We start from the raw sequence: 142,883 nt of genomic DNA, 5'->3' as shown, positions 1-142,883 counted from the left end.
AATTCCTGGGTCAAATGGTATTTCTATTTTTAGTTTTTTGAAAAACCTCCATACTGCTTTCCGCAATGGTTGAACTAGTTTATATTCCCACCAGCAGTGTAGGAGGGTTCACCTTTCTCCACATCCTCACCAACATTTGTTGTTGTTTGTCTTTTGGATGGTGGCCATCATAACTGGGCTGAGGTGATATCTCATTGTGATTTTAATTTGCATTTCTCTGATGATTAGCGATGTGGAGCATCTTTTCATGTGCCTTTTGGCCATCTGAATTTCTTCCTTGGAGGACTGTCTGTTGAGCTCCTCTGCCCATTTTTTAATTGGCTTATTTGCTTTTTGTTTGTTGAGGTGTGTGAGCTTTTTATATAATTTGGATGTCAACCCCTTATCGAATATGTCATTTATGAATATATTCTTCCATACTTTAGGATGTCTTTTTGTTCTACTGATAGTGTCCTTTGCTGTACAGAAGCTTTTTAGTTTGATATAGTTCCACTTGTTCATTTTTGCTTTTGTTTCCCTTGCCTGGGGAGATATGTTCATGAAGAAATTGCTCATATTTATGTCCAAGAGATTTTTGCCTATATTTTTTTCTAAGAGTTTTATGGTTTCATGACTTACATTCAGGTCTTTGATAAATTTTGAGTTTACTTTTGTGTATGGGGTTAGACAATTATCCAGTTTTATTCTCTTGCATATAGCTGTCCAGTTTTGCCAACACCAGCTGTTGAAGAGGCTGTCATTTCCCCATTGTATGTCCATGGCTCCTTTATAGTATATTAATTGACCATATATGCTTGGTTAATGTCTGGGCTCTCTATTCTGTTCCACTGGTCTATGGGTCTGTTCTTGTGCCAGTACCAAATTGTCTTGATTACTGTGGCTTTGTAGTAGAGCTTGAAGTTAGGGAGCATAATTCCCCCCAATTTATTCTTCCTTCTCAGGATTGCTTTGGCTATTCAGGGTCTTTTGTCATTCCATATGAATTTTAGAACTATTTGCTGTAGTTCATTGAAGAATGCTGTAGGTATTTTGAGGCCTAACTTTATATTTTGGATCAAGCTCCTTAATTTTGCTTTTGCTTTGTGAGTTCTCTGTATCATTGCTTCTTATTTAAAACCACATGATCTGCCTATTTCTGAGAAAAATTTGAGATAAACTGATGAATATCTACCTGTTTTTATTTCATATATTGCAAAACATGTTGTTTAGTGCATAGTGGTTCATGTTTTATTTTTAATGAGGTATTATCCTCTTATCATACCTCTTCTCAAATATCCTTCCCCATTTGTAATTTTTACTTTGAGTTCTGTTCTGACTGATACTATATACCTACTACCTTTTTGCTAGTATTTGCAGGATATATCTCTACCTATACTTCTACTTCCTGCATTGTTTTAGAATGCTGTCTCTTAAAAACAGCATCACTTTTAATATTTTAAAATATAATCTGACAAGCTTTTAAAAACAGGTGGATTTATTCCAGTTACATTATCATGATTGTTGATATCTCATCACAGTTGTTGATTCCTAACCATCCAGGGACCACCGGAAACTGTTTGCCAAACAAAATTGGATTTATTGGTACTTCTTGCAACAAGGGCTATGCCCCCAAAGCTCCCATGGTGTGTGGACTCCCTTGTGTGTGTGTTTCTCTTTCTCTGTCTTTATTTCTTTCTATTTCTGGCCCTAATACAAGCTATGTCTCCAATGTGTCTTGCTATCTAGCTACCTTGTCTCTACCTCCATAACTGTTTCTGTCTCTCTGTCTCTCTTACACACACACACACACACACACACACACACACACACTTGACTTTGCCACATTTACTTCAGCCAGATTTACTAGCTAGAATGGGAACTGCCCTCTGATCCCGAGAGTTGGGGGTAGGGAGGAAGGATAGTGGGTAGAAGTTTGGCTGAGCAAAGCTGTTTCAAGAGTTTGCCTAATGTGAAAGTAAAGAGTGGTCACAACATGTGCCATCTCTCATCTTGATTGTTCCTGATAGTTGATGACCCTGTAACATTACAGCTTAATCATACCCTTGTTGTTTGATTTGATTAATCTGGGCAATTAGAATCCAAACAATACAGTTTGTACTTTCTTTCCTATCTTCACTTCCTTCTATAGCCCTAGACCTCATGTGTCACAGAGCTGGCACTTCAACTTATGATCTTTGGCACATTTGCATGTCAGGAAATCAAAGAGTTGGCCTGAAAAAGAAAGAGTACAGACTTGGAGAAGATGAGACGGAGGCCTTGGCCCACCAGCCAATGTGGAGTGGCTTTCTTAAGCTCTCCCATCCATATTCCAGTCATAAAAAATGCCTTCCACCTACACTGTACTCACAGAAACAATCTCTTCTGCTTATTGAAACAACCATGTGAGGAAGACAGGGAAAATATCAACGTGTCCATTTTATTAATTAGAGAATTATGTTAATTAGAGAATCATTGTGATTGAATGTACACCTGTCCATTCAATATGTGTGCACACTCTGTACCAGGTCATGTGCCAAGCTGTGGGGTCCAGGAATAAATCGAACATTCTGGCTGTCTGGAGGAGCCAGCTGTGGTGAGGAAAGCAGACTGTCCAAGGTCCACAAGAGTGATCATGGCTGACACAGAGGGCAGGGGATGCTGAGAGCAGGGGAATGGTGGTGGAGGATATGAGGGTAGGCAGACCAACTGCGCCCCAGGCACTCCTTGAGGGATGGCTATAAGTGGGCTTAAAGGGTGACACAGTGTTCTACAAGCAAAGGAAGATGAGGCAAAAGGTGTTTAGGTGGAGAGAATAGCAAATATGGCATAGAGCAGAACTGGATCCAGATGCTTACTCTCAATGTTGGGATGCAAGACAGAGAGGCTGAGGTCACGGAGATGGTGAGCTGTGTGGTTTGTGCTAGAATACTAGATGTCTGTCCCTGCACTTCTGGCCTGTGTGCCTTCCACCCTGTGCAGTCTGGTGGTCTCCATCATCAGGTATTTTAAAAAAGATTCCAGGTGTATATCAGCAATCTCCATTTCCCTTTTTGTGCTTCCTTCTCCTAGTGCTCTTCTCCAGTTCTAGAGCAAGTCCTACCCCTGGACATCTTGGGCTGATACAATAAAGCCCCTTGGATTATTTAAACTCTGTAAATTGAGTTGGTTGGTTGTTTTTGTTACTTGGAACCAAAAGAGTCCTAGGAACTTCTGGACAATACCTGATATCCCCTGGTGCAAGGCATTTTGAAAATACTTAATGGAGAAGGAGGCTTAGGCCTCAAGGGCCAAATGAATCTGAGATGTCTTGGTGTGAAGAGCAGACCAAGTAATTCTCTTGCCTAGTGCAGGTATGGAAGAGGTGGAACAGAAGGAGATGCATGGCCAGAACCATCTGAGCAGGGAAGAAGTGACTTGGTTTGCACAAGGAAATGGAGAAGGGCGAGTGCAGCCAACATTGACCTTGAATGCCAATGAATGGTCTTGAGTCTGACCAGACAAATTGATGTCTTTCTCTCCTTTTGAGAAGCAAATAATCAGAGAGGGGAGGCAGACGGTAGAAAAATGGGGTCAGAAAACTTCCCCAACCAGAATTTGTTCTAATGGAAGGCTGAGGGGTAGGTATCAGTAGAGAGCTGGGTTCTGTGATCACCAGGGTGAAATCCCCTACATAACGCCTCTCGAAATGGGAACCTCTGGTTCCTTTTCCCTGGCTGGGGCCCTACTTGGCTAAGTTCAGGGAGGGCCTTGTGCAGTCAAATCTTTGGAGGGAGGCCCTGCCGTGCTCCCAGATGCCTGCTTTGCTCTTCCGTAGGCCTGTTAGTAAATGTGGCCTGCAGTCTGGCGACATTAACACGACCGGAGAGCTCCTTTTGAGTTAGAATCTGCATGTTAACAAGGCCTCTGTTGATTTGTCTGCATGTTAAAATTTAAGATGCATGCCTTGGAAGATCTTTGGATTTTGCTGCATGCTGCCCTATTTTTTTGTTTGTTTGTTTTTTTAAACTGGCAAAATGGGTTTATTTGGGCATAGCAGAAGAATTGTAATTTGGGATATGCAAACTACAACAAACAATAGACAAGTCCAAAGAACAAAGGAGGAGTATATCCTTTTTTTAGAGGAAAAGAGGAAGTTTGGAAGGGTTGTTTTGAACAAAAATTCATTGGTGAATAGCAAGAGTTTGGGGTGGCTTCTTATTGGCTGAGTATGGTGGCTTCTCACTTTCTAGTTTGTTGCTAGGCAAGGAGAAAACCTTCCTTCTTCCTGCTGGTGTATGTAAAGTAAGAAGAAGCAAGTGGCCTGTGAGTGGGAACCCTCCCTGCATTGCTTCCTGATTCCATTTTGAATTAAGTTTCTTTTATTCATTTTCATAAGAACATCCTACTTCACAGACAGATCTACTAACAGTTTGTGGTACTGATACATTTATGTGTTCTGCAAACACAGAAATTCATTTTTTAGTCAAACAATTCATATTGTGAAAGAATATACATATGTAAAATTCATAATTGTATGTCTTGAATCATCAACTATATTCCTGTCTAGAGAAATATTCTGTAATAACTAGGCAAAAATAAAAATCAAATAGTCCTTTAAAATTTTGCACATCTAGTAAATTTTCCACAGACTAGGTTCAACTCTGAAGACTTAATATCTTGGTTTTTCTTCTGCTACCCACATATTTCCAATGCTTAGTGCTGCAAATACATATTTTGACATGATCTTGACTATGATATTAAGCCCCACTGATTTTCAAAGCTTGCCCTGGTTTTTTGTTTTCTTTAGCACAGGTTCCCCTTGGGAATATTTTCTCAGCAGGCTGAGACAGAGTTAGTCAGTCTCCCTGTGTATGGGGTGTGTGTTCTCAGGGGCACCAGGCTTTGAGGTAGAGCAACTGAAGCTTATACCAGAAGGAGACTGGGGCGTTCTTGGACAGAGGGCTGTGTGGCTTACCATGCTGTATGCAGACAGGTAATTACTTGTTGGCCAATTTGCTGGAAGGTCCATGAGGGTAGGGCCTATGCAGATTGTATTGAATCCTCTGTGCCCAACTCAGTGCCTGGCAGATGGTAGGTGCTCAGTAAATTTGATGATGGTTTGCACCAGAGCGCAAAGGGAAAAGGTATTAATGAGCATAGTCCTGCTTCCAGACCTTCCTGCTTGGGCAGGGAGCCCATACGGCTTTTCTCCATTCTAGCTGAATCCCCCATTCCATACAGGGCCTCATGAACTGCCCTCCTTTGCCACATTGCTTCCTGCCACTCATACATGTTCTGCCCTAGACATTCAAGGGCTAGATACAAGCAAGTTCCATGGACATGGAATGGGCATTTCTTGATTGAGTCACCCATTTTTTCAATCAGCATTCTTTTATTAAGCATGGACCTAGTGCCAGGCCCTTTGGTAGGTGCCAGAGGTAGAAGAACAGATAAGGCCTGTCTATGCCCCCAGGGGTCTCAAAATCTGTGAGTGGAATGAACACACTAGTTAGTGGCCACAGGACTGTGCCACAGCCCTGACATTGCCCTGGCAGGGTCCAAAAGCACCCAGACACCCAGACGCTGTGCTGGTGAAGGGCTTGTATTGAGCATGTTATTGGTTTGTATTGGATTCATTGGGGAAGAAGGAGTCCTGGAACAGGGCATTCAGTTCTCAGAACAGTATGGATGTAAAAACTGGAGAAGTCCAAGAGGGTCTAGTCAGGCTTTCCTGGATGCAGCAGATAGAGGCCCACTTGCATGGAGAAGCCTGGCTGTGGGCTTCTACACAAAGAAAGTGAAGCCTAGCTCAGTTTCACGCAAGAGTAGCACCTGGGAGGCCAGGTCAGAGGCTCTTCCCTCTGGCCCATGCTCTATAAAACCTCCTTTCTGTCTGCTTGGTTCTGTGCTCTGTCCTGGCAACAGAATGATCTAGAACTAAGAGGTAGAACTGGTGTTGTAAGACTTCCTCATTAGTAACTTGGAAGCCATGCCTTCTGTCTCAGACCCATCTTTCCTCTGTAAAGTGCACGTGCACAGTAGCCAGGAACACAGGTGAGGGCAGTATGCTGCAAGTGATAGGACAGAGAGACAGAAAGAACCAGGGACTTAGAGGGGAAGGAATTCCAGGCCCAGAGGCAGCCAAGCCCACTGTAGAGCACTGGGGCATGCCTGGCCACCACTCTGTCACATCCTCCAAGGTTGTCAGTACTCAGCAGGTGAGCAGATAGCTGTAGGAAGGTGGGAGAGCAGGTAGGTGGGTGGGTGTAAAGGTAGGCACTTGAACTGTGCTGTGAAGCTTTTTCTCACAGGTGCATGAGAAGACTGCATTTCCCAGTGCCCCCTGCTTCTGGATGGGGCCGTTTGATTAGTTCTAGCCAATGGAATGTCACTTCCTGGCCCAGCTCCCAGGATCTCCCATGACCTCCTTGTCATGCAGAAGACCCAGCAGAGGCCTGCAAGGGGAATGGAGGAGCCAAAATATGGAAGGGGACATTTTCTTTGTTTATGTGTGTGTATGGTGGGGAGACTTTTTTATATAAGCCATTGAGATTTAGGTTTGTTGTAGCTGTTAATCCATCCTGACACAGAAATAGGTAAAGGAAGTGGAGTCTTGCCAAAATACAATCCTACAGTATATGGCATTGACTCAGCAGTATGCAGTAAGCAGTGTGGAACCTATATTGGGAGCTGGAGAAAAAGAGATCCATACTGTTGGTGAAAAAAACCATCTGATAAAATGATCACTTTTTGAGATGTGAAAGGAAGACCACATGCCTAATGTCCTTGATACCAGGGAAAAAGATGGGGAACAGAGTCAGTATGTGTGGATATTACTGGCTGTGATGACAAGGTATTGGCAAGGATGATATTTGTTCAGGAAAGATCAGTCAGTATAAAAGGAAAAATGAAAGGAAATTGAGAGATTCTAGAAATTCGGAAACCTTGAAGGGAGGGAAAGGCCAATATTTTAAAGCTCCAAGTAGGAAGAAAGGATTTTTTAAAACTTTGAGCAATCAAGTCTCAGTAAAACTTACAGTTAAATAAAGCATTCAAGGCAAACATTTTAGTGTTGGCCTTTTTGTTCAAGCTGAATAGGTTCAAGGTAGCTGTCTTTACTTAGAGAGAGAGACAAGGTGGGAGGGAGAAAACACTCCATTTGAGTACTGTGACCAGGAAAGAAGCTTGGTTATGATTAATACATGGAACTGAAAGCAAATGGATTAACAACCCAGTAAGTGTTTGGAGGAATTAATTTTGTAAGCTACCACAAGCCTGGACAAAGAAAGGCTTTGGCTGTTCCAGACTTAAAACAGAGTGTCAGTGGTGGTGCAGTGGGAAGCTAGCCTGGCCCCACTTCCTCAATGCCCAGAGCATCCTGCAATCTCCTCTTATCTGTCAGCAACCAAGGTGTTTGCAGCAAGTTCCAAGAAAACAAGCACAATGGACTGAATATGTTGGCTTCCCACAAAGTCTTTGACTCATGAAATCATTGAATCTACATCTCTGTTTGCATGACTAATAGACATTTTAAACTTATAATATCAAAAGGCAAACATTGCTGACTTCTGATTCTGACCAAGATGAATTAGTGAACCAGACTTATTTTCACCCAAAATAACTAAAAAGCTGGACAATTATATAAAACAGTGTCATTAAGACATTGGATATTAGGCATTGAAGATCTCTGAAAGATGGAAAGCAAATGAGATGAACCTTGTAATGGCCCCTATTTATGCCTGGAGCAGGGAACCCAGGGAGCTCTTAGCAGTGTCCTTAAGTTGAGAAGACAGAGATGGGAGGCCAAGGCCACTTGAGTTTGCAGGACAGGTCATCAGAGATGAGTAAGAGAACTCTAGAAATCTAGATCCCTGTAATATTTAGCTGAGTACTGGTCATGCATGTGTATGAAGAAATTTCACAAGGCAGGGGAAAGTATCTCCCTAAAAGGATCAGAGGGAAAATCTCTATGGCTCACATAGGAATAGACATAATGCCTGTTCTCACCATCCAGAGAGGAAAACTTCATAATTCACAGGGCATCAGGTAGAATAAACAGAAGAGTTTGACTCAGTAGTGGGGGAATATTAGCCCTGGACTAAATGCTGCTCTGGTCCTATGTAACAAAGCCTACAAGCAAGACCTGAAAGAATTGAACTGGCTCCAAATAACTTAATCACACCCCACAGCAAGAGCCAAACATGTTTATAGGAACACAAAAACATCTAGCACCCAACAAGGTAAAATTCAAAATATCTTGCATGCACTTAAATTTTGCCTGGCATGCAAAGAAACAGAAAGATATGGTCCATAATGAAGAGAAAATCAATCAATAGAAACTGACCTAGAAATTACAAAGATTATAAAATCATTAGGTTGGGACCTTAACACAGTTATTAGAACTATGATCCATGTGTTCAGGAAGTTAGATGAAAAATTGAACATGTCAAGTAGAGACATAGAAAATATAAAGAATATCTAAATATACACATGAAAACCAAAATGTCCAAGTGGACATTATTAAAATAAAATATTTAAAAATTTTAAATTTAAAAATTAAAAATTTAAGCTAATCTGGATGTTACAAAAGGCAGATTAGGTATTGAGGAAGAGAAGATTAGTGAATTTGGAGACAGAGTAATAGAAATGATATAAAATGAAACACAAAGAGAAGAAATACTCCAAACAAAGTATCAGTGGGCTGTGGGACATCTTAAAGCATCCTAATATACATGTAACTAGAGTCCCTGAAGGAAAAGAAAGGATAAAGAGGTGAAAAAAATGTTTTTCCAGCTTTCCTGAGATATAGTTGACATATAACATTGTGTAAGTTGAAGATATACAATGTGTTGACTTTGATACACAATGAAGATATCACATCTTTATCCTTTTACAGACACTTATTTTGTTTCCATATTTTGCTTATTATAAATAATGCTGCAAAGAAAATGAAGTGAAGATATCTTTGACATTCTGTTTTCATTTCTTTGAATATATACCCAGAAGTGAAATTTCTGGATCATATGGTAGTCCTATTTTTTTTTTAATTTTTGAAGAGCTAAATAACCACATATTTTCTAAATTATATAAAAACTATAAACCCAGATATTCAAGAAACTCAATGAGCTCATGCCCAAAGAACATAAAAAACCACACGAAGGTCCTTCATCACTCAGAGCTAGAGGAAAAAGGAATATAAATTTCTTGTTGGAATAAATGTAAATCAGAAACAGTGTAACAATATCCTTAATGTACTGAAAGATAAGAATTGTGACTCTAGAATCTTTAACCTAGTGAAAATATTTTTCAAAATTATGTGGTATGTAAGACAGGCACAGTTGCAGGGGGGCCATCAGGTGAGAAATTGGGGATCAACAGAGGTGAGGCTTAGAACCTCACCCCCCGTTCTGAGAGAAATCTTCCGCATACGTGGATGTTTTATTGCCCTGGTCTAGCTTGGATTAACACATAGTCTACAGGCACACACCTGATCATCTACATTTGCTCTCTTACAACACTAAACTATGTTTTCTACCTTTATCTTGTATCTACCTACCACTTCAGCATTTTATTAAAAATAATAATAATAAAGAGAGAAATGTGGTATCCACATATAAATCAAGTATAAAAACCAAATGAGTATTCATATTTGAACTGACTGTTTAGAGTTCATAATGCATGAGCAAAACTGAAAGTTTCTGTGATGACTGCCCTTGTACTGTTCACTATGTAACTTATTCATTATGTAAGAATTTGTTCTACATGTAAGAACTTGTTTGTTATGCCTCAGAAGATTGGAGACTGACGAAAATTAGGCTTGGGGTGGATTAATGATTGTGCATTGAGCATTGACTCCCCTATACAGAATTTTATTGTTGTTAACAACCATTTGATCAATAAATATGAGAGATGCCCTCACAAAAAAAAAAAAAAAAAAGGACAGACTTCCAATGGTAAAATAAATAAGTAACCGGGATGTAATGTATAGCATAAGGAATATAGTCAAGATATTGTAACAGCTTGGTAGGGTGATAGCTGGAACCTAGAATTATGTATATAAATGTTCTACCACTGTGTTGTACACTTGAAACTAATGTAATGTAATACTGTGCGTCAACTACCCTTCAATAAAAAATAATTATTAAAAAAAAAAAAATTATGTGGTATGATACCATTTTCAAGTAGGCTATGACAAATATTATGTGTGTGCTATAAATGCTAAAGCACCAACTAAAACAGCATAGTGATTGCTTATAAGTCAACAAAGGAGAAGGAGATAAAAAAATTCTAAATTGATCCAAAAGAAGATAAGAAAATAGAACAAAGGATAGCTGAGATTTGGTGCTGTTAGAGCAGATACAGTATTCTGAATAAAACAGGTGGCAGGGAGATGGGTGGGTGGTAGGTAAGCAGGTGGGTGGTTGAAGGCAATTGAGCAGATACCCATACAGGTCTCTGATTCTTCCAGAGCTTGGGGCCTTGGTTCTTGGTTCCTTATACCCTGTCTGACTAATGTCTGCTTCATTCCAGTTTAATTTCTTCCCTAAGGAAGAGCTGTAAAGAGCCGTGCCATGAAGGATGGGGAAAATATTGGCCCATAGGTAGATAGACAAACAGACAGCTAGGACACATACTGAATGAAGATACAGGACAGGAAACTATGAAAGCAAAAAAGTTTAGTGACTAGCCCTGGTACAATTCCTGCAGTGACTGCTATTACTATTAATTTACTGAGAACATTCGATGTTCCAGAAGCTATTTCACAGGTGTTACATATTTTGTGGCTACCTTCCAAAGTTGGTATTATTGGAATACTACCAGTAGGTAGATTGGCAAAGAGGCATCAATTAATGTGGCTACAAACACACAGTGGGTGACTGTTTCAGCTAGAATTCAAACCCAGGCCAGGGTGATCTCAAGTTGGCCCCTTCGCTGCCTCATGCAAACAACCACCTCCCTGGGTAGGCCATGTAGTGGTTTGGGAGGTCTTACTGTCTTCAGATCCCCTGCCAGGGAATGTTATTATTTTTTTTCAGGACTTGAGAGTCTTTAGAAGGTAGTGGGGTTGACCTGGGGTGGTCCCCCAGGATGCTGGGCCTCAGACACTCAGGCAGCAGAGGGTAGGGTTCTGTTCTCTCCCCAGCCTGTGATTGCCCGCCTGGAGCAAGAGTACCCTTGTTTCTTGGGACTCTGGGGATTGGGAGAAAGCTCTGCACTGGCTTTGAACCCCCGCTGTCATCAGATGTGCAACCCTGGACTAATCCCTTCAACATTCTGATCCTCGTTGTCCTTATCTGTAAAAGGGGATTAAGGCTCTTAGCCCTGGGTGAGCGGCTACAGCAAACACTCCACCAGGCTGCGCTGGGTCAGCCCCCGAGATGCCAAGTGAGAGGCTGGGCAGGGAGGCTGGCATCTCACAGGGGACAGCCCTGGTTGCACTGAACTCAGGGCTCCAAGATGCAGCAGGAGGAGGTTGGAGGGGAGTAGCCTTTAACCTCAGGCAGCACAAGTTCAGTTCCCTGCTCTGCCACTGCCTGGCTGTACTTGTACTTTGTACAAGTTCTGAACACTTCTGAGACTCAGTTTCCTCATCTTCAAAGAGGGATGGTCACGGGGCTTACCTCAAGGGGTGTCAGGAGGACTCGGAGCAAGTGTCTGTCGGGCCTGACTTGAAACGGGGACACAGGTGCCCTCCAGTGGTGCTGGCACACTAACGCAGGGGCCCTGATGCCAGGACGGGGCGAGTTCCTGGCATCCAGACGAGGAGCTCCTTCTTGCCCCTGGCAGCCTGGGGTTTGGCTAAGCAGTGTCAGCGCGGAGGACGGATGAGAGAGAAACCTGAGCGTGAGTGCCACCTTCTTTTGTGGCTAAAGCATGCTTACGAGAGAAGAGCCGCAGGTGCCAAGGGCCAGATTTCCATGACCCTGGGAAATGCTCTAGGTGTCTTGAAGGCAGCCTTGAAATTGGCAGCGTTTAGGTGGGTCTGAGCGCCCATCTACGACCCTTGACCAGTGCAGCAATGCTTCTGGCACCCTCTTTATACTGTCTCTGTGGATCAGGGCTCCTAGGTGCTTCTGGGTTTGCCACTAAGAATCTTGCAACTAAAATTTCTGTGTGACCTCCGATTCCTAAGCTGGGGATTTGGTCTATCCTTGTTCTCTAAATTTCAGCTATTTACATATTTGTCTGTGAGTTGTTTTTTTGCTGCATTTGCATAGAATTGGTTCCATTATTTGCTAAATACTCCTCTTCAAAAAGACCCATTGAAAGAAGACGTAACAGGTGTGTCTCCTGTGCTCCCCCAGTGACCCGCACACCACACGTGGTAAACGCAGGGCTCCTCCCAGCTCCGTGCTTCCGTGACTCCCACCTCCTGCGTTCCGGGAACACAGCCTCCACGGGGAAGCACATTCCTGCTGTCATTATCTTTGCCCTGCTGTTATCTCAGTGGGCCAACAAATCATCTTTGTGGTTTTGCAGGGCGAGGGACGGAGGTCTAGGGCTCCTGTTTCCAGAGAGGCCACTGCTGTTGGGACAAACAGTATATCCAAAGAGGAAGTCCCTTTTGTTATCCAGTCCCATCTGAAGAATCTCAGACATTCCCTGAGAAGAATAGCAGTGGAGATTACATCAGGAGCCTGTCTGCCCAGCCTCCTCGGGCCCCACCAGACTCCCCAGGCAGGCATCCCCCATCCCTGTCCCTGGGGCAGCCACACTCTCACCGGGGGACTACGCTGCCCTTGCCTTCTGTGGCTCCAAAACATCAGGAAGAACGGGACAGGAAGGCAGAAGAAGCCAAGGACACGTGTGTGCTCATTAGATCACGCCCAGAGCAGAGAGGGGGCCGTGCGAGCTTTGTGGGGCATCTTTGTTGTTAGTATAACATCTAATATTGATTGAGGCATGGATGTGTCAGGCCTTGTGAATGATCTCACCTGTGCTTCCTCAGTCCCCATCGTCAGCCCTATCGGCGTTCCCTCTTTCACTGAGAAGGAGGAAGAGCCGGTGAGTGGCAGGGGCACTCGGACCCAGGGCTGTCCGAGAAGCTGCCCTGCTCTGCTACCCTGCCTTCCTGCGAGCTGTGTCTCTGGCACACCTCTTTCTCCCCATCATCGTCTCTTGCTGCTCCTTCCTTCATCCCCTCATTTATTAAAAAAATTATTGGCAGTTTATTGTGTGCCAAGCACAGGGCTTTGCACCAGGCACAAAGAACTTCCCTGACTCTCTACTCACTGTCTCTAGTTCTCTTTTTAAAAAATCAACTTTATTGGGGTATTTTTTAGATACTATAGGTTTACATACAATAAAATGTACCCATGTTAAGTGTACACTCAGATTTTTGGTTAATGTGTACACCTGGGTAACCATAGCTCAAGCAAACATAGGACATGTGTATCACCCCAGAAGATTCCATCAGACCCCTTTGCAGGCCAAGCCTTCCCCCACCCACCCCAGACAACTGCTGACCCACTTTCCATCACTGTACAGTAGTTTTGCCTTTTCTAGGGTTCCACATAAATGAAACCATACAGTAGTAGTCTTTTGTGTCTGACTTCTTTTGCTCAGCATAATGTGCTAGAGATTTGGTTCATTTTTATTGCTGATTAAATTCCATGGTAGCCATATTTATATCAATAGATATCTGTTGATGGATATCTGTATTGTTCCCCATTTGGGACCTATTGTGAATAAAACTGCTATATTTGTGTGCAAGTCTTTTGTTTCTCTCAAAACCTAGGAGTGGACTTGCTAGGTCATATGGCAAGTATGTGTTTTATTTTACAGGAAACTGCAAAACTGTTTTACCATTTTATATTCCCACAGTGTATGAGAGTTCTGATTGCTCCATATTCTTGCCAAAATGTCATGTTGTCAGTTTTTATATTTTACAACCATTCTATTGGATCATTGGAGTGGTTTCTAATTATGGTTTTCGTCCATATTTCTTTGATTACTAATGATTTGAGCATCATTTCATATGCTCATTCGTCATTCACACATTTTCTTTTATAAATTACATGAATCTTTGCTCGTTTAAAAAATGGATTGTCATTGTTTTATTGAAGTATAGTTGATATACAATATTATATTGGTTTCAAGTATACAATAGTGATTCAACACTTAAATACATTATTAAATGTAACTAGTATAGTTACTACCTGTCAATATAGAAAGATGTTACACAACTATTGACTATTCTCGATGGTGTACTTTTATCCCCATGACTAATTTATATCGTGATTGAGGTTTTGTGCCTCTTTATCCACTTCTCCTATTTCCCTCACCCCCACCAATTCCACCACCATGGTAAGCACCAGTCACTTCTCAGTGTCTATGAGTCTATTGCTGTTTTGTTCATTTTGTTTTGTTTTGTTTCAAGATTACACATATAAGTGAAATCATATGGTGTTTGTCTTTCTCCACCTGATGTATTTCACCTAGGATAATACCCTCTAGGCCCATGTTGTCACAAATGTCATCTTATTGACTTGTAAGAGTTCTTTAGATATTCTAGGTTTAAATCCTTTGTCCAATATATGTATTCTTGGTTTTCTCCTGTGTTATGGCTTGGCTTTTCATTTTCTTAATAGTATCCCTTGAAGACAAGTTTCTGGTTTTGATGAAATCTACAATTCTTGTGCATAAATCTTACAATTTCTTGGCTATTGTAAATAGTACTGTGATAAACATAGGGGTGCGTATGTCTTTCAAATTGGGCTGCTGCATTCTTAGGGTAAATTCCTAGGAAAGAAATTCCTGGGTCATATGGTATTTCTATTTTTAGTTTTTTGAGGAACCTCCATACTGCTTTCCACAATGGTTGAACTAATTTACATTCCCACCAGCAGTGTAAGAGGGTTCCCCTGTCTCCACAACCTCACCAACATTTGTTGTTGTTTGTCTTTTGGATGGTGGCCATCCTAACTGGTGTGAGGTGATATCTCATTGTGGTTTTAATTTGCATTTCTCTGATGATTTGCAAAGTGGAGCATCTTTTCATGTGCTTGTTGGCTATCTGAATTTCTTCTTTGGAGAAGTGTATTGAGCTACTCTGCCCATATTTTAATTGGCTTATTTGCTTTTTGTTTGTTGAAGTACATGAGCTCTTTGTATATTTTAGATGTTAACCCCTTATCAGATATGTCATTTATGAATATATTCTTCCATACTGTAGGATACCTTTTTGTTCTACTGATCATGTCTTTTGCTGTACAGAAGGTTTTTAGTTTGATATAGTACCACTTATTCATTTTAGTTTGTCTATTTCTATAAGAAAAGCCTGCTGGAATTCTGACTGGGATAGTATCAAATAGATAGTTTAAAGCAGGAAGGAATTGACATCTTATCAATGTAGGGTCTTCCAAACCATGAACATGGTATATCTCTTGGTTTCTTTATGTTTTCTTTAGTTTCTCTTAATAATATTTTGTAATTTTTAGACAACAGGATTACATACTTTGTTAAACTTATCTCTTGTATTTCATATTCTTGATGCTATTATAATTGGTATCTTTAAAATTTTTATGTTCCAATTATTCATTGCTGGTATGAAGAACTAAAATCTAGTTTTATATATTGACTTTGTATCCTTCAACATTTCTAAATTCTCTCGTTGCTTCTAGTAAATTGTCTTTGTAGATTCCTTAGAATTTTCAACATATGACCATGTCTGCACATAAAGACAGTTTTACTTCCTCCTTTCTAATCTTTGTCCTTGTATTTCCTTTTCTTGGCTTATTGCCCTGGCTAGTGTCTCCAGTAATATGCTGAATAGAAATGGGGACAAATATATCTGGGATCATTCTTGGTTTCTTTCTTGATTTGTCACATCATGTCATTATTAGATCACGTTGATTCTTCCTTTGAAATACTTCCGGGGTCAGATGACCTTTTATGCACTCTCTAATGAGCAGGTTAAATGTGTGGACTCTAGAGTCAGAATACCTGGGTTCAAATCTTGACTTTGCCAGCTACTGGATATGTATACTTGGGCAGTTACCTAACCTCTTTGACTTAATAATCTGATTTATAAAAAGTGTGATTACAATTATACCTACTTCATAGTTTTTGTTGGTTGGTTGGTTGGTTGGTTAAGATTAAACCTTGGCCCATGGGAATATCAGTATAAAGCACCTGCTAAGTGGTCTTGCACTCCCAGCCCTGTACTTCTCCAGTCTCTTCTCACCAAGGAAGCCTGATGGACCTCATTGAAAGGTAAGTCAGAGTGTATCACCCTCCAGTTCTAAACCTATCAGTGGTTCCCATTTAATTCAGAGTAAAAGTCAAAGACCTGCTAATCCAGGTTGCAGGGGCTTAAGGAAAGCCACTGCCTTACTGTTCAGACACTCCCCTCTGCAAGAAGTGGACCACAGGAAATGTAGTAGCTCAGTCGGAAGTTGTGTGAGTTGTTGGGGGCAGGGAAGGGTAGCTGCCCTTTCCCATTGTGCGGTTGCCCTGCCCTCCAGGAAGAATATTCTTGCCCAGCCCACACTCCTGTTCCCTCCCTGAGATAAAAGCCTTGCCATTGCACAAAGGGGCATTGGGCACAGAGCCCTTTCTCAAAAGCCAGACCAGTGAGCTGGGGAAGCTGGGGAGACCCTAGCAAGGTCTGCCCAACATGGTCGATTTCTTGATGAGCCATGTGTCACGTCTGGATGGTCTTGGGGTCAGAGTAGTACAACCTCCTTGCCTCGAGAGGGAGTGGGTATCTGCCTGGGCCACCTGGAGGACAGGGTCCAGCTTGGTGTTTGAATGATCTTTCTTCATGTTTGGGGCTCCAGAAGCTGCCCTGGAAGAACCCTTGTCCTGGGTGCCAGGGATACAGGGATAAACAAAACAGCCCTGCTCCCACAGCACTCATCACCCAGTGTGGGACGGGTATGTAAATGGCCAGTGGGACGAGCACTGGAGTAGCCACTTGGAGGAGGGTGTCCACATATCCCCAGGGGTGTGGCAGGCAGCCAGGGAAGGCCATAGCCCAATTCTCAGGAATAAAAGTTTAATCTGTTTTCCCTTGTTTCTTCAGGGACGCAGACTCAGGATTTCCTGTCCAATGGCTCTGATAAGCTGAGCACTGTCACCCACTTCTTACCACACTTGAATGGATGTCACCTGGCCATCCTGTGTGAGTCAGCAGCCTGGACTGCAAGTGTGGCCCAGAGTCAGGGCTCTCTCACCCCCAGCATGGGGGGAAGCAGGGGCCCATTGCATGCATGATCCCTTATTGTTCAAAGCACTGCTCTATGACATCAGTGTCATTACTTACATTGTACATAAACAAACTGAGGCTCAGAGGGGTTCAGTTATGTACCAGCCGTGAAGCTTAGAAGAAGCCACGCCTGGATTTGCCACACATCTGTGTGCCTTCAAGCCTGAACCCTTCCCACAGAACACAGGATTTACCTTCATACCCTGTGACTCTCCCAAGCAAGGGAAGAGTGACATTTGCTGTGTCTCTCTCGCAGGTTCCAGGCATTGGAGTGTTGCAGAAGTCAAGATATGACTCAGTGGGTTCCATAACTGCCCCAAAACTTCTCCTCACTCAGGAAGACTTCTTACTCAGCCTCAGGGAAGTCTTGGGCAGGGTGGTTCCATGAGAAGTAAAACTCTGGGGGTGAGCCCTTACCACCAGCCCTCTGCCCCTCACCACCTGCCTAGCAGAACCAGCACTCCTGTTAGTCAGTCACAGGGAGACAGACTGACCAACACCTCCCTAAAGGTGGCTCCCCTTTGCTGCAAGTAATAATACCTTGTGGCCCACACTGGTGCTGCTAACAGTTCCCTGTATCACATCCTTCCTGGGTGCCAGGCAAAGTCAGGACCTCTTCATTAAATCCCTCACCTCAAATCTCTGGACAGGCAGAAATTTCATCCTTATTTTATAGAAGAAAAGGAGGCTCAAAGAGATTAAGTTGTCTGTCAAGATCACAGTGTCTGATTTGAAGCCAAACTGACCCAAAGGCCATATTCTCATGCCTGCATCCTTCCCTGACACCATTAGAAGCGGGAGACCCCACAGTACTCCCAGAACAGATGCGCACCCTAGGGGCATTCCCTGGACAGTGAGAACTCTGTCATGTGCCAGACTGAGGAGTTTGTGTTTTATCTTGAGGATAGGAGCCAGTTAGCAGGACACCAAAGCATGATCCAGGAGAGATGACCAAAGTGTTTAAGTTGGGTCGCCAAGCCGTCTTGTGGCCAGATGTGCACCTCCCTGCCCTTCCTTCCCACTGCTTTTTCACATTTCATGTCACAAGCACTTGGGGACAGTGAGAACTGGGCCAGAGGTTTCTGTCCTGGCTGCACATTGTAATCCCCTGACCCGGGTCCCACCCCAGAGATTCTGATTCAACGGGTCTGGGGCAGGACAAGACTATTACCATGTTTAACAGTCTCCCCAGGTGATCCTGATTTGCAACCCAGGATCTCTGGTTTCAATGATGCAAATTCCTGCTCCTGCCTGCCCTCTGGCTTTGGCTTATTGACATAAGCAGGAGGTTCTGAGCTGGAATCCCGCAGTGACATAGGGGCCTGAGCTGAGAGGCCTCTGTGGGTGGGCTCCTGATGCTCTTCCTGGCTGGCTGGGTCATCCGGAGAGCACGGAGTACCTGAGGCCCCGGCTCCTCACATGTCTGGACAGAGGCTGGGTATCTTGGGAAAGCCAATTCCAGTCCCTGGCTAGCCTCTCCCTCTAGGACTGAGGAATTTCAATTCTTTGAATATTTTTCCTTGGAAGTCTGACTTTGGGACCCTCTAGGCTTGGCCAAGTGCCATCTCCTTTTGCGGTCACAGAACCAAGAGTCAAATGAGCAGGACATTTCCCAGGGGGCCCCCCAGACCACAAGCATCACCATTCCTCTCTTCCTCTTTTCATCCCACTTCTGTCACTCGCCTCTGGCATGCTTACGCTGCTGCTGAGCTAAGGAACTGATGGAGAAATGAAAGGGACACACCCTTATGGATGACAGACAGCTGAGTGGCCGTGACAATGGGTGTGCAGGATGCAGTGGGGGTGGTGGGAGGAGGCAGCTCCAGCAGGGCCAGTGTGGACACAGCTGTGTACATTTGCCAGTCGAACTAAATGGTCCTGCTTTGGGTTGACCAGTTCTCAGATCTGACTCCCAGCCTGCGTCCCCACTCTGCCCTAGAGAAACCAGAAGTTGGGAGTCAGGGTCAGAGATACACTAGGTCATGTGGGGTTCCAAGTGATTCTGAGTGGAATGCATTGGGGTGGGTGGACTCACAGGGGTTCTTTCTCGGGGACCTGGTTACCCAGACTTTATCCTCCTGCCCACGCTGTCATGGGGGTAGTGGGGGGTAGTCAAGGGGGCTTGGGAGCATCAGTCTCCAGGTCAGAGCTCTGCCAACTTTCTCAGTCCCTCAGCTGGGGCATTTCCTGTTTGATGGCTGCCCCTCCCTGCAGGGGCATGCTGGCCCAGCTGTTTGCCACGCGCAAGAGTCCTGGGAGACCCTTCGTTTCTTCTCACCGTACTGCCAGCCAAACTTTCCTGGACTGTTTGGGTGCTGGCAGAGGGGTCTATGGTCCCGTTATCAAGAAGGTTTGGAATCCCTGAAACCCTGACAGGTGGCTTACTGCAAACCATGGAGCTTATGGGACCAGCCCTGAGGCGCCTGAGCTCTGACAAGGTCCCTCAGCCCCAAACCCTGGTGGGGCTTTCCCAGGCCCTCTTCTCTGATGGTGGCCCCTGGGGCATCGAGCTCTGTGAGCCTTCTTAAATAGGGCACTTTCAGCTGTAGGACTATGTATAAGGCACTGCAGCTTAGCTGGAGTCTCTCACGGGTCCATTTTCTGAGTGAATGAATGAATGAATGAATGAGTCACTAACTACCTCTCTTCTGTGCCCCAGTACCCCCACCTCTATCGTTCCTCCTTCGCATTAGCCCAGGATCCCCACCTCCGCACCTGCCCACCCCTCCTGGCCATTAAAAGTCTCTGAGTGAATGCCTGCTGATGGTCTCCTGGACTCACCTTTTACTTCCTCGAGTTCTTGCAGATTGTGCCCTCTTGGGGGGTGGGGGTGCATTTATGCACATCTTTTTCCTTCCACCACTTGCTCTCCTGTGCTAAGGCTCTACCCTGTCTCTGTACCTCCTCATTTTTCTTCCAACAAGAGCAGCAGCCTGCAAAGGACTGGGGAGGGGCTCTGGTGGTTACAGCCTGGTTGGCTTCCCCAGGAGGCGCAGCTCAGGGGCTGATGCAGGTTTAGTCTGTGTCCTCAGGAACACACAGGAGGCTGCCTTCCTGGGTGGGGTGGTGAAGGAAAGCCTCTCTAGAGACCTGGAGGAGGAAAAGTGAGAATGGAGGGGAGGACCCATGGAGATCGGAGGTGGCCAGAGATCACTGCCTTTCCTGCTGGCCTGGAGGACTGGGCAGATCTACAGCAGGGCCACGCTTCCCATAGCAGGCCCCCTTCCCGCACTCCATCACGGCCTCATGGCTGCAGGCCCCGACACAGGAACTAGCGAGCTGGGCCAAGAAGGCAGGCCCAAACTGAGCACGCCGGGCCCAGGAGGGCCAGGCGCAGGTTTATGGCGCAGCCTGAGAGGCACAGCGAGGGTACCTAATACATTCAGGGTTGGGGTGGGAGGCTGGGGTGGAGGAAGCTGCTCGGAGTCTGGGAGGGCCCCTCCTGCTCACCCCGGTCCAGTGGGTTCTAATCATTTCAAATATATTGACCCCCTTTTGATATAAAAAAATCTGATGTCTTTCACATCATTGACAGTATTTTTACCTTCTCTTCATACTAATAATTTCCAGAAAGTAAATTAAAAGCAGATGGTCTACTTAGGTATGGGCATGGGACAAAATGTTCCCTGAAAGCTGTTTAAGATGGAGTGCACACAGCTTGTAGAAAATCAGCTTCATCTCAATAGAAGTAATTCCTTCTTCTGTTCTGTGTAACCCTACACCTAACCCGAACCCTACCCGTACCCCCACCAATTGATGTACTGTTTTAATTCTGTCAAATGCATAATTATTATGTATTTGGATCTCATTAGTTGCATTATTTAGGAAATCTGGAAATAGTACCATTCTGCTTAAAAAATAATTTTTTACTATGGAAACTTTCAATAACAAGAGTAAAGAAAATAGTAAAACAGATCCCCATGTGCCCATGACCAGCTTTAATAATGAACATATGACATATCTTGTTTCATCCCCAACCTCTACCCTCCCATTCCCCTGCCCCTGGCCACTGGGCTGTTTTAAAGCAAATTGCAGACTCATATCATTCATCTGTGAATACTTCAGACTCTAAGAAGTAAGAACTCCTAACACCTAGAAGTTAACATTTATTTCTTAATATCAACAAATATCCCATCATGTTTAAACCCCTCAGGTGTCTCATTAATGGCTTTTTACGGATGGTTTGTTTAAATCAGGAACCAAAAGATGTTCACATTTTGGTCACATTTGTTAACATGTCTCTTAAGTCTCTTGCAGTACCTAGTAGTTCTGCCTCCCTCTTATTTTTCTTGTCCTTTATTTATTGAAGAAACGAAGTCATCTGTCCTGTTTCCCACGGTCTGGAATTTGTTGATTGTACCCTCTTGATAGGTCTGGAGGCTTAATCAGATTCATGGGCAATTTTCTATAATAACATTTCATACATAGTATGGTTTAGTTCTTATTTTATCATAGCATGTGTCACATAGTATCTTTTGTCTGTTTTTGTGAGACAGTCACTATAGAGTGCTGCATTGTAAAATTTTCTATCAACATTCTAGCTAGTGGGTTTAAAAGACAATCCACTAATGAACATTGCCTAGATTCATTATTACATTAAGGTGTGAAAAATGGTGGTTTTTGAGTTCTATCCACCCCTTCTGAATTTATTAGCTGAAATTCTTCTATAAAGAATTCTCCAACATCAACTATTTAGTTACCCTGAAATACAGTTTGTACAGGATTTGCAAATAAACACTTGCTTTTTTACCAGTTTTCAAAATAATTAGCCAGTGTCCTAAAAATTGCTAAAGGTGACCAGTGAGATGGGTGTCTGAGATCTTAGCTTACTAAATGCCATCAAGTTAGCCTGCCACAGTCTCATGGATGTCAGCAGAAGACATGCAACTCCTAGGTCAGAGCAAAGGACTCACAGCCCAGCGAGCAACATGAGCTTCACATGCCCTTGATTCCCAGGTCCCATGGGGCAACATGGAGTGGCCCAGGTGGATGCTGTACCTGCAGTGGTGTTGAAGCACAGGGAGAAGCACTGAGCCTGGTGGATGAGGAGTCACCTTTATCCTGGAGGAAGACATTACTCATCCCCCAAGGTTGTTCTCTGCTAACAGAACACTGATAAATGGTCTGGGTCAAGAGTGGCCAGGAACCTGTGTTCTTTGCACACCCACCAAGAACATGCAGGTGTGCTCAGAACCTAGAGCCTGAGTCTGACAATCTTTTTTTCATTTTTACAACATTATGTACGAACTCAGTTTTTAAAAAATATACTTGACCTATTTCATTCCATTGCAGTCATTCTTCTTTTTGATGCTCAAATTGTCCTTTTTCTGGCCAATGGGACTTGACTCCTGTGATCTTTTGACATGATCCCAGTAGTCTCAGGTAGCCTTGCTTTCTAGCTCAACAAGATGTTGCCGACTCTCTTGCACATTTCCCGCTTCAGGCCACCAGAAATTTCTCCAAGAAGGCCTTTACTGGGAGATGATATTTAGAGACCATAATCTAGGATCTAGGGGTACTCATTGCTCCTTGGAGGGGGTCATGGATTCTAGGTCTTGTCACAAGACAGAGCTAGGAATAGGTATTTGTTTTAAAATATAAAAATTATGAGTCAACATTAATATTTCAGATTAAAAGATTACATATCTTAATTTCAGATCTTGGAGCTTACAGAATTTGACTTCTTAAATTTTGTATTTGTGTCTCTTTTATGCTGAAAGTTTTGATTCCTATTAATAGTAACATAATTATTTTATCCTAGTATATAATCATTTCAAAATAATATTACTAATATTATTATCACAATGTGATTAATGAACTCAATGTAAGTATTCTTTGCAATTTATTTAGCATATGTTTTATTTGTAATATTCATCTGAATTACTGTCTTTTAAGGTCACTTTTATAATTTTCTGTCCAGTTAAGCCAACAACTTAATATGCAGTTAGGTTCATTTATTCTATGTTTGATTTTTACACATATTTTTTAATTTAATTTTCTTTATTTTGTAAAGCAATTACATGATTCCAAGGTCAAAGCTATTAAGTAAGATAAATTCAGATAAATTTAGTTTCCATTCTCTTTGCCTAATTCCTTCATACTCCCCCTGTATACAGGAAACCATTTTCATTTCCTCTTCAACTGTTGTTGCCCTTGTCTTGAACTATAGGCAAATATAAATACAGATATTTATATTCCCCAGTCTTTATATAATAAGGGTAGTATACTATACAAATGATTTTAAACCTTGCCTTTTTCATATAATAACACATGCCCTGTAGATTCAACCAAGAATGTATGCAGAAATTACCCTTCTTCCTTTCTAGAGCTGCAGAGAACACCATTGCATTGACATTGTAGTTTGTCAGACCAGTCCCTGATTGTTGGAAATGTGGATTTCCAGTCTTTTGCTATTATAAATCATGTTTCAGGGAATAGTCTTTTGATGTGTCACTTGTATTTTTTTGCCACCATAGCTTTGAGATAGATTCCTAGAAGTGGCACTGCTGAGTAAAGGAGTAAACACTTACGTAATTTTGCTAGATATTACCAAATTCCCCTCCACAGGGTTTGTGCTAATTTGCAGTATCATTATTATATACATTTTAAAACAGGGATGTGACAGTTTTATTTAATCTTTACTATATATCAGAAATTATATATATTTGCAGCAATTTGGACTTCTAATAAAATACTCTTAGAGCTAAATCTTGAGAGTACAAAGTGTTAAGCATTTTAGGGTTTCTCAGGCAAAATTTGTAAAGACAAGTCATATAAGAGACTATAGAATGATTGTTTGGTTTATATTCATGTTCCCAGGTGAAGTGTGAGCCTTTAACATTAGGTAGACCTGTGTCCCTGCTCCTGCCTCCCTATCTATTGCCTTGGGTGACCCTGGACAAGTCACTTAACCTCTGTGGAACTATGGAGAAAGCATCTGTGGGAAGTGTGAGATGAGATAATGCATGAAAGGCCCTTCGCACAGAGTCTGGAGCAGGTGGACCACCATGTGGAAGAAATCATTCTCTGACTTGTTGGTGGGACCACCCTGCCCCTCCTCGTCCTTGTGGACCTCAGTGAAGGAGGCAGCTATGGTAGGACTGCATGACGGGGAGATAGGCTAAGTGATTTGTCCCAGTTTGCCCCAGACTTTTCTGGTTTTAGTTCTGAAAGCCCCATGCCCTGGGAAACCCCTCAGACCCCAGCAAACTGGGACAGTTGATCACTTTCTTGGGGAGGCAGGCCTGGCTTGAGGGCCTTGGGGGACCTCTGCCAGAGGCTGGAGACAGTTCCACCTCACCATTCTCAAAGGTTACATGGGAGAACAAAATAAGCTGCTCTTACCCAGGAGACCAGAAACGTTTGAAAGTTGAAACAGGGCCCTCACCTTGAAAGGCTGAAAAGCCGGGGGAAATCAGGGTTGAAGCACTCCTTTCTCTAAGGCTGTGGCTGGGAATAGTTTTGCATAGGTCCCTTGGCCTACTGGGATCAACTGTAACCGAAAACTCCCCTGTCTGTTCCAGAATAGTTAAGGTTAATATTTTATTGAATAACAATAGTGAGGTGTATAGTTAGCCTATTAGCCATTCCGAAATATGGATTTTAACGTCATAAAAAGCAATCCCATGAAATTATTTAATCTTCCTTATTGACTGGAGTAAGTCATCATTTAATATTGACCAAGCAAATGAAAACACTGGTATTTGGCAGCCGGAGCTTCAGGACTCATGGCAGGAATTCTCATGCCAGATTAGAGTCACTCAGCTCCAATTATCATAACATTTTCACAAAGTAAAAATGTCTTTCCCTAGACTGTAGGATGCTCCAAGATTGCCAAGAAGTAGGTCACTCAGCCAGAAAGTTCTGGAATGTGCTTGGATCCTCTGACCCACCTCCAGTATTCTCGGGCTGCTGAGCTTCCCCAGGAGCAGCCCTGTCCATCAGCTCTTGTTCCTGTCAGGGCCAAGAACAGACTCGGGGTGTGGCACTCCAAGTGCTCTGAGGTTTTAGCCCCAATGGGCTTATAACATGAGTCATGCAACCAAATCCTGTTAATTGCCTCTGAAATTGTAAGTTCACATTTAGGATAGCTTAGCATTTCCTCAAGAGCTGGGAGTCCTTTCTCTCACAAGGCACTCGTCCATGGGAAATGCATGTAGTCTCCTGCGGCTGGTTACTCATTCTGTGCCTCCTTTGATCTCACCGTCCACCACGCCATCTTTGCATGTCAAGTGCACTGTGTTCCAAAATCCCTGCAGGGGATGTTCAGCCAGTTGTGATGGCCTGGCCCCCAACAGCATGGGATGATACCACTCCAAGCCTGGGGCCCATCTAATCATCACCCGGACGCAGCTGGGAGGGGGCACCAGAAAAGGACCGGTTCTTGGGACTTCCTCTCCTGGGGCCTTGATTCTCCAACAGAGTCATGTGAGGGCTGAGCAATGTCTGGACTTGAGCCCACTCAGGCTGCAGCTCACAGAGAGGCTGACACGGCGTGGCTCTCCAGGCCGCAAGCCTCCGTGGGCTCCATGTGCCTCCCAGACTGGTGCTCTGTGTACAGGTCGGCTGGAGTCCTTAGCATGTCTGGGCCATAGCCCTTGGGTGGCACCTGGGGTGAGGAAGGCCTGTGGGCCACCACACTTGGGCTCTTGCTTGTAAAGCAGTGTGGCTCTTTAGAGCCTAGGAATTAAAAAAATTTTTTTTGATTAATTCCTTATTTTAATTAAATCATGCATAAACCTGATACAAAATTCAAAATGTGAAATAAAACACAGTAAAAACGAAGTCTCTCTGCCATTGCTGCCCCCACCCCATTCTGCCAGCATCTTCGTTTCCTTCCAGAGCTAACCTATGTCCATTATTATGGTGGCTTTCAACATTACAAATGCAGTCCACCTGCTTCCACACTATTCTGCACCTTGCTTTGTCCCACTAACAGCACACTCAAGAGTCCTGTTTCTGGTGGGAGGAAGTAGTTGGGTGCTTGTGTTGGAAGGAACAGGACCCACCCAAGGATTTGTTTCCAGGTAGGAGGCTGGGCCCCAGGGGACTCTAGGACAGGAGCTGGGCACAGCCTGCAAGGTGCCCTGTGGATCTGCTAGCACTACTGCCCATATTCTGTCAGGAGAAACAAGTTACAGAGACTTGACAAAGGCCACTGAGCCATCTCATCCAAGTATGTATTCCTATGTGTCTGTGCATGCATGTGCACACATGGGAACTAGACGTGTATTTCTCACACCCACTGCCTGTGCAGGTGGTGATTGGGGGGGGATCAGGCCCATTCATCTTCTCTTACTGAGTGCAGAGGCTTGCACACGGTAGGTGCTCAAGAAACATCTGCTCATTTCTTCCTGGTCCCTGAGCCTGAATCCTATGCTTTAGCCAACCTAGGAGATTGTTTTCCAGCTCCTAGCCCTTGCTTAGGAAACAATTGTGTTGTTTCTTGTATTTCTTTTCTTCTACCTGAAATATCCTCCCAAATCATAATCTCCTGCTAAAGCTGTGAGCGCTCTTTTGGGCCTTCCTTTTCTGGGATGCATACCCTGACCAGCCATCCAGTCAAAGGCCAGTAAAATCATCTGTCTATCTCACACAAGCTGCCCTGAGCCTTAACACACATGCACACACACACACACACACACACACACACACACACACACACACACACACAGTAACCTCTCCTTACCTAAACCCAATCTACCATTGGCACCAGTGACTCAACATTGTGTGTGTAATAATGCCACACTAGGGCCTGATGGCTCCAAATGGCATCTGGAACCAGAGGGCTGGGGCAGACCCTGGCCTCATCCGTAGATCTGTGGTCTTTCTATGGTGAGCCACTGTCATTTCACCAGGTAATTTCTTTTTCTTGCTGTCTCCTGGCTAATCCTCTCTCTAAACCTCCTAAGGAAGAGGGAGCTGGCGATAGACACAGGACCGGCCACCAACCTCCAGGGCGTGTGTGGGATGAGTTTTCTCCTCCCTCTACGCATGGGTGCTGGCCTGTCTGGGGCTTGGCAGCATCCGGCCCTGTCAGCTGTGGGCAGAGGAGAGGAATCACAGTGTCTGGAGCTGCCTCAGGGTCCACTTATTTCATCATTGCTTCAACAAGCATTAACTACGCTTCTCCTGTGGACTGCAGGGCACTGAGGTTAGAGCTGTGAACAATGCCAGGTCTAGTGCGTAAGGAGCTGATAATCTAGAGAGGGAGACCAGCAATAAACAAACTGCAATAAACTTACAAGCAAATAAGAACCTATAGCTGATGTGTCAGCAATGCCATACAGCCAACAGCAGAGAAGCCTGGGTGCGTGGTTGGGTTGCCACTTGTCAGGCTGGCCTCAGAAAGCCTCTCTGATGCGGCGATACCTGAGCAGGGACCTGGAGGAAGCAGGGCAGGCTGAGGCTGTGTGGGAGCAGACCCCAGGGACAGAGAAGCAGCTGTGATGTGCTGGGGGCACTCGGGGCAGAACAAGGGCCTGGGGTGCCTGGGAGGAGTGTGAGGGGACAAGGTCAGAGATGTGGTCCAACGTAAGGGTGCTGGCGGTGGGGATGAGTGGGAGCAGATTGTGCAGGCCACAGAAAGGGCTTTGGATTTTACTCTGTGCGAGGTCCAACCCTGAAACATTCTAGAAGAGTGACAACATTGAACTTACATTTTAAAATTATCATCCTGCAGCTGGTCAAAGGGTGAAGGCAGAAGAGGGAGGCTGGTGAGGAGGCCACAGCAATGATCAGGTAGGAGAAGTTAGTGCTCAGGCCCGGGCAGCAGCTGAGGACGCAGTGGCCTGTGGTCTGATTCTGGCAGATACTGAAAGAACAGCCAGCAGGAGTTGTTGAAACGAAGAGAGGCATATAGAACGTCAAGGGTTTGTCTTGAGCACCTGGGAGATATAGGTGGGGAAGGCTGTGGGAGCGGCAGGTGCCGCTATGTGCCAAGGGCAGACCCCAGGATGCCTTCTCAACCTGACTCAGCCTGACAAGCCTGTTCCACGACAGGCTTCAATTTCTTCTTAAGATCCAGGACTTGGTGGTCATTAGAGACAGTGGCTTGAGGAAAACTGGAAGGCTCATTCCTGCTGGGGCCCCGGCGCAGCACAGCTGCCCTGCAAGGCCTCCTGGGGAGGGGCGGGGGTGCCCACGGGGCTGCCCTTCTCGTCCCAGCAGCCTGCTCCAGTATTTGCAGGGAGACCATCCTCAGCAAGAAAGCTCATGTGTCATATTTAGATCAAAATTTTTCAAATTTGATACCAGGAGATAGTTTTTAGACTCTGCTAGATGGCTACTTTGTAGGTGCTGTTTATCGTTATGAACACACAGCCCAGCCAGGCCAGCCTCAACTGCAAGGTGTGAGGCGTTCTGACCCCGTCCTGCCATAGTTGTGGGAAATGTCCCTGGGGTGTCTTCTGAAGCAATCGAGCCCGCTGACATGTGAGCAGGGCCCTTTCCCGTTGGGCGCCCCGGCCGGGACGGCCCCACTGCCTCCCCCGTGGTCTCTGCAAGTTGAACGGCCTCTGCAGGGGGCTCCTCCCTGAAGTCCAGGTCAGGGCTGAGCCCAGAGCCAGCCGTTCTCCGGGCAGGGCTCCTGCCTCTGAGGAGGAGGAGGGAGGATCTTCGCGGGTCTCTGCATCTGTAAGTTTGGGGAGTGGGTAGATCCTCACGTGACTCTCTGGAAGTTGTTACTTCAGGCTTTGCTTTGGCCACTTAGCAGTACCAAGAGACTGTCCACTGCATGGTGGGGACGCCTCATGCTCCTGCTTTAAGAAGCCACATCAGGGCTCTCCTGTGAAGGAAGACAAGGACCCAATAGCCAGGAAGCAACCAGGTGTCCTCCTGTGGGCAGTTCTGGTCTGCAGGTTGCTGGGCTCTGAAGGGATATAGTGATGGTGGTGGCTAACATTTCTTGAGGTCTTACTGTGTGCCTGATCTAAGCACTTGGCATGGATTATACCATTCAATCCTCACAACCACCAACTGAGGTTGGGTGGTGCCAAATGAGGATATTATTGTTGCCATCTTAGAATTGAAGATAGGCAGGCTTGGCGAGGCTAGGCAATGGGCCTGCAGCCGCGCAGTCTGTGAGTGGTGAGGCCCAGGTGGGAGCCTGTGTGGCCCAACCTGAGACCCTTCATGGTGGCGGTTGCCCTTGGCCAGGACAGGGCCAGTCCTGTGCCCCACAGGTGGGTGGCCACCCCAGCCCTTGGCGTAAGGGCCTTGAAAATACACGCAAACTCACCCTAGCAGTTCAGAGTGCATGGGAAGAAGTCTCTGCCTCAGAGCACTCATGTCCTAGCAGGGCAAAGGCCATGTGCTGAGCCCACCCCCTCAACCAGTGCCCCTGGCCCAGTCATTGTTCTGTAGCGTTCCCTGTGGGAGCATGAGGAAAGAAGTGACTTCTGCTGGGATGCTAGCATTACCGGGCTGAGCTACCTGCCTCTGGGGACTTAGACCTTAAAAAATCTTTTCCCTATGTTGGTTAATCATGACCTTAAGTGCGGGTGAACCATGGGTGCCATTGGCTGTTGTGTCCCCAGACCGAGCGCAGGACCCGGCACGGCCCAGTTGCCTGGTAAGGCTCAAGTGCACAAAGGACATGGACCGTCAAAGCGAGGAGCTGCTGCATCATCAGCCTGGCAGCCCTGGCAGTGGGTGTCCCAGGTGAGGCTCCAGAAGGTCCAGGGTCCCAGGTCCTGTCCCGTCCCCTGAGAAAGGACAGCATCTTGAAAATAGCTTTAGAAGCCTTGGATGAATGGCTTTGGGCACCAGCCAAAAGCCTGCCTGAGTGAGGCTCTTGGAGAGGGAATGGTAGGCTGGGCTGAACCTTCAGGGAAGACAAGGCTGCTCTGGGCAGTGTCCAGATGACAGTCCCTAACCCAAGGACTTGGAGAAGGAAGGTGGGCCTGTGACGTCCAGAGCCTCCTTCAAAGGAACCAATCTCCTGTGAACGGCCATTTGGGACTTATTGGGGGTGATGTGGCCAGCTGGGCCCAGAGCAACAGGTCAGGACAGGGCACCAGCACCCAGGGCAGCCCAACCCACCTCCCAGCCCCTTGAAGGGGTCAGGGAGAACGTCCAGGCCCTCAAAGACATTGGGAATAAGTCTCAATTTCATTCAGTGAATATTTAATGAGCACCTACTTTGTGCCAGGCCCAAAGCACACCAAAACCCCTGCTCCATGGAACCCACAGTCCATGGGATGACAAGCCCCCTGCCCCCTTACACTGAGAAGGCTCCCCGGGGGTGGGCTGTGCCTCTCCTGCAGTCGAGAGGACGGCTGAGGGGAACGGACCGGGGCTGGAGTGTCAGGCTGTCGCCATGGGGCGCTGCAAGCAGGACAGCTGGGCATAGGCTTTCTTAGCTACAAATTTTTAAAAAAAGAATCTTAGCTGAAACTCCATGTGAACAGTGTTTTATTAAGCATAACTTTATTTAATGCCTTCCCATTTGTAGCATTTATTTATTAAGCCAATTGGTGAGAACAATAAGGCAGTTTGGTCAATTCAGCGATTTGCTACCTAGGGTTACAGAAATCAATCAGAGTTCTGCCAACCTAGGCATCCAACACCTTCCCATATATCAGGAGTTCTGAACCTTAGCACTACTAACATTTGGGACCAGATCCTATGTTGTGGGGGCCCATCCTGTGCATTATAAGACGTTTCTCAGCATCCTTAGCCTCTACCTACCAGATGAAAGACACAGCAGCATAAAGCAAAAATGTCTGTAGGTATTGTCAGGTGTCCCCCGGGGGGCAAATTCAATCCAGCTGGGAGCCTCTGTGGTCTGTTCTGACTGTGTGCTATCAAGAAAACCCTATTCCATGTGGGGAAGTACATGCAACTGGTAAGCTTTTTTCTTTTTTAATCAGCTCTCTGGACACTGCCAGGGCCACCTTTAATTAAACAGAAGTTTTGTTCTAAATGGAAATGTGTACAAAAAACAGTTAACTGCAGTGGCCCAACTTAATGTGTTGGTAGTTTTCACTGTACTAAAATTTGTATGTAATACATTTGTGTGGGTGTGTTGTTTTTATTACAGTATTAAAGAATAGGACATTCTTCATATTAAAAGCATTCAGACCAAATGTTGGCAGATCCTTAAGCCCTTTGGGAGTCGGGTGCAGAGGTGCTAGTCTCACATTAGAAAGCTGCCATAGAGAGGTCAAGATCTGATGACAATAGAGGCTGCACAGGAGGGCAGGGTCTCGGGCACCCATCTGCTGCCCCAGAGACCCAACGGCTGCAAAGTCTGGAGGAGGCAGGGAGGGTGTGTGGAGGAATGGGAATCTCTCAAGAGAAGATCCAGATTTGTAGAGAAGGAAAATAAGAGTAATTTAGGGGCTGAGGCCTCTACCCCCTTGCAGTTGTAAGAAAAACCCCATAATCCTGGTGATGCAGGGCCAGGAGGTTAAGCCCAGAATAATCATAATGAAAAAAATCTGTTTGCACCACTTGGTGCTTCCAGAAATTCCCAGGAGCAAGTGCAAGATGGAGAACCCTGGTGGGAGTGCTGCCAGTTGGAACTGAGCAGGCAGTGGTGGGATGACAGGTCGGGACAGCGTCTTTCCCAGCTCCCAAGGGTGGGGGCACCAGCCCCCGGGGGACAATGCAGTGGGGGCCCTACAGGCTGTGAGAACAACAACTGGCTTTAATGTCCCAGAAAAAATAGTCAATCAGTTTGTTCTCCCTCCTCCAAAATTGGGAGCCAGTTGCAGGGTTCACTCCTGGGAAATCTGCCTCACACGTGGTGGGACACCGACCCCAGGCCAGCATGCATCACACTGGTGGGGACTGATAATAGACACAGCAAAAGATGGAGCAGCCTGACCAGGACACCAATGGCTCCCACGAACCATGTCCTCAGCTTCTGGGTTGGTTCTCTGAGGGAAGCAGGGGTACAGAGGCTCCGCTCACAGGGCACCTTTCTTTCCTTCTGCGCCACGGTCACTTTGGAGATTTTGTTCTCATGAGATGATTGACCACTTACAAAGTGTTGGAATTTGGGTGCTGAGAGACTGAAGAGATAGTGCAGTCTAATTCCTCATTTCACAGACTGGGACTCGGGTGCTCAGAGAGGTGACTTTTCTGAGGGCCCCTGCCCAGGAGTGGGGTGGCTTGTCCTGAGCCTCGTGGCATTATCATCCAATCCAACCTGCTGCTCTCCTGAGACACAGCAAGCGTGTGCATGTGTGCACGTCCGAGCATATCCAGGAGAGCAGATATGCGTGTCTACACATCTTTGTAAATGGCTGACTACGGTACACCTGAACAGACATTATAGTAGGTGCTAGACACAGGGTAAGGGCTGGGGAAATAGGAGGGGATTTGGGTGTGTGGGTCAGGCTGACTGTGGGACTGGGAATGTCCTTGGAGGTCTCTGACTGGAATGATGCCGGGCTGAGGTCAGGCCACTCAGAGAAGGTGTCCCAGGAAGAAGGTTAAGAGTGACCCTCAAAATGTCAGCTGGTGAAGAGGGACTGGGAAGACTGTCCTGCAGAGGGGCTGGAGGCTGGAAAACCAGAGGAATGTTTGGGAAATGTCTAATAGCCCATACTCACTTTGGGGCACGGTTTATTTGGGGAACAAAGAGCTGCCAGGCATTTACGGAGCACCGGCTGTGTGCAGGCACTGTGCTGGGCGCCGGAGACCAAGGCAGAGGAGGCTTGAGAGTTTACCAAGAGTTCGTTCTGTTGCAGACTTGGAGGCTTGCAGAGGTCCTGATCGGTGGGGGACACTGTAGATTCTAAGAGGAATGAAGCATGGTGCACACCCCCAAAAATTTGCTGACCACAGGGAAGGCTTCTGGGAAGCAGACACAAAACAGAGTGCAGAGGCGGTGGGCGCTGCCTGGGAGGGCCTCCTGCTGCGTTCTCAGTTCCCAGCCCAATCCTGGTTCCCATACGCCCTCTAGCCTCGGAGCTCCCAGAATGTGCATGTGTGCGTTCCCCTTCCCATGGAAGATTCTCAGAGGACTCCAGCTAATGCCCCCCAGCCCCAATGCAAGCCTAAGTTTTGGTCTGAAGGGAGTTCAGAGCTCAGTTTATCCAGGGGGAAAACTGCCATTTTCCCCAGGGCACTGTATTTCAAAATCAAGGATGCAGAGGTCTTCAGACCTTGCCTGACTCCTCATTCTGTGAGTCCCCTGTGGCCTCAGTCAGCAGAGAACCCCAGCTTAGCAACTTCTCTGCTTCACATTGAGGGCTGTCACTGGCCCACCTCGGTATCTCTCCGTTAGGATGCCTGGACACTGGCAAGAGTCTTACCTCACATTCGGAAATTGCCTTACAGCCTCCTGCAATCTCGAACGTCTCCTTGGCATCAGCAGAGCAGCCATGGGTTCCGTTTCACAGACAAGGTCAACTGAGGTCTGAAGAGTGCCAGGATGGCGCCAGAGCGCCGGCTCCCTTGGAGGTCGGGGCCTCCCTATGCCAGGCCCACGCTGCAGCTCTCCTCGCAGCGCCCACCCCTTCCAGCCTCCGGTCACTTCCTGCCGAGCGCAGGCCACGTGCGCTCTGCTCCTGTGCCACCGCGCTGGCCTCCAGGACCGAGGGGCTTCCGGAGAGGCTCTCGGCCCGCCCAGCGAGCCTCAGCCAGGACCCCCCCACTGCAGGCTTCTGCTGACCCTGGCCTTGGGCGCCTTCCTCTTCCAGCAGGAGAGGATGCTGGGGAGGATGAAGAAGGCTCTGGGGAGAGGCAAAGCCCTTCTGGGAGCCATCTTAAGGGAAGTGGATGCTCCTATGTGGCCTGCTGCAGTGCTGGGCCTCCCCCACCCTTGGCTTCCTCACGGCTTTGGTGCTGGAAAGAATGGGCTCCTGAGCCTTGCGGGAGGCAGAGGTCGGCACATTCCAGGGCTCCACCTTTCCGCCTCAGTCAGAAAACTCCCAGCAGACGGAAGGCCTGGGCCCCACCCAGGTTGCCCTGGGAGCTGGCAGCGGACAGGCTGTGGGGACCAGCAGCAATTCTCTGCCGGGCAGAGCTCTTGAGCTGCTTGGTCTCTGCCGAGTGGAGCCTGACCTGGGAGCCTCCTGCTCTAGGGGTGGTCTGGCTCCCAGACCACTGTTGCTCCTTGCCTGGGTCTGAGCCGTGGAGCCAGCTGGGAAGACGGGCCTGTTTTCTGCTGGTGGATAAGACACACTGAATCTTGTCCTGCTTCTCTCCTGACCTGGCTTCCCAAGTCACCCTGTTTGGTCTGCCCTTGAGGCATGCAGGCCTTCTCTGTCCCTCCAGCTCTGCCTGGAGCTGTCTCCTCATGTCTTCCCTTTGGCAACCCCTGGGCGACCTCCAGCCCCATCTGTCCCCTCACAGCCCCAGGATGTGGGCCCCGAGATGGCTGGTCCCTCTGCCCCATGCCCTGGTCTGTTCCTCTAGAGCACTCCTCACAGTCAGAGTTAATAACAGATTGACCCCTTGACCTCCCCTCTCCAGCTACAAGAGGGCTTAGGGTGGTGCCTGTCAGACCAGACCTAGTGGGGGCTGCCCACAGCGTTTACTGGGTAAGTTGAAAGTTCAGAAGGTATTGCCGTGGGGCCCTGCACACACCTGGAGGAGGAGGAGGTCCTGTAGGACCTGTAGGGCAGGGTGGGGGCAATATGAGGCTAACACTGAAAGGGCAAGCAGGGATAGGGTGCCGGAGGTGGGGCTGGGCAGGGAAGCTAGTCCGAATGGAATAAATGTCTCATGATAGGTTTGCAGAGTGAGGTGAGCCCTATGGAAGGGACTGCCTAGTGGGGAACAGCCGCAGGCAGATGCCCCCAAGCCTTCATGCAATGTTACCAAGGGTGCCCTCCTTACAGCAGAACTTCCTTCTGCCAGGGAGGTGGCCGCGGATTCAAATCTGCCCCCTGTCTTCTCTCTGGAGCCCCCACTTGCCTCACCTGTAACACCTAACTAATGGGGTTATTGGGAGGTCAGCTGAGGGAATTCTTGAAAATGTATCAAATGTCATTCTGCTTTTCCCTCTCTGCAGAATCCCAGGCCAGAGCTGAAGGCCTGGGGCAGGGTGCCCTGCTGGCCTGTGGGAAGAGGTCAGCACCGTCTGGGTAATTGACCTCCAGCTGATGGTAAAGGGTCCCACCCCCTGCTCCTGTGACTCATGGCTCTGGGAAGAAAGCAGTAACGGGTTCCTGAAAACTTTGCAGAGCTGGGGAGAGTTTCTTGCCCATGCCAGCCCCATTGTTCAACAAACACACACCAAGCTCGTCCCTGGCCCAGGCTCTGCACGGGCACCAGGCAAACACAGATGGGATGGCACAGCTCTGCCCTTGAGGGGAGGCCTGGGCCCTGCAGGGTGCAGCTTTTTGAGAGCAGCCCTATCAGCCTCTCAGTGTGGGAGAGCCGGGGTCCTACACTCACTCCTTGGAAATCTGGCCAGCCTCTGGGTTTCAGACCCCTGCATGGCTGCAGCCCAAACTTCCTGGAACTCCAGATGCCTATGATCACCTGCCACCAATCCTTTCCTACACGGGGACACTTGACAGCTCATGCACGTGTCCAAAGCTGAGCTCTGGGGACTCTCCCCAGCTTTGCTCCACCCTTCTCTCAAATGATGGCAACTCCAGCCTTCCACCCCTCAGGTCAAGATCTTAGAGCACCCCCCTCTCTTCCTCTCGTAGCTCAGCCAGTCCTGTCAGCTTTACTTTAAAAGAGATGCAAAAACTAGTTAACAGGGATGGGAAGCAGACCAATGGCTGCCTGGAGCATGGGGTGAGAGAGAGATGACAAAGGGACATGAGGAAACCTTTGCAGGGAACTGAAACGTGAAGCATCTTGATTGTGGACATGGTTAATGGGTGCATGTGGATGTCACAACTCATTAAGTTGTGCCCATCGGTATACTTTAATGTACACCAATTTACCTAATAAAGCTGTTAGCTATCTATTTTTTAAAAAAACCAAGTTTCCAGTGGCCTTGGTGAGCCCTGGATAATCCCTCCCCCTCTCTAGCCTCAGCCTCCCCTCTGTACAATGGGGGCTCTGGGCCGTGCAGCCCTGCCTGCCATGACTCTGCACCTCCCTAGGAGGCAGCCCCACCTTAGGGGCGGGCTGAGGCTATGTGACCCAGCACCTTTCTGATCCCAGCTCACATCACCAGCCCTCCCTGCAGAAGAGGTTCAGATCAAGTGAAGAGATTGGCTGGGGAGAAGTGGGTGCCAGGAAACAGGGCCAAGTCATGTAGGAAAATAAGGAAGTGAGTAATAAGGAAATCTATGACTCCACAACTGCTCAGGCTCCTCTTCAGGCCCAGAAAACCTCCAGAAAGCTGGAGGGAAGCACAGAGATTTTGCATTTGACAGATGGGGAAACTGAGGCCTAGAGAGAAGTCATTTTTCAAGTACACTGAGTTGGAAACTGGCAGAGTTGATATGGAAATGCAGGTTGCTGTTAACTAGACTGATTGTGGTGATTGGTTGGTAATATGTACAAATCGAGTCATTATGTTGTGCACCTGAAATGAATATAATGTACATCAATTTTACCTCAATAAAAAAAATAATAAATGCAGGTTGCTGGACTCCTAATCCAGTGCTCATCCACAGCTGCCTCCCCTGAGGACCAGAAGACAGGAAGCCTGTCTCTGGGTCTCTCTAAATTGGTTCCCCCATGACTGCAGCCTCTGTCTTTGGGCCCTCAGAGGGTTGCATCCATTCCTGAGCCCTCATGCCTCTCCCCCACTGTGGGGCAAGGACTGTCCTTGCATCCGTTTGGGGGCGGGGGGCACAAGGACTGAGAGCCCCAGTCTGAGGCAGGTTTCAGGATCTGGAGTCTGGCGGGAACTGCAGAGAGCCAGCTGGGCCTGAGCAGCTGTAATTTGCTAAGTGCTTTATATCCATCACCATAGGTGCTTCTCGAACAGCCCTGTGAGGTTAGCATAGTTAACTCCGTTTTGCCCTGTTTTCTAAATGAGAAAACCGATATACTGAGAGTTGAATCAGGTATCTCTGGCCTCTGAGCTGCTCACTGGGAACAGGACTGGAATGCAGTCAGCCCCATTCCACAGGCTTTCCAAAAAGGAGGGTGAGGAGCAGGGAACAGGGAGGACTGAAGAAGGAGAGACGGCAGCAGAATCAGACACTTTCAGCACCAGGACCACCTTGTCCAGGCTGCAGCCTGGATTATTTCAAAAGCCTCTTAACTGGTGTCTCTGCTTTCTTTCAGTTCCCCTGTGGTCTGTTCTCAACACAGCACTAGAGTGATCCCACTAGAACATGAGTCAGGTCACACCCACCCTGCCTTTGCTCAGAATAAGTCCAGGTCCTGGCCATGGTCTGGCAGCCTGACACCAGCCAGTGCCTCTGCTCTGAGTGCATCCCAGCCATGTGGCCTCCTCGCTATTCCTACAACACAACAGGCACTCCCCTGTCCCAGGGCCTTTGCACTTGTTCTCTCTGCCTGGAATATTCTTCTCCAGATATCCACATGGTTTAATTTCTTCGTTCCTTCAGGTCTTTGTTTAAACATCACCTCCTCCATGAGGCCTTCCCTGACCACCCTATTTAATACTTCCCTTCTCCCCACCCCCAGCATTCCTGATCACCCCTACCCTGCACCATTTCTTGTGTTCCACAGCACTTACCACATTCTAATGTATAGTGTAACTTACAGGCTTACTGTATTTATTGTTTGTCTGCCTCTGGAAGATTTTAAGCTCCATAAGGCCAGGAGTTGGAGTCTCTTATGAACAGATGAACATCTACACACCTTGAACAAGCCTGGCATACAGTGGGCCCTTAATAGATACCTGCTGAATGAATGGATTTGTTGAAGGACGTATGCTGGAAAGAACATAGGCTTCCGGACAAATTTTATCTGGGCTCAGGGCACTCCTTTAGCACTGACTGGCTGCTTAATTTTTACCTCCATAAGCCTCCACTTTCTCATCTACAAAACACAGTTTATTTTGACATATAATACACATGAGGTGCCCATCAGAGCGGCTAGCCCAGAGCAGCTGTATGAGAGCCAACTTCAGGGAGAAGTGACTTTATTTAGCAAATAAATGTATTGAGATGAAACTGGCAAAACTAAATAGCACAAGCAGAGTGAAAGCCCACAAACTTGATTCTGGTGTAAAGCACTTCCCAGAGGAAGTATTTTCTTCCCTCCTAGGAGGGAAATGTTCAGATCCCATATGCAATGAGTTTGAAAGAACACTGCAGTGAAGTGAGGGGACATAGTTCCAGTCCAGCACCCTCACTCCTGGGCCCCAGCTTGGGGCCACTGGCTTCACTTCTCAGGACCTATGCTTTCTCAAGCAGAAAAATGCCTTCTCCGCTGACCTCTGGGGGTGGGGGGTGGGGGGATGGGGAGGGCAGTGGTGGTAAAGGGATTGAAGGAGAAACCACAGGTGACAACGCCCTGTGCGCAGCAGGCGGTTGCTTTGGTGCAAAGCTGCCTGTCTGAGATAAGATGCCTGCTACTTCAGGCAGGGGTTGTGGGCTGAATTGTGTCTTCCCCAACTCATATGCTGAAGTCCTGACCCCCAGTACCCCAGAATGTAACCATGCTTGGAGATAGGGTCTTTAAAGAGGAAATTAAATAACAACGAGGTCATTCAGATGGGCTCCAATCCTATATGGCTGGTGCCTTATAAGAAGAGGAATTTTGGACACAGAGGGAAGACAATGTGAAGACACTGGGGAGGATGGCCATCTATAAGCCCAGGAGACAGGCCTCAGAAAAAAAACCAACCCAGCCAACACCTTGACCTTGGACTTCCAGCCTCCAGAACTGTGAGAAAATACCTTTCTGTTGTTTAAGCTCCCTAGCCTGTGGTACTTTGTTACAGCAGCCCCAGGAAATTAGTAGCTAGGTCCGGATGAGATTCATCAAATGCTAGTAAGCCCAGAGAACCCAGGCGCTGTGCTCCTATCCTGCTCAGAACCTGCACCCCTACCCCACTGGCCCCAAATATCAGCCCCTCAGTGCCCTGCAGCCCCCTCCCCCAACACACACACCCCTCCTCGGGTCCCAGAGATTTCCAGGTGGGACTCTCAGCCTGAAAGACCAGGCAGCTCAAGAAGAGTCCTGATGGCCCCTGGGGAGCCATCTCTAGGCAGAGACCCTCAGGAACACACCCCACTGAGGTTCCACAGGAGGGGAGCTCTGGAAAGGTCTTCGTCACATTGGTTGATATGGAAAATGCAGCCTCTTCCTGCCTTTATTCTCCTGGCAAGCAGAGGCCAGAAGTCCATTTTCTCTGGGAGGCTGGGCAAACACCCAGGTCCCTGTGCCCAAACTGCCTTGCTCCTCCCTGCGCTCTGGAGAGCCTGTTTGGGCATGCTGGGCTGTCGGGCTGGGAGATCTGTGTGTCCAGTGATTGCCTCTGATCGATAGTTGTCTCAGATCATCCCCCGACGTGGCCTTCAGGAAGCTGCCATGGACGGCCCTCTCTGCTCCCCACAGGGGCAGTTCATCTCCAGAGCCTCCTTGCCTGCACTGGGTTGATTAAGTCATGAGATGCAGGGGTCTGTTTGCCTCCCCTAGAATCACCCAGCACTGTCCCCTTTTGCCCACGGTGCTCCCTTTAAACTGCTCTGGCCAACAGTATAGGCTAAAGGTCAGAGGAATGAGACCCACAGGTCAGCATCATGGCTACTGACCCTTGGAAGAGTCACCAGGTCAGGTGCAAGGGTAGAAGTCCTGTGAAGCCTCCATAAAGAGCCTCTAATTTCTTCCGCAGAGTAAGGGGGAAAAGAAACAAAACAAGGCTATACTCAGCAAAACAAGGCCACCCACACACACTCCTCTGAAAAATTCAGGCCTGCCTGAGTACCTGTGTGCTGGTCTCTTGTCAAGCAACTGCCACACTGCAGCACACAGTCTGAGACAATCCCATCAGACTGGCTCCTGACCTAGGGGCCACGGGAGACAGCTCTGAATTCCAGCCCCCGAGCCTTGCTCCGACTGCCTCCTGAGTTGAAGGAGACTGAAGGTCAGGTTCCCTTGGTCAGCTGGGAGGACAGGAGTGGACTGTCCTGGAAAGGCGTTGGCTCCGTGGCGGCTGCTGGCATGCGGTGTCCCAGATCCACAGGGAGGCCTGTGTGACGTCGGATGGTATTCAGAACTCAGGCTGTGGCTTTGAGTGTGAGTACGCAGTCCCGTCAAGTGTTTTCTATGAAGGGATTGGACTTCTGCTCCAGCCTTCATGCTTCTCCGTAAATTTGGAAGTTTTCTAACAGAAGCTGGACAACACGCAGATATCAAGGCCTGGGGCCTCTCATCTGTTTGTGCAAAGGATCAAACTAAAATGGGCTTTTCTTGACAGTTCCAAGAATGGATTAGAGCCTGTGCTTATGGGTGTAGTGGAGCTGGAGAGACCTGAGGAACGCACCCCCCACCCCCTGCCCCAATCTTTTGCCTTTCTGACAGCAGAGGAGGCTTCTGGGAAGGGAAAGGACTGAGAAGCTGGCCCAGGTCCCCACATCTGAGTCCCAGAGCCCCTCAGTGCAGACAGCCCCCAGCAGCCCAGGCTGGAAGGTCCCAGGAGGAAGGAGCCCAGAGCCCGCCTGCCTCTGCAACTCCGACCAGGAAGCTTGACTTCATGGGACCCACTGCCAGGGAATTTCCTTCTTGTTGTTGCCTCCACATTAAAGTGAAGGCAAATAACCAATCAGGAATGTATCTTAGTAAGACGTTTAGGGAGTTTCCTGGTTGTCACCACACATTAGCTCTCCATACCTCCTGCTTTTGCTGCCTGATTCACTTGGAATTCAGAATGATGTCCCAGGAATCTTAAAATCCTGACTAATTTTTCAATAGGTTCAATTATTCCTACGAGATGACTCTTGCAAAGTCAGGAAATGGGAAATATGTTCTGCAAAGAATAACAGCATTTGAAACCACACTGGACAATCTGCGGTTGGTAGAGTGTCTGCTCCACCCACAGGGGCTCCTATTTTGACTGACATGCCCGGCTGCTCTGACCACAGTGGCCTGTCCCACCCCAAGGCAGCTGCTCGCTGGTGAGCAGAAAGGGGCCCCACATGTGTGTCCAGGCTGGCCAGTTTCCTTTGCTTTTAGAGTGGTTCCACACTGGCTGGAATTGGCCTGACCCTGATGGTCCTCCCGCAGGGAGTTTTGAATCAGGACACAGAGAGAGGGAAGCAGAGGAGAACAATACGGAGAGAGAGACTGAGAAAGAGAGACACAGAGGCGTGGGCAAGTCATCTTGAGGAATGGCAGATCCATCAGGGCAGGAGCAGCCAGATGAGGGCCCCCTTGGCAGAAAGGCTCTCTGGGGCTCTGTTGATGAGCTGTGACAGCTTGGGTTTGCGTCCCAGCCCTGCGCCACTAGCTGTGGGACTCCAGGAAAGTCACAAAGCTCCTTAAGCCTCAACATCCTCCTCCTCAAACCGACGACGGGAATCTATTCCCTTATGAGCATGCCTGTGTACTGCGCACAGGGCACCCAGGGTCTGGGTCGGCACTCAGTCGATGCTCACTGTCACCATTACTGGGGCTGCTTAGTACTAATCTTAAGCCCTGACTGCAGGGTGCTGCTGGAGTCCTGCTCAGGTACCTCATCTCTGTCTTTCTTTCTTCTTTTCCAATAAACAGCCTCGACGGCAACTAACTTGAATGTGACTGTCTTTCAGGCAGCTTGGAGGGGCCTCCCTGATGCACAATGAAAAGAACTGTAGGGCTTTGCCAGAGTGCCCAGCAGCCTGGATGCCCAGTTCCTCCAGCATGCCATGTTAAACACCTGGGAAAAGCAGCTGGCAGTGGTGGCTTGGCCTCTGAAGGGCTGGGTTTCCAGTGCTCTTCAGGTCAGCACAAACAGAAGGAAACACAGTAATGGGGCACTGCCCAGCTGGTGCAAGGAAGTGGTGGAGGCCCTTTCAAGAATGTAGGAGGGAGCCAGCATCCCAGCCCATCCAAGGAGGGGTGCAGCACCCCAGGGGCTGGATATCCAACAGCAGCGCTGAGGCCATTCACCTGGCTGTGTGTGTGAACTGGGCGTATGCATGTACAGGGCTGGGTGGGTAGGCATAGTGCAGGGTGTCCCATGTCCACTGACATGGGTGTTTGTGCCCTGATGGATGTGCATGAGGGTGGGCTGGAGGGAGAGTGTGTGTGTGTGTGTTGTCTTTACCTGGGGATAGCTGTGCTAGGCTCTCCTGTGTGTACTTGGGGATGGCCAATGTGCTCAGGTGTCAGTGTGGCCCTGTGCACAGATGTGTACAGGGTCACAAGTGGGTACCGTGTGTGCACAATGCCATTCTGTGCCTGGCAGGTGTGTGAGGAAACGGCTCTCTGTGTCAGTGGCTCAGCTGGCCCTGGTGCAGGGTGGGGTGGGCAGGCTGCCAGTCACCTGGCTGGCAAGCCTGTAATGACAGCCTTTATGGGGCCTCTGGTGTCCTAGGAACCAGAGCCATTCAGGAGCCATTGGCAGAAGGCAAATGAATGAGCAGGTCCCAAGGATTCCTTTCAAGGTGTGCAGAGTGACCTTTGCCCCCACCCTTTGGGCTTGCTGCTCCTTCTCTGCCTTCTGCCAGGGAGGAGGAGAGGGTAGTTTCACTTTTCTTCCAGTTGTTTCCACTTTCAGATGCCCTTGATTAAATACCAGGGAAGGTAGAGAAGCAAAGGCACGATGTACCCTGGCTCAGGCCCCTTTGGAGGCCCTGGCCAAGGCAGGTCATCCAGCATGGGGGCAGCGGGCATGGGAACTCACCTTGGGTCCACACCAGTGGTCAGATCAGTGAGCCTGGTGACCTGTGGCTCTTCTGAGCACACCCAACCATAGCTCTGGGCCTCATTTGTGCTACTGAGAAAACAGCTTCCGAGAGGAGGCACGGTTTATCCAAAGTAACACAGAGGCTGATGTGGAGCTGGAATGCGAACTAGCAGTCAGGCCTGGAATTGGTGGGGGACACAGCTGGTCGACCGACAGCAGGTAAAGGCAGAAGGTAAACTCTTGACCTGCGTCCGAACACTCTGTGCCAGTGGTGTAGCTCCCAGCACCTCTGCCCACTCAAGCCCTGGGGGGTGCCTCCCTGGCCTTCCATGGCCCCTTGGTCCTGCCCTCACTGGGCCCCTGCCCAAGCAGGTGCCAGGAAGGGCCCGACCACCTTCACAGAGACCCAATCCCACCAGATAGGCGCAGGCCGCTCCCACGTGGGCTGTGCCTGCCTTACCCTTGCCCGTGGCCTCCCAAGGCCAGGGCTCCTTGGGACAGTCACTGTGGGCTCTGCGTTCCCCAGGGTGCTGACAACGCACACACACAGCCCCCAGGCCCCGTGTGCATGCCCCACCTGTGTCTGGCTCGGCTGGCTTCCCCTCCCATTGCACTCGGGAGCCTCCACCTGTGTGGTGGACCTGAGGCACGTTGTCCTAGCGGAGCCTTTCTACCTCAGGCTAGAATACGTATGCTTTGCATTTCAAATAAAATAAGGATGGTCTTTTCTCGATTCACAGAAAAAGTTAAAAGTAAGAACTCACTCTCTCTTTTAAGTCCTTCTCCCATTACATGTGTGATGGCCGTGACCCCAAACAAAGAAACAATAACTCACCTGCCATAAAACATCTGGATTCAGTTTCTTGGCCTCAGTCGTCACCTTACGTTTGGCTGTTGTTTATTTTATCCTACGGAAGTGCTCCGTGTGTCTGAGATGAAGTGCCTGCGTGGGGACACTTGCCTGTGGAACGGATTAAATGGACCTGTTCTCTGGGAGGTCACTCAAGAGTGGCTTTGTGCCACCTGAATGGTGGGCACCCCCCAGCTGAGTGTGTGGAGAGGCCTGGTCAGGCTGGAGGCTTGTCACCAGCACACAGGACATGGCCCAGAATGGAGAACTGTTAGATTTATCAAGTAAATATATAGAACACCCCCGGCAATGTGAATTTTCAATAAATGACAAATAATTTTTTAGTGTAAGTGTGTTCTATGTAATATTGCACATACACTTACACTAAAAATTATGTGTTGTGTATCAGCAAAGCAACCTGAGCTGGGCATCCAGTATTTTATCTGGTGACCCTAACCTGGTACTTATATTTACAGGGGTGTGTTGGCCAGGTCAGAGGCTCTGCAAGAACTTGTAATTAGTAGGGAAGACCTAAGGTTTGTTGTGAATTTGTGTGATCTACCCATGAAGGGCAGACTTGGTCCTCTCCTGGCAAAATGCTGCTCTCTCAGCTTCTAGAAAGGGCCTGCAGCCTCTGGCCAGTCTCACTGATGCCCAGACCATCAGCCCCCCCGAGGGCACGTCAGTGCATTAGCTTAGGGGGCAGTTCCCAGCTGCAAATCGCTCTGAGCTTATACTCCCATTGTCTGTATTGCTTTTCTTTCTCTTGTCTTCCCATTGCTACAGACTGAATGTTTTATGTCTCCCCCAAATTCATATGTTGTAACCTAACCCCCCAAGTGATGAGGCCTTTGGGAGGTGATTGGGTCATGAGGGTAGAGACTTCAAATATGGGATTAGTGTCCTTATAAAAGGAACTCCAGAGTGAGAAGAGGGCTGTCTGTGAAGCAGGAAGTGGCTCTCACCAGACAGTCTGCCAGTGCCTTGGTCTTGGGCTTCTGGCCTCCAGAACTGTTGAAATAAATTTGTGTTGTTTCTAAGCCACCCAGGCTAGGGTATTCTGTTATACCAGCCCAAATGGACTGACACACATGAACACATTTAAAAAAAATTGAAGTGTAGTTGGCAAACAATGTTATATTAGTTTCAGGTGTACAACATATTGATTCAACAATTATATCATTACAAATTGCTCACCATGGTAAGTGTAGTTGCCATCTGTCACCGTACAGTTATTGTGCTATTATTGTCTATATTCCCTATGCTGTGCTTTTCATTCCTGTGACTTACTTATTTTATAACTGGAAGTTTGTACCTCTTAATCTCCTGCATCTATTTCACCTGTTCCCCCCACACTCCGGCCCTCTGGCAACCACCAGTTTTGCTCTCTGTATTTTTTAGTCTGTTTCTGTTTTGTTTTTTTAGATAACACATATAAGTGAACTTATACAGTTTGTCTTTCTCTCTCTGACTTATTTCACTTAGCTTAATACCTTCCTCTAAATCTACTCATGAACACATTGTTAGAAAGGAAGCAGGCAATGATGAGAAATGAAGACAGCATGCCCAAAACACCCACTTCAGCCTTGCAGTCCCATGAGGATGACACATCTTTGTGCATCTTTGTGCATTGATCCCATGTTAAATCAGAGCTGGACTTCAGTGTGACATTATCCAGATTGATGATACCATTGTACACATCATATAAAATAAATGATAAATAAGATTTCTTTATTCTTAGACCTCAGTAACACTCCTGAGCCCCATTCATAATACTTAAGGATTGGAGATAGGAAACAAAATCTGTATTTATCACAAAATGTTCAATATTTGAAAACTTAGACTGATCTTGGTCGTTTATCCTGTACAGTGTCTAATTTGTTTAGTCATATGCTTGTGAGATGCTTTGGGATGAAGTTCGGCTGTGCCTCCCTGCACAGTGTTTTGGGGATTTGTCAACACCTTGGTCACCCTGGGAGGGAGTCGTGCCCTGGGCTCCTGCCCGTGACCCAGCTTAATTAAGCAGGTCAGCAGCCACATTTCCCTTGACATCAGCCTTGCTGAAATCATAAACCTGCTAGAACCTCATATTTCTTTTCTTTGTGGTTTCTCGAAAACTGGCAGGTCGTGAGCTGAATCAGATGCACAAGAGTGAGCCGAGATAAGAGGAGTGGCTCTGGCTTCTGTTTGTGCAGGCAAAGGGCCAAGACGGCGGGCAGCAGGCAGACCCCCACCTTGGCAGACTGAACCCGCAGACTTCCTGCTCGCTCTGCTCCAAGAAGTCATTTTGGTACCTGGCCCCAGAGAAAGAAACCTGGGCTGTGACTTCGGGCCTCATCGCCAGAGGGGCAGCAGCCCACCTCCCATCCAGCGTGAGCTGTGCCCTGCGCGGTCGGACTGGGGGGACAGCTGTCACCTGTGGGAGCACCACACAGGGATTCTTCCATGGCCAGAGGCCTGGGGCAACGCTGCCCAAAGGAAGGACTATGTTCCACAGGGGCACTTGACATGATTTTAGGTAGACAAGATTTAGCATGTTTGTCAATGGTTATGAATTTTTTTCAATGTAACTAGAAACATGTGACACCAAACTCAACAATAATCATGTTATACCCTAGTATGCTCTAAAGGGACTTCTTTAACCTATGCCACTTTGTCATATGATTTAGCTATTTTTAGTAAGATGGCTTTATCTGTCCAGCAAGACTGTGACTTCCTTAAGGGGAAGGCTTATGCCCGCATGTGCGGTGGCCGGGCACGGGGCCCCCAGCCCACAGGGTGAGCCAGGAGTGAAAAGCAGCACAGCTGTGAGCGGATCTTCCCAACTCTTGGTTCCAGGAAAGACCCGTTTGTTTTACTTATTGGTGACCAAGTTGATTATTTTAAAAAACCTTTCATCTGCCTCAGTCCCCATCTCTGGCCCTTCTTTGTTCTGTAGTCCTCCTACAAGGCTCCACATCTCCTGAGGCCTGCGAACCAGGAGCACTATCTGCGGAGTCTGCAGGGGGAGGGCTGCCCCCGCAGCAGTCACAGGGCAGCCTGTCCTTGGCAGTCCCTGGAGCTTTACTCCAGAGAGGGGAGGCAGCCCCAGACGCTTGCATCCCAAAGGGGGTCCAACAAAAGGTGGCTGGGCTTCCTTCTGGGGTGGGGCCAGTGGAGGAAAGGGTCAGGTTGGCCAAGGGGACTGGGAGTGCATGGCCAGAGGCTATGCTTCTGTGCATTTCCCAGTGAGCCCTCCATTGTTCCCCGGGCCACAGGCTGCAGGATGAAAGAGGATTTGTTTTCTGCCCTGAGAGGTTTAAAAAGGGAAGGATTAAAAGAAACAGGAAAAACTCAGTTTAGATGAGAATAGCCAGGATCATGTCATATCTCCTGGAAAGGACAGATTATCCTTTGCATTCATTCATTCAACAGACATATACCTCCATCTTTTGAGTTCCGGGCCATGTAACTACCAGCACTGCTCCGTGGGCTCTATTAAAGTGTGGCAGTTTTGAGTGATTAAATCAGATCCGGATCTTGGTAAGGAAGTGAGTACCATTTTATTATAGTATTTACCAAAGAAAATATCAAATACTTTAAGGCTTCATCCAAAGAAACCCAACCTCTGTCTCGGCAACTTTGTACGTACATGAAAACACACGGCTCACCCTCCTAGAATGAGCCCTCTTCTTCCTGTGCAGATATGATCAGGCTTGCCGGCTGTGGGAAGCAGGGCAGACACTTGGCAGGGGGCTCTAGGTAAAAACGGTTTATTTAGTCCCTCGTGTAGACAGAGGGCAGAGAGGAAGGAGCCAGGGCCGTCTGAGGCTCTGTCCCCCGGGAGCAACGTTGGCCTCAGTGCAGGGGCTGTCCTCAAGCTCCTACATCAGCAAACATGTTCCTTCCATTTCATCTACAGGGCAGGCATCTGCCCTGTGTGGGAAGTCCTGCTGACTCTCAGCCCAGAATGTGGGTGCTGCGGAGGGAGCTCAGGGGTGCCAGAGGAAACGGAGAAAGCATTCTGAATTGATAACCTTTTTAGGCTTTTCGGAAGCATGGCTTTGTCTCCTTTAAAACATACATGGATGAGGAATAGAGAAAACACAACAGTCAGAAAGGTCCGGCTGAGTCTGACCCAGGAGCAGGCAGAGCACCCTCTGATGGCCATCGTTGCCACTTGCCTATGCCCTGCACACCAGTAGTGACCATTCATACCCAATTTCTGCTCTCCAGTCACAGTGACCAAGGGTAAGTTAGAAAAAGAGCCAAGAGGGAGTCCAGGCACAGAAACTAGATGATGACCAGGGACTCACCATTGTCAGCTGAGCCAGAGTGGAGGGCCCAAGCCATCCTTTTTGCTCAGGTGGGAGTGGCTATGTCTGTATAAGCCTGCTGTATTCACTGGGGGTTCAGGATGACGCACTTTTCCTCTGAAACAGTGGACCTCAAAGCCTGGTTACTGGGCCAGCAGTAGAATTGCCTGGGAACTTGTTAGAAATACACATTCTCAGGCCCCACTCCAGACCCACTGCATCAGAAGCTCCAGGGGCAGGCAGGGCCCAGTGATCTGTGCTTTTGATGCCCATGCAAGTGTGAGAATCTCTGCTCTACATGGACCACCTTGTATCTTCTCCATAGCAGCCTGCACCAGGTCAGGAGAGTATCATCACATGTACTTGACAGGTGAGAACACCTGATTCCAAAGTTCATTGAGTGGCCTCCCCAGGGCCCTGCTACTGCCCACAGGCCTCTGTTTTCACCAGCCTTTGCTAAAATCCCTCAATGGCAGGGAAGGCAGAGCAGCCAGGTGAATGGAACCCAAGAGGTGCTCTGAATAGAGCAGGTGGGCCAGGCTTCCATATGACCCATGACATTGTCCCTCAGGGACAGGTGGGTGAAGGAGGATGTTGCAAGGAAATCAAGGTCAGCGAAGGGACAGTTGGGCTTTTTGCATAGTAAGACCAGTTAGGCTGGCTACAGGTATGAATCTCACATAACTGGCAAAGGATTAACTTTGGCAAATGAACTACATTGAAAATGTACTAGATCTTTAGACACACCAAAGTGGGGAGAAGCGCACTGCAGCTAGAGTGGAGAGTATTCTGATGGTTTGCTACCCTCATCCATCACTGGGAGTCTGAATGCCTCCTCCCTCCCAGCACGGTAAAGTTTTTGTACAGAGAATGGGCCAAGGCTCATGCCCCGCGGCAGAGTCTGTGGAAGTTTACAAGAGCAGGAAAACAGGGGCTTCCTAACTTCTGGGGCAAGTGGAACTTTAGGGAGATGAAATGAGTTTTACAAAGTCAGAATGGGGGAGGTGAGTAATAAGGCAGCACGAGGCACAGAGAGGTGGGCCCCTGTAATCACCTCATGTCCACAGTGGGGATGGCTCCCCAGTCTGGGCAGCAAGGCCGTGCACTCTTGACATCATAGCCTGTTTCCAGATAATGAGTTATCTTAGTCTGGGATGGACAATCCCATCATCATCATCATTACGATTTGCTACTATGGCCACTGCCTGGCTGTTGGGGTGGGAGAGAAGTTTAGCAAGACTCGGAGTTTTCTGCCTTGAACTTGTTGGTAGGAAACAGGTGAACAGGAGGATGAAGGGTATTGGGAGAAAAATGAATGCACTCAGCTGAGCTCCAGGCATCTGTGGGCTGAGAGCTCAGGAGGCCCCTGGGTGTGTGGTCTGGTGGCCAGGAAGGATCTGGGTTAGAGAAAGCTGGCGTGAGTCACTAGCAGCAGCAGGTAGCAGCTAAGGTCACAGAGATGTTGAGTGGGAAGAGGACTGGAGCCCTGGAGTGTGGCGTATTTGAGGGTGTGATGGCTGTGGTGTGCTGTGACGGAGCCTGAGAGGCAGCCCAAAGGGGGCAGACAGGGAGGAGCGTGCCGGCTCAGTGGGGAGAAGGCTCCCGAATGATTGGGACGGACTGAATCCTGCCGGGAGTGGCACCCATGTGCCCAGGGGACATATTAATATGGCCCCTGGTGAGCTTGTCAAGGGCAGTTCCATGGTGATGGTTAAATCTCCAGGCTAGTTTGCCGTGGGATGAACCTTGAATGGAAAGTGAGAAAAAGAGACAATCTGAGGAGCTTGACCACAGAGGAGAACAAAAAAGAGGACAGTGGCAAGAGAAAGCCAAGAGGTGGACGGTTGTTTGGTCATTAATGCAAAGAAACATGTTAACAAGCAAATCTGCTGAAGGAAGAGGTTTGGAGTAGAGAGAGAGATTGAATGCAGGGTAGAGGGAGGAAATTTGAGGGAGGAAATTACTGCCCAGGAAATCGGAAGGGGATGGATGCCCAGCAGGTCGGTCACTCTCGGTTGAGAAGAAGGACGGCCCTTCCACGGAATTCCATGTGTTGTGGGCCGGAAGGGAGTGGAAGTGGGTGGGGACGCACAGGAGAAGTGAAGGCGTTGAGTACTATGTCTGTGAAGTGCCAGGCGTGGTGTGACTGGATGTGGTTGAGTAGAATGTGGGCATCGGAGGCGGGGCAGCTCCGGGAGAAGCCGGCAGGTGTGGGGCAGGTGACTGAGGCAGCTGAGAGGGAACGCCGCCAAAGTGAAGGTCAGGGGCTGAGGGTGTGCAGACAGGCGGGGGCTCGAGAGGTGTGAGTGGAGCCGGAGGAAAGGCTGAGGGTCAGAGCCACAGCGTGATGCATAAGAAGAGGGAACTGGAGTGGTAGGAAGACAGAAACGAGGAAGAGGCAAGGGCCAGGGGGGACACGTGAGTGCAGGAGTCAGGGCCCTGGATACAAGTGGCCGCGGGGACCCCCAACCCCACCAGCTGCCGCCTGGCCCTGGGTGTCAGAGGATGAGCAGCTGCACTCGGGAGGGAACAGGGGAGAGGGCCCTTGGGGGCAGCCAGTTCCACCCAAGAGGCAGGGGAAGGGAACAGAGAGGTCGGGATGGAGTCCACAGGCCCAGGGCTCAAGGCAGGCTGGGAGCGGCTCGGCAGAGAGCAGTTAGGTCTGAAAGGAAGCACAGACGGGCCTGTGGGTGGAGGAGGCAGAGGATCTGAATGCAAAGGCCTCGATTTTGTGGCTGTGTCTCAGGCCATGTGGGGGCCTGGCTGCTGGACTGGGTGGGCACAGGCTAGAACCACAGGGGCCCAGAGGCTTGGTGGGCTAACTGATGCTCTGCAGGCTCCCGGGCTGAGCCAGGAGGCAGGGGTGCAGGGGCCAGGGCCGCACCTCCGAGTTACAGCGGCATGGCCCCAAGCTAGGCCCTGGTTGGAGATGTTCTCTTGTGGCCTTGGACATCCCCACCCCCCTCTCCACCTGAATAAAGTCCACTGATCCTAAAGCAGCTCCGCTTTCTCCACACGCTTTCCCGGTCACCCATGGCCTCCAAACTCTTATCACATTCATTGTTTTCTCATTTTCATCTCCAAATTACCTTGAATTTTTACCTTACAGTTTCATATATATAGACTCATGAATACAATTGGTGAGTCTTTCTTGATTATACACCAAAGATTTATCAATATATTGTATGTGGATGTTACTATTATCAAGATATTATACATAAAAACAGAAATTAAAAAGTATGAGACAGGAAATGACTGTAAATAGAAGTTGTAATGTACACTGCCCATGCCCTGAGGGTGGTCCCGTGCCCCTCCAAGGTGCCCACACTTCCCCTGTGAGACCTCAGACCCTATGAGGAGCTGGTGGAGTACGCCATGTCTCCTATTTCCTTCATGTCTCTTTTGTGAACAAGAACTGTGTCATGTGCACAGCAGGTGCTCAGTAAATATTTATGAAAGGAACAAATAAATAAGTCACCCAGGAATGTTTTGGAAGAGAGGTGGCTGCACAGCATGGCCAATGGCTTGGACTTTGGAATCAGATGCTTGCAGTTCAAGTTCCAGCTCTGCTGCTCTGCAGCCCTATGACTGAAGGCAAGTTGTGGGCTCTCCCAGCCTCGGCTTCCTCCCTAGTGGAAGGGAAGCAGGGCCCAGAGCATGGAGCATGTGGCACAGAGTCTGGGTGGTGATAAGGGGAGCCACCGCAGAGCAGCAGCACTTCCCGGCTGGCTGATCTGAGGGCTCCAAGTCTCTGGGTCCTCATATGAAGGCGTAGGGTGAACATGGTCTTCATGCCGAGGTCAGTGACTGGAACATTAGCACTAGGGGGAATGGCCGCCGAGGCCACCCACATCCCCTCTTGCTGGGCAGACATAGGAGCAATGACTTCTCCCCACCCTCTGCACCAAGTCCACAAGGTCAAGGCAGGTCTGGACCAGAAGCATCTTCCCTAACACCCATCCAGGCAGGAGAAGGCTGGAGATTTGATTTTAATTCTATAAGTGGAGCTTATGGAAAACTATGTGAGTCTTTCTTTCTTTCTTTTTTTTCTAAAGCTTATTCTATTTGTTTCATTATAAACTAATAATTATCATAAAAATTAAAAAGATGTGGGAAAAGTGAGACTTAAAAAACCTGCACGTTCCCACTAGGAAAAGATCATCATTGTTAACATTTTGCTATATTTTCTTTCAGTCTTAAAAATAATTCTACCAGCTTCTTGTAAAACATACCTGCAAGTATTTTATTCTATGTATGTGTATGCAATCTATAAATTTGTTGGCCAGTTTATTTGATGTCATGACAAGATTTTGCCTCATTATTACAAATTCTTCATGAGCATCATTTTTAGTGGCCGTGTACACCTTTTCTCCATGTTTCCAGAGCCGTTTGCAGCTTGGCTATCTCCCCAGGGTGCTGGGCAGTCCTGTCTCTGTCCCATGTCCTCAGCCTCAGGGCCTAACCCAAAGGGCACAGTGGCTCTTTGGTACATGAGACCCAGCAGAAAGACACTGTCTGTGTTCACAAGGCCTGGTGCCTGGCCACACTAACCTCTCACAGCGATGGGCAAGCCCTTGCCCTCCCAGCCTTCGTTCCTCTTCTTTGAAAGGGGCATAAACAACCAGCCCTGCCTTGCATGGCAGCTGTGAGGTTCAGTGAGATCCTGGCTCTGGGCCACTCTGTGAAGTGCCCAGTGTTGTCCAAACCTTGATTTACTGGACTCATTAGCACTTTTTAGATGGCAGCAACAGGAAATCCAGCTCATCAAACGTAAACAGTAAAGAGAGTCTATTGGCTCACACAACTATGAAGTCGAGATGCAGATGCCTGGCAGGACCCAGGGCCTGAAAACCACTCACAGACCTCAGGGACCTGCACCCCACATTCCCACTCCTTCAGTTCCACATCCTGGGGCAGATTCTCCCCAGAATGCACCAGCCCCCAGCCCTGGGCAGGTGCCCCCACTGCTGGCGGCAGGGAGAGAGTACACTGTCCTGGCTGCTCAGCAGGGGGCTGGCGGCCAGGCCTGGGCCCCACACCCTCCTGCCTTGGTGGGGGTCTGGCCACCTGGCCTCATAACCTGAGAGGGCAAAGGGGGATGTGGAAGAGGGTGGTCAGGTGCTTTTACTGGAAGTGGAACAGATCCCAGGAGGGGCTAAAGGCAGATGTCTACTTCATTAGCCACCATTCCTACTGCCCTGGCCTGAGGGGGATTCTCAGAGCAGGTGAGGCAGGGAGCACCTGTGAGGTGTGATCCTGCCCAGGTCTGATCTTCCCTAGCCCCCTCCTGAGCCTCTGCTCCTGTGGGCTGTGCAGGGAAGCAGGGACTTTCCCTTTCCCAATCCCCGACAGCAGGCCACAGCCCCACTCCCTGTGACCCATGAACAGGGAGGAGGCCTGACTTCCAGTGACCTCATCAGGTGACTCAGCGTGGCCAACATGGCCCAGGGTGTGTTAGGGACCCCAGGCTCAGGGGTAGGGCCCCACAGAACTTTATAGGCTCCAGAGTTTACATCTGAGAACACAGAGCTGATGCTCACCAGGCTCTGGGCTGGGGGCCAGGGGCCCAGGGAGAGGACAGAGCAGCAGAATAGGTCATTATCAGAGTCATGGGCTTCCAGTACCCTCAGCCCCAGCTTGGTTCAACTGGGAAATTCACGTTGTGATAAGAAGACCCCAGCAGCCCCTCATGCCCTACAGGCGGTGAGAGGCAGGCTCGTCTGACAGTAGGGGCCTCTGCTCTGTCTCCTGCGGGTGGCATCATGCTATCTGTGCTTGTGTTTGTACTTGGTCCCTGCCCGGAAGGCTCACAATCCACCCGTATCAGGGTGTCCAAACAGCACCGGGCGGGTGTGTGCTCAGCAGGCAGGACGCTGTTCCCTTTCCCCGAGTGAGAGAAACAGGCCTCGGAGTGCCCTTGGGAGCCAGGGAGTGGGTGTTGGGATGAGAGAGGACGAAAACAGGGAGCTGGGGGCCTCTCCAGCAGGTGAGGACAGGCACCTGCACAAGTGAAGGAGGAGGAGCAAAGGCGCCAGAAAGCATGACCGAGGAGCAAGGAGATCCCTCCCAGAAGCAGGGGGTCAGGGGAGCCTGAGCCCAGACCCAGATTCAGAACCAACCGGAGAGCACAGCGCAGATAGGGAGCCCCAGAGTGGTTATCAAAGGCGTGCAGGCTGCGTGGGAAACTCAGAAAATGGAAAAGATCTTCCATGGCCTTCCCTTGCTAGGGCTGCCGTGCTGACCCCACTGTGGACAGGAGCAGAGGCAGGGGACGGAGAGGCACTGGGACCAGGATGTGCCTGGTGTGAGGAAGGGCTGTGTGCCCTGTGTCTGTGCTGCAGCACCGTGGGCCCGGGACTTGGGCTCCCAGGGAAGAGGGCTAGAATTCCAGGCTGAGATGGGGACCCCCTGCTCTCCCATGTGCACGAAGAGGGGAGGGGACGGCAGGGCCTAATCCTGCAGTTGCCTTCCCGGACCTCCAGCTCCACCTGCAACATGAAGCCTGAACTGACTTTCTGAGTTCTGGGACTTGGTCTGTGCTGCTGGGGACAGCAACACCCCTGGGATCCCCAGTGCCTGAGTGGGATCTACAGCTAGAACAGCCATGCCGCTCCCCATCAGGTGCTGGCTGTCCTCCACAGGGGCTGGAAGGGTGTCAGTGATGAGGAAGAATGGTCCCTAGAGCAGAATTGCAGCATGAGCAATGATTTTGAATATCATAGAGAAAAGTAACTAGAGGTATTCAAATATGCTGTTGGCAGTCAGTCCTAAGGCAAACTTTTTTTGGCAAAAAGTCATCCAAGTTGTTATTCAAGTTGTTGTTATAAGACAAACGTTAAAGACATCGCCAACATTCAGCACCAGTGGAGGATTTCAACAGGGTTGCCACGGCGCTGTTCAGAGGTGGGGCTGAACACCTCTCACCACAGAACAGTGCTAAGAAGTAGGAGACAAATGGTACACTGTGCTTTTTCTAAGTAAAAACATATTTATGTGAAAGAATTAGAAAAAATAGGAAATTCAGCAAAGTTTAAATAGTGGTATGGAAAGATAGATCAATCAAACAAATATTTCGTCTCTCCCAGTACACTTCAAACACAGTAAAATTATTTTTGAAAGAGTAAAATATAAAGATTGACAAGGTTTAAAACAAGCATCATAGTAAAAAGACAAAAAGTGGTTCTCTGTTTACTTGGTAGCACTCAGATGCAAGGATTCATTCGCTGGGTCCCCAGACACAGGCACAGGGCCAAGGATGACGCACGTGCCCACTGACTGCGTGCTGTGTGACCCCACCAGGACCCAGAGGTGGAGGTGAAGTCCAAGCTTCCCGGGAGTGACTGATGAGCACGAAGTGGTGAGAGGCTGATGCAGGAGGACAGGCTGTGATAAGCATTCTTCAGGTGCAACTTGAACCTGGGTGGAGTATAGAGAGTGGGGGCCCCCTGGGCCTCTTCACCAGCAGGGAGTGGACATGGGAGGGGTGCAGGATGAGGGAGTTATGTTTCTCCTTTTCCTGCCCCTGCTGCTCCTTCCGCCAAAGCAGCAAGAGACCTCCACAAGGTCAGCCCAGGAGCTGGAACCAGCCAGCCAGGCCTCGCAATGTCTTTGCTGGAGGAAGATGGAAACCCTATCATCATGTGCCCCACCCTGGTGCAGAGCACTGGTATACGCTGGGGAATATGCAGACGGCAGGGGCCCCCGGGAGCAGGACACCCTGTTGCTGCAGAGCCCCGCCCTCAGGGCAGGGGTGGGCAAAGTCTGCCCCAGGTCCTGAGAGGGGGACGTGGGGGCAGTTGGGGTGCAGGTGGGGCCCTGTGTCACAGAGGAGGAGAGACGGCAGGCCGGAGGAGCTGCAGGAATAGAACATGCACAGCAGAGAGATGCAGAATGGAGGGAGTCTGGAGCTGGATCTAGGAGGGCCCCAGAGGCATTCAGGAAGAGCACGCCAGGCTGGCTGGGTGGGGTTAGCGGCTGAGGTTCTGAGCTGGCTGGGATGGGTGAGGTACCAAGACACACAGACCTGTGAAGGGTCATCCTGTGTGTGGGGTTGGACTTGACCTGTCTTGCCCAGACACCATGGCTTAGTCTTTGTGAGCAAGGGTCACCAGGGACTGAGACTGTCCTGGGCTGCCTGGGTTTGAGTCCTGGCTCTGCCACCTACTAGCCATGTGGCCTTGAGCAAGTTATTTTACCTCTCTGTGCCTCAGTTACTTCAAATATAAAGTGGTACTAATAAAAGTAACCCCTCTCAGATTGTTTTGAGGATTAAATGAATCAACACTGTACCAGTGCCAGGCAGGGACTATCAACACTGCATGTTTGTTCAATAAAAATATCAACTAGTGGCCAGGACGGCCCACAAGGGGAGCAGGTTGGCCCACCAGTGACAAAGACATAGTGGTGAAGCGCTTGGCTGCAGAGGTGCCCCCTACATGGCAGGGCAGTCACTGGGGTGCACCCCCTACCCCTGGCCTGTTGGTGTACAAGTTGCTAGGCAGCCAGAGTCTATCCATTATCACACTTGATGATCCAAATTGCCAAGAGACCTTCATCAGCTATTGCAGAATTGGGGAATGTGGCCCTTGGACTGATAAACACACCAAGGGGCCCATGGCCAGCCACCAGTAAGGACAAGGCTGAAGATGAGCAGCCTCGACGGGGTGGAAGGGGTGGCCCCAGAATGCAGGCAGTGGGCATCTGACGGAGACACCACAGCCTGGAGGCCTCAGGACAATGAGGCCTCCCCCAGTCCCTGAGTCTTTTTGGAATTCCTTTCAGATCAATTCCATCTAATAAGCCTTAAAAAAAAAATTTTTTTTAAAGCAACAAAATAGACTGGGCCAAATGAGGGACACAGCAAGAATTAACACAGAGCCTTTGTCCCCCGGAGCTCACACCCAAGTTGAGGAAGAGACAGAGGGTGCACTTACAACCACTCAGCATCGCCTACCTCCACACAATAGTGGCTGCCAGCACCAAGACCACTGCACGGCTTCCCAGCCCTGGGAGGTGGACACTAATATCTTCCTCCTAAAGAGAAGGCACTCAGGACCCAAGACGTTCAGCAGGCCATCTCATGTGAAGGGTGGTCAGCATCTATGTCTGACTATAAGGTCTGTGCCCTTAACCACCACACACATTGTCTCCACTGTGATCTGTGATAATAGAGGCAGAAACACACTGCAGGTGCTAAGAAACAGCCCCGAGCCTCAGTTTATTCATCTGTAAAATGGGGATAATGACCTCTAGTTTCCTGAGTGACAAGAGATAATGGGTGTACAGGTCTCTACCATACAAGATGTGTTCCCACCCTTGTTATGGGGGTCCAGGACAGGATGTAACAGGGGCTTCTCTGGAAGGGTAGAAGCCAAGCACTCCGCGGCAAGCATCACAGGCAGAGGGAACAGCATGAGTAAAGGCTTGGAGGTGTAAAAGTGCATCTGCTCCAGTATGAGACCTGAGAAAGCTGGTGATGATGCAGACAGAGAGGAGAGCCTGAAATTGCTCAGCAACCCCCTTCCTCCTTCTCTCTGCAACCCCATGAAAGTTCTAATGCCTTCTTTCAGTACCTCCTCAACCCGCATAAACTGACTTCTGCACACACTGCCCACTGGAAGCACTATCCAAGGCCCTCACTGCCACCTGTTGCCAGCCCACTGGCCATCAGCTACCTAGACCTGCTCCTGATCTCTTTTTCCTTGAAACACAACCCCTTGGCTGGTTACCTCCCTGCACACTGTCTCCTTGGCTGGCTCCATTTCCATGCCAGCCCAGATGTGCTGTGGCCCATCCTGGCCCCACTTCTCCTCAACACATTCTCACTGGGGGACTCACCCATTCTCAAAGCTTACTTGCCACCTCCATGGTCAAGTCCCGACCTCTAGCCCACCGTTCACCCTTAGCCCTGGACCCACATACCCATCTGCCTGCTGGACGTCCTCACCTGGATGTACTTCAGGCAGTTTAAACTCAAAGTGAGCCCAGGGGCACTCACGGCATCCCCCCAGTAGCTGTGCTCCTCCTGGGCTCCCTCTGGCAGGGCTGGCATCACCAATCAGGTTGCCCAAATCAGATCCTGGGAGTCACCCCTAACACATATCTCATGAACACCTGGGTGCCATCTCCTTCCAACACCTCCTGCACATCTCTCCTCCCCACCAGCATCCTTTCATCACAGCTCGTGGAAGTCCTGCCACAGACTGCCCCACTGCACACTTATCCGGCTGTCAGAGGTCTCTGAAATGCAAACCAGCTCAGGTCACCCCTTGTTTAGAAGCCTTTAATGGTTTCTCATTGTGTTGGGGGTCAGCTGTGCACTTCACAGCATGCCACTCAATGTTGCAGTCTCTTTACCACACATATTCCCACTGTCCCTGAGTCTCATGCTTCAGCCAGACCAAAACCATGGAGCAGATTTACCTTCCTTTCCCCTAATCCTTCCAATCCTTGTAGTCTTTAGGGCTGGATTTGAGACTCATCTCCTCCAGGAAGCCTTCCTGCTGCCCCAGGATGAGTCAGGGCCCCTCTTCTGTGCTTCCATAGCAGCTGTACACAACAGCTCTCTTCCTACATCACACTGGTGCTTTCTCTTCTTGCTCCTTCTTGCATCTGAGACCAAGGAGTCCTTGAAGTCAGGGATTGTCCTTATGCTTATCTTCCTACGGTGCTCAGAAACACTTGCTGAAATCAAAGGATCAGGGGAATGGGTTGCTCTGTGCAGACACTGGAAGTTGAATACACAGTATCCTTTCTCCCCTTTTCCCCAAGAAATCCCCAATTTTGTTCAGGAGGCAGCAGTAGTGTTAACTACATTTTTTAGCTTCCTTCGCAGAGGGTAGCCATATGACCCAGTTTGGACTAACAAGACTTATGGAAAAGTAGTTAAGTGTGCATGGAATGACTTGCTCCCTATGTGAGCATGGCCCCTTCCTGTTTCTTGTCTTCCACTTCCTTCCTGACCTTAGGAGAGGAGGCTGGAGGTAGAGCAGCCATCTGTGACAGTGAGCCAGTCATCAGCAGGAGGGCCACACACTAAGCAATCCTGGTCCAGGTTATGACCCTTGGACCACCTACTGGCAGGTTTCTTTTTATGAGAAACAAGTAAATCTCATGAAAGCCACTTTGGCTGGATCTCCATTACATTTAGCTGAATGTCACCCAGTGAAGGCAGCTGAAGGCACAAAACCATCTGTGAGCCTTTCTGAACAGGACTTTCCTTCTGAGATGGTGCTGGTCCTGACAGTGGGCAGAGGGCAAGGTTAATGGGTGGGATGGGGTCAGGGGTGGAGAAGGGATCCTTTCTGAGACCTCACTGGGGGCTTGAGGAAGAGGCTCCAGCCACAGTGGTCCTCGTGTGCCTGAGACCTTGGCCTTCTCTGGTCTCCATTTGGTCTCAGTTATGAAGCAAGGCTGCTAGAGTAGATACATTTTCAAAGTGCATAGTGCTTCAAGCCTGGCCTTTGCAGTCAGGCAAAGCTGGGGTTAGGTCCACTCTAACACTTACTAGCGTGTCTTTGAGTCCCATTTAAAGCTGACACCTCTACCACAGAGGGCTGTCAAATCCAGACTAGAGTAGTGCCCGTGACTGCTGGGCCAGTGCTGGGTTCTGTGGAATCATGCATGTGGGTGCCCAGCAGAATGCCTGGTACAGTCTACAGTGGGTGTTACAGCCCAGTGCCCATCACACACTGTCCTTGTGCTCCAAGTTTCCTAGAGGGCAGGCTGGTGACCCAGAGCATCATGCCTGCTCTGGGCCTGGGGCTGCTGCAGGAGAGCCTCTCTGGATGCCCTTCACGGTGGGTGAGTGAAGTGGTCATAGGCCACCCAGTGTTCCATGGCTTTTCCTTCAGCACTGCAAGCTGTTGTGTCCAGTCTTCCAGGTGAATAGAAGAACCCAGATGTGGGACTGCCGAGCCTAGGCCCAGAAAGGCATCAGGCCTTGGGTAGAAATAATAAACCTATGTGGTCCACAGTCCCGTGGGTCTGTCTTCACCAAAGCTTCCTGGTTATCGCTCTTCCTCGGGGTAGAGTGGGCTTGCAGAATTCGGCTCTGCAGGGTCTACAGGAATTAGGGAGCTGGAAACATTCTTCCATAACTGGATTCCTTATGGCAGCTGCTTTTGGCAGAATTTTCTTATTCTTTTCTTGATACACCTCACCTTTCTCTTCTCTGCACTCGGAATCTTGGTGGAAAAAAATCTTGGAGAAAAAAGTCACTGTCCTGCGGCAGCCTTGAGAAGGAGGTCAGCGGGGCGCGCCCGTTTGTCCACAGGGCGCCCCCCCACCCCACCCCTCAGCACTCCAGCCAAGACCCAGCGGTGCTGACACTTGACAGCGTCGGCAGTTTACCTTGGCCGGGCTCCAGAGAGTTCGGGCCCTGCCCGGGGCGGCCCCCTCTCCAGCGCAAAGAGCGTTTAAATACAAAACAGTCCTCGACACAAACAGCCTCGGCGAGTCTCAGAGCCATCCCGGGAGCTGAGAGCCCAGGTTCCCTGCGGGTGCAAGCACGCAGAGCCCGGCTCCGTAAATCTCCCCGAGCGCGCCGGGAGGGGCGCGGGGGCCCCACTCTCGTTCGGAAAGCCCGGACTCCCCTGCAGCCGCCGGGCTCCTGCCGGCCCCTCCACCCGCCTCGGACCTCCACCGGGCCCGTGGCGCTGCGGCCTCTCCGCAGTCTGCACCGGCCTCCCGCCCGCCGGCTCCGCGGGGCCCACCCGGCCCCGCCCGCCCAGGCCGCCAGGCGCCCCCACCCCCCGCAGCCTCCGGCCACCACCTCACCCCCGCGAGGGCCCGTCACGCCCCTCTCCCCCGCAGGCGGGACCTTCTCGGGGCGGCCCAGCCTCGCGGGTCTCAGCCGAGCTCGCGGAGCGGAGATGACCCCGCGCCGGGAAGGAGGTCAAGCGCGGCCCGCCGCCGCGTCACACCTGTCGGAGGGGGCGGCGGCGGAGGCGGGGGCTCGCGGCGCCGTTGACACCCGAGGAAAAGAGGGAGGAGGGAGAGTGCGTTTCATCATCGGCGGCGGCGGCGGCCACTTATAAAACTTCTGGCCGCGCACCCTCTCGCTCAGTGTCCGCGCTGCGCGCCTCGTCTGGCCCCGCCGCCGCGCTCGCCACCCACCCCCGGCCGCGCCAGCCCCGGGCGCCCGGCCCCTGCTCGCGCCGGCTGCCCGTCCTGGACCCTGCTGCCGCCGCCGCCGCCCGCCCCGCCGCTGCCGCCACCATGGGGCTCCAGGCCGAACCCGGCGTGCGCCCGGACGGCGACGCCTCCTCGCGCCGAGCCGGCCTCTGTCCCCGCTCCATCTGCAGCAACATTAAGGTGAGCGGAGGACCCGGGGCCGGCCGGGCCTGAGCGGCGCCGGGCGCACCTCCGGCGGGGCGCGGGCGTCGGGGCTGCGGAAGCCCAGCAGGCGCTCGGCGCGCCGCGGCTCCCGCCTCCGCCCTCGGTGCAGCGCCCCGGGCTGCATCCCCGCGGGCCCGGCTCGGGGGACGGGCGAGCGCCTGCTGGGCGGCCTGTGAGTGTGCGCGGGTGGGGCGCGCTCACACGCCCTCCTCACGGTAAGAAGCAGCGCAATGACAGTACCTGCTTAGTGGGCCAGCTCTGCTCAGACAGTCCTGGCGCCAGCTGAGGGTATCAGCCTGTTTTTTGAAAAAGAACACCTAGCGGGACACGTTTTCTGTCTCCGGCGGGCAGTTGCTCCATTAAGGAGGTGGGCTTGCACGAGCCCGTGTTTGGGGCCTTGTCTGGGATAAGCTGTGGTCCCGCTCATCCTGGGGTGGGTGGCAGAAGGGATGTTCTTACCCGGGCTTTCATTTGCCCCAAGAGCAGCAGGCGCGGGCTCTGCTCCCCCTTCCTGCAGTGTTCAGAATCCCCCCGGGCCTGGCAACCAAACCGTGCGCGCTCAAACCAGCTTTCCTGGTCTGGAAATGGCCGGGGGGAAACAGCGGTCTGTCCAGTAACGTCTGGACAGGTGCCTCTCGCTTGGCAAGTTATGGTGGGGGGTGGGGGTGAAGAGTAGATAGGGTGTCGGTGGCTGAACGGCGAGGACACTTTCTCTCCCAGGGAGTTCCCCAGGAACGTTTTCCACCTCCTCGCAGGTCCAGGAGGACCTGGAAGGACGGAATCTGCACTCAGGCTCTTCTGTGGGCTCTGGCTGGGCAAAAGCATCTGAGGAATGCACCTCCTGAGAGGGCAAAGCCGCTGTGGTGAGGATTGCAGAGACCGCCTCAAGGGTCCTTGGGGTCAGGATGAAGCTCATGGTGCAGAAAGGTTGTTTCTGACAATCACACAATCAGATAGGGCTATGTAAAGTGGTGCAATTAAAGGGAACTCAGTTACACAAAGGGAGGATGAGGGCTCTGTGGGCTGGTTATGTGAGTGTCCAAGAGAAAGCGATCTGGAGGTCACAGTAGATCCCACCTGTATGCTTATTCATATTGTTAGCAGTGGAACTGGAATCCCACTCCTGCTTTTGTTCTTTCCCCACACCACAATAAATAAAGGTTGATTGCATGGTTCGATATAAATAAGATATAAATAAGACCTTTCATGGTTGGATATAAAAATAAATATAAATTTTAGATAATTTAAGTTATCAAATTAAAAAATCTCTTGACTTAACAAAGTCAAATCTCCTTTGCTTTGGTCAGACCTGGATGAGAACATTGTGTACAGTTTTTGGTCCCACCATTTGGAGAAGTTTCAACAAAGAATTGTGGAAAATCTCATGTTTATAAATTAGAAATTGGGAGGGAAGTTGGTGGGGTGGGAGAATGGGTGGGTAGTCTGAAAAGAGAGGTCCAGGAGGGAGCAGGCAACTCCCGCTATTTTCACCAAGAAGGGCAGGAAGGACAGCTTGTCCCAGAACAGATTCCTGACAGTGAGGGTAACCTAGGGTGAGATTGATCCATTTGGACCTGCCCTGAGTCCTTAAAATGAGTTTATGGAAGCAGTTTCTTTGAAGATCTATAAAAATAAAATAATTTATCACATGCTGATGATTTAGCCATACATGCCTGAGGCCTGGGCTCAGGCCACGTGGCCTCCTAAGGTTCATACCAGTTAAGAGCTTTTCTTAATTCTAAAAACCAGATTCTCTTAATCACTGCTTCCAATGTTCCATAGTAATCCTAAGGTCAGAGTTTAGGGAGATTTCCATTTAGCTTCATTTATCAGCCTGAAACCAGGTACAAGGTTGGACATGTCAAGGCATATCTGAGGTCTAGAGCTATGTTAGTTAAACTCACTTCAGCCTTTTCTTCCAGGGGGTAATACTGGCTGTCTGGGGACTTTCATTTTGATGGATGATTTCTCCCTCTCAATGAAGGGCTCAGTGGCTGCCCTACACCCTCCCAGGGAGGTATAGACTGCACATGTCTTGTAACATGGGGGGAACAGAGGACACCCCATCTGAGGACCCAACATTTTCTTAGGTCCCTTGTTGCTGGGATAGACCGACCAATTGGCTTTATAAATCCCACATCCTATATGGTTTAGGCGAAAGGGAACTCAGATCCAAGTCCATTCTACCTCTTACCAACTAGGTGACGCAGGGAAACATTTCTCACCTTTCCTGGGCCTTGGAGTCCTAATGTGAGAAAAACTGGGTCATAAAATCCCCACTCAGTGGGGCTCCTTAGTATGATGGATGTGGCACAGGAAAAGGGCTTGTCAGCTAAGCTGGGCTCTCTGGGATTGGCATCTCTGTGAGGTCAGTTCTTGCCTCAAAAAACAGGGCTACACGTTCAAGCATCATTTAGGATATATTATCCCACCACTTAGGGCTCTTCCCCTGAGGCATAGTTAACAGTTGAAGAGAAACTATAGTTAATAATAATGCCCCAAAGAATAGTAACAGTAACAGAAGGGAACTGTCTGAATGTACCAGGAACTATGGAAATATTTTACCTGTATTTAATCCTCATTACAACTCTACCAAGTGGATACTCTTATTGTTTCCATTAATGATGAGGAAAACAAGACTTATTGAGGCTGGTGCCTTGTGTGTAGACGCCTAGCCAGAAGGGCTGGAGTAGAGAGGAATGGGATAGGTGAGACGCCAGCTAGAGACCCTAACCACTGTGCCACCAGAGCCGCTGGACTCTGGTTTAGCACCTGGGATACATGGCTGTGCTTGTTTTGAGTGCTCAGTGCTTTCTCCAGACCCTGGCAACACACATGTTCCAGCTGTGAGCAGGGGGCACCTCCGTGGCTGTAAGGTGGATGCTCCCAATCACCTACGGGCACAGACCCTTTCATTCTTTGTAATCCTCACCTAAAGAGGCTGGTGACTCTCACTCTCAGGGTGTGGGTTTTCTACCTCCTCCTGCAGGAGTAAATATGATCACATTGAATCTGGAAACAGTCTATTGCCTCAGGTTTATAGGATTCTTAAGAGATAGAGGACCTGCTCACCAGTCATTGCCAGAGGGAGCAGTTGGGCATCCAGAATTCTAAAACTTTAAATTAAAAACAGTTTCATTCAACAATTATGGGGTGGAGAGGTAGGGAAGGAGCCTTTGTGGTTAGCTGATCTTGGCAGCCTGGTCAGCTTCTCTTTAAAATGAAACTTTTGGAGCCAGACTGAGGTTGCCTTATAAAAGGAGTGGCCGATTGGTAACTGCTGCCCAAATTTTAGGAACTTACACACCCAGGGCTCTGGTGTAGGAAAATAATGCAATATCCATTCGGGGGAAGAGAGGGGGCAGTGGAGGTCTAGGGAAGAACAGTGGGGAAAAAGGAATGGGCAGAGCTCTTGGTTTGCATGGCCCCAGTGACCTCTGACCTGGGAGGAAGACACAAAAATGAAGAGAAGATACTTTGTCTTGGCCTATGTCCGTGACTTCCTAAGGCCCTTGAAAACCCCATCTGTGGGGAGGCAGCTTGGGCTTAACTTCTTAGTTTCCAGAGGACAGTATTATATACCAGAAATCTCCAATTCCTGCTTGGAAAAACACTCCTGATAGAATGCCCTGGACCAGAGAATTCCTTAATTGACCCTGTGAATTAAGATGTCACTCCTCGCCAGGTGGTATTATATTGAGGACAGCATTTATCCTGCTCTCCAGGCCTGGCCCTGCTTGTGGAGGGGAGGGAGAATAATGGGAATGGGGGATATGTCACAGGTCACGCAGACCCTTTCCTCTTGTGATGATGCTCAAAGCCCTTCTTAGCTACCATTTTCTCTCCTGGTGATGAATTTGTGACCTGCACTGCGACAGAGCAGATGGGAGAGTGATTTCTGTCTCACAATAGAGCTAGTTCATTCCATTTCTTGCTGATCATTCTCTTTAGTCTGTGACAGTGACCATTTTTTTTTTTTTTTCCTGTTCTGGAAAACCCAGATGCAATGCTGGGGTATTGGGATGGGCACGTGGCTTCCCCTCACCTTCTTGTGCTCTGCTGTGGGACGGGTCATGGTCCATGCAGAGGAATGAGGTGAGCCCCAGTCCGGAGCTCATACCTCCTTGTTCTTCTTCACATGCCTGCTTGGTTTTATCCTGTCCCATGGTTTTAACCACCTCCAGCTGTTACTTCACCTTACTTTGTGCCTGCTGAGGCACTGGCCTGCAGAGAGCTCTAGTTATGTGCCAAAGCTGGAGAGCTGGGAATGGTGGAGCTGAGAAACCAGGGATGCTTCTGGGTGACTGGACCCCGTCGTTCAGAGGACCCCGAGTGGGGCTAGTTAGTTTGGCTCCTATCCAACATCTTAAGTTCACTGACATGTGCTTGCACTAAGGGAGAACATGGAGAAATAGCTGTGTGAATTTATATTTGTCTGGATCTCACAGGACCAGCACAGGTGGGTTGTCACTATGGTATGTGGGGCTCCTTATAAGAGACCGCAGGAGAAAGCTTCATTCTTAGTACCAGACAAAGCTTGATTTGAGTTTTTTTTTTAAATCTTTTTCTTTTGAAATAATTATATTCACAGAGAAAATAGTATGGAGAAGGCCTGTGTGGGCTTCACCAAGTTTCTCCCAGTGGTTCCATCCCATGTAACTGCAGTATAATACCAAAAGCAGGACATTGATGTTGCTATAATGTGTGTGTATAGTTCCATGCCATTATATCACATGCATATAGATTCATGGGACCACCAACTCACTGCTTCAAGACACAGAAAGATTGCACCACCACAAAGATCTCTGCTATGTCACACCCACCCTTTCAGATTACCATTCCTAACCCCTCACAACCACTAATCTATTCTCCATGGTTGTACTTTTGTCATTTTGAGAGTGTTTATACAAATGGAATCATACAGTACATGACATTTTAAGATTGCCTTTTCTCATTCATCATAAAACCCCTGAGACCCATCCAAGTAGTTGCATGTATCAGTAGCGTGTTCCTTTTATTGCTGAGTGGTATTCCATGGTATGGAGGTACCGTGCTTTATATAACCATTCACCTACTGAAGAACATTTGAGTTGTTTCCAGTTTGGGGCTACTACAAATAAAGGTGCTGTGAATAACTGTATACAGGTTTTTGTGTAGACATAAATTTTAATTTTTCTGGAGTAAATATCCAGGAGTACATTTGCTGGGTTATATGATAGTTGCATGTTGACTTATTTGAGAAACTGTCAAACTGTTTTCCAGACTGGCCATTTTACATTTTGCATTTGCACCAGCTATGTATGAGAGTTATAGTTTCTCTATATCTTTGTCAGCACTTGATGTTGTCTTTTGTTTTACCAATTCTAGTAGGTGTGTAGTGACATCTCATCATAGTCTTAACTGGTATTTCCCTAATGGCCAATGCTGTTGAATATCTTTTCATGTACTGATTTACCATGTGTATATCCTCTTCATGGTCATGGCTGTTCATATATTTTCTGATTGGATTTTTTAATTGTTTTGAGAATTCTTTATGTATGTGAGATACAAGTCCTTTGTTGGGCACATCATTTGCAGTATTTTTTCCTACTCTGTGGCTTATCTTTTTAATCTCTTAATAGTCTTTCACAAAGAAAAAGGTTTTGATTCCGATGAAGTCTAATTTATCAATTTTTTGTTTTCTGGATCCTGCTTTTGGTGTCATGACTCAGAACTCTTCACCAAACCCTAGTTCCTAGAGGTTTTCTCCTAAAAGTTTTATAATTTTACATTTAAATCTAAGTTCCATTTTGAGTAAATTTGTGTATAGGTGTGAGGTTTAGGTTAAGGCTCTTTTTTCTTTTTTTGGCCTATGGTTGTTCAGTTGCCCCTGCACCATTTGTTGAGAAGATTATCCTTTCTCTATTGAATTGGCTTTGCTTCTGTGTCAAAAATCAGTTGGCCATACTTGTGTCCTAAGGTTTCTATTCTGTTTCACTGATGTATGTGTATACCTCTCTGCCGATACCACATGTCTTAATTACCATAGCTATGCAGCAAGTCTTGACATCAGGTAAGAGCTTGCTTTTTATTCTGCAATGGTATGTGTTTATCTTATGGTTACCGTATTTCATAATTCATTCAGCTGCACTTTCTGTGTTGCTTTTTAGGAAGATTTAAGGACAGAGTTAAAGTTCATTCTTAGTAACTGAATGGGGCCTTATGTATTTATGAGCTCCAGCTTTTCTTATGGACTTAGTTGAGTGGTTGCCTTTTACCTTGAACTAGATTTTTTAATCTATGTCCCTAAACATTTTCTATTCTCAGTGACAGCCATGCAAGGGAGGTATCAAGATCTCCATTTTACATTTGAAGAAACTGAGGCTTGTGCGATTACATATTGAGTAAATGGCAAAGCAAGAATTCCCACCAAGCGCCATCTCACTCCTTAGCCCCTTTTTTCCCATGGCCACAGAATGCCTCTCAGTTCTGAGTTCTCTCATCCGTGAACATTTGGGCTCAGTGATCTTGGAGGTCCTTTCAAATTCTCAGATTCTCATCTCATGCTATTGAGTTGCTGATTGAGATGAGACTAGGAGCGGGGCCAGTTGGGTCTGAGCTTTGCTGGGAGGTGACACCAGGTGAAAGTGGAGGGCATGGGTTGGCCAGGTTGTCTTTGGTCAGTCCCCTACTCTCTATATGTAGAGGGACTTGATTCCCTGGGCTTGTTCTCCTGTTTGGGGTGGATCACATTTGATCCGGGCTGCAGAGTGAGACCCATGCAGCAAGTCTCAGACTACACAGTGGGGGTGAAAGATGGGGTGGTACTCTTCAGTGAGCAGCCCTCTTAGCCTCTTTGCCCTGCTGTGTGCAGATGCTAAGGAGGCTCCGGGGAAGCTCCAGAGGCTCAGGCACAGCGGCGGTGCACCAGCCTGGAGCAGTAAGCCCAGGACTTGTGACCTTTGGGACACTCAGTCTGGTCAGCGTTGGTGCTGACCCCCACAGACCTGCTCCCTGTCTCCAGAAGTGTGGGCAAACCAATCCTTTCTTAGAGATTTAGAGTCCTGCAGGACTCAGTCCTGATGACAAGTCCCATTTTGTTTACCCACACTTCTGTAGTACCTATTTATGTTCTGAAGAAAGCTCCATCCAACACCCTTGGCACATGCTGGCCTAAGGCACAGAAGGCCTCAGTTAAAATGCAGGTATCATCAGGGAGAGCTATAGTATGCTGCCCCACCAAGGTATCCTGAATTCTAGAAAAGAGTGGGCCCATTTCCACATGGAGTAGGACAGGGCATAAAGGGAGGTGTCTGGAGATATGGCTTGATTGACCATATTGCTTTTCTCTGATATGTTATCTTAAAATCAAGTGACTTCTGTATTTTCCTCCACTATATATCTTTGTATTTCCAAATAATATGTTAGAGTTTTCCCCAAATCTTGGAGTTACACCGATGCTCTAGGAAGCTAAGCTGTGTTTAGTTCATGTCTCCCAGATGTGACTCCCAGGTACAGCGTACCAAGTTTGGGAAACACAACCCAGGCATACCTCACATTGGAACGAGTTTGTCCGGTTAGTTCAGCCAGCCAGCCTGTTGAGCACAGAAGGAATGGTGTCTAGGAAGGTTAAGTGGGACAGGTGTGGGGTGTGGATGTCAGGCAGTTCCTGAGCTGAGCCCTGTGAAACATCCCTGGAGAGGAGTCAGCTCAGGAACACAGTGGGGCCCCCGTGGGGAGCATGGCAGAAAGGGAGGGGCGGGGGGAGGGAGGGAGGACAGCAGGCTTCCAAAGTCACATTTGTCCTGCCCAGTTTGCTGCCAAAGAGATTGCGAGATTGGGAGTGGGATTAACCTGACCACTTTCTCAGTCCTGTTTTACAAGTCACTCCTGCCTTGTGCCTCAGGCCCTTTTGGAAACTTCCAGCCTTCCTTTGATTCCCAGTTCATAGGAGGGAAGTGCCAGGGAGCAGAGCATTGGGGCAGGAACATGGGCCTCACTCATTCATAAGCCTTGTTGAGAGTCCACCGTGGGAGGCCCTTTACTGCACATCACTGTTTGTACTTGACTCCGAATGGGCCCCCAAGTGTCCAAGAAACAGTTGTCCCTAAGTTCCCTGCTTCAGTTTGACCAGCTGCCTTGATTTGCCCAGGACTGAAGGGTTTTCTCAAACACAGGGCTTTCAGTTTTTAAATTAGAAAAGTTCTCGGCAGATTGGTATGAGATGGTCTCTCACTCACTTGCCTCCCTTGCTGTGACATTTTACCAGAATGTACTTCCACCCACTGACTGGGCAGGCATGGCACTGGTGAAGGTCAGAGTTGGTGCCACGTGTGGAAATACGCCTCAAGGATCCCTGGCAGGAAGGAACTGGAGGCGTCCAGAGAAAAGATGAGTGCCGAGGCTGGGCTTGCGGAGCAGCAAGGCCCGTTTCTCCCTCTTGTTTGTACGCGGACGCCCTCCTACCCAGTCCTGTCCTCATGGCTACTCATGGTTTGTACAGCATCGTTGACTCCACGTGGTGTAGAATCCACACATGTGATGATGGGCTGACCTAGAGGCCCCGGTGCCCCCTGGCTTAGAGGATTATTGCATCACAGAATTGAAAGTGACGGGAAAGCCTGTCTGCCCAGAGGCAGGAATCCTTCTGATGACGTCCTTGCCTCCGCCTCCCCTCGCCTGGGCCCAGCAGTGGGGAAGCCACCACATCACAAGGAGGCCCAGCAACTGAAGGCTCTGGCAGGCCTCTCCCAGGCTGAGCTGCAACCTGCCTCTGCCCTTCCACATGTGTCCCGGAATAAAGCTAGTAGATCCCCCCCTCTTCCTGGCAGCTCTCCTCATTGGGAACACCCGGTAGAAAGCAGTCTCCCCTCCCCCAGAAGTCCCTCCCACTGAGAAGCTGCTCAGCAGGCCTGAAATGGAAGGCCAGGGGCTCTGGGCTGCTCTCCCCTAAAAGCCACACTGGGGTCTGAAGGTGGGCGTTGCTGAGGGGCATGTGTGTCCCCTGACTCTTATTGTCCAGATCACAGAGGTTTCCTTCCTGGTTCTGGTCACCACAGGGAGCTTGCTTGTGACTTGTGATGAGGCCTCAGGCTTTGTGGAAGCTGCTAGGCCCAGGGTTTCATGGAACCAGCAGAGACCTCCCTTGTGGGGGACCCCGGCCCTCCCAGGCCCTGCAGGCTCATCATGCCCTCAGAGTACCAAGGCCTGCTCCCACTGCATCTCCCACTCCTCCTCCTCACCCCCAGCTTCCTGCTCGCACCCCCAGCTCTCACTTCACCCTGATCTGGGGAGCTGTCATGGAGCATCCATGCCAAGCCTGGAAGAGCCCTGGGCAGTCTTCGAGCCCACCCTACAGCCTCCAGCTGGATGACATTTCTTTGGAGAAGGTAGAGACTGGGGACCACATTCCCTGACTTCATCACTAAAGGGTCCACCAGAGACCCTTGCAGAGTGCATCTGGCCTAGTGCTAGCAGGGACATCCCTGAGGATCCCAGCCTGTACCCCAGGGCTGCACCCCACACACCCCATCCATGCCAGACTGGCAGGGCCAAGTTAGTGAGAACCAGCCTTGCCTATCTGGCCGTCTCTATGCCTGGACCTTGTCCCTGCTTGGAAAGTGAGCCCACAGGGCCTTGTGATTGTCCATTTCATTTTCAAATTGCCCTTATTATCAGGAGGCTGTCCTCCTGGGCCCATTGCAGCACGAGTTTCCTTCTTCATACTCAGTATCCCAGAAAGGCATGGCCCACTGAACCCACATGTAAATTTAACATGTAATCATGTAAAATTAACAAGGAGTGGAGGCAGGCAGTAGTGAAGCCTGTTTGGGTTGCTTTATAGTTACAAGTTCAGAATTCCCACTCTTAGCACCAACACATTTCAGCAGCACTTATGATTTTCTAAGCTGTCATCATAGAGATGGACACATATGTATGGTAAAAATGTATGGGGGCTTATGGATATTTAATTACAAATGCAACAGCATTTACATGCCAAATTTAGCACAATAGTAAGTGAACAAGGTTAGGTCCTTTCAGAAATGCATTTAACTAAACCTTACCTTATGCTATGAGGTGCATTCTGTCCTCATTATATAGTGAAGGAAACGGGGAGACAGCCTTTGGGAATTACCACATTACACAGTAACAGAGCTTGGACTTGAAGACTCTGTCTTAAGACTTTCCTCTCCGGCGGCTCCCTGAATTCCACTACAGACCCCAGCCCGTTGAGCCAGGGCTTTGCTGCTTCAGCCCTTCATATCAGCAGACACAAGCTGGGATGCTTATTTTTATTTATTACTTTATTTTCCCAAGGCAAATTTGACAATGGTGGCCCTGAAAGCCTTCATTCCTCAGAGACCTTCTGTCTCAGAGCTCCCTGTCTGCTGCACATTCCCTCCCAGTGCTCAGAAGACTAGACCGATACTCCAGCCACACAGCACACAAGCCTTTAGACACGGAACCCAGCATAGGGTGGGGCAGCTATCAAGTGGCTTATGAACACCTCCTGAAAGAATAAATGGAAACCCAGTCATCTGAACAATGTTTTATCATGTAACTCATCTGTTCAGGAACTTTTAATGAGGAAAAATGATCTGTATATCTAGCAATTGGAGAGCAATAAATAGTCATGCGATATCCATCTATGGAATATTTACAGGTCACTTATAAAGTTTTATTGAGACTAGTCTAAACTTGGGTGAAGGGCTCATTCCATTCTGTAATGTTACGTAGAGATGGCAGGATGGACAGCCGTATGTAGAGATGATCCAGCATTTTAAGTCTCAAGGAGACTTGAAGAAGGTATACCTAAACAGGGATAGTTCTCCATGTGGAAAGCCTATAAATGGCTTTGTTTTTCTTCTTTGGGACTTTCTGTTTTCCATTTTTCTACAATGAACATGTCCTGTATTATGATTAGAAAAAACTACCAATTTAAAATCCCTAAAGACTGTGGTGACCCCTGCACCCTCCTTTGTGGGATGCAATGAGATATCACATTGTGGTTTATAAAATGCCATGTAAGGTGGGAGGCGGCTGGTCTCCAGGTCCGTGAGGATGGACTAAGGATGCAGCCAGGATGGCAGCCAGGGGGCTGGGGTTGTCTGGTAGGCCAGTCCTGCAGTGCCCATCATGTTCCACTGCATTTTTACGTCCCTATCACATTTGACTCTTATGGCTCCCCAGTGATAGAGATAAAGTCAGATAATAATATCTAACTTGTAATGAAACTATGGAAGATTTTCTTCCCTGGGAAGAGTGAGAGGCCTTTCTCTTAAGGAAATCCTCTCTGCTCTTCTGGTGCCCACTCCCAGGGTCTGGCTCAGAGATTGGGAATCCAGCCCTAAGGGTTGGCTAAGCATTTCAGGGAAGCGAGTATATCTGATTGGCTCCCTGCCATGTAGGAAGAGTTAGCCTGAAGGGGAGGTGGTGAGGACAGAGGCTGGGACAGGAGTGCTGCCCGGGGTCTGGTCCAGAGCCTGAAGTTTTGCATCTGGGAGCAAGTTGGGACTTCCATGGGTGGGCTCTCCCCCAGTCAGTTGGCCAGCCTTAATTGGCCACCCACTGTTTGCAGGGCAGCTTTCTGCTAGTTTTGTAAAGAGAAGTGGTTTCAGAACTCTGATGCCAGGAATGGTGTCACAATCCCTGCTTGAGATGTATTCATTTGTTCATTCATTCATTCAATGAATAATTGTTGTTCACTCACCATCACGCATTGGAGAAACAATGATAGACAACAGAGAGTAGACTCTGCCCTCATGAGATATAAACAGCAGGCAGATGCACAATTATAAATACAAAGTCACAAAATGTGTCAAATAAGAGGGAAGAGAACCGGGTTTTATGAGGGAGAGGTGGTTATAGACAGAAGTGTATTCTGCTTAATACATATGGGGCCAGGGATTCTGAATTCTACTAAGTCACCTGCATGCTTCTGATGTATAACCTCTGCATGGGGATAAAGACTGTGAAGCAGACAAGATCCCTCTCTTCCAACATCTCTGGCTAGTTGGAATAAGAGAGATCATAAAAAACATCAGTGACATGTGGTTTCCATTAACATGACTTGTTCACATCACAGGGGACCTTCCAGCTACAAACACCTAACAATGCTATATAAAAGAGAGCACCACCAAATATTTAAATACATAGCTGACCTTGCAAGAAAGAAAATGAAATCTTCATGTCCAAGAAATGAAAAAGGAGTTAAACACCAAAACAATAATTATACCAGCTGACCCTGCAGCAACAGTTGAGGGGGAAAATATGTGTGGTGTAACTGGATCAGTAAAGAAACCCTCAAGAAACTCCTGATGGAGACTGGGCATTAGTAACCACACAGGTACCAAAGATGACATGGGGAGTTAGAACATAGACCTATGCATAAAGTGGGGCCCTTTAGCAAAAAGGGAGCCAATAAGATTCTGCCCACCGCCCCAGGAACAGCAAACAGGCTTATCTTGAACAGGACCTCTTGGTAAAATAATTCTGAGAAAATGAGCCCCCAAGTCTGTGCCACATGGACAGAATTTATACTATCCACATAGTATGGGAATCTCTAAGCAAATTAACCATAACAAATGTTGCTGGGCTGGTGAGAACACTTTGCTATCTGGGAGACACAGAGTAAAACCACTCTGGACAGATGTTTCTACAGTCCAGACCAACCAGACTCCCCAAGAGATAACAATGCCCATAGAAGAGGAGCTTGCAACCAACAGTTACCCAGGGAACAATCCCCCCATAAGCAACAGGCCACAAATGTATCAGTAAGGAAGATTAGCACCACAAGATTTTGAGATAAGGGAACATTCTGAAAGAGATTATAAAAAAATATTAAATGTTTAAAGAGGTGCAAAAAGAGATAGAAAATACCAGGAAAGAACAAACACTATGAAACAGGAACAGGCGGATTTGAGAAACACACAGGAATTGTAGAGATGAAAAATACCAATATAGGAAGTAAAAAATTCAGTGAATGGTTAAATGACATATTAAATGCAATGAATGGTTAAATAACAGATTAGATATTTTCCCAATTTGAAGTCCTTAATCACATCTGCACTGAATGATAATTAGTAAGTGGAAGATAAGGTTGGAGAAGTCACCCTGAATGCAGCACAGAGCAATAAAGAAGTGGAAATTGAGGTAGACAGGTTAAGAGAGATGGAGACAGTAAGGATAAAGCCCAATGTAAGTCTGAAATGAGTACCAAAGAAGAGAACTGAATGGACAGGTGCTAGACAATATTGAAAAGATCACAGAGAATTTCCAGAATTAATAGCACATATGACACCTCAATATAGAGAAAACACAGTAAGTTCTGACAGGAATTTATAAAGAAGCATACCTGTACATATCATCCTGAGACTGCAGAACAGTAAAGACAGAAAAATTTTAAGAGCTACTGGAGTGAAATTACAGATTACTTGTAAGGATCAATAAGTAGACCAACAACAGTCCTCTCAAAATAAAAATAATACATACTAGAAAATAGTGGAATAATTTTCAAAATGCTAAGAGAACATTGCCACCAAATCAAGTTTTATAACTAAATGATAATTCAGGAGGGCAAAGTAGAGATTTTTAAACAATGGTAGGGAATTTACTAATCATGAGTCCCCCCTATAATAAACTAGTAAAGGACGAACTTCAAAAAGCAAGAAATCAAACACACAAGAAAAGGATAGGATGCAAAAAGTTTGGAGATAAACAAAATAACAATGAGTTATGTAGAGCAGAAAAGATGGAAGTAGAATAATACACACCAATAAAATGAAAAACTGGAGTTAAAAATCTTAAGTTTTCGATAGATGAATGGATAAAGAGGTGGTATATACACATGATGGAATATTACTCAGCCATAAAAAAGAGGGAAGTCTTGCCATTGGCAACAACATGGATGGACCCAGAGGGTATCATGCTAAAATAAGCCAGGCAGAGAAAGACAAATACAGTATGATTTCACTGTATGTGTAATTGAAAAACAAAACAAACAACAAACAAAAAGAAATAGACCTACAAATACAGAAAACAGACTGTTGGTTACCATAGGGAAGGGGATTGGGGAATGGGGGAAATAGGTGAAGGGGATAAAGAGATACGAACTGCAAATTGTAATATAAGTTAAACATAGGAATGGAAGTGCAACATAGAGAATATAACCAATACCATTGTAATATCTTGGTGTGATGATGGGTTAACTACACTTAAGGTGACAAACATCTAGTGATATATATAATTATTGAGTCACTATGTTGTACATCTAAAACCAATATAAAATTGCATATCAAGTTTATTCCAATAAAAAAATATTAAGTCTTTAACTTGTTTGGGAGGAGTGGAAGAAGTAATTAACTTTGGTCTTTGTTAAGTCAATCATATGATTATGTTATGTTATGTTAAATATGATATGATATGTTAAAATGTATGGTGATCATTAAAAGACATTGTATGTATGCCTTCCAAAGCCGAAGAGGGTAAAAAGTAGAAATTTAATCAAACCAACTGAAGGCTAGAAAAGAGAGAATAAAAAGCAAACAAATAAAAACAAACAAACAAACAAAAACCATCATGGTAAATAGGAGCACAATAAAATGAAGTAGATATAAATCTAGATTTATCAGAAATTACAACCATAAAAATAGACCACTCTCACTATTTCAAAGCTGGAGCCTCTCAGACTGGATAAAAAAGAGAAAAAAGTCTAGTTCTATGCCCTTTACAAGAAAAGATTGATAATCAAAGGCTAAATATATATCAGGAGGATGCCAACTAAGGAAAGCAGAGTTATGTACTTTAAACTGAGGAGCATGTTTAAGGCAAAAAAAGTGACAGACTGTGATGTTTACATCTGAAACCGACAAGGGTCTAGAGTTTACAAGGATCTCCTGATCATCGGCAAGAAAAAGACGAACACAATAGAAGTGTGTGAAGGATTTGGGCAGGCGGACTAGAGCGCCGGCTGGACCCTGTCTCCCTCTCTACTTTCCTCTGAATGTCACTGCCATTCTTTGCCACTGTAAACCTCTGTCTTCTTCATGGCTGAGTCATAGTCAGCATACCCACTGCCCTTCATTTACTCACGACTTGAAAAGAACCCTGGGGCAGGACTTATTGGGTTTGGCTGGGCCATGTGGCCCTCCCTGAGGCAGGGCAGGGTCCTCTGGCTGGTGGCTTCTCCTGGAGCCTGGGGTTGGACAGGGACCTGTCTCTAAAACAAGGAGGAGCACCATCTCTTCAAGGGGAGGCCTGAGCAGACCACTGGGACTTCCAGTGAGAGGAAGCCGAGGAGACACCTGCAAGGAGGAGGCTCGGGCCTCACGAGGGGGAAGAGGCAGCCCGCATGAAGGCACTGGCAGTGGGGAAGAAGGGACGGGCCTGCAGGAATCAGGTGTGTAGGTGTTCCTGCTGCTACAAATCACCGTAAACCTCTGGCTTAGCACAGCACAGATTCACTCTCCTACCATTTGGGGTGGAAGACCTAAAGTCAGGCTGCTGGCAGGGCTGTGCATTTCACTGAACAATCTGTTTCCTTGCTTTCCCTGCTTCTAGTCACCACCTACATTCTTTGGATTGTGGCCCCTTCCTGCATCCCCAAAGTCAGCAGATTAGCATTGAAATCTCTCCCTCTCACCTTTTTTGTGACTGACCCTCCTGACTTCCTCTTATAAGGACCCTGTGATTACACTGGGCCCACCCAGATAATCCAGAATAATTTCCCTATTCCAAGAACCTCAATTTAATCACTTCTACCAAGTCCTTTCACTCATGTAAGGCAACATACTCACAGGTTCTGAGTATTATATATGACATGGACATTGAGGGGCCATTATTTTCTTGACTTCAGGTCTCAAACCAGAGCCAGTAGAAGATATAACCATATATGTATATATGTGTGCATGTATTAAGAGATTTATTTCAAGGAATTATCTTAAATGATCATGGGGGCAATAGAAGCATATCCACAGTTCAAAGGACAGGCAGCCAAGGAGGGATGTCACAGGCATTGGGCCCAAGCTCCTAATCAGGGGAATCTACTGTTTTCATTCTTTCTTTCCCTTCTCTCTCTCTCTCTCTTTGTCTCGGCTCCCCTTCTGCTTTACTGCTTTAAGGACTTCAGATTAATGGAGTTGGGCTTACCCAGATTATCTAAGATAATCTTCCTTACTTAAAATCACCTTATTATATATTTTCATTACATCTGCAAACTCCTTTCACAGCAACACCTATGTTAGTGTTTGATCAAGTAACTGGGGCTTTAGCCTAGCCAAATTGATGTACCAATGACACTGTCATGGGGTCAAAGGGCAGTGATGTTCAGGACATGTACAGGAGATGGTGTGGCAGCAGCAGGAAGCAGGGTCTGGGAGGGTCAGCTGTGAAGGAGGCCTGGAATGGGGCATTCCATCTACTCCAACCCCCAGCTTGAAAACCCCCTTTTGTCCTCTACACAGATCAGCCGTCCAGCGATCATGGTGTCTAGATGTCTCTTCCTTATGTTGCTTACCAGTATTTGCTCTGTGACCTGCTGCTGAGGCCACAGGCCCCTTGGGCTGCAGACGTGAATCAGTAGCAGTGTTGGAAAGGTAGGTGAGCTCATGTCTGCTGCTCCTTGGGCTGCAGCTGGTAGGCAGCAACTATTTGTTGAGCTAATCTCTCCCCATCTAAAGTTGCTTATTGATGATTTCATTCACGAGTCGTGAAACCTACAGGTAGAAATCCGGGCCAAAACAAACCAGGTGTGGATGATGAAACCACATCCTTTACAGTTGCCCTCAAAAGCTCTAGGAGAGGCGCCATGGGGTATTCAAAGGACTTGGGAAGTGGACAGGAGTGCACAGACAGCCAGGGATAGTTGTGGGGTGCTCCCGGCCCACACCCACAGTGTGCCCAGACCCTCCCAGTGTGAGGAGACCCCCCATGTCTGGATGAGCAATGCCAAGGGGAATGCAGAGGAATCAAGGGATTGTGCCAGTTTTATCTCCCTCCTTTGTAGTGGATTTGCACAGAGGTTGGGCCTTGTTTCCAGCCAAGAGGGTCTGGATGGAAGGGTTTAGGCTAGAGCTTGGGAGGACCTAATGAATCTAAGGTGGGGGTTCCCAAAAAGTGGTCCCTACAACAGCACTTTGGCACCACATGGGGGCTTGTAAGAAATGCAGATTCCTGGGCCCTATCCCAAATCTTCTGAATCCAGCCCTAGAGCTGGGGTCCAGCAAGCTGTTTCAGCAGGGCTCTAGGTGATTGTGATGCAGCCTGAAGCTCCAGAACCTCTGCTCTAAGGCGAGGCACCCATCAGGGCACTGACTCACACGCAGAGGTCACTGAGGTGGCTGTGACAGCCTTGTCCCCAAGACAGTCATTAAGGTGACCAATGGGAAGTAATCCTGTTAAACTGAAGTGGCTCCTAGAGAAGGTGAGTCTCGAATGTGCAGTGGGAACTGGGGGTGGCACTTTGGGAGCATCCTGCATTGGCCAGTGAAGGCCTCCCAGAGCTTCCTGCTGTGCGAGGCCTGGGCAAAGCCAGGGGGTGCACCTCAGGCCCTGAGACCTGCCCCTGGGCCAGGGGCAGGGAGGGTGTGGAGGGTGTGGAGGGTGTGGAGGGCAGAGCCTGCTCTGCCTGGGGGCCACAGGTTGGAATTCAGAGAATCTCCAGGGGTGCTCTGGGCACACAGGCTTGCTGTGCTGGGCTGAGTTCCATTCCAATCTCTTTTTTCCCCAAGTACTTTAGAGATGGCAAAGTTCTTGGCGGCTGAGGTCAGGAGTGTTCTAACTAACAGCAGTTATAGCTTCAAGTTAAATCCTGTAGGTAAATGGGAACCTGAGAAATAGGCTTGCTTCCCCCTTTGCTCCATTCCTGTCTTCAGTTCCTGTGTTTGGCCTGAACATCTCATGGTGCAGAGAAGACCTTGGTGCCGCGCGTGACCGCCCCCCACAGCGATGGGGCCCTCCCGGGCCTGCTGCCCGCGTTCTCCCAGCTCCGGGTGCTGGCAGGGGCAGGAGTGCTGGAGGGTGTGGGCAGCAGGAGGGATGTTCCAGTTGCCTTTGAGGGGAAGGAGGCGAGCATGCCTTGCTTGACCTCCTGCCTCGACCTCCCATGCATCAAGTTCCTTTTCTCTCTCCAACCAGCCTGGGACCTGAGGAACATTTCCAAGAAAGGCTTTGGGCACATTCTTCAGACTGACTGACGCCCTCTGTTCTTCAGCCTGAAGACTGGATCCTATGTGCTTTCTCCTACCTTCCCTATCCAGGCCCTGCCAATTTCTCCTTCTGCCCCTTTCCTTGCTGATCTGAGGAGTGGGGGTGGGGAGGAAGGCAGACAGAGGGGCGGGGAAGAGTGATCCTCTTGGAAGAAAGGCAGAGAGGTAAGGCTACAAAAGGAGGCGCCCTCTGTCCAGAAAAGTCCAGAAATAAGTTGAAGCGATGGAAAGAGTAGAGCTGGAATAGAGACCATGTGTAGGGGCACAAATGCCCCAGGCCCTGTGCTGGCCAGGACGAGCGCAGACCGCCAAGCAGCCGGCCTGGCCACCCGTGCCCTGGTGCAGCCTTTGGAATAGAGCTGCCCAGCCTGGAGGAGGCACACACTTCCACCCACCGAAAGATCAGTCGAAGACTCAGCTTGGGCCAAGTCACATGTGCTTTAGAAATCAAGCAGTGTCGGTCAGGCTCCGGGTTCTTTGTCTTGCAAGTCAGAATTCAGATGTCCCAGAGAGCTTGTCCAAGAGGCCTATTGGTCCTCGTGATTCTTCTGCAAACTTAGCAAGTGAAGCTGTGTGCCGAGGTGTCCCTGGGGCTCCCTTTCAGGTGCACCCTCTGTCCCACAGGTGGGGACCTGCTGCTGTGTGAGTCTACCACGGCCTGAAGGTCTGGCCTCAGGGAGGTGGAGCCAAATGTAACCAAGACAATGGGGCATCTCATAGCTGTGTTCTTGCTCTCGGAGGGCCAACGCTGTATAAAGCCTGAGTGGGATTTATAAACCCCAAATGTAGCTGCCGAGTTGCCATTTTAATTTGCGGATTGGATTATTCCATATGGTTGGGGAGGGACCTTATCCTTTCTTCCGGGGTGTGGGATTGAACAGCTGTCAGAAGTAAGGCTCACTTTCCCTAGAGGCACCTGCCGGCTCCCTGAAAGCCAGGGACAGCTCCCAGGGTGTCTGTGTGGGTCTTCCCCAACCCCACAGCCTAACCCTGCTCCCCACTGTGTCTGAGCGACTCTTTGCCCTTCCCTTGCTCTTCAGATGCTCACCCAGCCTCCTGCAACCCTCCTTAGTCCTGAGTTATTGTCTCCCAGAAAGCCTCTCCCCTACCGACGCCCTGGGCCCAGAGCCGCTCCCTGACTGGAGGCCTCTCCTCTCTCGCATTAAGACCTCACACTGGCCTCCCTGCCTCCAGTGTGTCTTCTCTCTCCTCTACCCTCACCCTGTTATAGGTCTTAACCTTTCTAAAAATGTTTGACATGTATTATCCCTGCTCAGAAGTCTTCCGTGATGGCCAGAGAAAGATAAAATTCTGTGACTCCTCTCCAGCACCAATCCTCTTCTTGACTGGGCCTTCTGATCTCACCGGCCAGAACTTTCTCATTCTGACCAGATCATTTCCTGACCCCTGATCACGCTTGTGTTTTTCCACTCCTCGTCTTGTCTCCTGGGCCTAGGATGACCTCTTTATTCTGACATCCTGTCCACTTTCTGACATTCTCAAATCCTTGCCCCAACTCACCTTCTCCCAAGGGCCTCTCCCTCACCCTCTCATGTTTGCAGTGCCCTGGCACCATTACTTGTATTGCTCTCTGGCATCTGCCACATTGCCTGAGAGCAGTTACTACTATTATGTACATATCCCTCATACAGTTCATCTTGTTAATGAACTTTCCAAGAGGGGTCTAGCCCTGCTTGGCCCTCGGTCTCCCATGGAATATGCTTGACACATAATGATATTCAATAAATATTTGTTTATCACATTATTTCAAATGTTTCCTCTGGGCAAAATTAGCAATAATGCAACACACACACACACACACACACACACACACACCTCCCCCACCCAATAAAAGCAGGCCAAGGGCATTGTAAACTGTGGCTGCACCTTTGCCAGAGGGAGGCACCATTTCAGCCATCATGGGGAGACACAGCAACCAGCGAAGGCTGAGTCTTGACTTGTGTGTGTTTGGAACTAAAGGAGATCTTCCAGGTGGATGCCCCATATAACCACAAGAGCCCTGGGATCACAGTGTGGTGGCGTTAGAGAGGCCTGCACATCCATGGGGGGGTGGGTAGCAGAGGAGTAGCCAAGACGAGGGACCAGGGAGACTGCCCAGGGAAGTGATGTTCCAACTGAGCTTGACAGGGGAGTCAGAGTTAGGGTGGCAAGGAGGCAAGCGGTGGGGGCAGGACAGTTCCAGGCAGAGGGCAGCATGCATGAGGAGTCGGAACCAGATGAACAGGGATGTACTCGAAGGAAGACACAAGTTTGGTGTGATGGGGCTGCTGCCGTCTCCCTGAGCCTGCCATGCAAGGTGAGGCGGCCTCTGGCAGGTGTGCATGCTGGCAGGCATAGGTTTGGAGTGAGTCTGGGAAAGGAAAAGTCTGGAAAATCAAATTGATTTGGAGCTCTGTCCTTTAAAGGCCTAGAGAAATTGGTGAGTGGACATTCTTTGGCCTGTGGAGAAATGCCCACAGACTGACTCTGATGCCGTGAGACTTTGCCACCAGCCAGGAAGGCAGGGCGTTCAGCTTGGCAGCATTGACAGAAAGAAGGGTAAACAGTTTCAGCTTGTGGTGAGAAGGTGTTGCCACCACCCCCCTTGTTACACGGGCTTCCTATAACTGCTTGAATCACACAGAAGAGAAGTGTGCGTCTGGGGAAAATTCTCATGGAACTGGAGCGGTCAGTACCCTAGAGCTGTGGATGGAAGCAGAAGAGCCTGGGAATGAGAAAAGGAACACCCGGGTTGGGGTGTGGGGCCTGAAGGCAAGAGAAAACAAGGATGGGAGCAAGGCTGAGAACGGGAATGGGTGGCCAGCACGGGAGGCCTTGCCTATCGTGGTTTGTTGACAGTGGACAATAAATGAGTAATAGAGGAATTAAGGAAATAGCTTGTGAATTTGGAGGGACTTGAACAATCAAGAAATAAAGCAATCTGCTTCCTCAGTCCCCTAGAGAGCAGGTGAGAGCAGACTCTCTGGAGCTGGAGGAGGAAACGTGGTGGCCCGGGAAAGGTGAAGGAGGTTTCCGGCAGGGTCAGCTAAGGACACGTGGACCAGAGGGACAGGGTTCTGTTACTGAACCGAGGGACGAGGACCGGGGCGGGGTCGCAGAGCACACCAGCTGCGCTTCGAGTGATTGCCTGAAATCCGCAGTGTTCCTTCATTTGTAGACACATCACTCCAGTCTTTGCCTCCATTGTCCTGTATGTCTCTGTAGCCAAATTTCCTCTTCTTACAATGACACCAGTCATCGGATTAGGGCCCGCTGTACCCTAGTATGACCTCGCCTCAATGTGATCACACCTGCAAACACCTTATTTCCAAATAAGGTCACATTCACAGGTATTGGGGGCTAGAGCTTTGATGTACCTTTTTGGAGGACACAGTTTCAACCCCTAATAGCCAGCAAGGAGTCTGGGAGTGGTGTCGGTGGCAAAGACTGTCCTCAGCGTTTTGCCTTGAGTTCCAGAGAAGAGGGAGCAGGGTGGAGAGAGACCTGAGCTCAGCTGTGAGATCCTAACGAAGGGCACTGGGGGCTGCCTGCGGGGCTGCAGGGGAAGGGCTTGTGCAGGATGGAGCAGAGCCCACGGGGCAGGGTGGAGACAGATGATCTGGGCTTCTCCGGCCACAGTCATCAGATGGCTGTCACTGGTCAGGGGGGAAGCTGAGACCACCAGGTCACGTGCCCCTCATAGAATCTACGGGAGGTAGGCTGGCAGCCTCTGGAATAGGTCTGTGCTTCCAGAGGACATTTCATCCTCTCGAAGTGTCTCTGGAACAGCAAGATTTGAGCATTGGACAGGGAGCCTTTTCCTCCTGCCATCCTTCCCCCTGAAGAGCAGAGGGAGGGGATAACAGGAAAACAGAAGTGTGGTGATTTTCCTGTGTAAGGGCAATTTGCTCTGCTACAGGCTGGGTTTTCCTTTTTTCACCCCTAAACATCTTATCCTATCTGCCAAGGGTCTGCTCCACATGGGGCCACAGTTTTAGGGGGTTGCCATCACTTTTGGAGTGATGGGGTCTTGGAAGGGGGTGGGCACCTGTGAAGTAGCTCGTGGCTGTGCATCCTGGGTCCTCGGCAGGCAGGGAATGCCAGGGTGATCAGGACAGAGCATGAGAACTTTCCTGTGCAGGAAAGCACGTCTCTGCCAGTGACAGGCTTGTTGCAGGGCATCCCACCTGTGCCTGCACACCCATCTGTTGCAAGCGCGTGCAACTCCAGAATGCAGTGACCTCAGGAGGAGCTCTGACATCAGAGCAGTGAGAGGGACAGTGCCAACCATGGGCAGAGCCCAGTGTCATGGCTGGATGGGACCCACAGGTGTCCACGCACATCTGCACCTTAGCCTCTCATGCTGCACCTCCTGCTCACCCTACTCTCAAGCGTCTGCTGTTTGTGGCTCTATTACAGGTTCTCAAGGTCTGATTTTCAGACCTCCGCTGTGGCTTTGGTTGGGCTGGGCGTGCTATGGTCTATCAGGAACTCTGCGAGATGGTCTTCCCGGGACTGAGGGTGCTGGGGCTGAGCTGGCGGCGGGTGGGCACAGCTGCCCCGAGTGGGATGCAGGGGCCCCTGGGCATGGGCTCCTTCCTCTTCCTGCCAGGGCGCCTGCTCATTCCAGTGAATCCTCCTCAGCCTCCTCATCGTGCGGCCCCAGGCCTGTACCCAGACACCCTCCACTCCTCACTGCTCACAGTGAGTCTCCTGTCTCTCGTCTGCTCACAAGCCTGGCAGGGCCAAGAATAAAAAATGCTCTAGGGTTTCATTTGTCCAAATGGGGATACTTGAGAAATCTGATACAGAACTGGCCCTGGGTGCAATTCTGAGGAAAGTGAAACAATTCACCAGGGTTTGCTAAGTGACTTAGGGAGGTGAATGGGTACAATAGATGGGGACAAAATACCTATTTTTACAAGGAATTTACAATCCATTTGGATAATTTTACATCCTCTCACTTAAGGTTTTTGGGTGCCGAGGTATCCGATAGTGTCCTTCCCTGAAGTGTATTCTTTCTTGATGCTTGCTCGTTACTGCATGTCTGCAGGGCGAACCTCTTCCTCCTAAGTGGCAGCACCAGGACTTCTGCAGTCATTTCCCTCCCCTGCTCGGTGCCGGGTGCCAGAAGAGCTCGGAGGGGCTGTAACTGCAGCCTGGGCTCAGTGCACTGAGCAAATGAGAATGTGTAACAGGAAGGACGTGGTTTGCCACCAGAAAGAGAGGTGAGTGGAAGCGGTCAGCCCAGGTAGAGGGTGGCCCCGACCCCTAAGGCTCTGAGGCAGCCCACCATCTCCCAGGGCCATGAATTTTCTTCTCAGCTACAATTTCAGCTGCTTTTACCACAGACTGGACGTAGGTAGCTTAGAACCTGAGAAGAAGCCACTGGGGAGGGAAGCTTGGTGGGGGTAGAAGGGAGGGGCTGGAGCAGGGGGTTCCAGTAGGCTGGGGCGCTTTGCTTGGTTCTCATCTGAAATGGTGGGAATCCACTGGAGGGTTTTCACAGCATCATGACAGGCTCCAATCTCCATTTCCATACACTGACATATATATGATTTTATTTATGTAAAGTACAGAACAGGCGAATACCCCCATGCTGCTAGGATTCAGGAGAGTCCTTACGCTGGAGGTGGGCAGTGACTGAGCAGGTACCAGTCCTGGGAAGCCCGAACTGTCCTTTCTTGATCTGGATACTGGCCCCTCAGTTAGTGAAATTTTATCAAGCTGTACCCTCATGAACTGGGCCTTTTTGGTTTGAAGTTCCTTCAAAGATTATTCTGGATGCTGGTTAAAGGACAGATTGGAAGGAGGAAGGCATGGGCTGAGGAAAAGGGTAGGAACTTGTGATGGTGACTAGATGGGAGCACACAGTGGAGAAGGAGGGCACGGGGTAGATCTGAGTCTCAGTTTGGAGCTTGAAGCACCAGGGCAAGTATGGAATTGGGAGGAGGAGATGGTGCAAGGTGCCGGTGATGGTTTGGGGCATGTTTGCAGCTACGCATTGAGAGTCAGTGGTGCGATGTGTGGAATATAGTTTACGCAAGGGCTGCACTCTTGCTGTGGACTGGAGGCAGCAGGTGCCACCAGTGAGGACCCAGCAGGTGGATAGGCAGGATGCCCAGGGCAAGCGCGTGTAGACAGACAGAACCCAGATATCATTCTTATCATATGGGAAGCCAGACAATGGCTCCGACAAAGATTTCTAAAAAAGAACTGTCGGAGAGACAGCAAAAAATGGCATTGACAAGTGATGTCACAAATGGTGAGGGGGAACCAAGAGCATCAAAACCTGCTGCAGAACTTAGGTAGAGCGATCATTGGAGAGCCCAATGCACTGGCAGTTGGATGCCTGGTAATCTTGGTGAAAACAATTTCAGTAAGGCTTCCTTTTTCCAAACTCTCTGAAGACTGGGCAGAATGATGGTGTGACTTCATGTCATCTGTTGCCTGCTACCATTTCCCAAATGTGTGATATTAAACAACTTTGTAAGCTTCCCTGAACCTCAGTTTCTTCATCCATAAACAAAAGGAATCATACCTACCTCTCAAGGTGGTATGAGGATTAACTTCTTATAGCAAATATTGATTGAACATTTATTATGTGCCAAATAGTCAGCCAGATGCAGAAGATACAAGGTGACTAAGACTGACAACCAGGGAGATAGAAAGTAACAAGTCATCAAACAAGATGATGTGAAGAAAATAGCTCCTCAGTGGACTTCCCTGTGGCCATGAACTGGCCCTCTTGGGATGTGGGGTCCCTCCTCCCAGGGTCCTGGGCTCTTCCGGTACCATGTCCCCAATTCCCATTTTCTCTTTGAAGAACTACTTCCCCTTCCTTAAGAGCCGAAAAGGAAGGGCTTAGTCTTAAAATCTTCAAGGAGGTGAGGGAAAATATTAATATCCCATCTTGTTACTGCAAATAAGAAGAATATAAAATAGGGAAAGTTTCCATATTAATGCAGCCTGAATGTTCTTTTCCTGCCACCAGTGGATTCAAAGCAGTTTCCCTAATGGTGCCTTATTTTAACCTAACAAATTACTCTTCTGCCAACTTCCAAAAGAGACAAATGGCACTGTTCTCCATGAAGGAAAGCTTTTCTGACTTAAAAAAAAATAAAGAAATGACTCTGGGGATTCTGAGGAAGAATTTGAACACATATTTACATAAATGGCAATGATAATTTTGTTTCAAAGTTTTTATTTTTCTGGGAAACCTTGAGCACCATGCTTCCAGCTAATCTGATAAATTCAACTAGTCTCATGGGCTCATGTTTCATGTTTCCAGAATGTTTTGAATCAGTGATCTGTGAAGCCCAGACCATCAGTCTAGTCCCAGTCACCTCAGGCATCTCTTGGTCCCTGCCCTCTCATCTCTCCTCACAGATGCCACCAGATCATCCTGACCATCTGACTTCTCCCAAGGGCTGAGCTTCAGACAGGCACCACTAGGGAAAAAACAAGAAAACAAAACAACCACAACCCAAAGTGTTTGAGGGTCACTGGGATTTGGAGCTAGAAAGCTCGGCTACCTCCCTTTTACGTGCCCGGTCCCTTCAAACAAGGACACTGCAGTGGAAATCTACATGTTTTTACAGATGGTTCTGATTTTTCTACTTCCAAGTGCCCCCCGGGGACTCTGTCTTATCAAAGGCCTTTCTAGCTCCTAATAATACAAACACACAAAATAACAACAAAAAATACAGAATTCTGCAGATTGGGACTTCCAGTGTCCATTTTAATTTCATTTTATATAGAATCCTTTAGGTTGAGATTTTATATAAGTGGACTAAACCAATAAATGGTGAAAAGATCCCAGTCTAGTCCTGTTCTCCAGGGCCCTGGCTCTGAGAGGTTCCCTGAACCAGTTCGCAGCGTGCAGGTGGGAGAGAGCCCATTCCGGCTCCGTGCTCCTCCGTGTGTGCAGTGGCTTCCTGGCCTCCATGGAGGCTCCTTCCTCCGAAGCAGCCTCCACAGGCCTGAGAGCAGCCTGTCTAGGTCGTTGTAGGAGAACCCTGCCAGTCAGTAAGGTCACTCTGTGGGCCTTAAAGGCCAACAGGGGAGTGCTAGAGACAAAAAATCATACTGGGCAGTGAGAGAACTGTCAGGGGCCTGACTCCTGGCCCCCCTCCCAGCAGGGTCCCAGTTCCAACTTTCCAGCCTGGCTACTTCCTTCTGAAGGAAGAAGGAAGCTGTGATGGAGATCTATGTTTTTCTTTTTAGATTATCCTGGTTTTTACACTCCCAAGGGCTCCTAGGACCCTGTAGTATCAAAGTCTTTTTCTAGTTCATAATAAAACTAGTAATACTAACGATACCTTTTATTATTGCCACTATGAGTACCACCAACTTTGACCCCAAGCTGGCTATTTTGAATCTCTGAACTTTATCTTGTTCAGGCATTCTTCCTGAATGGGAACTATTTGATTTCTGGAATCACTTCTTAAAAGAGATACTCCCCTTTGGGGCCTTCAGGCCATGGTTTGGATCCAAAGTCACATCCTGTAGAAGGTACAGGAGGGATAAGCAGTCTGACTGATTTTGAAGGAGGCCTTCATTCCAGGACACTTCTGAGTTTTTGCTTTGCCTCCTTCTTCTCTTGGCAAGATGGGGAAAAGGACCTCCTTTTCCCCCTCCAGTTCTGAGGGGCCCCTCAGGTGGGCCTCAGAGGGACCAACCCAGAGACCTACCTCCTCTTTCAGATGCCTGCATCTTTAGGTCACTGGGAAACAGCCAGGAGTCCCCCCTTCCGACTTCCATTCTCTGTCCCCATTGTGCACTAGGGCCTCGTGAACCCTGAGCCTCACCTCCCAGGTCTTCCCTATTTAGTGAACTGCCAACCAGAACTGAGGATGGGCTGTGAGGGTAAAGACACTGAAATACAGAAATACATGTGGAGATGCACAGACACCCAGAGCCAGCACCACTCTCCGGCCATGTGCCATCTATTGGAGACATGCCAACCACTTTGGAAAAGTGTAGTCAAATAAATGAGGCATCGAGATGCATGAGTGTGTGAGGGTGTGCGGGAAAAGACCTGGGTACACTTCTTGGTTTGCCTACTTTGTCTGCTGACAAGTGTATACAGTTTTTTTTTTGCCCCAGTGAAAAAGTGGGGACAGAATTATAAGTTTTTTTTCTAGTCTTAGCATCAGGAAATTGCTTAGGTTTATAATTCAAGGTGGAAGACTCAGCACGTTTGTCTCCCCTCATCTCCAACACCCTCATCATAATGAAAGTATGAATTCAATAATGGTGAAAGTAACAGAAAGAAGAAAATGAGGGAGATTATGAATGAATGAGAATTTCATAATTCCAGCAAGACAGCGGCGGTTGGGGAATGGGCGGCGGGGGGTGGACTGGAGTGGGGGAAGGCGAGCTCTCAAGTGCATGCATGGGGCCTAAAGGCGGGAAGCCCTTGGACTTGGCGCCACCCTGGAGAGCAAGCAGTTTAGAATGGGCAGGAGTGACAGAAGGGAGAGAGGAGAAACGGAGCTGGGCCTGGAGAGGTTAACACCGAGCAGCCCTTTCTCAGGGCAAACCACAGCACCCTTCCCTCCGGGCAGTGAGGGCCATCAGCTGGTGTGGGGGTGCGTGCCCAGGAGCGGGGCCCGGCTCCTGCTGGCTCCCAGCTTGCTTGCCACAAAATGAAGTGATCCAAATATTGATAGAACTATTAAAAGTTGGAAGGAATAGGGAGCGGGTAGGAGATACAAGAATAAGTGAGCTAAAAATCCTCTTGTATAACAGCACGCAGTCAAAAGCAATATCAAGAAATTGCTGAACAGGAGTATTATTTTGAGATGTGCAGATGTAATCAACAGGAAGACTAAAACAAGAGTGGTGTCCCGGACCTGTAAGACTGGCGGTGGACTCATGCTGAGTGCGGGGCTGGGCCTTGTCATTCTTAGTCTTTCCATATTGCTTGATTTTTAAAACATATGCAATGTGCAACACTGATTTAAAATAAGGGAAAAAAATGAAAACGTGAAAAGAAATGTAAGTATATTTATGATTACCTAGGAGGGATTCTGGCTGACTGTTTAAAGAACCTTCTGAATGCCCCAAGCCTAGCTGGGTTGTCGGCGTAGCTGTGCTGCTTGGATGCTTTGCCAGAGACGAGTGAGCCTTGGAGGTGTTCCTGCCTACCTGGGTTGCAGTCAGCTCCAGCCTAGAGAGACAAGGAACAGAATGGACTCTGGGGCCAGATTTTGGTTCCCAGAGGTTGGCAAAACTAAAACAAACAGCACCGTGGGGTCTCGTCCCCCCTTCACAGAACTGCAGCGCAGCCTTCAGCACGGTCCCAGCCCTCTCTGCGTCGCCAGAGAGTGTGAGAATAAGGCTTCACTGGGCATTTCTTTTCTCTCTCCCTCCCTCCTGCTCTTCTTTCCTTCTTTCCATTGAGATTAGTTCCATCTAGATTCCTGACAGCTGTCATTTATGGATAGAAGCAGTTGTTCCAAGCTGGGCGGCAGGGAGGGGCGGGCAGGGTCACAGCCTGTGTTTCAGTCCAGCCACATCTGCTTCTTCTGAATAGTGTTCTTCCCACTCCTGAGCCCCCTCAGTATATTCAGTGATCTCAGAGACATCACATCCTAGTGGATAAAAGGCATCAGGTGAATTTCTAGAGTTTTGCCTTCCCTAGAATGTGTGTGGACAAAGTCAGAGTTAGTTGATAGCAGTTGACAGTCAGTGGTAAAACAGGTAATAACTCTGTTATTAATATTAATAACTCCCCTAAACAGGGGATCACATTTCAGAACCTCTGCCCAGTGTCCCTATAACTCTGAGTAGATGCCTCGGGTCATAGTTCCAATGTTTAGTTTGGAAAAGAGGGTCATGAACATGTAGAGCAGAAGAAACCACGTCTAGGCTGTACCTTGACCCTTTCTCACTCATCCGGAGCAGGTTTCCCTCCTTGTCTTTATGGTTTACCCTTTATGGTCCTAGTATTACATCTCTGAAGCTTGGCTGGGGTGTGGGGCCCAACTCTGAACCTTCACTTGGCATCCTAGCATCTTTCTTAGATCTTTTGCACAGGTGGTAAAAAGATTCCTCTTTATTAGAAGAAAGATCATCCACACTCTGATTTCTCTGCTTCCTTCCTCTCTGAGCTTCCTCTTCACATTTGGTAGGATTGGAGAAAAACGGAACTGTGAGCACAGGCATTAGAAGCCTTAGAGCCGCCTGCCCAGCATGGCTGCATTAGCTTTCTTCTCCAGAGAAAAGATTTGCCTCAGCACAGGCATGGTTTAAGCACGCACACCAAAACCTGGGTGTTTACATTAGCATACAGGCTTAGAGATTTACATGGGCTTTGATTCCTTTAAAGTGAGCCCCTTGAATAAACAATTTACTTCAACGATATTGCCAGTGCTCATAATATTAGAAACAGAAACAGAAACCCCTTTGTGGAATTATCTTCAAAGTCTCAGAACATTACTTTGAAAACCTTTGTGGTTACGAATCTTTTTCAAATGAGTTTTCCCTTAAATCAACTTTATTGAGGGGTAGTTTACATACAATAAAGTGCACAACTTTCAATGACTGATGATTTTGACAGATGTGTAATCCTTTGCAAATACCACCACAATCAAAATACAAAATATTTCTACCACCCCAGAAAGTCCTTTCTGACATAAATGCAAATCTTTAACTTCTTTGTTTGGGTTTAGAAATATCCAACAATGACTTAGAGTTGAGCCAAGTAAGTGGAGTGGCTAAGCTGACAGATGATTGTTTGGTGCCTTGTTAATTCTGTGCCTTCTACACTGACTGAAGGCAACTCAGAAGGGGGAATCCATAAATGAATGAGGACGGCTCATTGGAACAAATCTGCAGCTTCCCAAACATCTCCTCTGATGGACAGATGGAGCAAGGATTCCTCAGAGTATTTAAAGACATATTTGTTCACCTGACAACAATTGGGCCCTGATTATGGACTGGGCTTTGTTTCAGGCAACGCGGATGTGGCATCTTAAAAAACACACATATCTGTCCTCCATGAAGTCTGTGTTCTGGTGCAGAGATAAGTCAGTAAGTGAGATCATGATATAATTTGAGGAAGCAATAGGTGCTATAAAAAACAAAGAGGTAAGTGAAGAGATGGAAAATGATGAGCTATCTTAGAGAAGATAATGCAGCCCATGTCATACACCTTTATTTTCTTTCCTGTTGTGAAGAAATCACAAGCCTCAGATTCTACTATAAGCTGCTTTTTAAAAGGGACATATTTTCCTAAAGGATCTTCCTAGGCATCTTTTCCTAAAGGATATTTTGCAGAATGCTAGTATCTGTTAGTATTTTTTAAGAAGTGTATTTGGGGTGTGGGGAATTTGGTGGTTAAAGACAGTGGAGAAAGGTTGGGTAAAGCAAAGTCAATCAATTCTTTACTAGGGGTTTACTTAGTATACCTAGAACCTTTGATATACTCATATGAATTGTAAATATCCATGAGGGAAGATTATCATATGCAAAGCATTCCAAACTTTTTTCTCCTGGGAATCCTTTCAACTTGGAGTCCCTCTAGCATGTGGGGTTCTGCAGAGCACATTGTGAGAAAGTCTGTCTTAGGGTTCTTCTACTGCAGGACTGAAAGCAATGGAGGGGCTCATTGACTTGGTCAAGAGGGTGAGTGAGGCAGCCCCAACTTACTAAATGTCCCTCCATTTGCAGACACTCACTGTGGGTCAGGCATGGTGCCAGGTACTAAGCACATCTGCAGGGCCAGCCTCACAATGTGAACAGGTCTCAGCACAGCTCCTGTTTATTGATGGGGAAACTGCCATCGGAAAGCAAGGTGCGCAGCCAAAGGTCATGCCATTCCTTACAGGGTCAGGGTTTGAACCTAGGCTTGTTTGACAACAAAAGCCAAGCCATCAAAACCCGTAACAGTATATTGTCTAAATGATGGTGGAGGGTGGGTTGCAACCCAACTAATAAACCTTCTTCTTCTCTGGCCAGTCCATCTACGTATACTCTTGAACCCCATGTTCTCCTTGAGGGATGGATTTCTATTCCTCCCGCATGAACTGCGTGTCTGTCTCTCCATTTCATGCTGGCCACGGAGCAGGTACTTAGCACGTCCAAGCAGCCTACATTGTGGTCCCAGGGTCCTGTCCATGTAAGCTCAGGAGGTGGGACCAGATGGCTATGACCCTCGGTGGCCCTGACCAGGAAACTCTTCTGGAGCCATCCGTCCACTTCTTTCTCTTTGCTGGCATTTTCTCCCATTCCTTCTCCTCCCTGCAATCATGTGCCTCATTTTTCTCCATCTGCTGAATCCACTGAAATCTGGGGACCCAGATACATGCCAGCTCTTCTGCTAGGGCACCTGTAAGGCACCCAGACCTGACAGGGCTACAATGGCCAAAAGCTGAAGGTGAGGTTGGCCCCATGAAGGGGGAGAGGATATGGAAGGGGGTCAGTCGGCCCTAGGTGCAGACTTCCACCAAGTAGCTAGGTGAAAAAACGGGGGATTTCTGTATTTACTGGAAAGAGCAAAGGCTATCTTTCAGGAAAGATCTGAGATAGATTTTTAGTTCCTCACCTTCCTCTCATGAGACTGCTGGGGAATTTGGTAGAGATTAGTCAGTCCTGTTAATTCATTATTGATTTGGTCAGAGGGAGACTGCTCCTTCTGAGCTTTGTGTTAAGAAACTCAGGTGTTCAACACCCAACCCATGATACTCCCTCTCCACATAAAATCATCCTCTGGGACCCTGTCTCTACACATGGCCTTGCCCCCTTCCCGGCCCACAGGCTGCCCAGCCCTTGGTCCAGCCCTCAGTGTCTCTCCCCTGGGCTGTAATGACAGTTCTCACTCCCCTGCTGGATGCTGCCCTTAATGCCAACCATGTGCCAAGCCATCAAGATGCCTCTGTGCAGAAGTCAGCAACATGGTGCTGGAATTTTTAGAAGCAATTGTGACCTAGACACATAACTGAGCACCCTTGTGGGCAAGGGGGCTGTTGAAGGGTGAGGAAGGGGAACAGGATTCTGTGCAGATCGTGAGCAAAGATACAGACAATGAAAATGTGCTGTGGAGAACTTGAATAGTTTGATAAAGTCTGAAGGGCAGGGTATGTGGCAACAGGTGGTACAGCTATCTAGTGCTGCATGACAGAGCAACCCAAAAGTTGGTGCTTGAAACAATGACAACATTTAGTCTGCTCAACTGTATAGACTTGGGCTGGCTCATTTCTGTCCATTTGGCATTGAAGGCTGGGGCTGGAATCCTCTGAAGAAGGCTTGCTCAGTAACAAGTCTGACAGTGGGTGCCAGCTGCAGGCTGAGACTTTAGCTGGAGTTTTTGGCTGGAACACCAATATGTGGCCTGTCCATGAGTAGGGAAGACTGGGCTCCCTTACAATGTGATATCTGGGTTCTAAGGGCCCCAAGTGAGAAAGAGCCAGATGATTCTCTATCAACTTTCAGGACTTAGCCCCAGAGGTCACACAACACCATGTCTGCTTCATTCTCATCACTAGAAGCAAGTAGCTAAGACTGGCCTAGATTGAAGGGGAGGGCACACAGCCCCCACCTCTTGGGACAGGAATGTCACTGCCAACACTGTAAGAGATGAATGTGGGACAGGAGATATTGGTATAGCCATGTTTGTAAAATATGATCAGCCACAGAGTTTGGAGCCAAAGAGGTAGGGAAGGTCTAGGACCCGTAGCATCTTGGATACTATGCCGAGGGCATTGGCTTGTATCTTGCAGGAAATGGAGAACTAGTGAGAGGTGTTTATTTGGGTATAACTTGCTCGCATTTGTGTTTGAGAGAGCTCCTCTGGGGTGGCTAGATGGAAGGTTTGAATGGGGCAGAGAGGAGGCCAGTGAGAGGCTGTTGCAATAATCTGGGGGAGAGAAGGGAGGACCTGAGGCAAGGCGTAACCTGGAGATGAGTGGCTGGTCAAATATGGGAGGTGCCAAGAAGTCACAGGGCTTTGCGGTGGTGCCAAATGCCAAGGGTGAGGAACAAGGGTGCCTGGGAGGATTCCTAGTTTCCGGCTTGGGGAACTGGGTGAAGGTGAGGGGGATGAAGGAAAAACAGGAGGGGTTTGTAGGGAAGAACAGTGAGCTCCACTTGGGAAGGAGCCTGGAAATGTCCAGGTGGACATGTCCAGAAGACAGTGGGATGGACCTGAGTGTAAAACTCTGGAGAAAGTTCTGGATAAGTAACATCGATGTGGGTGCCACAAGGGTATTTCCAATGAATGTGTGCAGGAAGGAGACAACAGTTCAAAGGAGGGGACTACAGACAGAGTTTGGGGGACAGTAGCCCTCAGGGGATGGTCAGAAGAAGAGGATCAGCCAGGGCATCCAAGATCGAATTGCCTCTTTCCTGGATCTGGCCTGGGTGAGGGAACCAGGAGTCAAGTACGCTCTGATGCCCTGCGTCCTGTCCCACCACCCTCCGCCCCCTCCCACCCGCCTCACCTTCATCCCTGACATCTTGGGCTGCTTTCCCATTAGCCTGCTCCAGGGCTTCTGTCTTCCTTTCTGCCTTACAGTGGGAGCTTCTGTACATCGGGGGACATCTGTGTTTGGTTTGCCTTTCTTACTCTAATCTTCACATACCCCTGCATATAAATGGTCAGAGCACCTGCATGTTCTCTGGCCTCACTGTGACCTGCGCTGCCATCAGATTCCACCAGAGGAGATCCTCCAAATAACACAGCTGGGGCTTCACTCCCACTGATCTGAGCCTGGTCTCTATAATTGACACACACATTTTGCCCTCCCACCCCACCAGGTGACTGTGAATCAAAACTGAGTTGAGAACCACCAACTTAGCCCAATCACCTCACAGATGGAGAAACCAAGGGCCCAAGAAGGCAGGGGCTGGCTGAGGTCGCTCTGCTGTGGGGGGGGGGGGGGGCAGGCCTAGAGCCAGGCCCCTCCTGGCATCTCAGATGCCTGACAGCTAAGCCCTTGTGCTTACAGCATGTGGGGTGCTGTGCGAGGCACTCAGACTCCCCTTTTCTGGACCTTGGTTTCCCCATTTGTAAGAGATAGTGGGACTAGATCATTTTCAAAGATATTATCACGAAATATTAAGAATTCCAATATATGAAGTGAAGCAGAGAAGGGCTTCTCTAGGGAGGCAGGGACAGAAGGCCGCCTCTGCTTCCAGGTGGACAGGCTTCCTTCTGCCCCCCGAGGCGTGAGGTGGCCACGGGCTTGGGGCAGGCAGCAGTGTGGAGAGGTGTCTGGTTTCGTGAATGTGATGACCTCGTCGGATCTGGGAGCTGGGAGCATGGGTGCGTGGGCCGGCAGCCAGCGCTGGGCCCTGTCGGAGCCCCAGACTGGCCTCACCGAGGCACTGCCCTGGCAGGTAGGAGAGGGCATGTCGGTTCTGTTCTGCTCGCACAGCCTGGAGCAGGGCCCCGTGGGGGAGGCAGGCTCAGCTCTGCGAGGAGACAAATGAAGGCGGAGCCTCAGTGCTCTCCGGAGATGCCCGCCCTTCAGGTGAAGGAAGAACCTCAGCAGACTGTGAAACCTGAGGGCACCCCACCCCTCCCTGGAGGCGGGGGCTCAGGATGTGGGACTCCTGTCTGTGAGCCCCCTCTGGCCTGGCCCCAGAGCTGAGAACCCAGGAGGGCCTGGACCTCTGCCTGAAGCTGCCTCCAGATGCACAAACCCCTCTCCACCCTCCCAGCCTCATATCTGTCCCTATCAACCACCTTTACCCCGACAAGGCAAGTGGGGCAGGATGGGATGCAGGCCCTTATCATCCCTCCAGGCCAGGAGTGAGCATAATCCCAGATATGCATTCAAACCAGGTGCTTTGGGAATGTTAGTGTCTTCCTGAGCTTTCAGAGGCGGGGGCCTTGGAAGGTGGGTGCTGATGGGGGAGGGGGCTTGGACATGGGGATAAGAATTATGAGCAGTGGGACCTAGGACTTGCTTGTGCTCCTGGGTGTGACCTGAATTGACTGGAAAGTGGCCTTCAACGAACTTCACAGAACTCCACGGGTCACTGTAGTGCTCTCAGAGAAGGTTCCAGGTGCTGAATGCCCTGGGCACATGGCTGAGAAACCAGGCCTTTCCCTGGGGGTCCTTGTCCAGCCCTGTGGTTTTTCTGGGCCATTTATGATAATGGTGATAAGAGGGCAGGAATGATGGGAATGGCTAATGCACTGCAGGAGGCCAAGGGGTGGTGATGGGGACGGCCTTTCACCCCCAGGACCACCCACAGAGGAACTGTTCCCCAGTAGCAGGGGAGGACACAGGCTGGGCAGCGGGCCTCAGTGCCATGAGATCAGGATGGAAGGCAAGGTGGGTGGCCAGGGCCCAGTGTCCAGGCTCCTCATGGGCCATGGTCTCGCCTGCAGGTGTTCGTGCTCTGCCATGGCCTCCTGCAGCTCTGCCAGCTGCTGTACAGTGCCTACTTCAAGAGCAGCCTCACCACGATTGAGAAGCGCTTCGGCCTCTCTAGCTCTTCCTCGGGTCTCATTTCCAGCTTGAATGAGGTAAGCAGGAGGCTCCGGGCCGCCAGGCCCCATCTGTGCACCACCTGATCCCGGGGGCCGGGAGGGGGCCCCAGAAGGAGCAGAGGCTGTAGCGTGGGGCCTGGAGACAGCCCAAAGCAGGACGGGGTGGAACAGCTGCATTCCTGAGGCTTCCCTGCACCAGGCACTGAGCTGAGAGCCTCTGGCGGTGCCTGACCCAGGGCCTCCTCGCTCAGCCCTGGGTGCAGGTGCCCTGCTCCTCCCGCCTGACGGAGGAGGGCTCCGCAGGAGCGGCGGCTTGTCCCAGGGTGCGGGGCGGTCAGCCTCCAAACTCTGTGCCTCTCACTGAGCTCTGTGACCACCGTAAGCTGATAATGGCTGCTGCCTGTCCCCAGTCCAGAGGGAGACAAGCCCCAGTGTGCAGGTGGGGAAGCAGCCCCAGGCCTGGCAGCTCCTGTCTTATGAGGGTCACAGGAGCCAGAGCTGCTTAAAGGCCTTGACCTCCAGACAAAGTCATATCTCTGTGACCTCCCAGCAATGTGGATTTCACGCTGCCCTTCAGCAACCTCACGTCAAAGCTAGAGGAAAATAGGGTGGGCTGCCAGGTCGGGAGTGAGAGGTGAGACGGTAGGGTCACCTCAGAGTTGCTGGGAGCCAGGGGGAAGGGGCAGGGGACGCAGCAGAGCCCTGTTGTGGCTGCAACATCAGAGGACCCAGTGAGGAGATGGGCCCCGGGCCTGGTTTCTCTCTTCTCTGTCCATGAGGCCTGCTGTTCTGGGATAGAGGCAATTCCTCTTCAGGAGCATAATTAGATCTTCCCTTGACTTAGTGAAATTCAGGGTGATACAGTAACTTAGAGACTGGGGTTCCCCAGGGCAGCTTCTAAGACGGAGCTGTAAAAGCAGGTGGGATGTCTCCTAACATCACCCTCAACCACTGCCTTTCAGTTCCCCAGTCCCCCCACCTGCTCCCAGTGGAAACACCCCTTACCCTTTGCTCCTTCTCCACCCACCATGACCCACTCAGCAGTGCCTCAGGGTACTCCCCTGCCACACCCCTCTGCAGGGCTAGGAGTAAGGGCTCTTCAGAGTCATGCTTTCCAGATGAGGAACCTACCACCAGAAAGCCTAAGGACCCCATCCCAGGTTGCCACATGCACGTACATAGTGCGGCCAGCATCTGAGCCCAGGTCTGTCAGATGGAGCCCAGGTCTGTCAGATGGCTGCCACACCGAGGCCTCCCTCTGAATCCCGACCCATTTCTTCTACCGCTCCTCCCTAGTCCCTTGTCCAGAGCCCTGCTCTGCCCAAAATCTTGTCCTCCAAACATGTTGTTGGAATCTCTGTTGGTGCCCCTCTCTGCACCCACTCCCCCTACTGGGCTATTCTCCCACAGCTGTGCCGTGCACATACTTGCACAGATGCAGCCCTGTGGCCCATCAGTCATTCTTGCTAGCCTGATGGACCTCAGACCCTCTCCTCCAAACTCCCAGACCCATGTGTATGCCTTCACTGCTTTCTGTGCATGAGCCTATGACTATATGTTGTAATGTCTGTAACTGTGTGCATGTGTATGTGCGCACCTGTGTCTCTATCTGATTGTGCACCTGTGTCTTGAGCTTCCTAGTGATACCTGGTGACCAGGTTTACCTTTTCACATAGCTTGTGCTGTCCTACCAGACAGGGACCTGCCTCCGCTCACACAGAATTCTCCCTCCTAAGTACTGGACTGTGACTTTGCTAATGCCCCTGGTACATGTTGTCCTCACTCATGCAGGACATAAGGAAAACAAATCTGATATTTGTGTCACCACAGTCCTAGCCTATGACTTTGGCAGGCATCACCAATCAACCACAGTCCTCTTTCCTGCTGAGTCCAAATTCTGAATCCTTCACACAATGTTCTAGGTACCTCTACTGATCAATATCAGAGCAGGCATATAAAGTGATCCTCTCTCCCACCACAGACTAGATGATAGCCAAATCTGTGATCTTCCATGTTTTTTTTACATTTTTTACATTTACATCTTCTTACATTTTCATTCATATTTTTTCTATGCTTGGAACAGAACTGTGGGCCCAGGAACAACTGGATTTCTCAAGGGGCAGGAAGAGCCAGCTGGGACATGGGGCAGATACCAGGACAGGAAGTTGATTAGGCAAATGAGAAGCATAATATTTCCCCAGGCTATCATTCAATAAAAAATGAAAATAATTCATCCATTAAATCTTCTCTTTCTTAAACTCAGATGAACTTTTCAACAACCTGGTTTTAAACCATGTCTGTGAACATGGTTTGAGGCAAATACCATAAAAAAGGTCATTTTTCAAACCTAATAATCCTTAGTGAACTTGTGACTGTCTATGTGTATCTGCTTGTTTGTCTGAGTATCTGTGTGTCTCTGTGTGAATGACTGTATATGTGCATCTGATCTGTGTCTTTGTGTGAGACTATGTGTATATTTGTGTATCTGCGAGTAACTGTGTGTATGTCTGTGTGTGTGTATGTGTATGTGTATTTGTGTATCTGTGTCTGTATGTGTGGTCTGTGTTGATCTGTGTGTTGTGTGTGTGTCTGTGTACATTTGCCTATCTGTGTCTCTGTGTATCTGTGTGTGTTTGTATGTCTGTGTGTTGGGGGCAGGGGTGTGGGTGGTGAGTGTACGGAGAAGGCAGGACAGGAATGCAGCCAAAGGGCTTTCTGCCCTCCCAATGATCCAGACCCAGGAGAGCAGGACAACAGAGGGAAGCCAAATCGGGGGGGCCCTCCTGGTCAAGCTAAGGCCCCCAGCGTGTGTGGTAGGCAGTAAGGAATCAGCATGGCCTCGAGCAGAGCCGGGGCAGGGTGAACAGTCTCATGAACATGGAAGAGGTTTCAAGTTTCTGGAGGAAGTGACTGGGAGACACTAGAGGTGAGGGACAGTGTGGACAGAAATCAGCAGCCAGGAGGCTGTACCACTAAACCAGGCTAGAGAGGGTCCCAGCGATACTGCCAAAGAGGAAAAGGCGACATTGCACAGCTGCACACGTGCAGGGCTGAAGGCCCCCAGGCCCCTGGGAGCTGCCGGCAGATGCCTGAGGGGTGTGAGACAGAACCAGGCCTGGTGGAGGGGGAAGGTCAGGCCATCCAGACAGAGTGTGGCCAGCTTCTGGGGACATGAGCCTTCAGGCTGCTACCCAGTCTCAAAGCCTTATGAGGACCCAGAGAGTGAGGAGAAGGGATACAAGGGCTGGGTGTAAAGGCCGGCCGCACCAGGAGGAGATTGGCTCCCAGGACTCTTGTCCACTACTGAAAGCTAGATCCAGGCAGACATAGTGAGAGGCCCCACCCTCAATACCTCCCACCAGTTTACCCTGGGAACCCTCTGGTTTGAGACCTGGATGGGCAGGGATATGTTACCGGTATGGGCTTTGCAAGAGCTCTCAGGTGGTCTAACAGGAAGACTACAGAACTGTTTTAGGGCCACTTCAGGGCTGAGGGTGGAGGCCTTCCTCTCATCAGCTAGAACAGCTTCTTTTTTTAATACTAGAGAAAAATCATTTTGTCAAAGGGACTCCTCTGCTGAGAAAAAGTCCAGGAACCATTATCAGCCATAACAGCTGTGCAGGTCCAGCTTCCCTCTAAGAAATGAGCTCAGGCCCCAGGAAAGTGCTGGAAGGGACTCTCCAGATGGCAAGGCCCAGGCACCCCCTGTCCTTCCTCCCTGAGACCCCTTTAGGGCTCTCCCCAATCCCTCACGCAAACCTTCAAAGTCAGCCTTAGCTTAGCTGATATGGTCTGACATTTACAATCATTTCCTGAAAAACAATACATGATAGGGAAACAAAAAGGAAATAAAACTTAAGAGGCATAAGAATAAAGCTTTGTCTCCAGGTACAGGTCTTACAATGTCGTAGAACCATGTCTTGCCTGGGCCTGGAGCAATTCCCTAGATCAGGCTAGGCTGCCTCCTCACACACTGTCATATTCCCTTTCTCTGTGTATCATACATCGTCTTACTGTTGGCCACCTACAAGCAACCCTTGGGCAACTGTGTCCTTTTCTCGAAAAAGCCTACCACTTATCCATCCATTTGTACATACATTTACTCAACAAATATGAGCACCACCTGTGTGTCAAACACCATTCTAGGTGCTGAGGAGACAGGAGTAAACAGATAAAAATCTCTGCTCGTATGTCATTCTAATGATAATATGACATTTATTTATAGAAATAAATAAAACATAGTAGATCAGATTATAAGTGCTATGAAGAAAAACAAAGTCATGGAGGAGAATAGTGGTTATATTTTAAATAACTTTATTCTTTAAATTATAAGATGTATTTAAGTATAATTTAAATTACATTTAAATATATTATAACATTGCTAATTACTATAAATATAAGTCAATATTTAAGTAACTCATTTTTATTGCAATTTAATTGCTGCTTAACATTATATTAGTTTCAGGTGTCCAACAGAATGATACAATATATGTATATGTTGTGAAACGATATTAAGTATATTTAACATCTAGCACCTCACATAGTTACAATTTTTTTTTCTTGTCATGAGAACTTTTAAGAGCTACTCCCTTAGCCACTTTCAAACATACAATAACATATTATTAACTATAGTCACCATTCTGTACTTTACATCCCCATGACTTATTTGTGTTATAACTTCAAGTTTGTACCTTTTGGTCCATTTCACCCGTCTCCATCCCATCTTTTCCGGAGGTCTTAATGAGAAGCTTCAGTCTGAGCGGTGACCTAAAGTAGGTTAGATGAGGAGGGAACCACGTGCTTAAGTAAGGCAAAAGGAGCAGCGCGTGCGCAGACACTGGGGAGGGCCCGGCTGAATGTGTCAGAACAGGGGCCGCAGAGTGGCTGGAGTGGCAGGAGGGAGAGGGGCGGGGCACGAGAGCGGATGGAGCAGTAACGGGGAAGGGGGGAAGGCTCCCTCGGGCTCGGGAGGCTCTGAGACAGGCTTTGCCTTTTACTGTCACAAGCTTGAGCAGCGGGAATATGGTCTGAACATTCCCACAGGACTGCTCTGGCGGCTGGGTGGAGAGCAGACTGCGGGGCGGTAAGCCCCGCTCAGAGGCTACTGCAATGGCTCAGACGGGATACGACGGGGCTTAAACCCAGTGGGAGCGATGGGGGTGGTGAGAGGTGATCAGCTTCTAGATGGCCTCAGAAGGTCCAGCCAAGGCCACGTGCTGATGGTCAGACGTAGGTGTGAAAGAGCGGTCAGTGATGATGCTCAGATGTTTTGCACGAGCCACTGGTAGGATGGAGGTGCCATGCACTGAGATGAGGAGGACAGGTGGGCACACCAGATTTTGGGGGGGATGCTGAGAAGGGAGACTGTGGGTGTGCTAAACCTGTGGGAATTAGAAGCACATACAGAACATGTTCAGCTGTGGGCCTGGGTGAGCTCACCAAGATGAGAGCAGAGGCACAGGGCCTGAGTTATGGGAGTTGAAGCAGTCAAGGAGCAGCCAGAGGAGGAAAGTAGAGAAGGTGGTGCCATGGAAGCTCCTGGAAGGAAGTTGTTCAGGAAGAAAGAAATGGTCACCCAAATCAAATGGTGCTGAGAGATCATGTGAGAAGAGAACTGAAAACTGGCTACCGGATTTGGTGATGGGTAGGTCACTGGTGATCTTGGCAAGAGCCGTATACCAAGACTCTGGCCCCTATTTCCTGAGACAGGGACACCTGTTTCTCCAGCCAAAAGGAGACTGTGGTGTAGATGGGGCGAGGGCCATGGGTGCTGATATTCAGGGCTCCTCCAGCCCGGGTGAGCTGATGTTCTGGGGCAGAGGATCATCTCTTTGGTTGGAGTCGTGGTCAGAAGATCTGCCAGCATCCCCTTTTACCATTCAAGACCCTGCTTCCCAAGCCAAGGACTTCTCCCCACTAGCTCTGGGTGGACTCCAAGGGCACACGTACCAGGAGCCACCAGGACCAGGGGGTTACTGATGTCTCCAGCCAGGAAGTGACTTAGGGGTGCTCTAGTCCTCACTGACAGAAGTGGAAGCAGGCCCAGGGAGGGCCAGGGGCAGGTTAGTAGCAGAGCTTCTGGGGCAGAAACCCACTTTCCAAGAGGCAGCAGAGCAGTCTAGTTAAGGCTGGGCACTTTACACTCAGGCAGTCCCTGCTCAAGCCACCTCCTAATCCCGTGGACACAGGCGAGTTACTTAATGTTCTGAGCCCCAATTTTGTCTGTAAAATGAGAGCTGTTGCATGATGAAACAAGACAGCTCATGCTGCTTGGTGATGAATCTGAGTACCAAGCCCGCGTCCTTAGGGGGTTTAGGTAGGGAACGTGCTGTGGAGCCTGCCAGGCCTGGAGGCTTCCTTGGATTTCACCCAAAAAGGCATGGTCCTAAGGTGATTGATATTTAGGTATGAGCTTTTCATGGTTTCTAGATAATTCCCTGGGTCTGGTCTAGAAGACTGGGGCTGAGAAGGGTCTCTGAGAGCAGGGCTAGACTGAAACTGTGCCCACTATGCCCCTGCGAGGCTCCTGGCAGGGTGGACGCTGCCGCTTGGCCCGGGCTTCCTGCCCTGGGAAGTCCCTTGCCTCTCTGCTTCTCCTGGTCATGGTGGGGTCAGGTATCCTCTGTGGGTGGATGAGGATGCAGCCTCTTGTCTCATTCGGCCCTTCTGCTCTCTCTGCAGATCAGCAACGCCATCCTCATCATCTTTGTCAGCTACTTCGGTAGCCGGGTGCACCGTCCACGGCTGATTGGCATTGGGGGTCTCCTCCTAGCTTCAGGGGCCTTCGTCCTCACCCTCCCACACTTCCTCTCAGAGCCCTACCAGTACACCCTGGCCAGCGTCGGTAAGTGGCCTCAAAGCCCTGCTTCAAGGGGTAAGGAGTGAGCAGGCCTCTCACAAAGTCGGTGGGGATGCTTCCTGGGCAATGGACACCACTGCAGGCTATGCTGTCCTCTCCCATCAGGAAGCTTACCTTGGCTTTTATTGTTTTATTTCTGCCCCAAACGCATCTGAAAGTCAGAACAGGCAGAATTATGTGGCTCTGTGGAGCAGCTCTCCCAGCTCTAGCTTGCTGGTGGCTCACCTTCCCCCATGGTTCTCTAGGATTCCCTGTGCTTTGTGCCAGGAGTGACCCACTACCCACAAGTGGAGACACTTAGGAGCAGTGCGTGTGATGGGCTTGGTGGGAGGAGGGTCAAAGCATTGACCTTGGTGAGAGCTGTGGATTTTTCCCACGTTCAGTCTTGTGTTTAACACTTCTGGACATTTGTACATTCGTCCATCGTTCTTTCGGTTACAATGCCCTTACACTGTGATCTCATTTGACTCCCCTGGACCCAGGCCTCCTGACTGGCAGGCGAGTGTCCCTTCTGTGACAAGGAGCCACTGGTTCTTAGTGATGTGCCCATGGCAGGGAGAGATATGTGAAGATTTTACATAATTCATAAACGTGGAATTAGGTAACACTGTGTGGCTCAGTAATTTTCTTTAAAAATTACTTATCTTTTAATATGAGAGAATTCAGAATGTAGCCAAGTAATGAAAATAATATAACAGACGCCTATATACTGACCATAAAGATTTATCAATTTTCCTTCAGATACCTCTTTTCTTCTTACAGCTTTATTGAGACATAATTTACATACCATACAGTTTATCCATTTAAAGTGTACAATTCAATGGTTTTGTCATTTTAACTAGTTTAAATACACAATTCAATGGCATTTATTACATTCATGATGTTGTACAACTATAACACTATTTCCAAAACTTTCTCATCAACCCCAAACCGAAGCTCTGTGCATTCAGCGATACCTGACCCCAGCCCCTGGTCACCTCTGATCTACTTTCTGACTCTGAACTTGCTTGCCCTAGATATTTCCCGGAGGTAGAATCATACAAGATGTGTTCTTTTGCATCTGGCTTCCTTCACTTGGCATCATGCTTCCCACGTTCATCCATGTTGTATCATGCGTGAGAACTTCCCTTTGTGGCTGAATTACATGTCATTGTTTGAATATACCACGTTTTATTTATCTACTCACCTGTTGGTGTTCACTTGGGTGGTCAAATACCTAATTTTTGAAAGAAATAAGGCATTCACTGCCTTGGCTCTTGACTTCTTCCCCTGATGGCTGCTCTCCTGCAGTCAGTGCGCCTAAGCTCCCTGCTCCTCTGTGTCTTTTCCCCTCCTCCATCATGCCCTGTTTCTTTAGTCTTACCTTTTTCTTCCTACCGGTTTGGAAGTTATACATTATTGGTTATCCTTATGCTGGAACATTTTGAAAAACTGTTAAGAGTGTAAAAGTGACTTTTTGTTGGGGGTGATGTATAGTTCTATAAATTGGAATGCAATTATAGGTTTGTGTGACCACCACAGTCAGGATACAGAACAGCTCCATCACTTTGGCTCTCTCCTGCCCCTCCTTTACAGTCACACCCACCAAGCCTGCAGCCACGGGGCCCTTGGCCGTCAGTATAGTCTTATGGTTTGGGGAATATCACATAAATGGAAACATACAGTGTGTAACCTCTTGAGACTGGATTCTTCCTTGCGACATATACCCTTGAAATTCACTTGAGCTGTTGCGTGTAACAGCACTCCATTCCTTTTTGTTGCTGAGAAGTAGTCCATTGTATGGATGCACCACAGATTACCCATGCACCTATTGAAAGACATTGAATTGTGTCCAGTTTGTAGCTGTTATGAATAGAGCTGCTGCAAATATTTGTGTACAGAGATTTTTTTTGTAAATATAAGTTTTGATGTTGAACATCTTTCCATGTGCTTATTTGTCATTCATGTATTTGTCTTTGGTGAAATGCTTCTTCAAGGCTTTTGCCCATTTTTTAATTGGATTGTTCAGTTACTGTTGAATTTGGGAATTTTTAATAAATTCTGAATACTGCTTTTATTCAATATAAGATCTGCAAATACTTTCTCCCATATTTCACACAAATCTATTAGCTTATCTTTTACATTCTTTTAACAGTGTCATCTACAAAGCAAAAGTTTTTAGTTTTAATGAAATCCAGTTTATCACTTCTTTATTTTATGGATCATGCTTTTGGTGCTTCTTTAAGAACTCTTTGCCTAATCCCAGGTTAGGAAAATGTTCTCCTGTTGTGTTTTCTGAAAATTTAACAGTTTTACACTTACATCTAGATCTGTGATCCATTTTGTCAATTTTTTATATAGTTCTTTTTCTTCCTTTTGCCTATGGATGCTAAATTGTTTTAGCATTGTTTGTAAAAAATATCCTCTCTCCATTAAATTTTCGTGTACCATTATCAAAAATCAGTTGGCCGTATTTGTGTCTATTGTACTGGAGTGGAAGATGTCTGAGGATAAATGAGCCACCCAGAGATGTTCTGAGGAAATAACTGATTCCTGTTTGCTTAAATACCATGTTTTCTTCCTTTTTCTTTTTCTTTTTGTAGTTATATGTGCAGATCAGGTTCAAGAGATGAATCACTTAAAGTGATGGAAGGGATTCCTTTGAGGCTGTGAGGCCTACAGGGGCGAGGTGGGTGGCCAGGACGGGCAGGAGTGAAGGGATGCGTGTCTGCTGGTGAGCTGGCTGCTGGGTTCTGGCCACGAGACTCTCCCGTCCACCACTACGCTGATCACCAGCAAACTATTGTCTCTCATAAATGCATCGTGGCCTTGGATCTAGTTGGACTATTTAAAGACTGAGTCCTTCCTCAGGAGGCCCAGAGGGAAGACAGACCCAGGTCCTGCTGTGGTCTTTCTCTCCCTCAGCGTAGACGAGAGGTTTGAAGCCATCACTGAAAGAGGGTCAGGAGTTGCTGGCCACCCACTCAGAGAGCAGCGTGCTAAGCCTGCTGCAGACCCATGGTCCTGGCCTTCCCTGTCAGCATGAAGACTGGGCTAATGAAATCAGCAAGGGAGCCCCGGGGCACTGGGGCCAGGCTGAGGGGACGGCGTCCTGCCAGGCACCACATACCATGGCCTGCTTAGCCTGTGGGTTGGCCTGGGCCACACACCAATGGCATTTGCTTCACACAGAGCAGCCACCACAGAGGGTGCTTGGAGACAGGCAGGCCTCTGAAAGCAGTAACTCTGCTCCTTGTTAGGGATGGTGCCTCAGTTTGGGCTCAGCCCACCACTATCACCCCCCACTCAGAGGAAAACACTCTGTTATTCAGGCCTTGATCTTGGGCTCTTAGCCAAACTCCACTGAGAGAGGGCATAGGGGCTGGGAGAGGGACCACGGCTTGCCTCTCAGGCCTGGAGGGAGGAATCGCCAGCCAGGAGAAGGAACTTTTTTGTTGTTGCTCATATGGCTTGTGCAAATTCTCCATGCCATGATAGGACATAGCAGTCTCCCTCAATCTGGCTGCAACCAGAGCAGCAGCTGGAAGTGCTCAGGGCTGAGCCACCTTCAGGGCATCCGCCCCGTGCCAGGAGATGGATGGGGAGGACTTCGGTGCAGTAACTGCATCCATGGGATCCAGATGGAGCTGTTTCCTGGGTGCCAGCGCAGCACGGGCATGTGCTCTGCTAACACATGCAAACAAAAGTGCTCAGAAAGTCTCACTGCTGGGGAAAAGTTTGAAATGTGACTCCTACTTCAAATGTATCCCTATGGGAACTTTAGTTTTGAATTATGCAAGGTCATCAGAAACAAATGAATCTCATTAAATGCATGACCCTGGACAGTGCTGTGAATCTGAACTGTCTTCGGGAGGCAGGTGGGGGCTTTGGTCTGCATCTGCCCTTTGAGTTGCCCAGATGGTGTGGCCTGGGGTTCTTCCTCTGTAGTAGGAGTCTCAGTCCCTCACTGTACAAGATGGACCCTCCCTTGCAAGGGGGCGGGGGCCGAGAGGATGCATCCTCAGAATTTAGCCCAGAGGCTGGCACCTGCAGTAACCATTAAAGTGGTGGCTCTCATAACTGTTGTTGGTGGAGACAATGCACGAATTATGTTGGGTAAAACTAGGGTCCCAAATGAGGAAACACTCTGTTTCCTGTGGAGAACTGAGTCTGACCGCTCGTGGCTGATAGGCTGGGCCTCCTGGGTGCATCTGGAGGCAGCTTTGCCCTGGTTCTCGCTGAAGGTCCTCTGCTGTGGCCCAGAGCAGGACCTGTCCTTGGCGCCGTGCCTGCTGCATCCTCAGGACTTGTGAGTCCGTAGCCGTTGTCCGGGTCGGAGCTCAGGCTGCTGTTCTGCTCTATTCCTAGCTCCTCAGTTGGAGCAGCCTGGTATGATGGGTAGAGCGTGGACTTGGAGACATTCAGATCCCAGCTTAGCCATTTATGCCAAGTCTCCTTCGGCAAGCTGCTGTTTCACCTTTCTGAACCACAGTTTCCTTATATGAAAAATGGGAACCATAATATCATCACTTCAGGATATTCTGAAGGTAAAATTAAAACGAAATGGTATAGGTAAAGTGCTTGGTCCATCTTAGCTGTTCAGCAAGTTTCTATTTGCCTGCTCTTATTGTGGTATTTGAAATCTGTTAGTCGTAAGTAATGACCCCCAGACCTATTATTATGTGTTGATTGCTGATTTCTTCCTGTTGCAGCAGAGCTGCTCCAGAAATGAACATGGGAAATGAAGAGTAACTATGTGTTTTAGGGGGGAAGAAAAAATTAGAGAGGGGCTGAATATTGTGGGAATCAAGGAGACCTTTAACAACTAATTGCTAAATTTTAAAAGGCCATGCAGACATTTTTAGATTTTCTAAATGTCAGTGGGGTTCGGAAATGTGTCCTGGCGTCTTTAGAGAAAACACTAGCTACTCAGCCCAAGGCTCCATGGCTGCTTCTAGAAGGCACAGAGAGGTTGGGTAGATGGGAAGCAGGCCAATGTGAGACCAGTTCTCCCAGGAGATAAGAAAAGGGTCTTTGGAAAGCCGTGTCTGGTAGGACTAGGTGTGACTTGAGAAGGCTCCCAAGCCAAGTCCAGAGGGAAGTCTGTGCCGACGCAGACAACGGATACACACAGGCAGGGAGCTTCCTGTAGGATAAGCAGGGCTGGGAGGAGTTGGGTTATATTTTTGGAGCAGTCAAAAAAAAGTCAGGGAAAAGTCACTTTCTAGTACTCTGTTCCCCTCACATGCTCATTCATGCCAAGGGGGGTCCCTGGGAAGGAGGGTGGAAGGCATGGGGGGAGGTGCACAGGGTGTGGGGTGCCTTGCGTCCCTTCCTCAGTGGAGGACACTCAGGGCCTGGACTCAGCTCCCCACCCCCAAAAGAAGAACCCACTCCACGGAGCTGTGGGAGCCACTCAAGGACCTTCCACCAAGGGAACTTCTCCAGGACAGTGAGTTCTTGGCTGCGCAGTGAACACCCAGTTGTGGTGTGACACGAGCATGCTCAGACGCTGTGAGGAAGGGGAGAGGCACATTGTGTGCAGGAAGTGTGAGTGTGGGGGTTGGTGTTGGTGGGGGGCTGTGGGGGGCACGTGGGGGGAGGGCCAGTGTGTGGGGGGCGAGTGAGTGGCGAGTGAGTGGGTGGGTGGTCAGGGTGGAAGGTGCACAGGCTGGCCATTTGATCTGTCTAACCTGAAAAAGAAGAGAAAACAAGAGGAGGGGAAAAAAAAATCACAGAACACAAGGGTGTTATTAAGTCAAATGAGAGAAAATAGAAAAACAGTCCTGAACAGATGAGCACAACAAAACCTAGAAACCAATGTGAAGAAATGATAGAAAACACTAGGCTGCTGTTTGACCGTTGGGAGAAGGCCCAGTAGCAGACTGGCTGTCTCCAAGGCAGTGGCGTGGCGGCCTCTCTGAAGGTCTGAGCTGCTGATATGAGAGTAGCTGGCTGTCAGGCTCTCTTCACATCTCTTTTGTGGGCAAGGCACAGCACCCCCACCCCTGCCTTAGCTGCCTGGAAACCTGACCCTCTGTTCCCCTGAGTCGCCAGCTCAGGTCTGAGTAGAGATCTGAGCATGGCTGCCCCTCCCTCATCAGCCCCTCCAGGCTTGCTTAGTCATTTCCCTTGCTCAGGAGGGAGGCTGGGGTGACAGGCCTGTATCAGGTCTGGCGGTGGGGCTAGGCCGGCAAGCTGCGTCCTGCGTCCTCCTGCTCCTGACAGTAGCCCACTGCTTATCTTGGGCTCACCAATGGCCAGGGGAAGGCTCTCTGGGAAATTCAGCACCCATGGTGGAAAAGGAGGGCTGGTTGCTATTCCAGGGTCTTTGGGCACCCCATGAAAATGGTCAGAGAGAGAGGGATTGTCCCTCAGAAATAGGGTGCAGCCCCCATCACACTGGGGAGTGTGGTTTGGAGACACCACTGATCCCTCCTACAATGGGCCTTGGCCTTCGGGAGGACCCCAGAGGACACAGGGAGAAGCTTCCTGCAGTCTTTGCGCCGCTCGGTAGAGCCAAGGCTGCCAGCTGTGCCTGGATGCCTCCTGTGGGCCAAAGGCTAGGAATGGGAACCAGCAGGCACATTTGGGCAGTGTGCTACCCACCAGGAGACAGGAAGCCAGCAGCAGCAGGAACAAAAGGACTTGTCAGGATTCAGAACTTGGACTGGCCACCATTGGAAAGGATGTGAGGCTCAGTGCTCGGAAGAGCAGAGACAGCCTAGAGAAGTCAGGGCCAGCGTGGTGGTATTTAGAGGTGGGCCCTTTGGGAGGTGAGCGAGTCATGAGAGTGGAGCCCGTGTGAATGGGGTCACTACCCTCACAAGAGGTCAGAGAGCCAGCCTGCTCTCTTTCAGCCACGTGAGGGTACAAGAAGTTGGCAGTGTGCCATCCAGAAGAGGCTCTCACCAGCACCCGACCATGCCGACTCTCTGGTCTCAAACTTCCAGCCTCCAGAACTGTGAGAAATGAGTTGCTCTTGTTTATAAGGCTCCCTGTCTATGATACTTTGTACAGCAGCCTGAACTGACCCCATTAGATTCATTCACCTTGGCTGGAGCCCTTCTTTATAGCCTTGGGTCAAATTGTAAATTGTCAGCCTTTGAATGTCTGATTAGCCATTCCTCCCAGCTTCCTGGCATTCATGCCATTCACAGATTTGTCTACTCTTCCCTGCTTTCACCCAAGGCCGTGACAGCGGTGTTGAGTGGTACACAGGGCCACCATCTTCCAGGTGACATTGGCCCATCCACTCCTGCGCTGGGCACGGTTTGAGCCAGTTCTCCCCAGAGGACTCTTCTGACATGTGTCTGTATCTTGTCTACCAGACTTTGATGACAGGGTTTGTCAAAAGGCTTCCTGCAGTCAAGTAATACCCTGTTACAGCTTCCTGCTCATCTGGGAGCTCCATTAGCAAAGGAAATGAGGTTGGTTTGGCATGGCTGGCCCTGGATGGACTCATGCTGGCTCAACTAACTGCTTTGTTTTCCTTCAAAGAGCCTCTCATTAGCCCATTGAATAAATCTGTGAACAATGAGTTCTGCTTCTCTCCCAGTGGGGTGTGTGTGTGCAAATTAAACACTCATCTCTTCAAATGTTAAGGCTAAATGGCTCTGAGCCTGCTCTCTCAGGCATGTCTTCCTTCCACCCTATCCACTAAGAGACAGTTTTGACGACAAGCTGGGCCAGGTAATGCCTCCTTCTTCAGCCTGGTGGCAATTCGTCAGGGTGCAGACCTGTGTGCAGGGGCAAGGGTGTGGGTGGGGAAAGCCCCTCGCCAGCAGTGCAATGCCCAGCCTTGTTGCGCTGTGCACAGTGGCCTGCCCTCTCACGCCCAGCTCGTTGGTCACATGGTCTCCTCAATATAAGAAGGCATATTTCCCATGGCCCCCTATTTAGTGCTGGCATGGGAAGGGGTGTCCAGCCTCAGTCTCAGAACTAACTAGTCTTGGAAACTCAAGTTTTGAGAGCAGAGCAGAAGCACTCTCTCTCCTTCTACTCCTCTGAGCTCTCTCTTATTCCACACAGAAGTGAATCCTTCCAAGCAAACCACTTGTCCACAACTCCTTTATTACAGTCCATCTGCTGCTGCTGACCAGCACTGATCTTGTCCCTATTTCTGGATCTAGTCCCCAAGTTCTTAAAATCCTGGGCAATATTGCCTGTCCCAGGGTTCTGCCATCTCCCTTATCCATTTAAATTTCTCAAAGTTTCTGGCCTCTTTGGATGAAAATTTATCTTATTGCATGATCACTATGTCCCATAGTATAATATACTCATTATTTTTAATCCTAATGAAAGTATTGCAAGTTAGGTATTATCCTATCAGTTTAGGAGATGATGACACTGAAATTCTAAGAGGCTCCCAATCAGTGAGCAGTAGAACCTGGCTTGAACCTGGTCTGTCTAGCTTCAAAATGTGAATTTCTTCCAGTGCCCCATGGTGTGACCTAGGCTGTCAATCCTGACTGTTGGTTTCTGCTGGTGTAGAAGAATATCTTCTCCTAGTTTCCCAAAATGAAACTCAAAATGCATATGTCCACAGAAATCATCTTACAAGTGATGAACACATAGTTGGAACAACATTCTAGTTGGAATAGAACACATATTATTACTTGGGCATTATAGACCAAGAAGGCTTGGTGAGGTCCACTGGGAGCCCAATCCCTCTGATGTACAAACAACCCACTTTACAAACAACCCTGAGATCTCGGATCGTGAGTGAGTTCGGGACAGCCTGTTCCAAGCCTGCTGGTGGGTGGTGCCAGAGTTTCGGGAAGAACTGTTGAGCAGCCGAATTGAAGAGAATGAGGAAATGGGTCCTTTGGACTGGAACATACTGGATGGGACTCCAGGAGTCTGCTGATAAGTCCAGGGCTTGTCACCTTGGCCATCCTTCTAGAAAACTCTCCAGAAATACCCCCTGCCTTTCCCTATAGTACTCTTATGAATTGCATCTGAGGTTTGGTTCTTGCTAACCTCCGCAATTGATCCTACTCACGCACCCCAGAAGCCATGCCCCGTCCTAAACAAGGAGGTCATGGCTGGCTCTCAGGAACAATGAATTGAAGGAGAGCTCACTTCTTGCCCTCCTGCTTCCTCTCAGAATTCCTTCTGTCCTCCACCGGAATGACAAGAATGACAAGTCAAAGGAAAGCCCAGCTTGCCATGGCCTTGCGCTGTTGCTCGGTCCTTCCAGGGGCCTCTCTCGGACCCAGTGCCAGACCCTTGTGCAGAGATCTCTTATTATACCCTTGACAGGCTTCCAGCAGCCTCAGCCTGACCACACCTGGAACGTGTGTCTTTGATCAGTGGGGTGGCCAGAACTTGGTCCGCCCAGATCTGCTGTGTCTCCTTGGGCCCCATCCTAGGGGAATAGAATTTCCTGCCCCAGAGTTCCCTGTCTGTCCAAACCCACTGAGGAGTCCTGAATCAGAACTGAAATTCTGCATATTTAAATTGTGGGATGAGTCAGAGGGTTGACTCACGCGCAGCCGGGGTGGTGCTGGGGTAGCTGGAGGAGGGGAGAGGTCCTGGCCTGTTTCTAGTTAGCATTTCACAGCCTTATGAAAACTGGCACAGCCGGACCTCTGGTGTCTAGCGTGAAAAAGAATGTGCTCTGATGAACTTGAGCCTTCCAGAAGCCTGCCTCAGGGAAGATGAGAAACAGACTGACATCCAGCTAATGAGCAGGCACCCTCCCCTCCTTCCTTCCCCAGGCCTCGCCAAGAGGGAGGCAGGCAGCCTCAGGGGGGCAAGGGGCCTCTGGAGTCCATGGCGGCCGGAAGAGGCAGGCGTTTCTCTGACCTCACCGCAGGATTTGACATGGTGGGAAGGTCGTTGCTAGCAGCCTCTGAGGAGGAGGGCGAGGTGCTTCCTTAGGTCAGTAGGGAGCCACTGGGAATGAGGCCTTTGCCGAATGCCACAGAAGTGGGGAGAGGTTGCTCTTCCTTTCTTCCGAGAGGAGAAGGCTGGAGCGGGATGAGGAAAGCTGAGCCTCCTAATCGTGCCAAAGGCTCCTGATACAAGGTCTTTTCCTCCCCCTCCTTTGAGTCCCTGGGCTCACCAATCCATGTGCTCTTATTTTTAAGAGAAGAACCTAATGGTCCGAATGTTAGAAGACTCTGCCATCACCGGAGTGAGCTGGCCCTGGCCACCCGCTGCAGGGAGTCCAGGCCTGAGGTCTCTGTCTCTGACATACCCCCTGTCCCCACATCCAGTAAGGGGCAGTGCATCCTGCCCACTGCCCGCTCCCCCTGGCTCCGGGGCTCCCGGCCTCCGCACAGCCAGCTGCTGCTCCCCTGAGGGCAGCTGCTCCCAGGTGAAGGAGGCCTTGCCTTCTGTGGGTGGGTTTAACTGCTCTTTCCCTCTCACATGTGCAGAAGACTGGTCCAGGATAGATTTGGCCCCATTTAGGGCTGGCATAAGGAAGAGAGAGTTCACTGAGAGATCTTGAATCAGTTGGGAATACAGGATAGCCAAAGAGGAACTTGGTAGACTTGGATTTAATTGGAGCCAATCATTTTTTTAAATTCACATATTTGATAAAGGCACTTCTTAACATGTAATCTGACATTTTAAAAGTAAATAATAATAGTAAAATGATCCCCAGAGAGTTTTGCTTCCTGGACACTTCATTAGATGAAATTTTCTGAGGGTTTCTGTGGCATTGGTGTACCATGCAATGTGCAGTATAAAAACTTAATAAGCCAGTCAACATATCTATGATCTTCAGTGACACACAAAAAATAATTTTGCTAGCCAATCCAGCAACAGTATTCTAATAAGTGTGAATTTAGCAAAATGATGAGAAAGCGAAATCAAGAACTAGAACCCTTAAAAAAAACACTTATTTTCTGCTCCTTTGGTTCTCATGCACCTTCTGTCCTACACCCAGCCTGAGCGTGTGCAGCTTACACACACAGGCTCTGGGCAGAGCACCACCACACACACAGCCGTGGACCCTCCCCATGCAGTGTGCAGCCTCACCTATTTAACCACCAAGATACCTCAGCGGGCTCACTTCCCCTCCTTACACACAGGCCTTGGCCACTGGCCTTTATCCTTCCCGTCTGTTCTACCCCTCGTGGTCTTTAACCTTCTGGGGTTCACCTTAGGGTACAATCCAAGCCCCTCGCAGGACACCAAAGCCCTGACCCTGGGTGTTGCTGACCACTTTGAGCTTCCCTCTGCACTGAGGAGGTGCCGCCCACCCCTCCATCCTCTCTCCTCACACTGAGCTTGCTTCACTCCTGCTGAGTCTTCTCAGCTCAGAGGTTGCTTTCTCCACAGTCTTTCCCAAACCCTCACCCAACAACACGGGGCATGGTGCCCCTCCCACATGCTCCCCGGCACCCTGTCCGCTCCCACCTCAGTGCACACCAGGCTGTATTTGTTCTTACTGTGGTAAAGTGTACATAAAATATACTATGTTGTCCACACCTAAGTGTACAGTCCAGTGGCATCGCGTGCATTTATGCTCTTGTACAACCGTCAGCACCACCCACCCCCAGAACTTTCCTCTTTCCCAACGGAAACTGTATTAAGCGCTAACTCCCCATGCCTTCTCCCCGCCGCACCTCCGCACCTGGCAGCCACATTCTACATTCTGTCTCTATGGATTTGTCTACTCTAGGTTCCTCGTGTAAGTGGGATCATACAATGTACTTCTGTGTCTGGCTTATTTCACTCAGCATAAAGTCTTCAAGGTTCACTCACTGTGTATGCGGCGTGTGTCAGAATTTCCCTCCTCTGTAAGGGCAGTCATATGTCACTGTATGTATATATTGCATTTTGTTTATCCTTTCATGCCCTAATGCACATTTGCATTGTTTCCCCCTTTTAGCCATCATGAATAACCCTGCTAAGAACGCTGGTGTGCAGATATCTATTCAAGTCCTTCTTTAAATTCTTTTGAGTATATACCCCAAAGTATAAATGCTGGATCCTATGCTAATTCTATTTTTTTAATTTTTTGAGGAACTGCCTTACTGTTTTCCACACAGACTGCATCATCTTACATTCCCACCAGCAATGCAGCAGGTTCTAGTTCTCATCTACCTTTAGCTGACAGGTGTTGCTTTCTGTTTTCTGATAGTAACCATCCTGTTGGGTGTGAAGTATCTCCTCACTGTGGCTTATTGGGGTTGCTTCTCCGATGACCTGTGTAGCACAGTAAGCTGAAGGTTTGTAAGGGCCGCGCTGACACCTGGCTCAGCCTCCTCCATGACTCCACTGCAGAGGGGCCATAGTCACTATTGGCCAAATAGCTGAACAATGGAGAACCAATCACATTTGGCCCAGGTGTCTCTTCAGGATGCAGCATCCAAGCTTTCCACCTGTGAAGCAGCCATCATCCGCCCTGCAGCTGATGGGCCTTGGCTGGGTCCTTCAGCAGCCAAGCTGAGAGCAGGGGCCAATTCTCTGCATTTCTTTCTCAGGATGGTCATTCACCTTCGGATGATCTTTAAACCACCCTTGCACATAACATAGACCTGGCCCTGCCAACCCATAGCCTACCAGACAACACACAACAGGGAGCTGCTGTCACACCTAGACAGGTGAGACAGGTGGCTCAGCCGAGCAGAACTGCAAGCGACAACAGCCCACAGTGTTAGGGCACTTCAAACTTTGCTCATTTCCTTCTATAAAATATATTCAAAATTCCTTTGAAGCTTCTGAAAAGAAATGCCCATTTGAAAACTTGGCAGCAGCTCTTTTATGTATAGGCCCTTCAGGAATACATCAACTCAGTCACAGTTGGTGCAGGGAAGTGAGCAGAGAAGTATGCGAGCCAATTCGTTTGAGTGCCTGCACAGCTACATTTGGTTGTTGGCAATGCAGGTCCCAGGCAGGGCAGCCTGCTCTGTGTCCACTCCTGAGCGTGGCTGCTTGGTCTTGAGAAGGGCACAGCAGTCTTGGTAGTTGCCCATCACTTTTTCTAAAGGCTTGCAGAGCCCACAGCGTGTAAACACTCATCCACCCAGGGTGTCCTGTGTGGCTCCTGCACTGAGGGCAGGGAGTGAGCAGTGAGCCTGACACCCAGCCCACCAGGCCCTTCAACAGGCTCCCACCCTCTGCTGTGCTTGGCCCCTCCCTCTGAATCCTCTGAGGTCTTTCAAAGTTAAGGTCACTAATACAGGGAACCTAGACTAGACTAGAACGCAGGTCCTGGGCTCCCAGTGCAGCCCTTCCGATATCTGTTGACCTTGCCTGCCCACACCACCTGCATCTCCCCATGGGGATTCACATGAGTCTGCCAGTACCACACCCCTGTTTCTGGGTGCTGGACATGGGTCACAATGTTGGTGGAAGGATTCCTTAGTGGGGTGGGGTGTAGACTACACAGCCCCTGTGTTGCCTTTCTCGGCAGGAACATTTTGCAGTCCTGTGCTTCCAGAATAAAGTGATTATCCTGAGACTCAGACCCTTACGGCAGTAACTAAGCCACATCAGCCTTCTTTCAAGGGGGCAGGCACAGCCATCAGACCTGTCAGTCTGACTGGTAGGGTCCAACTTTGCATGCCTGCACCCTCTTCTGGAAACATAGCCTTATAATTGTTTAGGGACCCACACAGAATCTACTTATCCAGTCACCTTACGGTCTCTACCTCAGAGGAAACTGAGTCTCAGAAAGATATAGAAACTTGCTCAAGTTCACACAGCTACCTGGGACTAAAACCAATTTCTTCTTTCTTTTTAAACCACTTTATTGAGGTATGATTGACATGTAAAAAAGCCATGCCTATTTAATGCATAAATTCAGTGAGTTTGGGGATAAGTATATACTCATGACCATCACCAACATGAAGGCCATAGACATATCCATCACCTCCCGAAGTTTCTTTCTGCCCCCCGTTTATTATGGTGTATGTGTGTCTGTTATTTAAGAACAATTAACAGAAGATCTACCTCTTAGCAAAACTTAAATATGCAATGCAGTATGCTTGGCCATGGGCACTATGCTGAAGAGTGGACCCCCAGAACTTATTTATCTTGCATACCTAAAACTTTATACCCTTTGACCACCACTTCCCCATTACCCCCACCTCCCAGCCCCTGGCAACCACCATTCTAGTCTCTGCTTCTATGTGCTTGACTATCTTAGTAGGTAAATGAAATCATGCTGTGTATTGTCTTTCTGTTTCACTAAAACTGATTCTTGACTCCCTATACTGTGTGTTCATCTCGTTGTCTCAGTTTTCAACAAAACCCCAAGGAACCATCCCCTTTCCAGGACACCTTTCCTGGGAAGGAACCAGCTGCCTGCAGAAGTCAGAGGGCTCATGTTTGAACGTGCCTGGGGATAGATGGATCTTCCCGGGCCTGGCTCCCCAGTCCCTGCACAATATGTGTTGTGTCTTTTCAAAGCCACCATATCAGACTTAACCTCAGTACAGACTTTGAGTCAGACACATGCAGGTTTGAGTGCCAACTCTGCTCCCAACCAGCTGCTGAGATAGGCCACTAACCTCGTGATGGGGAGACAGGGCATGTCACAGTGTCTGCCTGTGCAATAAATGGAAGTTTAAAAATTCTGGCACTGGAACTGGTGTCTCCACAGTGAAGCCTGTAAGACAAAGAAAAGCTCAACACCCCCAGGGGAGAGGAGGTGGGTGGAGCGGCACAAAGAAGCACAGCCCTAACCTAAAGCGTGCCTCTGCAGACTGAGGGCCTAGGCCAAAAGGAAGGGCAATGGTTATAGAACAAAGACACAGAAATGGGAGAGACATGGTTACATTTTGGCTATATTTATTTATGGAAAATAATTTAACTAAAAAGCTTTTAGTGTGGCTTTATTTCAAAAGTGCTGTGTTCATTCTAGAAAAATTAGAAAATACACTGAGGCAAACACACACACGAAGTCCTGTCACCCAGAGAGAGCCGCAGTCTTCCACAGTTGCTTTCTCCATATTCAGTCAGTCCACATAAGTTTTATAGATTAGAGATCATACTCTTCTCCAAACTTAGAGCTATTTTTTGAACCTATGAGATGCTACAGCTGTCATTCCATGTTGATAAGACTATACCCCCCACCCCAATCACTAAGGGCTGCCTCCTATTTCACCATGAGGTTTTACCTTTTCGAATTCTGTGCTGGCAAGTGGGACAATGGATGTAGGCTGGGAGGAAGAAGGCACAGGGAGACACTCACCAAAGTCCGGAGGTTGGCCGCCTGCCTGGGTGCTCTCTTCCTTGCACAAAACTAGTGTCAGGTCTGGATGACCTTGACCAGACAGATATCTTGGCCCCTTTGCTTGGGACAGGCCTGGCACAGATCTCCCTGATCAATGGGGAGCCCCCTAGGCCGGTTTTCAAACAGGTCCTATACAAACAGCAGTGCAGAGGCCAGGCAATGCTGGGGCCAGGCTGGACGAGACATGTGCGGACGCCCCCCCAGCCCGCCGTCCAGGGCAGCCCTGAGCTCGCCAGCACTTGACAGAGTCCAGTGTAAGGGACAGAGCTAGTCCACAGCCCTCTGGGACTTCAAGACCCACCCAACTTAGGGCTGTGGTCTCTCTGGAAGCATCACAAATGAGAATTAAACTGAATCCCACTCATGGTAAAGGAACAAGACCACAAAGGAAGATCAGGGATGCCAGTGGCTTCCATTGGCCTGGCCAAGGCAGGAAAAGAAGGGCTCTCCTGGGAAGAAGCCCTCAAGAGCCCTCGGGCCCTGAATCACTGACAATACTGATGGTTTAGTGTGGGCCAAATTAACAGCAGCACATGGAAGTGGCAGTCCAGCTGGGCCAGGTCCCCAAGGCCACAGGCAGCATGGTGCCCACAGGCCACACCTGGGGTCTCATGGACACTCACAGAAGGTCTCCAGGTGCAACCTCAGCTCCTCATCTGTAATACAAGGAGCTGAACTAGAGGTTCTCAGAGGCCCTTCCAGCTTCCCAAGTTCTATGATTCTTGGGAGCAGCCGAGGTTTGGTAAGGACATTAAATGCCTTTAGCAGTAAGCTCTCCAGTGTGAAGCAATGCCAGGCTCACCCAGGAGTGAGGGTTTTGGGAGTTGTGACCCAGGAGGGACATGTCCCAGGCCATGGCAACGCTGTCTTCTGTGGGACAAAATGATGTCCATCCTGCTGAACGACTGAGGATATCCTCTAAACATCCTGCTGAAAGGCTGCACGTAAGGGCGCTGGAGGCCAACAAGCCTGGGGTTTGGTCCTGGATCCCCCTTTTGCAGCTGGGTGACACTTTCCTCCAGCAATGAAGGGACTGACGCCTCCACACTCAGTTCTGTGCCTGTGCTCAGAGAGGAGGAAGAATGGATGCCCATGAGAAGAGGAGCCCTCTCCCCCGGAGAAGGGCAGCTCCCAGAGCAGGAAGCCCACACTCTCACCTTTCTCTCACCTTGTTTCTAGAGTCATTCCCTGAAGGCCTGGAAGGAAGCGAGGCTTGGAGGCCAGTTGCTGCAGTGACTGGCATGCACTCTCATTGCAGGGAACAGTAGCCGCTTCCAAGCCGAGCTCTGTCAGAAGCATGGACAGGACCTGTCCCACAGCAAGTGCCATGGCACCACCCAGGACCTCCAGAAGGAGACCAGCAGCATGTGGGGTCTCATGGTGGTCGCCCAGCTGCTGGCAGGCGTTGGGACAGTGCCCATTCAGCCATTTGGGATCTCCTATGTGGACGACTTCTCGGAGCCCAACAACTCACCCCTCTACATCTGTGAGTCAGTCTTGAAGAGGCTGTAGGGAGGGGTCGGGTCCCGATGTGGCACTCGCTCAGGCCCTGAGGGGCTGAACTCAGGTCTAACCCTCCATGCTCTGCAACACAGCAAATGAGTGCAGAGGTATGGGGATCAGACAGAGCTGGTTTGAATGCCAGCTCTGTTACCCATCAGCTGTGTGATCCTGGGCAAGTGGCTGAGCCCTAGGGCCCCAGGCTAATAGTATCTGTGCACTGGGTGGCTGTGGGGTTACATGAGGTAACGTATGTAACCCCTTAGCCCTGTGCCAGACACGGGGAGCTCCCTAACTAGCAGTACTCCGGGCACAGGCCAGGGCGCACATGTCTTCTCCAAGCTGCCCCTTAGGGACAGGCTGGCCTCAAAGTAGCACGTGCAAAGCAGATAGCAGATGTCTGTCCGACTGTCCTAATCTTTACCTTAGAACAAGCCCCAGACCAGACAGACCACACCCACTGGTTCTGTGCTCCCCCAAGCTCCTGCCAGGGCTGCCAGCGTCATACCTGCAGGGAGCATCACCTGCTAGTACAGCCCTGGGCCAGCACCTTTAAGTACCAGGAGGCTGTTTCCTGCCTGGCAAGCAGATCTCTTTGGCAGCTGGCTAGAGGAGAAACAACTGTGATTCTGCACATCTCGGGATCTTGTCTGTGGGAAATACTGTAAGAGTGGACTTGTCAGTCAGGATCAGGAGACAGAGGGGGTGACATCTCAGGAATCCCTCAGCGAGGGAAAGAGCCTGGGGCTGCCACACCCTCCCAATCTCCCCTCACCCTCTTTTCACTGCTGCCCTCTCCAGCCATCTTATTTGCCATCTCTGTGTTTGGACCGGCTTTCGGGTACCTGCTGGGCTCTGTCATGCTGCAGATTTTCGTGGACTACGGCAGGGTGGACACAGGTGAGTGTGCGCAAGGACGCCCTGCCCATCCCTGGTTCTAGGAAGCAGCTATCCCCAGCCCCCAGCCAATCAGGGCAGAGAATGAAGCATCAACTACCAAATGTTTGCTGCCACCTCTGGCACTCACTCATTCACTCCTGCAGCACCTCAGCCAGCCAGGGGCACACAGCGTGTGCCTCGTCTCGCCAGGATCTGTGCTGGATGCCAGGGGACACTTGCTGCTGAGGAAAACACTTTCTGTCCTCAAGAATTTTTCATCAGGAAACCTTGGGACCTAGGGGAGGTCCTCAGGTGTCGGCATCAGAGCTGCCCATCACGGTGGCAGTATTAAAAATAGTTCTGTGCTTCTTTGATTCTAGGGTGGTTTTGATTTTTTTTTTAAAAAAAAAGAGTAGTAAGAGCTCTTTTGAGGAAAAAAGCACTACATAAAATATACACATGGGTTATGACCCACATCCAGAGGGCATAACGTCTTGTTTAACTATGTGGGCACTGGCAGTGGACTCTGTGTCTAATTCTGGTTCCCCTCTTACTGGCTGGGTGATCTGGGGCAAGTATCTTCATCTTTCTGCACCTTGGTTTTCTCATCTGGGGTTAATGATAGTAAAATAAAGTTATAAAAAGTAGACTATGCTTGATATATTGCATGAGATTAATAGGTATAAACTCTTATTCTTCCATTATAGACAAGGGCACAAGTACTAAGTTTACCATTAAGTCCTCTAGCCCCAGGATGAATCCTGCAAGTGCTTCTTGCCTTCATAAGCACAGGGGGCCAGCGCTATAGCAGAGGGACAGCAAAGTGCTTTGGAAGTTCCAAGGCAGGAGAGAATGCTCCTGCAAGAGGTGATCAGGGAGGGCTTCCCAGGGGAGGCGACATCTGGATCAAGCCCCATTGATAGGTGGGAATTCTGCAGGTAGTGATGGGAGGGAAGACCTTCCCAGGCAGGGGGAACCACCTGGACAAAGCTGAGAGGTGGAACGTTTGGGCTGTGTGGCTGGTACGCAAAGTTCCCGCCAGCCAGAAGATGTAGCTAGAAAGCAGACCTGAGCCAGGCCCTCAGGTGCCCGGCACACAGATCAGAGCCTGTCTCCTGTGACATTAAGCCCAATGACGCTGCCAGAGTCCACAGATTCCTGTCCGAAGGCCCAGGAGACCTTGATGTCATCCACACGGTGTCATCTCCCTGTACTTCAAATGGAAGGGGAAAGCCAGGGGAGCCTTGTGTCAGAGTCAACATCTCTGCCCTTTCACTGGCACTTCCTAAGTGGTTCCTGGCTCCTGGTTGCCCAGAGAGACTAGCAACTGAGTTCCCGGTCCAGCAGGGACGGTCCCAGGGATGCCTGTCATTGTTGGCTGAGGGCCATCCCACTGCCTTCCCCCTCCCTCTGTGGCCCATATCATTCCTGTACCAAGAGACGCAGGGTCACACTCTCAGGTACAGAGGGGGGACTTCCTGGGAGGAGGCATGTCCTTCAGAGACCAGGCAGCCCACTCTGTGGATGGTTGTTTCCTTGGGCTCCTAAAGGTTAAGGAGCCTCTCTTCTTAGGGACCAATAAAGTTGGGAAGCAGTAACATTCAGTGGCTAAGAATGCAGGTTTGGACACCAGGAAGAAATTGAAATTGACCAATGAAATGGCACTTACTAGCCTCAGCTTTGGACAAGCACAAGGTTAGCCTGTCTGGTCCTTAGTTTCCTGATGGTTGGAGGTGGATAGATGCAGCGCCTACATCAAAGACTTGCTCAGAAGCAGTGACATAATAGATGTTAACATGTGGTCTGTTGTCTGACCTGTGGTAAGCCTTGAGAGAGCCAGCCTCTTTTCATCATCATTCCTGCCAAGGGTTGGGAATAAAATAAGGTGAGGCGAAGGTTCTAATCTCTTCAGTCTGAGGGTTCTCTGACCCCCGGCTTCATGCACAGTGGCCACCTCTGTCTGGGAAGGTCAACATGGCCTGATTCTAGCCCGTGGCTTACCTCTGCACCATGAGAAGACAGTCCCCCAAGCAGAGGCTCTCCTTCCAGTAAAGTGAGATCATGCATGCACCCAACAAACACTTCTGCCATTTGCTCTCTTTTCAGCTGCGATTAACTTGAGCCCCAGAGACCCCCGATGGATTGGAGCCTGGTGGCTGGGCCTGCTCATTTCCTCGGCTTTCTTGGTTCTCACCTCTTTACCCTTTTTTTTCTTTCCTCGAACAATGCCCAGAGGAGAGGAGGTAAGGTTCTGAGAGCCCATGACTCTACCTGTAGGAGTTTAAGAAAGGAGGGTAGGGATAGAAAATAAGCTGAATTGAGGAGTTGTAGCAGGTAAAATAAATCCTGGGTGAAATCTAAATAAGTTTCTTGGTGCAGGACTTCTCAGAGGCTTTGTGAGATGAGAATGCTGGTTTTTCCTCAAACAGCGGTATCTTATCAGCATCCTCTTACTGTGTTAACATCTCAGGATCAGGAGGGCTCCAGGGAATGTAGTTTGGGAAACACTGAGCTCTTTTAAGTTGGGATAAAGAGTTAAGAGACAATAAAAGCTGAATACGTGACCTGGCACAGTTGACTTGTGCATTGCACGGGGCCCGTCGTGTCTGAGCCTGCAGGGCTGAGTAAGAAGGGGATTCCTAGCACTGAAGATTGTAAGGGCAGTCTGAGAAGGGGGCATATCTTTTGCAGACTGACCTTCCATGCATCTGCCTGTCATATCTGTTGGGGAAAGAAATGGGGGAAGGATGAGAATAAAAAGAACAGGGAAGGGAAGTTTGGGTGGGAGCTTTGATTTAGGCTGAAGGGTCTAAAACATGCTCTGATCCCACGAAGTTCTGGGCTCTGCAGTGCCTGGGCAGCCACTCGGGTGGCAGCACCATCACCAGGCTGAGGTTGGGGCATCAGGAAGGAATGAAGGCTGGAGGTCTGAGGAGACGTGAGTGAAGATGGGGACGCAGCTGAGCACTAAGGCAGTGGCTGCGGGCAGCTAAGGGGAGGGCAGGCCAGACTGTCTTGGAGGAGGTGTACCAAGAAGGCCCCGGCTCTCAGCTGGATTGGAGGAGAAGGGGGATTGAAGTCTGCACAAGGTTTGGGGCTAGGGACAGAGTTCAACGCTCAGCAATGAGTGTGTGAGGTCAAGGCCCGGCCATGTGAGAAGGGGCCGGGAGGAGGGCCTCGCCTTGTCTCAGAAGAATTTCCGAGGTTGACAGCACATCATGTGGTTTTGGGGTCAGGCTCTGCTACTTACAAACTGGCTGAGTGATCTCAGGCAGGTTTACTTGTTTCTGAGCTTCTTCTCCTTTGAAATACTGAAAATAGAGGACATATCTCAGAGGAAGGGTATGAGGAATGGGACAATGCACGTGGAATGCGAGGCACAGTGCCCAACATAGAGTGGGTGCTCAACGAATGGGAGCTCCCGTCCCTGGGGACGAGTTCCTCTCAAGCATCCCAGTGGCATCCGATCTCAGGGGCCTTGCATCTGTGTGGAGGTTCAGAACCACAGCTGACGAGTCCAGAGCAGTTAGGCAAGTTCACTGAGGTGGTGCACACAGAAAGCTCAGGCAAAGGGCCAGGACAGGACCTTGAGCGGGACTCAGCGTCGGGCCCAGAGGGAAGCAGGGACTCCACAAAGGAGATAGGAAGAAAGAGCTAGAAGCAAAGGTCATTCTAACTAGAGTGCCCCAGAAGCCAGTAGCCCCTGGAACTGGAGGACAGGAAGTAGTGCAGCCATGACAGACAGACAAGGGGTGAGATTGTCAGTCAGACGCCTTTTGGCATCAGTCATGGGAAAGTTAGGTACGAATAGCATCCCCAGCTATCTTGGGAGGCACTAGTGCGGAGGCGTTCTGGCAGGCAGCTGGCGTTTGAGTCAAGCAGACGTTCTCTGGAAGCCCTCCCACACACACCTGGGGTGGTTTATGGCCACCCGGGCCAGAAGGGCCGGGGCCTGGGGCAGAGTGGCTGCAGGGAGCCCGGGCCGCTAACACCATCCCCTTCGCTGCCTTCAGAGGTCTGTTGCCAGAGTGGACAGCGCGAGGAAGATGGAGATCAAGCCAGGAGGCTCCCTGGTGGACTTCATTAAATGTAAATGAATGGCCGGGCAAAGCCCTGGGTGGGCTGGCTGGTTTGGGAAAGCGGGGGTCAGGTGTTCCCCAGCCCACATGCATTGTGTGCGATAAGGGGAAATAAGAGCGGGTGGGCTATGACTGGCCCATCTCTCAGGAGGGGCTCTGCTTCTTTAGAGTTGCAGGAGATCCAGGTTCAACAGAGTCACCCCCGCCCCATGGTCTGGGCCCCATGTTCTTCTCTCCCCTCCTGTCATGTGAGGAGAGTGTTAGTTCTATTTCTATGCACCCTACACCTGATTTCTTCTAGAGGCACATCCTCATTTTACTTAGCCTGTGAGCACATTAAGCGCAAGTCCAAGCAGCTGTGTGCCCTGGACTGGCCACTGAACAGCTTGGTGCCTCAGTTCTGCCCTGGGGAAGAGAGGAGAGCTGCCTGGAGGAGGAGGAAGGGCACCGGCCAGTCAAGAGATACTAGTGGTGGTGGGTGTGCAGGCCTGGCCCCTGACGGCATCTGTTTGCAGGCTTTCCCCGCATCTTCCTAAGGCTGCTGATGAACCCGCTGTTCATGCTGGTGGTGCTGGCCCAGTGCACCTTCTCCTCCGTCATTGCTGGCCTCTCCACCTTCCTCAACAAGTTCCTGGAGAAGCAGTATGGCGCCTCCGCAGCCTACGCCAACTTCCTCATTGGTGAGTCCTGAGGGAGCCGCAGGAGCTGGGCTGCTCTGCCTGTGGGAAGGGCTGGGCCCTCCTGCCGCCATCCAGGGCCGGGCGAGGCCAGACCGGAGGCAGACAGGAGCCAGAGGAGGCCAGGAGAAAGAATTTTAAGGACATTTTTCCTGGTTGGCAATCTAGAATGTTCTTGGCAGATTTCTGGGTTCCCTATCATTCCAGGCAGGAGTGGGTGGAAGCTGGGGCTGCCTTCCTCTCTGACAGAGGGGCTGGGTGCTCAATAGCCTCCCAGAGGTCCTGACATCATCAGGGGCAAGACAGGAAGGAGAGGATCAGATCAGGGTTAGGCAAAATGCCTCCCGCGTGTTCTGTTCTTCGCCAAGGACTTGAATACAGTTGCTAGAGTAAGGAGTGTGCTGTCCAGCGATTCTCAACCCCAGCTGCACCTTAGACTCCCCTGGAGATTTTTAAAAATACAGATACCCAGGCCCACCCTTGATCAAGGAAAGCAGAATCTCTGAGTGGGACCCAGTATGGGTGTTTTTTGCCATTGAGGTCAAGAAACACTGATGTGGTCCCACAAATTCCCATTGAATTATTCCCCTTGAATCACCCAGTCTATAGGTGAGCTTGACCATATGGATGTGGTCAGGACACAACCCCTGGCCTCCTTTGTGGCCCTCGGCTGTGACCTCAGCCCTCTAGCCTTCAGCCTCCAAGTAGCCTATCAAGCAGGGGCCGCCGCCAGTACCTTACTAACCCCATGTGGTCATACTGAGAATGCAACAAGGGGCCAGGTAATGAAAGGCGCCTAATAAGTGCACATTCAACCCATCTCCCTTAGCTGCAAGAACCCTACTTCTATCTTTATTCACTGGAGAAGCCCTGGTCAGCTATTACTTTTGCAATTGCAACTGAACACATCAAATGTTCCTTCAGGAAGACACTCCCCTCCTCTGTGGCCAGCTCTGCATGTGTGGCCCTCACACGCTCCCAGTCCTGTGTACCCAGACCCGCTTCTCTTTATCTACAGGTGCCGTGAACCTCCCCGCTGCAGCCTTGGGGATGCTGTTTGGTGGAATCCTCATGAAGCGGTTTGTTTTCTCTCTGCAAACCATTCCCCGTGTGGCTGCCACCATCATCACCATCTCCATGATCCTCTGTGCCCCTCTCTTCTTCATGGGCTGTTCCACCCCAGCCATAGCAGAGATCTACCCCCCCAGGTAATGGGAACAATGGGTGAGGAAACCCCTTGCTGAGCCTGGACTGGCTGCCATAAGTCTTCCTTTCTGCTGCCTCAATTCTCTTTCCTCCTATTCACTTTTTAAAAAAATATAATATCACTATATTAAATGTAAAATGATTACATAGTAATAATCAGCATTACTATCCAATACACATTCCATGATTCAAACTTCTCTCATTGTCATGCTAACTGTGACAGTGTTCATGACAGGTAGTTTTCAGCCAGGCATTAACCAAGTGTCCTGAGATACAGTCGGTTGTCATGTCTCCTTAGTCTCCTTGGCAAAAACAGTTCTGCCTTTTGTTTTGTTTTTGCTTCTGTTTTTCATGACACTGGTATGTTCGAAGCATCCAGGCCAGTTGCCCTCAGAAAGCCCCTCTATTTAGATCTGTCTGATTGTGTTGATTAGATTCCAGTCTGACTTTTTGGACAGGGACACTACCGAGATGCCACTGAGTGCTCTCAGAGCCATGACGCCAGCATGCACATGAGGTCAGTCTGTCCCATTATTGGTGATGTCACTTTTGATCATTTCTTGAAGTTGGCATCCCCAGATCCCTGCATATCTCGTTCCCAGAAAATCTTTCCTTCGTGGTTTTAACATCCATTGAGATAATTCTTCCTTGAGTCAGTTATTAACAGGATATTAGTAAAACGGTGACTTTTATTTTGTCATTCTTTTTTTTTTTTTTTAGAGGGCATCTCTCATATTTATTGATCAAATGGTTGTTAACAACAATAAAATTCTGTATAGGGGAGTCAATGCTCAATGCACAATCATTAATCCACTCCCAGCCTAGTTCTCGTCAGTCTCCAATCTTCTGAAGCATAAGGAACAAGTTCTTACATGGTGAACAAATTCTTACATAGTGAATAAGTTCTTACATGGTGAACAGTACAAGGGCAGTCATCACAGAAACTTTTGGTTTTGATCACTCATTATGAACTATAAACAATCAGGTCAAATATGAATATTCGTTTGATTTTTATACTTGATTTATATGTGAATCCCACATTTCTCCCTTTATTATTAATATTATTATTTTTTAAATAAAATGCTGAAGTGGTAGGTAGATGCAAGATAAAGGTAGAAAACATAGTTTAGTGCTGTAAGAGGGCTAATGTAGATGATCAGGTGTGTGCCTGTAGACTATGTGTTAATCCAAGCTAGACAAGGGCAATAAAACATCCACGGATGCAGAAGATTTCTCTCAAAACAGGGGGGGTGAGGTTCTAAGCCTCACCTCTGTTGATCCCCAATTTCTCACCTGATGGCCCGCCTGCGACTGTGCCTGTCTTAGGTTGTTCCTCCCTTGAGGAATCTTACCCGTCTCTGGCTCTCCTATTCACTTTTTAATCTAATCTTTTATGTGGCAACTTAGAATATCAGGTCTAAATTAGTGTGCTCAATTATGAAAAGAAATCAGAGGGTCCTAGTGGGCTGCCAACAATCGAGGTTAGGATTCTGTTTTTAAAGAAGCACCGAAAACAAATTAGTTTGGTTTCAGGATGAATCTGAGAGGCTGTGAGCCTCAGGAGCCAGGAAATAAGCTACGTTTAGTATCAGCTCTGTGCCGGCTAGAATTACAGTCTCACTGAGTTACTAGTGAAAGATGAGAGAAGGAGATTCGAAAAAATCTGGGAAAGAACAATGGAAGTGATGGCAGACTTGAAAAATTAGGGCAGGTGAGGAAGAGGGCAGTAAAGTATACCTGTCGGTTTGCCTAAAGCACTAAGGTCCTAAGTTTCAAGTGTAGCTTCACATTCAGGAAGAGCTTCAGAGGCCTGGGAGGGGAGGTGCTGAGCAAGGAGCATTTAATGTTTTCTGGGTGCCCCCTGTAGATTTTGCCTGGTGAGGTTGCAGCATGGAGGTGCTGTGCCTGCAGCCTGCTGTTTTCTCTTCTTTCTCTTTAACCTCTTCTGTCCTTGGTGAGGGAAGGAGAGATGGGTACGAGGGAGGGGAGGGTTGCCCGGGATGGGGCCAGCCCTGGTTTGTACTGGTCTCCCTCAGGCTGGCTGTGAACTGAGAAGCCAGGAAGGCTCCGGGCCTTCTGGTGGCTTTCACTGGGAGGTTGGCACAGGGCTTTGTCGTCAGACTGGGTTCTATTTCTGGCCCTGCCCTTCACGCATTAGGGAAGTTACTTAACTTGTCTAATCTTCAGTGTTCTTATCCATGAGCAGAGCATAACCGACCATAGAGTTTGGAAGCCCTTGGGCACACTGTGAGCCCTATGCCAGCCCTCCCCAGAGAAGATGGTGAATACGAGATATGGGGGATGGTGGGAACAGGGAGCGCAGCCGGTGAAATCCCCTTGATTGAGACTCAGGGGAATGAAGCCACCTGGGCCATGTCTACAGAGACCCGGAGACAGGAGCCATCTCTGCCCCCGAGGCCTCAAGGGGCCCCTGCTCATCCCTCAGCCTGAGCCCAGGTGGAGAAGGAGGGAGGGAAATATTTCCCAGGACGTTTGTGCAGCATCTGCCATCTTTCTCATCAGAGCCCTGGCTGGTTGGTGGACCCCTTCTGCTGTCGGGGGTTTGCCAACCAAGCCTCTCCAACCAGCACTTGGTGGTTTGGGCTCTTAGTGGCAGAGGAGAAGAAGTGGTGCCATGAGCACTGAGCAGCAACCTGTTCGGCATCGGCTCCAACAGACACAATTCAGATCCCAGGATGGTGGCTGGCCCGAGGCAGACAGAGACGCACAGGCACACCGACCAGGCGGGGAGCTCACGCTGGGCTGGAGTGCAAAGATTTCTTTGGTCTGCTGTGTTTGATCCCCCACTTCCTGTTTTGCTGGCAGCACATCAAACTCCGTACGCCCGCAGCCTCCTGCTTGCCGCAGAGACTGCTTGTGCCCGGACTCCATCTTCCACCCAGTCTGCGGAGACAATGGAGTAGAGTACCTCTCCCCGTGCCATGCCGGCTGCAGCGACATCAACATCAGCTCTGCAGCCTCCAAGCAACTGGTAAGGGCAGGAGGAGCCCTGCAAGGCCTCCATGCTTGCTGTGCACCCTCGCTGGCTGCTCCTAGGCCTCGGGATGGGCAGAGCACCACCCATGCCACACTGATTCCCAGCATCCTGGCCTCTAAGCCACAACCGCCCTCTCTCCACCTCCCCTTCCCTAAGGTCATGATCAGATACCCACAGCCCAAAGTCAGTTAAAGATTGGCCACTGTTCAACAAATGCACATTCCTGGGGCCCAATAATGCTCAGAGCAGAAACAAGCCAGAGCACTCCTTCAGCAGAGGCCTTCCTGATGGGACCTAATGGTCCCATCCTGCACCCTGCACCCTGCACCCTGGCTGTGATGGAAAGCCCATGGACAGGCCCAGATAAATCAAAAGCAGAGGGTCCTCTGTCATGTGGACCGAAAAGGTTAGGGCTAGAAGTGATGATCAAGGCATTTGATTCAAACCCCTCAGCTCCCACGTGTGCACCAACTGGCCTGAAGTAGTGCCACTATTTAGAGGCAAATCTGGGACTAGAAGCCAGGACCCTGCCTCCGTCATGGGGCACAGCTGTTCAAGGTCACATGTTTCCTGGCCACCAGCCCTCTGCTCGTGCAGCCTGTGTTCACTATACTCACTTGGGGAGGACCTATCAGATCCTCTGAGCACTGCGGCCTGGCCTCTAGCATCAGCCAGCAGCAAACCGACTCAAGACATCTGCTGTTATTCAGCGAATACTAGTGAATGCCGGGTACAGCCACAGGGGCTGAGGATTCGGCAGTGAAGCCATCAGACAAGACCCCTGCTCTCATGGAGTTTGCATTCTATCAAATAAGTGCATGAGATGGTTTTAGAAAGTAACCCATGCCACGGACAGAGAGTGCCTTGGGGACCTCCCTGAGGAGGTGACATTGCAACTGAACATCCAGAAGAAGAAAACCCTGTAAAGACCATGGGTGAAGTGTTCCAGGTAAAGGGCCCCAGGGCATGACTGAGCATGGCAGAGGAGCAGAGAGAGAAGACCAGGTTTGGTGTTAAGAGGAGGAACGTCACACCGAGGGAGCAGGCAGGGCCAGAGCGGGGCAGGCCAGGCTGGAAGCTGGATGAGCTTTTTCCTAAAAGTGACAGGAAGTCTGTGCAGTTCCCCCAAGAATGCCCTCAGGAGAGGAATGCGCCTCCTCCCCTTAAAACTGCATGGAGAGCAGAGACCAGGCTAGCCCCCACTTACCATCCTCCTCTGAGAAGACAGCAGAAGGCTGCTCCCCCAGCCAGCTCTGTGGGCAGTGGAGGGCGCTTCTCCGGCAGAGGGAGGATGGGGAGCTTGGACAACATGTTGTCTCAGGGCCTTCTAGTCGGAGGAGTCTGTGGTGGCTTCTGTGGGTTTCTTATCCTTATTTGCTTACCTCTGAATCATCTGCTTCCAGAAATAAACTTAACAAGTTTCCAATAGTAGCATAAATACATCCATTAGCACACTATCAAGGAAAAAATAGTTATAAGGGAAAATCATCTGCTTTAAAAATCCAGGCTGAGGGCAATAGCAGCCATACTGTATATTAACTTATTTCTGAGCTTCCTAGCAGCCAGAATAAAGAGGGTGCATAGTCCTGCTGTCTGGTAGGAAGAAGCACATTAGCGCATTAGTTCCACACTGCCGTGGCACTTCAGTGGCCATAGCTAGTCCATCAGACACTGAGAGAAGGTGGGGACTACCTGACACAGGCGGTGGCCAGCGAGGTGGGTTGTACAGCAGTGTTGAGCCGTACCGACTTGCAGCCTTGAGACAGGGACCTCCTTCTCTAGGGTCCTTGACAGACAGTGGGAAGTGCTCTCAGGCAGGAAGCTCTGGCAAAGGCCTGACGGGTGAAGAGCTCAGGGACTCCATCGAGCCATTGAGCTGTCTCCTGTTTTCTCCTTCCTTACCCTCCCTGCAACAAACACACACACAGGAAAAGCAGCTGCCACAGCCGCTGCTGCTGGGCACGGTGGCTTGGCCCCACAGAGAACCCTGCCAGCCCCCAGTTGCAAGCTGGGTGGGCCCCGCCTGGCAGTGGACTGGTGCATACTGCCCAGGCTGTACCTGCAGGAGAAGCCCAGCCCAGCTGGAAGACTGGTTTTGGTGACGACGGTTTCTGTTGCCCAAACAGTGGTCAGAGGCGGGATCCATGGGGTCCCTGGGAACCCTCACCTGGTCTCCCCAGGGCACCCAGAGGGCAGAGGGGCTGGAACCTCAGTGACTCTGGTACACGTGTTCGAAGTGTGTGGAGGTGAAAGAATAACAGCAGATTCCCCTTTTACCCCTCCCTCTCCTTTCCAAGACCTACTTGAACTGCAGCTGTGTGACCGGAGGATCTGCTGCGGCACAGTCGGGGTCGTGTCCCATCCCCTGCGCCCACTTCCTGCTCCCGGCCATCTTCCTCATCTCCTTCGTGGCCCTCATAGCCTGCATCTCCCACAACCCACTCTACATGATGGTTCTGCGGTGAGTGGGCCTCTCCTTCCCCGCGTCTCTCCTGGCTCTGTGCCCGGCCGCCTGCTCCTGTCTCTCCTCCCTTCGCTGGTCCCCAGAGTCCTTTGACTGTGTGCAGTGTTCTTTGGGTGATGTGGGGAGATGATGCTGATGCACAGTGCCAGGGCCCCGCCACACCCAGCTCTGTGCTGACCTCCCCGCAGCACCCCCATACCCTCCCCCAGCTCTGGGGTCTGCGGCCCATTAACACCTCCATTCTGCACGTGGGGACCACCAGCCCAGGGGGGCAGAGCCGCCAACAGCTGAGCCACATGATAAAGCCCAGCTGCCTGGCTCCACACTGTGGAAATGCTTATAGGTTCACTTCTTTTTAAATCCTAAGAGAACTGAGAGGAGGGATGAGGATTCAGCTGGATGTACAAATTCAAGGAAAATGAGGGCAGTTCCCCATGTATGGGAAAGTATGGAAATGGGGAGAGCCCAGTGTGCTTGGAGCCAGGCCCAGGCTTTCGGGTCAGAAGGGAGAGGCAGGCCACGTGGGAGGGCAGGGCAGTGATGCCCCGTTGCAGCGGCACTGAGGTGCCTCTGAGGGTTTGACAGGGAATGACCTTTCACCTCACCCTCTGAAGAGAGAAAACAGTGTTTCAGCTAAGTTCATTCACCTCACCCGTCCCCTGCCCCCCTCCCGCCTGTCCTTACCCACCTCCAAAGCAGAGAGGGCAAAAAGGATTTGGATGCCATACCTGGGCTGAGTGCCCATGGGTGCTGCCAACCTCACTGAGTCTCAATTTCCTCATTTATGGAAGTAGGAGGGTTAATGGTACTGACCTCAAAGGATCGGTGTCAGGATTATAAGGTAAATTGCTTTGTAAATACAAGGTGTTCTACATGTTGGTTAATTATCACAATTAACCAAATAATAATAATTATTATCATTCACTAGCTAGGTGGTGATGAGCTATTTACCCCAGATGGCTAGGAGAGAAAGAAGGAGCAGAAGCAGCCACTTGCCAGGGTCTGGGATTTAACCCTGTTTACAGGTTAGCCTGCAGACCACCAAGCCCCTGTTTCTGTGACTTTTTCAAGGATGCTGGCAGAAGACGGGGGGCTCCCGGGTCACAGACAAAGGATGTTGTTACTCAAGCACAGCAAACAGCATGGACCTCACGGTGCAGCGTTAACCCCTGGCCCTCAAGTCCCCCGGGGTGACACGGAAGGGCCCAGGTGTATGTCGTGCATTCAGGAGCTGATGTCACGGCAGAGGAGCTCTGAGCTTGGGGAGCCGCAGCTCAGACAGGCTCTAGGGGGAGACTTTACCTCATGCCTCCAGGGCTCCTTGGCGCCACCACCCTGAGAAACAGCCCAGGAGAAGATGGTCTGGAACTGGCCTTCTCAGCACACTCTGCAAGAACAGTAGGGGTGCACAGAGCCCACGGCATACGCCTCTCCCCAAACCATCGTCACCCTCTTCTCCACTGCTCCCCATACTGTGCACTCCAAGTGCCCACGTCTTCTCCTCAGGCCCTCGAGCGGGGTCCCTTCTGGCACTCCAGGACCCTGAGGACCATCTGGGGGGGGAGGGAACAGGATAGGGACATCTCACAGGGAGGGTCCTGAGTGGCGGGGGCAGGGGGCAGGCGGCCCTGTCAGGTCACCCCCCAGAGGACTTCGGTCAAGCCCCAGGGACGGTGCAGTAGTTGGGGAGGAGCATCATTGCCACCACAGGATGGGCGTGTCTAGAAAATCTCTCCCTCCCAAGTCTTGTCAGGGGCTGGAGTGAAACTACAGAAGAGGCCCTAAGATCCCCAAATGGTTGAAAGATAAATCCCACTGGAAAGGTGAAAGAAAGGGTGCTATTCGGTGTGTAGGTGAGGCTTAAAGATGACTTTGTAGGTGGGTCAAGCGTCATGTGTGTCAGTCCTGCCCTCAACCAGGCATGGGAATATGGGCTGAGAGCGAAGGTTTGTGGAAAATATGGAATAAGAGAGAGTGGTCAGAAAGCCGGCATTAATTCAGGGCTGAAGAGGGCAGAGACCAGAAGGAAGACATCCATCAGAAGCCAAACTGGGGTGCCCAAGTGCCATTCAGTTGAGACTCTAGTGAAGTGTGCCTGGGGACAAGGACCGAGACAAGGGGCATCTTTTACGGGTTGAAGCAGTCTGTAGGCATAAAGGCAGCATCAACTGGATTGAGATTTGAGGCACCTAGTGGGTGCCTTTTCCCTCTGCCACACCCCTGTGAGCATTGCCCTCACTGGGCCACCCCTCAGAAGAACTGGAAGAAGGTCTCTTTCCAGTTTGCTAGCAGAACAGCAAAGGTAAAACAAAATGTATGCAGAGATCTGAGGATTGCTTCTGAGCCTCCTTCCTTGCTGTTCCTTCAGCTTCAAATGCTTTTCCCCAACAAACACCCACCCACAAGCATGTGCTCAAAGCACAAAGAAGCCTGGTGCCTCTGCCGGCCAGCTCCTGGCTGCCCATCTTGTGTATGGGGGTGTCCCTGCTCTCTGCTCTGCATCCGGCGGGGATGGCAGGGCCCAGCAGTACCACGTCTGGATAGCCTCCCTCCTCCTCTTTGAATCTCCTTCCTCAGCCACTTTTCCCCTCCTAAGGAGGAAGAATAGGGGCAGGACTGGCTGCATAATTTGCAGGACACAGTGCTAAATAACAATGAGAAGCTAAGGCTCCTGGTTCCCAAATTATGAAGAATTTCAAGACAGCTGCAACAGGATTAAAGCAAACATGGGGCCTCCCTGAGGGTGGGGCCCTGTGAGGCTGTGGGTTGCATGCCCATGAAGCTGGCCCTCGGTAGAAGAGTCTTTCAGTTGCACACAGAAGCCTACAGCCCAGGGGCCCTAATTACACTGTGCATCAGGGCTGCCTTTTATTGCTATAACACAGTCAGTCTGTGGGAGTTGTTCAGACCTGCTGCTGTACACACGCCCTTCAGCGTCTGTCTCTGCCCCAAGCCGCTCAGGCCCTCTGCCTCTTGAAGGGGCCTCTGGGCAGCCCTGAAAAATCAGAGGCCAGATTCTCAGATTTGAGTGGGCAGCAGAATCTCCCAGGGGCTTCCTAAAATGCAGATCAGTGGGCCCAACCCCCAGAGTACCTGAGTTCTAGGTCTGAGGTGGGGCCTGGAAGTCTGCATTAATGCGTCCCTGGGGGCTGCTGCTGCTGGTCCAGTGATCAGGCTTTGAAAACCACTGATACAAACAACTCCAGTTAGCCAGGTGGCTTGTCAGGCTACTTGAGGGCAGGTCTTGATGCTCAGAGGGGGGCAGCTGCTGACTGCAGGAAGGCACAACCCTGAGGCGCCCCCCTGCTGATCTCCTCGTTTCCTTTCAGTGTGGTGAACCAGGAAGAAAAGTCATTTGCCATCGGGGTACAGTTCTTGCTGATGCGCCTGCTGGGTAAGTGTCTGAGGTGGCCCTTTACAAGGAGAGGCCCTGGGCATCCGAGGGCAGTAGGGTGCAGGGCAGGATGGGGAAAGCCCTGTCTCATCTCTGCCCTAAAGACAAGTTGTGCGTAATCAACACAACAGCAAAAGCCAAAACCATATATGGGCAGTTTCCTCATTACTTGAGGTTAGGGAAGATTCCATCTATGGCATTAATTCCAAACAAAATTATGAAAAAAAAGAAAAATGGACACATCTAAGAACACCCAATGGAGAATTGAAGGCAGGGATTTTTTCATCTCTCTCCAAGAACTCGCTGTAGTAACAAACCTTTGCTTTCCTGTCCCAGACAGAACGGCAGCTGAGCCCAGCCCTGGTTTCCTTCCCATTTTACAAAGGTCACTCCTCCACCTCTCTTCTGCAAATGTTTCTCAGTGTAGGGCCCTGTGCCAGCACACCCTGCCTGCCCTCAGGCAGCCCAGAGCCCGCGGGGGAAAGAAGCTGTGCACACTCAAACAGCAGTGCCCCAGTGGAGGACCAGCTGCCTGTGGGAAGTAGGGAGCACCCTGCTCTTCGGGGAGCATGGACTGGCGGGTAGGGGCAGGTGTGGGCCTCACCAGCACATTGCAGGGCCTTTCCCAGACTGCTCATGCTGGACTGTCCCTTCTTTATACATTCAAGCACTAGATTAAACACAAGGCACTAATGGAGACCCTTGCAGTGACTGGTAAACGGGACTGAATTTAATTGAGGACATAGTTATTAGGGATCTAAGAAGTGTGCACTGCAGTGGGGAACATGGCAACTGAAACAGAGAGACTTCACTTACTATCAAGGTATACTTTCTTTCCCTTACTTATGCAATCCCTGCAGTTCCCAGGGTGCAGTACCATCCGGGTGCCAGGTCTGCACTTTGCCATGCATGGCTTCCATTGTCATTCTCGGGCATGTCGGTGAGGTCCCTCCTGGGGCCTACCAAGCGGGAACCTTTACACAGCTCTCTCTGACCAAGGTTGGGTGAGGTGTTTGCATGTTGAGGAATGAACCAGCTTTTTGGTGGGATTTCTTGATTTCGGGCCACTTGCTCCTCCCACCCTGGTAGAGCCCCTTTGACCCTGCTCCTCTGGACTGTGGCGCCTGCCCTGTCCTGGTGTCAGAAGCCCTGTCATCTTCACAACTCTGTGTTTTCATTTATAACTTATCATTTATAACTTGCTCTGAAACTCTGATGCCAGAGTTCTTGTTTGCGGAGTTGAAGAATGAACTTAGCAAACACCCAAGGTAGCAGAGCCAGGCAGAGGCTTTTATTTAGAGAGAAAGCGAGAAGACAGAACTCCCGGCTCAGGCCAGGAGGGGACAAGAGAGTCTGTAGTTGGCTCATTGTCTAGGGGCTTTATGTGCGGTTGAGGATTTTCAGGAATGGGGGTAAAAGGCTAGGGATGCAGACTTGTTGAGTGGTCCCAGAATGCTCATTTTTGATGAGTAACAGAAGAAATTTGCTGCTCTGATTCTTTCTCAGGATAGCAGTTTCCCTCTGGGAGCATGTCAATTAAGACTGCCTGCCCTGCCTCCATGATGGGCTGGGTTGTTGCCCGTTTGCCAAAGTGTGTTAAGAATCTTCTTAACTTTTTAGGATGTTTATAGCTGGGCTTGTTTACTAAATTAATCTTTTGCTCAAGTTGCTCAAGTTCCTAGATCCCTAATAAATATGTCCTCAATAAAGTCTCATTTTATCTCTAAATAAAAGGAACACAGCATATAAGTACAGTTAAAAATAAACCAGGCCTTTTTGCAGGCTAAAGTAAATTTTACAGTGTCATGATCTAATTGATACAGTGAAGTCACAAATTATGCTGAGACACTTCTCTTTATCTGCAGGACACTCAAGTCGCTCCTGGCCTTTTGAGCTTTAACTGATCTCACTGAAGATGTCTATATTCCTAGTCTGGTATCTTTACCCTAGAGAATTAATGTGACTCTGACTTTGCATAATGTTTAACACAGAGTTTAGGTAGGGACTTCTTTGCACATCGTTACATTGTTCTGACTGTAATTATCTTGCTCTGCTTTTTCTCCGGAGGCCCTCACCCTACTCTGCCTAAACCCACAGTCCCTGTCTCACCTCCACTGGGAAGGAAAACCTTGCATTCTGCCCAGCCCAGCCAGCAGCTAGGAGGGGCCCTGGAGAGCCCTACCCTGCTCCTTCCAGCCACCATTTTGGTTTTTTTTCCCCATTTGAGCCCAGCTAGCTCAGTGTGGGGCCAGAGTTAGAAAACCCAGGCCTGGGAGGATGCCAGTCATCACCTAAGAATGCAATTCCACTCTGGGGTAAAAAAAAGGACTGTGTATCTATATACTCCAGCAGGTTTAAATTACCCCATGGGAGTTGGCTGAAATTTTTCCTGCATCTCATTTCTGTTTAGGGAATCATCATTCGTGGTCAATCCTTGTGGCCCGTTTTCCTCCCAGGGCAGCTGGAGACAGGAGTGAGCAGGGTCCCAGTAGAGACACTGGTTCTCCAAGGTCCCCCCTCGTGGGTGGAGCCAGAAGCAGAAGATTGGCTTTTTCTTTCCCCGGAAGCAGCTTCTCACAGGGCCCTGAACAAAGTCTGGGAGGCTGTTCTCAGCACCGTAGTTCTGAGACTGGGACACCCTTGCCTGGGTGTGGGCCCGGACAAGCCTCTTTTCAGTCCAGTGACTGCTTAGAACTGCAGCTAACGACACAGGGGCCGTTCTGAATATTTAGGGGGCCTGGGGCAAAGCTTCTGAGTGGCCAGGGTGTTGGAGGTCTTCCAGGGTATTGCCTAGGTCTGGGTAGCTTGGTGTAGTGGGAGGATGTGGGACTCCCACCTTCCTGAACTAGGGTTTGAAGCCCAGCCTTCCCTCTTAGCTGTGGGAAGGTGAGCTAGCTAAGGCCACTTTCTGCCTTGTTACAGGGAGGCACCCACCACCTCCAGGCCTCTGTGAGGACTTGAGGGGCCAGTACCCCCCGGAGCCCCCACCCTCCAATGGAGGTTGGCATATCTCCATTCAGGGCTGATCCAGTGTGGGAACTATGTTGTCTGTCTAAACTGGCATCAGCGTGACCTCCGTGACTCACTCTGCCCTGAAAGGATGGCTTAGATCCTTTTTCATTTATAAGCCTCTAGTGAAAGAGCTGTTCAGGCTTCACAGAGAGCTCTTCTGCTCCCCAAAGTTCTCACACATGTGGCCTACACAGGGGCACAGGGGCGGGGTTCGCCTCTGCTTGCGCTCCCAGTGACCTGTGCTCTCTGAACTCTCTCCCCGCCGACACCAGCCTGGCTGCCATCCCCAGCCCTCTACGGCCTCACCATCGACTACTCCTGTATCCAGTGGATCTCGCAGTGCTCAGGGAGGCGAGGGGCCTGCGCCTACTATGACAACGATGCTCTCCGAGACAGGTGAGGGCACGGCATGCCGTGTGGTGAGGAGGCCAGGCCCTGGGCGCAAGCAAAGGGCAGTCATCTAATCTAATGGCTGTTGTAGGGCTGTCAGGTATCCAAGGGAGAGGCCTGGAGGGGTGCTGCCATGGGCGGGCAGCAGGGCTCACCGGTGACAGGCATTCCAGGGCTCACAGGGAGGCTTCCGAGTCATGAGAGCTTGGGGCCTCTCTGAGGGAGCCCCCAGGGTGGGCCCCACGGGCCCTTAGGAGGAGCAGCCCCAGAAACAAGTCTGTCAAAGAGAAAGGGAATGGGTGCTGTGTGAGGGCAAGGCCACAGCTGTGGATGATGCCAGGCCAGCTCCCACTTCTCAGAAAGAGGCGGCCCCATCATGGCTCCCGGCAGAGACCAAGGGCAGGCAGGCCCAACCTGCCCTGAGGGTCCAAGCTTGTGCCGTTGTCGCTCAACTCTGCACCCCTTCCAGCCACCTCACCTGCTGCCTCCATCACACAGACCAGAAAGAGTGGAGAGAGTGGGCTTGAGGGGGTAGAACAGGGTGTAGAAATGGGGTAAGAGTGGCATAGAACGCCAGGACCCGAGAGGGCAGCAAGCAGGTGCCCCTCTCCTGACTCTGCTTGGATGGAGCTGGCTGGGGCTGCAGTGTTGCCTCTGGCCTCTAGGGCGCACCAGTGTAAGGATGAGGACCACTGGATGAGGAGTCCAATGCCTACTCCTTGCAGACTCCCTGGCAGGCCTGTTCCCTTGTGGTCGAAGGGATGAGGAGAGTGGCCTCCACCTGGGTGATGATGCATTATCCCCGGGCTACTGTGAGATGCTGCTGCTCCTCCTGGTGGCCTAGGACATAGGCACAAAGCTTCCACAGCCCCTCACCGGTCCTGTCTCCTCCCCATAGGTACCTGGGCCTACAGGTGGGTTACAAGGCACTGGGCATGCTGCTGCTCTTCTTCATCAGCTGGCGGGTGAAGAAGAACAAGGAGTACAATGTGCAGGAGAAGGCGGCAGGCCTCATCTGATCCTTGACCCTCAGCCCAGCAGCGGCCCTGCTCCAGAAGTGGCCCCTGCTCTTCCACTCCTACCTGGATTTACTAATGCCAATGCATCATTTCCTTTTTGTTTTTTAAATAAGAAAGAAAACTCCAGCCACCACCTGCCTTCCCAGGCTTCTCCTCCTGAAGGCCCTCCCCCGGGATTCCCTGGGGCCACTTTGCACTTGGGCTAGGTGGGCTGCATCTTCCCTGGCTCCTTGTGGGGAATGGGGCACATGCCCACAGTCTCCTCAGGTCTGATGAGGATGCCCACTGAGGCAGCTCCTGCCCCTCACCAGCCCTATTTCCTAAGTGGAGAGAGACAAGCGGTCTCTACCCAGAGGGAAAAGGGAGGGAGTAAGTTATTAATGGCTGGAGCCAGGCCAAGCTGCAGGCCCCTTTGGGTCTGGGTTCAGCATCAGCCCAGAATTTAGGAGGGGCTGGCTCCCTTCCCCTCAGATCCTCACCTCCTGCCCAGAGAGGCTATTGTGGAAGCTGCCATGTTGGGAAGTACGGCCAGTTGGTCCCCTCTCAGGTACCCACCCTCGGGCACCAGCGCAGGAACTAAGATACCCGAGGATGGGTCATCCAAGTGCTGTTCACATAACTCTAGACCCTTCTGTACTTGTGTCTGCACATGTTTATCTCTGTCTTTCTGGGGGTACATTTCAAACTTAGAAAGCCAAACTGGGGTGAAGACCTGAGGAGGGCTGTGAAGTGGTCATGATGCCCATCCTCTCACCACCACAGTGTGGGGCTGTGACCCCTCATCTCAGAGTGATGAGAAGACGCTCCCCAAATTTCCCTTGGAGCTGATGAGACAGCTTCACATGGGCTTCCCAGTCTGGACTTCAGCTTGTATGCTGAGGAGTAAGAGAGGCATCTGAGACGTGTGCAAAGCAAGTGACGAAGCTGAGGGAATGTCAGATTCTGCCAAGCTGGATGGAGAGCCGCAGCCACAACACAGAGGCCGGCCTGGTTGGCTTTCCTGGTTTCAAACATGCGTGTATTTGTCACCATTTTCTCAGCCTCTTCCCGCTGCCTCCAGAGAGGGTGCCCTCTGTGGGCCTGCACGGAGAGATACCACTGCTGGGCGGTACAGGTTCAGAGTTAGAAGTCAGTGAGAGAGGTCTTTCATCAACAAATACACAGTTGATTGGAGACTGACTTTGTGCATGGGCATGGCTCCCCACCGGGCTCTCCTGAGACCTCCCCTCACCTCCCTCTGTCTACACAGCCCCTCCCAGAGCACACTCAGTGTGTAGGCCTGGGGGAGGCACAGCAGGAACCCAGAGATTGTCAAGCTCTTGACCATCTATGCCCCCGCAGACCCACACTGCACCTGGCACTTTGCCGGCAGAGACCTGGCTCCCTGTGGCCTCGGGAGCAGCTGGGCACTAGCCATTGCCACACGTGGCTCTCTTGAGTGTCCTCCTCTTGGAAGATGCCTCCAGAAGCATGCCAGATGCCACCTCCAGAAGGGCCTCATATGGTGGTGAGCCAGAAATGTACGTCAACCAGCAAACTGCCATGACACTAACACCTTTGTGAAACCCACTGTTACAGACAGCCTTAGTTCCGAAGATCTCACTCAGGAAGGGAGGTTCAATGCAACCTCAGGTGCCAGTTTCAGCATTTAAAATGGTTCTGCTTGGAAAATGATTCCCTGTAACTAACCCTGGTTCTCCTTGCTGCAGTTAACCAAATTCTGAAGGCACTGCCTTCTTCCCCTGAGCTCCTGAACAGTGAATGCCAACCTTCAGATTCTGGAAGATTGGCTGCCCTCCCACACCTTTATTCTATTATGATATTGCTATTAATATATTATAATTTTGCTATTGATGTAACTTGGTCATGAATTTGTACTGTTGTGAATATCTGTCATAGAGTAGAACCTGCACCTCTGGCCAGAGGAAATGCCCATGCCACAACCCACAGGGGCCATGGCCATGGGGATCAGAGGTAATGCAGCTCAGCCCCTCAGCCTGCATGGAGCAGGCAGCAGGTAACTGTCAAAAGCCTGTAGTGCTGGGCTTTTGGGAGGCCTGACCCCTGCCCTGGAACTTATATTCATAAGTGGGGTTGGACACCAAGAGCCAAGTCCATGATACAACACACAATTAATGTCATAATCATCATTGGTCACTTAGTCACAGCCAGTACTACTCCCATAGCAAATCTTCACCCCAGAGGCTAGCAGGGAATATAATGGTGTCACCTTCATTTCACTACTAGTGCAAATCCCAAGAAACTTCCTGGAGGG

General features: G+C 49.6%; 1 protein-coding gene and 1 long non-coding RNA gene across 2 annotated transcripts; one reads left to right on the top strand and one right to left on the bottom strand.

Moving 5' to 3' along the window:
• Positions 1-23,087: 23,087 nt before the first annotated feature.
• On the bottom strand, positions 23,088-33,894 carry LOC118911127 (uncharacterized). Its single transcript, XR_005024354.2, has 5 exons — positions 33,433-33,894; positions 28,831-28,952; positions 27,826-27,980; positions 27,412-27,550; positions 23,088-25,846 (listed from the first exon to the last, which is right to left on the bottom strand). It is a non-coding gene; the product is annotated as an uncharacterized LOC118911127 (long non-coding RNA).
• Positions 33,895-60,927: 27,033 nt separating this feature from the next.
• SLCO2A1 (solute carrier organic anion transporter family member 2A1) lies at positions 60,928-142,462 on the top strand. The gene is made up of 14 exons (XM_036882838.2): positions 60,928-61,301; positions 96,852-96,989; positions 103,635-103,797; positions 120,249-120,476; positions 121,292-121,390; positions 123,476-123,612; positions 125,383-125,458; positions 125,964-126,128; positions 127,144-127,333; positions 130,158-130,323; positions 132,627-132,790; positions 136,123-136,187; positions 139,472-139,595; positions 140,488-142,462. Exons 1-14 carry the CDS (start codon positions 61,206-61,208, stop codon positions 140,606-140,608), a joined length of 1,932 nt encoding a protein of 643 aa, XP_036738733.2. The 5' UTR covers positions 60,928-61,205; the 3' UTR covers positions 140,609-142,462.
• The last annotated feature ends 421 nt before the right edge of the window (positions 142,463-142,883 follow it).

Source organism: Manis pentadactyla, chromosome 1, assembly GCF_030020395.1.
Source record: "Manis pentadactyla isolate mManPen7 chromosome 1, mManPen7.hap1, whole genome shotgun sequence".
NCBI lineage: Eukaryota > Metazoa > Chordata > Mammalia > Pholidota > Manidae > Manis > Manis pentadactyla.
This window is presented reverse-complemented; position numbering and strand designations above follow the sequence as displayed.

What these genes read in the sequence shown, in the direction of transcription:
- SLCO2A1 (XM_036882838.2), top strand. Translation starts at nt 61,206, where the DNA reads ATGGGGCTCCAGGCCGAACCCGGCGTGCGCCCGGACGGCGACGCCTCC. An exon ending in CAATGCCCAGAGGAGAGGAG is followed by an intron (nt 123,613 to 125,382) that starts GTAAGGTTCTGA and finishes CGCTGCCTTCAG; the next exon opens with AGGTCTGTTGCCAGAGTGGA. An exon ending in GCAGAGATCTACCCCCCCAG is followed by an intron (nt 127,334 to 130,157) that starts GTAATGGGAACA and finishes TTTTGCTGGCAG; the next exon opens with CACATCAAACTCCGTACGCC.